Raw genomic sequence first — 133,741 nt, 5'->3', positions numbered from 1 at the left:
AGACTCGCAAACAGAGAGACATCTGCAAAAGGCAGCAATGAGAATACAATGGAAATGTGTCTTGGCTGGTGTGGACTCTGCCTGTCGTTATCTGGATTTGCCTCCCAAGGAAAATCCCCCTTATTGGAAGGCAGAAAACACAAGTTTTGAAACCAGCTCACCTAACTTATACTAAGGCCTCGGTTTTCTCATCAGTAACCTGTACATAATAATTATGCATACTTCATAGTGAGCGTATATAGATATTTTTTAAATATATATATTTTATTGATATTTTACAGAGAGGAAGAGAGAGGGATAGTTAGAAACATCGGTGAGAAAGAATAATCTATTCAGCTGCCTCTTGCACATCCCCCACTGGGGATGTGCCCACAACCAAGGAATCGAACCTGGGACCTTTCAGTCCGCAGGCCGATGCTCTATCACTGAGACAAACCAGTTTTGGCCATAGATACTTCTTAATTACAGACTTTTTCATTGAGATCTCATGTGTAAAGTACTGAGTTGAGTGCCTAGTACAAAGAATATTCTCATAAATGTTAGCTAAAATTATTATTGAGTCTATCTGCTTATTAATTAAAGGTTAATTAGTAAGATCTTTGGGGACTTTGAGAAGTCTCACCTAAAACTTTCTTGAAACAGGTGCCCTAAAGTCAAATTCACATTTCAGGATTTATTTCACTGTTTTGTTACATTTTAATTTATTCAAAAGATCTTTAGTGATTCTCTACGCCCCTTTGCATGATAGGATTTTTGGTGGGTGTTGTGTTTTTTTTTCTTTACATGTTGGTTTTGACGGTTTTTAAAACCTTATTCAAGATTCATTTGTTCAACATGTATTTGCCTTTTGTGAGAAATTATTTATCTCTTTTGATTCCCTTTCTTTGTTTGTTTGTATAATGAGGACTGAGAAGAAACCAGTGCCAGGGTGATGCCGTGGGGAGAGCTCTCAGGGCAGGCTGGATCCTCCTGTCCACTCCACACACACATCTGCCCTGCTGAATGCATGACTTGGGCCTCTGTGCCAGGCACTGTTCTAGGACCTGAGGCCACAGGAAACAAACACACAGCCCTGGCCCCAAGGACCCCAGAGGATAAGTAGAAGATCTAGACAGGTCACCTGATAGTATTATTTACAAAAGCACAGAATGATTAGAGTTATCTCTTAAGTAAAAGATAATTCTCTATTACAAATATTTTACCAAGTGTACTTTCTGAAAACAGACATTGTCTCAAATCTATAGTCTCTCGACAATAGCTATTAAACAAACTTCTGCATATTATAGGAAAGTTCTTTGTTCTTTTTAAGTAAATAGACTTACCTAGAGACAATTTTGTGATAACAAAATCCAAACAAAGCATGGATTAATTTAAAAATTGTGGTCCCTGGAATGCAAATATTCTCCTATCTTCTGTGTTATCTTTCTAATCTAAACAAAGAATAATGGCTACCCCAGTGTTTCGGATTCTCAAAAGAACTTATGCCAGTAACTTCACTGACTTGTCTTATTTAACACTGAATCATGTGGTTTATGGTTTCAACTATATTTTTCACAGACGTGGATTCAAAATATTTAGTGTTAATAATGTAGCACATTACAGATGAAAGGATTTATAGGTAGAATCTAAATCCACATAACATCAACATATTTTTATTCTTTGCAGTATTCCATTTGATGAAGATGCCACATGTTTATCCATTCTCTAGTGAAAGAATTAGGTTATTTCCAGTTTTTCATTATCACAAGCAATGCTGCAAGAACATACATGTACACACCTTCATGTACTCATGCAAGAGTCCCTGTAGGTTCCTCATAAGCATAACTGCTGGGTTGCAGAGAGTGTGCCTCTTTACTTTTACATGATATAAGGATCAGCTCCTTGCCAGATATTGTCAAATTGTTGCTGAAGTAGATATATCAGTGCAGCCTCTCACCACCTGTGTGAGAGACATCTGTCTTGTTTCTCCACATCCCCACTTACAGAATTGCCAGGCTTTTACGGTTTCACCAATCTGTTGGGTATGAATCCATGTCTCAAATTGCATTTCCCTGGTTACTGCTGAGACTAAACATTCTTCATATGCTGATTGGCCATGCTGGTTTCTCATTTTGTGAATTTGCCTAATTTTATTCTTTGCAAATTTTCTGAAGGTTTTGTCTATTCTGGGTTTGTAAGGTTTTTAATATATTTTAGTTGCAAATTCTTTTTTAGTTTTATGTGTTGCAAAAACTATCTTTCAGTCTGTGGATTTAGTTCTACTATCTTATGTGTACCCTTCTCCTCCTCCTCCTCATTTCCTTGTTTTCTTCTTTCTTGCCTTCTGTTGTACTTATTGTTATATACTATACATTTCTTTTTTGCTTGGTGGTTTTAAAGCTATACATAGTATCTACTATATTATTTTAATAGTCACCCTAAATTTTTAACCTAGAGAGTTAGCTATAACATTTTTCCTTTTTTAAAAAATATTTTTTTTATTAATGTCAGAGAGGAAGGGAGAGGGAGAGACAGAAACATCAATGATGAGAGAATCATTGATTGGCTGCCTCCTGCATGCCCCCCATTGGGGATCAAGCTCAAAATCTGGCCATGTGCCCTTGATCAGAATTGAACTGGGTCCCTTTAGTCTATAGGCTGACGCTCTATCCACTGAGCCATATCTGCTAGTGGTATAACATTTTTCTTATATATAGTCTGGAGCAGTGATTCTCAAAACAGGAACCTGGGCCACTACCAGCAGCAGCAGCAGCCACTTACTAGTTGTCAAAAATGCACATTTCCAAGTTCCACCACAGACCTAATGTCTATAAGTGCATTTATAGACATTTATCCTTTTCATTATTCTCTACGCTCTGTAAAACGTGAGGATTTATGACTCTCTGTAACTCTGAAAAGTCCTCAGTTACTCTCTTTGGATATTCATGTTCTCTTTCTATGCTGCTTTCTATTTACAGAAGCATATAGGAGAAGGCAGAGAAGTTTGGAGGCAGGGGGGAGGGGCAAAATTTCTCCGTAAAAGGCCAGCTAGTAAACATTTGGGGGGCTTTGCAGATCAAATGGGTAACTACTCACCTTTGCTGTGGCAGCCAAAAAAGAAACCATCGTCAACACTGGGTGTATCTGTGTCCCAACAAAACGTTACTTAGGAAAAGCCTGTGGGCTGCAGGTTGCCAACCCCTGCTGTAGAGGCTAATGATTGTGCTTTGCCTCAAAGCATTCTTTCTTCCAAAAAATACTAATTGAGTGCCGACTAAGTGTGTTCTGACTTCATAAATAGCGTTGGATGCATGAATAGGTAAATAAATATTGGGGAGTGGGGGGGGGGGGCAGGGAGGAAGACCATGGAGTTTAGGGAACAGACATCGTACAAAGTTTGGGAATCTTCCCAGTTTACATTTACATAGTTTTACACGACATTTTTTTTTTTTTTTTGAAACCGGTATCTTTAACGTCACCATTGCACAGAGGAGGCCGCTGAGACTAGAACTATCCTTGGTGCCACGCAGAGATGGCAGCTGGGAGTGGCAGGTGCCTGGGCCCACGCTCAGTATGCATTTCTAAGTCACTATACTTCCCGTGTCGACTGGGCATTGTCCCCAAATTACAGGGAGCCCTACAAATACTGAACCACAATTTAAAAAAATAAAAATAAAACAGGAAAAAGTAATTAATTAGCTTTTGCTGAGGCAATGGAAACAAAGCCAACCCTGGGTTGGAAACAAATCAATTACATAACCACCTCTCTGAGTAGGAATAAAACAAAAGGCAGAGCCGGCCACGTGTGTCACGACTCAGCTGTGACCATGTCAGAGGACGCCTATGGCAACCTCCGGGAGCCTCTGTGTCCAGCCGCCCGCACAAAGCCGCCCAGGAAGGTGCTCTCAAGAGTGGTTGCGACATGTTGTAGGACGGGAGAGCCTCTTGAGTTGCTTCAACAAGCCGACTGCATCTTTTTCAACACCCGACTCAATAGGCTGCTCGCTGAACTCAAAACCTGGCCGGCAGCATGGAAAGTCGGAGGCCCCCTCTGTTTTGTCCAAAGTTTTGTTTTGAAATCCGCACGGAAAAAGCGTTATTTATCTCTGGCGAGCCAGCAAAACTTTCCAGACGAACGATTCACAGCTTGGGGCTTTTCCAGGTCCCGTGGATTCCTGTAAATCAAGTTGACCCCGGACACATTTTGGCTTTGTCCATATCACCCACAGCCTCCGCTTCCATGCCTGCTTCCCATGCCCGTTGTTTACGCGGCAGCATGCCGGCGCTGCCCCAGTTACACGGTGTGCTTCCCTGGGAGAGGGCGCCCCGAGAACACCCACGCGTTTGGCATCTGACAGCGGCAGAAGCGGGGAGGAGGAAGCGGTTTCCACTGGAAGGGGAGACGGGATGCCCACGATTACTTTCTCCAGCTCTGCCCCGCTACCCTTTCCAAGGGTAACTTTTTAAAAATATATATATTTTATTGATTTTTTTTTTTTTTTTTTTTTTTTTTTTTTTTACAGAGAGGAAGGGAGAAGGATGGAGAGTTAGAAACATCGATGAGAGAGAATCATCGATCAGCTGCCTCCTGCACACCCCCTACTGGGGATGTGCCCGCAACCAAGGTACATGCCCTTGTCGGGAATCGAACCCGGGACCTCTCAGTCTGCAGGCCGGCACTCTGTACACCAAGCCAAACCGGTTTCGGTGGGTAACCTTTTTTGAATAAGCACTTAGGAGTTCGCCTGTTTCTGACCAAAGACACCATGGAAATCTCCATCGTACACTATACCACCAAGTTGCAGATGTGAAACAATTAGTATTGTGGCCAGACACAGGGCTCCCATTTTTAAAAGTGCTGTGTTCCCTGGAATTCCTTAGGCCTGGCCGCCCTGCTGCTGCCCGCAGACCCAGCCCCTGGAATGCTGCACAGAGCAAATGCTGCTCCCTGCCTAAGCCACTTCTTTCTCTTTCTAGAATTCCGATGGAAAGGTTCCTATGAGACAGATTTGAGAGTCAGGAGGAACAAAGAGCTTCCTTTGGAACAATTGTCTCCCGCAGCCCCTACCCTCAGCCCACCAGATGAAAGCAAGGTTCTCAGATTGCATAAGCAAATGGGGTGGGGATAAGAGGGGGCTCGTCAGGGCTTCTAGGAGCTTGAAAAGGTGGGGGCCATTCTTCAATGGGTTCAAATGTCTGATCTGCATGCAAACAAATTCCTGGGATTCCCCATCTGCTGGCACCATTCCGTGGAACCAGTCCCCAAACAAAAGTCCTCCTGCTGCATCTGCCAGTGAGGACTGTCACCAGGTGCAAATGTCTGCCAATGTAGCTCAGCCCAGAGCTTCAGAGAGTGTGAAATCCGGCATGTGTTACTTCTGCGGAACACACGGCCCTTTTGACCCAAGAAGGGACAAAAGCAAAGCAAAGTCAAACCACAAGAGACAAGTGGGAAGGACAGGAGGCAGACTATAGAGACGGGAGACGTGTGTTCCGGGGAATGTTTAATAGGCAGGAAGGAACACCTGACCCACATTTAGATCCTCGCCTCCTGTTAACTTGAACAGGGAGGCCGTGAAGCCGGTGGGGCTCTCCTTCGGGGGCGGCCTGCCTAAGCAAACCAAAATCTCAGCTTATACGGTGTATGCCTCACAGTGACAAAGTCAAAGCACTCAGGACAGCCCATCCTACACAGCCACCGGGGCCCCAAGCGGTAGCCAATCCATCCTTTCCTGACGCAGGTCCTGCCTCCTCCCTATCCATCCCCTATGACCCCGCGGTGGAGCGTTCTGAACGTCTGCCCGTTTGGCGCTGATTTGAATAGACTTTTGCTCAGACAGACTCTGAACATTTTAGTATGCCTCGGTTACCTTTTAGCAGCTCTGATGTCAGAAGAAGAAACGGATGGAGGCCCCTCCCTTCTCCCCTGAGGGTGTGCAGGAGCAAGGAGCCAGGAGGCCACGGTCCGATCCGTACCTGTTGAGCCGCTGCAGCTCGCTGCTCCCTCGCTGCCCCTGGCGCTGGTGGGTGAGTCCCTGTCCCACTCTGGCCCCAAGGGTTTTGCGTTAAGAGCATTTCTTTCTCCAGGCTGGGTCTCAAACTGGCTAGAGTAGGACTGGGTCTAGGGTCAGACCAAGCCGACTGAGACACTGAACTAGGTCTGTGGTGGAACTGGGTCTGATTCAAATTGAACTGGTGCCACTGAGAGCCCCCAGGTGAATAACATTTTAGACTGCCTACGCGGGATAACTTTGCCGAAGGTCATCATAAATTACAGTGGCCACAGCTAGGCAAGTTTATCCATGACAAGGCGCTCTAGAACTGTGGTTGGCAAACTGCGGCTCTCGAGCCGCATGTGGCTTTTTGTTACCTTGGGTGTAGCTCTTCCACAAAGTACCACGGCCTGGACGAGTCTGTTTTGAAGAAGTGGCATTAGACTAAGTTGTTTAAAAAAAATTGACTCTCAAGAGAAATTTCAATCGTTGTACTGTTGATATTTGGCTCTGTTGACTAATGAGTTTGCTGACCATTGCTCTAGAAGAAAAAGGAGTCTCAGCCAAGCACTTGCCCTTCAAGGGAGAGAGAAAATGACTTTTCCAGTTCCTGGTGACGAGGAACCCCACTTTCTCCAGAGCCTGCAGATAGCGTCCTGGGCACATGGGAATAAGCTGAAGTTGTTTCCTCGCTGTCTTTCTTAGTGCTACCTACAACCTACTGGCACATACAATAGCGGTGAGCCTTGCCGTCAGGGGGATCTTAAAGCTGATGAAATACCTCTTCTTCATCGTGACGGAGGACCAAGTACGCCTTGATAAGAGTCTGAGGTAACGTACTTCTGTTGATATGTCTTCAACGGATATATCTCATCTACACATTAAAAGTTATACTCCTTGGGGTGGTATTCCAGGCTCTCTAGAGTAATCCCAACTTGATTTTCAGTTTCATTTCTCCCTCCTTCATTGCCACCTATGCTCCCGCTACACTATGTTTGCCTGCCTCAAATTCCCTGCCCTGCCAGGCTCTCACTGGCCTCCGGGAATGTGTATATATGGTTCCCTTTACCTGGAGCAACCTTTGTCTTTTTTCATTCTCCAAGTGCTTTTCTTAAAAGGCCACCTCCTCTGTGAAGCCATCTCCTTAAGCAAAATGAATCCCTCCACCTGTGATCTTTTTATTTTTGTAGATCTCATTCCTTCACTGATTTATTTACCCACAAAGCTAATCTCGTGCCAGGCACTATCCGCAGTAAAGAGCACAGCCCACGTCCTGGAATGCCTGTGTGCACTGGGGGAGAAAGAAGTAAAGGCAATTCTCATACAGAAACACACATGCCCCTGTGGAAGACGTGTGAGGCGCTGTGGGAGCCCCTGGCACAGTGACAGTTTCCCAGAGGACATGACAGTGGAACTGAGGGAGGCAGGGGGAAGGCATGCATTCGCCAAGAAAAGGAGTGGGGAGGGGAAATATCTGGGTAGAGAGAGAAGCATGTGTGAAGCCAACAGATGAGAGCACATGTGGCAAGTTTGGAGAACTGAAAGTATGTGTTAAGACATACAGGGGAAATATGTGTCATACATTGTAAAACAATAAAGGACTTAGATGAAACTTGGATCCTAAATTGGAGAACAAGAGTGCCCGTTTCCTCCTTTCACAATCATCAGGGTTAACTGACTCCTGCATTTGGCCTCCTTGAGCTACCAGTTTCTGAGAGGGATGTTCCTTTGTCTCTTAATGCTACCTCCTGTCATTGCCTGTTGTCCCTTTCCCCAAGGCACTTTCTCGCTTCATATTCTATTAATAGTCTATTGATAATATTTTATCAATATTCAACATTATATCAACTTATCAGTTTAGTATATAAATTTCTCTCCTTTCCACATCATTTTTAATCGTTCCATATTATTTTGTTCAGGTATATCTATAAGTAACTTATACATTGAGGAATAATTGACCAATAAGTCTAGTTAACATGCATCACCAAACATAACTTAACAAAATTTTTTCTTGTCACAAGAACTTTTAAGATCTACCCTCTTATATATTTTTATTTTTTATTCCAAACTGAGAGGTTTTTGTATCCAATATTAGAAAAGTGAGTGTAGCCCTGACCAGTGTGGCTCAGTTGGTTGAGTGGCATCCAGTGCATTGGAAGGTCACCAGTTTGATTCCTGGTCTGGCACATGCCCAGGTTACAGGCACAATTAAGGTTGTAGTGATGATTTGATACAGCAAACTGGTTACCTTTATGCTTCATATTATTCATTTGTCTGTTATAGACAGATGAAATAAAGGACCAAATAAAATTACATCAAATGTTATCTCAATCAAATATGTAGCAGCAATATAGGAATTAAATTTATAATTCAGAAGTTGACTATCCAAAATACCTAATAATTATACTTGTCAATAATTTTAATCCAATTATTTTAAATATTAAATTAAAGATGTATAATTGAAATCAACAAATTAACTAATTTCAAGGAATTGGAAACAAGAGCCAGAAAACACAAAATGTAGCAAAAGTAGGTTTACAGTTGTGAGTACTCAAAAAATGCAGTCTCTTCTTATATTATTGTTTATTAATTACTTGAGGCTCATTGCAGGAAGAGATTCGTGCAATAGGCCTTCTTTCCCTTGGCTTCTAGCACCAGTTTTCCTCTGGCACCCGGGACCCAGGCCTTCGCTCCAGCCATAGTCTGACTTCTTTGTCTTTGCTGCAGACTCTGGCTGGAGTCCCCCATTTTCATCTTTGCTGCAGACTCCAGAGTCTGCAGTCTTATCTTTGCTGTGGCACTTGCTCCTGTAGACCCCTTCACACCCCAACCCTCCCTCTCATAGCAGAGGTCCTGCTCCACCTGGCCACTCCATACCTGGAGCAGCTGGGCAGCCGCTGTCTTTGGCCTTCTGATTTGCATACTCACTCTGATTGGCTGTGGGCATAGTGGAGGTATGATCAATTTACATGTTTGTCTATTATTAGGTAAAATTGTATGGTTTACCATTGGAACAACTATAAACCTACTTTTGCCCCACCCTGCATAGATCATCAATATAAAATCACTCCTTCACACACACACACACACAAATTGTGTTTGTAATTGACCTTCTTCCTCTGGATAACACTGCACAGGAAGCCCCTAATCCTTATGATTCCTAATCTTGTTTATATATCATCTATGCACTTGGATCCTTGCTTAGCCTGGCTGGCATATGTTTTCAATATAAAGCTGCAACAAAGGAAAGCTGTAATTACCAAATCTCTTCCTTTCAGCTATTAAAAAAAGGTGATTTACAGAAATGCAAGACACTACAAACAAAGGGGATTCTCCCATGCTCACAGAGCACAGCTTCAGGAAGATGTTGGGATAAGTGAGCTTTCTTGTGCCAAGACCCTGGGTCTGGAATCCAAACGGATTATATGTTTCAGAGCCAAGTAGGGATCCTTATCCCATCCTGGTGTTCAGGAGGAAAATCAAAGTTTTATCTATAGCCTTTCTGAGGATGATCTGGGGGGATGCCATTCAAATACAAGTGCTCACATCCTTTAGATGGTACTGACTCAATTATCCAGTGACTGCTTATCCAGTTATTGGGTTTTCCAAATCTGTAACTTCCTCTATAGATGGCATCAACCTCATGTAGGTGGAGTATGCAGGAAGGCAAATTGCTTTAAAAACAAACCAACCAGTCCTAGCTAGTTTGGCTCAGTGGATAGAGTGTCTGCCTGCAGACTGAAGGGTCTGGGTTCAATTCTGGTCAAGGGCATGTACCTTGGTTGTGGGCTCCATCCCCAATGGGGAGCATGCAGGAGGCAGCTGATCAATGTTTCTTTCTCATCAATGTTTCTCACTCTCTATCCCTCTCCCTTCCTCTCTATAAAAATCAATAAAATATATTTAAATTAAAAAAACCAATAACCACCACCAAATTAGTTAAGTAAAACTTCCAGGAGCATGTTACTTTTAACATTATAGACACTGTGGGCAGATATTAAAATAGCATTGTTGCCTAAGTGGGAATTTGTTTCAGACATGAGGACCAAACTGATTTTGAATGAGTTTAGCAAGAACTAAGGATCCTAAAGGCAGTGATGGGGAGTGAAAGGAAGCGCGGTCTGAGAATAAGGTCTTCTCCAATAAAATAAGGCTGCAGCAGTGGATGCTGGGCAGTAAGGAGGGGGTGGAGGCACTGATAGGAAGAAATGGGGTGCAGAAACACAGGAAGGCTTGCTGCCCAAAGAGCTCCTTTTCCAAGTCCTCACCTCCAGCTTGCCAGATAAATCAGCTCAGACCATTGCACTGCATGTTAACATTTCCCTATTTGATAAGAAAGACTGAAAATGTGGATGCTTTAGGTACTAAGGGAGAGATCATTACTAATGAGTTGTTTTCATTCTGTGCTTGTTTATAGTAAAAAGGATTAGAAGAGACAAGCCATTAGCTGAACTGAGGTTTCTCCTGAGAATGAGCAGCAGGATCTAATCTGACAAAATGTTTCTATATGATGTTTCCTGACATGATATTTGGTTTTGGGTATCTGTTACTTTGGCACTATTCTTGTTTGCCTTTTTTCATTTTTGTCAATGTACTATACCTCAGTCCTACTGAAAAGACAGAAATCTGATCGAAAAAAGAGTCATAGAAACAATAAGTAAAATAATTTGTTTTATGACTTATCCTCCATGTCCAGTTTGGTTAGCTTGTTATGCAATATAAGTGAACTATCAGGTTTTTACTCTTGTGCCCTTTTACCATTAAAATTAACACAAAAATTGCAACAACAACAACAAAAAAAAAAAAAAGAAAGAAAGAAAAGAAAAAGAAAAAAAGAATGAGCAGCAGGAAACTGCACACACCAGTGGCAGAAGAGGGTGCAGCAACAATTCCATTTCAGAGTGGTCTTTCCACGTTTCACAGCTCCAGTCCATACACAGTTGGTCCACTGAGGGCATCAAAGCAAACCTCCTGGGGATGCTCAAACCAGTTCACTAATCTAGGACCACCTGCCTGAGGGCCTGCTGTCTGGATACACAGTGAGTAAAGGAAGTACGTAAAAGTAGGGCAATGGCTTTCACAGGGTGTTCTCAGCGGCTCCCAAATCTGGCATTATTTCATAAGTTTGTTTTGAAAAAAATGCATTTATTTCCTAATCCTTGGCCTTTGGAAAACTACTAAGTTAGAATTTAGAGATGTCTGGAAATCTGATTTTTTGTGTGTTTTTTTATGACAAACCGCCTGAGTATTGTTGATGACAAGCCGTGTCTGTGAACCATGGCTATCTTATATAATAAAAGGCTAATATGCAAATTAATCGAACAGTGGAACAACCGGTTGCTATGATGCACACTGACCACCAGGGGGAAGATGCTCAAAGCCAGAACTAGGCTCACAGCTCAAGAGCCCAGCAGCAGTGGCAGGAGCCTCCCCAGCCTCTGCAGCAGCACTAAGGATGTCTGACTGCCAGGGAGTGGGCCTAAGCCATCAGTCAGACATCCCCCAAAGGCTCCCAGATTGTGAGAGGGCACAGGCTAGGCTAAGGGGCCCCTCTCCCTCAAGTGCAAGAATTTTGTGCACCGTACCTCTAGTTCTCATATAATTCCCTTTGTAACTTTACAAAGTATTAGCAGCTCCATTTTAAAGATGAGAAAGCTGAGGATCAGCAGGAGGAAACTGCTCAAAGCAACACCACTGGTAAAGAGCCTTAGCTGGCATCAAACCAAGTTTGGTGACCACTATACATACCCAGAGCAACAGAGCATCTCGAGACCACTAACTACTCACATGCACGTTTTGGAAACAGACGACAAGTTTTTGGCATGGTCTTTCCTCTGTCAGAACTCCTCCTGTTAACATGAGGAGCTCATGGTGCTCCTGGCCTCCTGAGATTTGTAAACCCTATACTCACCCCCACCAAAATCCTATCTGAACTAAGCCTTCCTCCCTCAAGAACTGGGTATTGTCTGGCCGGCATGGTTCAGTGGTTGAATGTTGACCCATGAACCAAGAGATCACGGTTTGATTCCCAGCCAGGGCACATGCTTGGGTTGTGGGCTCAATCTCCCTAGAGGGTGTGCAGGAGGCAGCCGGTCAATGATTCTCTCTCATCATTGATGTTTTTATCTCTCCCTCTCCCTTCCTCTGAAATCAGTAAAAGAATAAAAAAAATTAAAAAAAGAAGAATTGGATATTTATGATCCATGTAAGCTGGAGGCAGAAAGTAAACCTGTTAGGCTTTCCCAGATAGTGTCCCACCTTCTTTCCTGGTGGCAAAGACCAATTTTATCATCCCCCAAGGCCATCCAACCACCTCCCACTGCTGCCATGAAATTCATGTATTCAAAAACTGCTTGTATGACATAAATCATCCTACCTTAAAAAAGATCTGTAATTACCAATCAGTGCTTTGATACATGGGGCATAATTAAAGTGGACACGGGTCCATTCAAATGCAAAGAAACTTGTTTTTGTTAGTCTGCACAGCCCGCTTGGGGTTATACGTACATATTTCCCTTTAAACTCCTTAAAATGATAAAAAAAAAAAAAAAAAAAAAAAAAAAAAAAAAAAAAAAAAAAAAACTTGCAGAAAACAAAGGATGGCTGGGATCCTATTGTAGGGATAACTGTCACTAATGGAATCATTACAACAGTGACCATTTCACCCTCAGTGGAGAGAGGATTTTACTACGGGGCTTTGCCCCAGGAATGGCCATATACTGTGCTGTGCATAGGACCTGCCCTGCATTAATTCACAAAGAGTTTGGGGGAAGATGATGTAGAATGGAGACATCAGGGTTAAAAACCCAACGTTCAGATTTTCTCAGATGCACCACCTATCGGGGAAATAATGGGGCTCCCCTCTATGGGGTTCTCAAACTTGAGTGCTCCTGAGACCCACGGAAGGAGCTCGTTATAAAATCATATTGCCAGCGTCAGCTCCCAGAGATGCCAATTCTTCCATCTGAACCAGGGTTTGGGATTCTGCATTTTCAATAAGCACCTCAGGGGATTCTGATGCAAGTTTTGTGGGGGGGTTTTTTCCCCCCTAAACCTTCTATTTGAAAAAAACTCTCAAACCTTAGGAAAGCCCCAAGAGCAGTACAATGAACAGCAGTATACCCTTCAGGGAGACCAAGGGTCAGCCAACTTTTTCAGTAACGGAACACATAGGAAATATTTCTGGCTCTGCAGGCCATACATGTAGTCTCTGTGGCAACGGCTCAAATCTGCCATTAAATATGCAAGTCGGTCAACATGTGAGCAAATGAGTGTGGCTCCCTTCCAGTGCAACTTCATTCATGGACACAATTTTCACATCATAAATTCCTCCTCTTCTTGACTTTTTCCAACATGTTGTAGTTAAAGATGTAAAAAACCGTTCTTAGTTCAGAACTGGTACGAAACCAGTCAGGGGGACAGGTCTGGCCTACGTGGGTAAGTCTGGCAAACCCTGAGAGTCAACTATTGTCATCAGGTCTGAGCTTTTTCCTGAGGATGAACCTTAAATTTGTTAGCGCTTTTCATACCCAGAGTAATCACACTGTCTATCTGAAAGGGGGAAGAGGGGGGCAGGGAGCAAATCTATGAAGTTGTTTTCTGACCTCCTTATTATATTTTCAGATAGAACCTTTTCATTACTTGCTTTGGCTGATGCTTTTGAATGCCCTGTGGGGCATAGTTCCTCACTTATATTGTAAATCTTCATAGTTTGGTCATTCTTGAATTTTATCACATTAAAAAAAAAAGTGTGAGTGCCCTTCCCCACAACCCCAGGGCCTAATTAGCATCCTTTTTTCAGCTTCTCTCTCAGATTGAAGATAAATGAGGGTAAAAAAAACCTTTACATTCCCAATGACTCCAGTGATCCCATAAAATGTGAACACGTTATTTGTGAACATGGAACTGAGGGTGCCTGTCCTTGAGTTTTTCTTCTCCCTGACCTTATGCTGAAAATTTGTTCCAGCCCAGCGTGTCAGCTCACATTTCTAGCAGACTGGGCCATTACCAAGTGAAGACTAACAGTAATGATGCAAATCTGTTACCCAATTATCCCCACTCAGTCTACACCTCTAGGGGAAATTTTCCTTATTAAACATGGCTCCATAAGTATCTGAAACCCAAACAAGGATTTTGGAGGATAAACTCCAAGTCTGCATCATGGAAACAACAAACATTATCACGATGGAAATCTAAATACTTAACTACTTAGGATCAACTGGGGTAAAAGAACACTTGCCATTAACTAAGAGCATTCTTGCTCACTGAACAGCCTTTCAACTGGACTTATCCAAACATTACCTCATCTCTTAAGGAATAAACACCTAGTTATCTGAAACATTCAAGCCTCTCTATCCATCACCTCCTTGCCCACCCCTCCTCAAACAAACTAATCCATTTAATGGCTTGAGGATGTGTTCTCTCCTGATGGAGCCAGAGAACAGAGGAGTCATAAATAACCCCTCCCCTCCCTGTCTAAACATCAGCTTAGCGGTTGCTTTGGAGTCATCTTCTATGAGACTGTATCTGCCTTTCATCTTCCCATAAGCACTCTTCCAGCATCAGCTGGCAACAGACAGCATGCTGGTTCCGGCGGCAGGCAGGCATCTCACAGCAAAGACGTAAAACCTGAGTTGCTGACTTATGAGGAGGCCCTGTGTCTCCCATCAGCTGGCTGAAGGGTGGATGGCCACATTTCTGGAGCTCAACCAATTGCCTCAATTGATGGAAAACGCTTATGAACTTATAAATGACCTCTGAATATATTTTCTCAGTAGTAATAAAACAGATTGCTTAGCTGCCGGTAGCCTAAATGTGTACATAACTTCAGATGACCAATTTAACAATTGAAGATAAGGACTAAAAAGTGCATTGAAAAGTTCTATTAAAAGAAGAGAACAGTAAAATGCTTTGTTTAGGACAGACGATGAGTTCTAAAACGTAAGAATTGCAAATAAAAATAATAAGTGGAATTTTGTTTTTGTCACAAAAAATTGCAGACTGGAGTTAAACAGTGGCCCTATTATATTAGTGCAGTGGTTCCTAAACCTGGCTGCATGCTAGAACCGCTCAGGGAGCTTTAAAAAAATTCCAGTGTCCAGGCTGCACTCCATACCGATCAAATCTAAATGTAGGGGTTGGGGAGGGGATGAGACCCAGGGCTCCACATGTTCAAAGTTCCCAAGTGATTCCAAGGTGCAGCCAAGGCTGAGGGCCTCTGCCTTGGAGAATAATCCCCACCCTTCTGAAGCTCAGCTTGGCAATACCTACTTAGTGGACAGTTTTCTCTTTCTCGTTTCTGCCAGTTAACTTCTTTACAGCTGAACTATGGCATTTAAAGAATGACAGATTGGTTGACTGGTTGCTAGATACATAGCCACACACACTTGGGGGGAAAAAAATACATGCACACATATTTTTATTTATTTAACTTAGGGCCCGATAATTAGCATATACATCAGAAAAACCGAGTGCCTTAGAACTATATTACATATTCTCTCCAAATCTTTAAAGAGCCAAACTCTAAAAGACACACACACAAATATTTAAGTCATAAAACACACAGACACACACACACACACACACACTCAAGCTAATCCCCATCAGGAACCATGATCCAATAACATATTTAATAGTTAAGACCTCACTCATCAATGTACAAAACAGACAGACACACAAAACCCCCCTACACATTGATTAAGACGTGTGCCCTCGGGAAGAGCACTTACAGTTAGAAAGGTTTCTCGGTAGCGCTTTGAGGTAGCATGTGTCATAAAGTAACAGAAGTCTCAGAGCTGCTCTGCAGTCTCTCCTGGACACAAGAGATGGCCAAATGCTGAGGCTCCTGGAAGAGGAGCGGGAATTTGTCTGCACTCAGGGCCAGCGTCAGCCTGAACACACTCCCTACGATCTCGCTGTGGCCATTCCTCCACTTCGCTGCATGCATTGTGGGTTTAGGAGGAGGTAAAGGCATTCTGGTGCTTCTTTACTCTCTGGTGGTGGTGTCCCGGGCCAGGAGCGCATGTCCTTTTGCCTCAGGCAATCCTCGTAGGCAGGAGATGCATGCAGCCAGCGGAAGGCCAAGAGGGCCCCTTGGCACCTTTTTAAAACCGGCTCTAACCATTTAATAAAGATGACTGACCATGAAGGCATTTGTTTCTGCATGTCCCCTCTACGATCTGATCCTGCGCTCCCCTTTCCCTCCCCCCTGAGTACAATATTTTGGGGCATCATTACGCTTTCTGCCGTTTTCTTGGCAGGATGGTGAGCAGAAAAGCTTTTAAAAAAAATCTACAAAAACAGCAAAAAACCTGGGTGCAGGAGCAACTCTACGAACAGACTTCCTTTGTGCAAGTTGAAATGACTTGAGTTTACAGTTCAGGAAAACAGCCTGCTTCTTCTTTAAAAAAAAAAAAAAAAAAAAAAAAATAAGTAAATATTCAGCTCAGGTCTGCATTTTAAACACAAATATACAGTCCAAACGGTTAAAGGATTAAAGCTGCAAAAAATGGTCCCAACAGACCTCGGTGTAGGTCAGATTTTTGCCCAATGGTCACAGATTAAAGGGATGTCTAGTCCCTAAAAGCCCTTTGTACTACTGTACTACTACTGTCCCAATGTACTACTTCCTGTCGGGAAGTTGAACCCTTAGAAAGAATTGAGACACAACTGAGTAAAAATAGCACATGTCCAGGCAAAAAAATGGGCATGAGCTGGGCCTGAGTTGCCACTGAAAGTTCTATCATTCAGTATCATAGAAAATCCTCAAAGGCTGCCCAGAACCAGGGCCCAAGGCATCACTGAACATGCCAGCCACACATGTCAGCTGCTGACCCAAAGTCAATGACACAACTCAGCATTAGACTTCAAGTATCCAAGGTGCTACAAGAGCCAGTCCTCTCGGGGACTCGGGCTGATTCTCAGAAGCCCTCACCGCACCCGACCCCACCCTGCCCCTATGACATCCCATCATGTGACAGGTAAAGGAAGCACTGCCTACGGTCACTACAAAACACAGGGGTGGAAGGTGAGGAGTAAGAGAACTGCTCTCTACGTATACCAGCCTAACAAATACAAATAAATTCTTAACATTCTGTACAACTACAAGGTGCATGAGCTGGTATTCAAGCAATCACGTTAAACTCTTTTCTTTTCTCCCCTCTCTGTATCAAACAGGAAAATGGTTCCGTTGGGTTAACAGTGTCATTTTAAAATGCCATAAATTAAATAAGTTAGTTCACATTTTTCTCCCCCAGCACTTAAGTTACAGTTAATCCCTAATGTGCTTTTGAAGTTTGCTTTAACAGCTCCAGGTCTCTCCTGCGGACAGCGCCGATCCTGGGACAGCCATATTCCTCCAGCTGCAAAGGGACGAACTGTTCCAGCAGCCCAAGGCCCTGGCCGGCAGGACTGGTAAATAGCTTAGTCCATGATGGTTTAGAGTTTCCACTGAATCCCAAAAATATGGTGCTCCCTAAAAAAACACAGAAAAGTTCAATTTGTACAACTCCTTGTTCTGGGCAAGATAATGTTGGAGGTGAGCAAAACAAAGACGGCTATAAAAAATAAAAAAAAAGCAAAACTACACCTCCTTACTCAGCAAATGAACTCTTACCACCCACCGCGTGTCCCGAATAACAAACCACATCCCAACACACTTCCTCTAATGCAATCTCCTTATTTAGAAGCACCTTCATGATACATGAGCAAAATAAGCTCATGAAAACAGCCCGGTAGCTGCATTTCACCATAAAAACGTGACAGTTGCTGGCCTCCTAGGCACTTTGTAGAAGAATACAAACACAAACCTTTGTTGGAAAGATGAGCTGGTTTGGCTAATCCCAGAGGTATTAATGAATCTGAAATATTCAACTGCTTTATTTCTCCTCTTGTGCTCAATAGAACAATGGACCTGTATGTAAAGGTTAGGAAAGTCAGAGCAAATTTCAATAATTCCACATGTATTTGCTGGGTTCCGTTATGAGGTATATACAGTAGAGTAGTGATTCCCAACCTTTTCACTTCATGGCATACAAAAACTAATGACTAAAATTCTGTGAAACACCAAAAAAATATATCTGTTGCTGTTGTGGCAAAAAAAAAAAATTATTAAATTTGATTATTCACACAGGATGGCTATTGTTCTCTTGGCTGTTGTCATTTTTGCATTTGACAATCAAAGGGAAAAGAGGTTGTGTCTCTAACTCAATAATTAATAAAGCACACTTTAAAAATTCTTGTGGCACACCAGTTGAAAATTGGGTGCAGCAGAGAATAAAAATACTAGATAAAAGCAGAACTCAAAATGAAACAGAAAGAACCCAGATGTTTTTTCATTCCTGCTATTACAAGTTCCCTGCCCCACCTACGACCTATGTTACTATTACAAGAGGTCTCTAATTGTAGGGAAAACAAGTTATTTTAGGTCAGCCGACCTAGTGGATGCTTGGGACAGAGACCTTTTATGGAAAAAACCATTGTTACAGGGGAAATTAGTTTTGTTTGTTTCAGATGCTCTTTTTATCTATTTATTAAGTAAATAAATGAACACAAATTAAAAAAACAAAATAAAATCTGTTCCCCATAGTTTGGTTTAAATTTTTGTCTTTATTATGCAGTATATCAACACAAATATTCAAATGTGTTTGTGGATCCCCTCTTCTCTTGATCTCTCCTCTGCCAATACCACACTAGCTTAATCACTATGACTTCATGGTTTATTTTAATATACAATAAGCCCCTTGTATTAACATAATTTGTATTTTATTGCTCTCCCACACTGATTCTCCCAGATGAACCGCACTGTCATATGTGAAATACAATGGAAAAGTGACCAACTGAGACTAATGGAAATGCATTAAATCTCTAATTTAGTTAGAATGAATCCACACACTATTAACTTTCCATCCAGAAAAGGGGAATGTTTCTCCTTCTAGTCATCTCTTCCATATCCTATAGTAAAGCATTTATTTTCTTAATATGGGTCTTGACATTTCTTAGTAAGATTCCTAAGTTTCACATTGGTATGGGGTTTTGTTAAAGCTGTTCTAACAGCAGTAGTGACTAAGCCCAGAATCAGACCAAAGGTCTGACCATAGCAACCCTGCGGCCTGACCTTCTTCAATGGTCACAGTGACTCAGGCTGCTTCCATGCTATCACCTGCAGGTCCCCTCACCCACCCAGTGTCCCGAGAAGTCACTGCCAGTTGCACCATAACTCGCTAACACTTTGTTAAGAGTCAACGTACCCACAGAAGAGTATTCCTAAGGGTGCAGCACATTCAACTTTTGCAAACCAAACATACTCGTGTAGCCAGCAGATCAAGAAACAGCACTACAAGTAGCTCAGAAGCCTTCCTAATAACAACCTAGTGACATTTAATGAGTTGGCTGTAACTCGTAAATCTGTAGGGTGACTTACAGGACCTATTATGTTGTCCTACATATCTCTGGTGAGATTTACGATAAATTGTTTTAGGTGGAATAAGTGTGTGTCTTTTCATCATTAGGAAAAATCTTTAAATCCTTAAAGGAAACTGAGGCCTAGGAAAGGAATTCCCTACAAGTGTCTTAAGCTAGATAGAGCTATATGGACACATTGGAAACGACACTCAAATAACCCAGTGATTTATGGGACTTACTGAGCTCCAGTTCTGTGATGTGTGAAGAGCACATATAATGAGACCAACGGAGGAGGAGCCTAACGTTGGATGGGCCTTTAGTCCCCAGGAAGCGAATGTGCTTCCCTAAATGAAGGCTGGTGATAAATCCATGTCTGCAGTGAAGCCCAGGGGGCAGGGAGGAGCCTGAATTACTCTCTCGCCTCCAGGCAGCGTCTGACCAACCAGAAAAGGAAAGATTTCTCTCCCGCACACCTTTCTTTAGAAATTAAACGAAGAGGAACTAATTAGACTAGGGCTCTGAAAAGGGAGACCACATACTCACCTACCAAAAAAATCAAAGTACCCTTTGCTAGTCACTTCCAAGAGATGAGTTCATCTGCCAAGTCACTGCATGTTGCCGTCTGAGGTTCCATCAGAGGCACAGAGGGCTGCTAAGGTAAAACTGTCTAAAAAATTGTTTTAAGCCCCGGCCAGTAGCTCAGTGTTTAGAGCACCGGCCTTTAGACACAAGGGTTGAGGGTTCAATTCCTGGTCAAGGGCACCTACCTTGGTTGCAGGCTCGATCCCTGGCCCCAGTTGTTGGGGGTGGGGGGGGGAGGCAACCAATCAATGTGTTTTTCTCATTTTTCTTATATCAATGCCTCTCTCCTTTTCTCTCTCTCTGCTTCATCCCTCCTTTCCACCCTGCCTAAAAAAAAAGCAATAGAAAAAGTATTCCCGGGTGAGGATTTTTTTTTTTAATGTTTTAAAATGATTATGAGCTTTATGAGTGAGTCGGATGCAATGTAGATAAATGTTACTAAATGTTACTAAAACATAGAGAGTAATAGTCTGAATATTGAGCTTTTCTCCTTGTACAAACCTTCCCACCATCTGAAAACTCTTCTAACATCCAAGCTCCCATTATTTTTGCTTTTTATTTCATAGAAGAAGGAAGAAGGAGAGAGAGAAACATCAATGACGAGAGAGCCTCACACTGGAGATCGAACCTGCAACCCAGGCATGTGCCCTGACCAGGAATCGAACCATGACCTCCTGGGTCAATGCTTAACCACTGAGCCACACCAGGCGGGCTAAGTCCCGCTACTGAGAAGCTGAGGTTTACAATGACAAACAGCTCAGACCACACAGATGAGAAAGGAATAAAAACCTTTCAAGAGTCCCAAATGCCCACAGTTATAAAGGCAGGTCAACAAACCAAAGCTCAGGGTGAACCAGGTATCACCCCGATCATGTGACTGTCCCTCTGTGGAGCAAGTCTCACCTACCTTGGAGGGATGCCTGTTTTTAAATACACCCCCACGAGGCTGACATCAGCAAGAGGGAAAAACTTCTTTTCCATCACCCGGAAGGGAACGCTGCAGGCATCCACAATGAGGAGAAGGACACCTGCACTTCGGAAGGGGAAGTCGGTGCCATTGACCTGAGGACACAAAAACAGCTGCTGTCATCACCATTTCAGTATCTCTGGAAGGGTCCCTCTCTCCAGCCCATCCCGCTGTCTTCCAAAGCCACAAATCCAGTGCACCAGATGCTATGTTCCATTCACTCTTTCTCTGCCGATAACGGAAACTGTGCTGTGTGCTCATTGACTGCCTTGCCTGGACTTTACAGACTGGATAAAATGCTCTAAGCATCTTATTGATTTTGATTTAAGAGAGGAAGAGAGAGGGGGAGAGAGATAAAAACATCAACAATGAGGGGAAATCATTGATCAACTGCCTTCTACATACCCCCTACTGGGGATCAAGCCTGCAACCTGGGCATGTGCCCTGATCGGGCATGGGCCAACACCTTCATTCTTACACACATACTCTCTCATTGGGGTCACAGCTTTCTAACTCAGCAATCAGGTGGCAGCCTCTATAGTGCAGCTCAGCTCACTTACTGTCACACTGATTCAGAAAAATCTGCCCTCCCCCCTCCTCCCCCAATGGAGCTCAGGTTTGGAAGATCAGCGGAGCTAGATTGCCTCATCTCCATTGTTTTCATCTTCTTTGAAATCAAAGTGAAAATATGGTAACTTTACCAGTTTTTAAGCCATGAGTATATTATTATACTGTATAACTTCCAGTCATCCCCTTTAAAAGAACAGTTTGATACCTTTAAAAAAATGAATTCTAAACACATCCAAATTCATTCATTTCTCAGCCAGAAAGGAATAAAAAGAACTTATTAGACTGAAAAATGTTTCAATACTGAATTAAGCACTGTTTCTGTTTAAAATTATAAACTATACCAAAAGCTAATAAAGGAGAAATACAGTCACCACTATCCCTTATTCTCACTGGGAGAAATTATATTTAAATTTCATTTCTAATCACTATTTCTAATCTGATCTGCCAGAAAGCAAAATGGCCTTTTAGCTGTGTTTAAATGTATCTAATCCAGAGGATGGTTCTGTAAATGCTTCAAGTAAACTAAGTACCATTTTAGATTTGGAAAAACTGGAAGTGATTCTCTTATTTCTAAAAATCTGATATGGACAACAGTGTGGTTGGTAATTGTGTGTGTGAGGGAGGATGGGAGGGAGCATTGAGAGTATAAATGGTGATGAAAATTTTTTAATTAATTTTTTAGAAATGCAACAAGACGCATTTCTTATTTATTTCAAAAAATAAAAATAAAAATTTGAATATTTAAAATTGAGATATATTTTGGGGGAAATATAAAATGATCTTCAACACACTCAAACTGTCCACCCCAAAACCTAAAACTTAAAGGAAATAAAACACTTTCCATAAAAAATAAAAAATAATAAAAAATAAAAATAAAACAGATAAAGCAATGCCATGTCCTAGCAAAGGCTTTTCAGGAAATGCATGTGAAAAGTACTACTGGTAAATATGACAAAAAACATGTCCTGTGTCTTTTCTACATTCCTAGGCACCTGAAGTATATAGCAATAGTAAAACAGTGCGGCATGGCCTGTCGGAGGTTTTCTGGGCAAAACAATATATTCTTTAATTATCTAGTGACTGTATAGCACAGAAAATATAATCAATAATATATTGTTCAGTGACATGATTACTAGATATGTCGTAGTAATCACATCATCCTAATATATAAAAAGCCAGGGGCCATCATGACCAAAACAACCGGATGCAGGCTGCATGGGGTGACCAGGCTGACAGGGGGGTTAGTGAGGGACAACCAAATGACTGAACAGCAGGCTGCATGGGGCAACTAGACTGGCGGGGGGTGGGGGGAGGCAGTTGGGGGCGACCAGGCCAGTGGGGGGAGGAGAAGAGTATTGGGGGTGACCAGGTCAGCAAGGGGAAAGTTGGGGGCAACTAGACTGGCAGGTGGGGACAGCTAGGGGTGATTAGGCCGGCAGGCAGGTGAACAGTTAGGAGTCAGCAGTCCCAGATTGTGAGAGGGTGCAGGCTGGGCTAAGGGGACCCCCCACCCTGTGCACGAATTTTGTGCACTGGACCTCTACTAAGATATATAATTGTAAAATCACTATGTTGTATACCTGAAACTAACAATGTTATATGACACTACTGTAACTTAAAAATGTTTATCTAGTGATCTAGTATTGTAGTGGGCACCCAGCTCTTGCTTCCTTTATACAACTGAGTCCCTCCAGACACCAAGCTGCACCTGGAGAGCTTACCCATCTTACTCAACTGAAACTTTATGCTTGTTGATTAAAAAATGCTCCCTATTTCACCCTTCCCTTTGGTGAGGATATTCTTAACTCAGAGTTGTCAAAAAGTCAAATTTATGTTCTGGAGATGCATGGAAAAGTGATGGTTGCACAAAATGAATGTAATGATATTTCATACTACTGAACTGCACACTTAACAAAGATGAAGATGGTGAATTTTATGTTATGTATATTTTAACACAATGAAAAACTGAGAGCGAAATAGAGAGTAAGACTGAAATTTTTCCACATTTATGTGAATTTGTGAACGTGTTGCCTACCACTTAAAAAAAAAAAAAGCTCCGAAACCAGTTTGGTTTAGTGGATAGAGCGTCAGACTGCCGACTGACAGGTCCCAGATTCAATACATTGGTTTGTGAGCACATCCCTAGATATGCAGGAGGCAGCTGATCGATGTTTCTCTCTCATTGATGTTTCTAGCTCTCTATCCCTTTCCCTTCCTCTCTATAAAAAATAAATAAAATAAATAAATAAATAAATAAATATTTTTTAAGCTCCTAAAAAGATGATTTGAGACCAGGCCCAGGCCCTGGCTAGAAATAGCTGGATGGCTAGATATCTCCTCCCCAAGGAGCTCTTTATATGGCGGCACTCAAGTCAGCCGGATTTTAGACAGGCCACATGCCATGAGCTGGTTAGCACTGGCTGGCTTGGCTCTTTGCCCACATTCTAATGCTGACACTGAGGCTCAGGCCTGCACTTCTTACCCCACTTGGGAAAGACAACCAACACTTTGCATCTTCACTTTCCTCATCAGAAAACTGGGAGCCAGGGAACCTCATACGAAAAGGCCAAAGAAAAGTTCTAAAACTCACTGCCCACATGTTAAACAAACAACTTTGAAAGTTCTTTTTAAGTTTCAAACACCAAGGTTGAACACAGTTTTCTACATTTTGATTGCCTGTGGCAATTATTTTTTAACCCAAGATGCCTATTCTCTTATAAAAATGAAACCTGGGTCGTCTGTAACACTATTATGCATGAAGAGTAGTGTGAACAGTTTAACATTTACCTAAAAGGTATCGCTAAACAGACAAAAATTTTTAAAAATGTATTTACCTAAAAACAAAAATATTTAGGAGATATTTATATCTCTATTGTATCGCTTGCCACGCATAACCAAAATGTGATCACAAATGAATGACGGTTGCCAAAAATAACTGATGTCACCGGGGTGACACATAAAAGTGAGAAGCTGGAGCAGTGGACATGCCAGATGGTACTTACAGAGATGACAGACGGGTCTCCGCGCTGAGTCTCCACCTTACTGGGTGACTGGAATTGCACGGGGAGGTAGCTTTTATGAGGATCACTAGTAAACACCACCTAAACAGAGAAAAAAGGGTCACATTTATGTCAAATTCACCACAAGGATGCCTCAAAAGAAACTCAATTATAACAAATCAGTTGTTTTAAATGATTTTGAGAGAGAAAGGGAGGAGAGAAATCAATGTGACAGTATCAATCAGCTGCTTCCTGTACACCCCGGGAATTGAACCCACAACCTGGGCACAGGCCACATCAGCCAGGACAAACTACACCATATTTTTCGGACCATAAGACGCTCCAGACCATAAGACGCACCAGTTTTTAGAGAAGGGAAATGAAGAAAAAAAGATTCTGAAACAAATAGTGTCCTAAAATATTTTATGTGCATTAAAACCCAACATCACAGTCATAAACACATGTAATCAACCCTGTAAGTAAACAGCAGCATTTAGAACCATTTTAGAGCCGGGCAAGCACACAGAGACCACACAGAGCCGGGCAAGTAAAAAAACTTTTTTTTTAAAGTATATGTGTAGGCTATATTTGGACCATAAGATGCAGGGACTTTTTCCCCCCACTTCTGGGGGGAAAAAAGTGCGTCTTATGGTCCAAAAAATACGGTAGTTATTTCCTGAACTTTTATACCTATTTCTAAGAGAAGGTTTTGTTCCTCGTTTTCTGGAACAATAACAAGTTTCAAATATTTAGTTGGGATCTTGTTAATAAAGTCAATTCTACAAATGACTACATAAAAATGTTTTATATGCACATCTTTGTAAATATTTTATGCAAACACAGTCACAAATCTTTTTGAAGATTCTTTTCAGACCAGTATTCTGAACTGGGACTCAAGAGAGTATAGATGAGAAGTTTGAAAACCTTTAGTAGCTTTGTGCATTATCAGGTCTAAATGCAGCATGTATATTTCTGTGGCAATTCTTGCTTTTTAAAAAATTCTTTAGCCCAATGAAATGTGGACACGTATCAGAATCCCCTGCTGGGCTTGTTAACACCCAGACTGGCTGGTCCCAGCCCTGGAATTTCTGGTTGGGCAGGATTGGAATTGGGCTCAGGAATTCCAATTTCTCACAAGCCCTCTGGCGCTGCTGGTTAGGGGTCCACACTCAGAACCATTCCCCTTAACCCATATCTGTTTACATAAAGATTAACTATTAGTGAATAGTTACACCTCTTTTGTACTTGGAATCGATCGGACTTCCTTCAGAAGGAACACTGTGCCTGATTTTTGGGTTTCCTTTCATTGCAATTCTTTTTTCAAGATCCAAAAGAAGAACAGCTAATTAAAAATACTTCAGGAGGAGTATTTCACTTCTAACTAACTGGAGCTAGCTTGTCCTTTTAATTACAGGTAAACAAATAGCATTTGCTTCCAAATGAAGTGGGGGCTCTCCACCTTAACAAAATAAAACCATCTCAGCAGGTGCATTTTCCAAAGAGAAACATCACACTGCCAAGTTAACAAAACATTTTCCACATCCCTGACATGTAAATCCAGGAACAACAGTGCAGCAGAATCACATCTGAGAAAGAAAAGATGACAGCAAATAAGTCCAGTCATGCAGGGCAAACTGTTGTATCAGAGAAGGACGGGATCTTTATTATAATTTGGACAAGGTTGCTTTTTATGAGCATCGCATTCTATAATACCATGGGCCAAAGTTCAGGAGAAACCCTACCACATTTCAAAATTGGCCAGACAGATGTTTCCCCAAAAAAACGCGCCTACTGCAAAGAACCTTCCGACCTTTCTCCAGGCCACAGCCCACGTGTTTACCTGGCGGGTCCCGCAGCCTTGGCAGGGTTTGGTGAGCATGGCTGGCATCCGCTTGAGGGCGGACGGCTTCCTGTAATACTTGGGATACGCTTTCGCCATGCAGTTACTGGTATCTTTTGAGTCTGTTGCCGCCTGGATCCTGACTCTTTCGCATCCCTGAGATGAGCAGTAACTGTGGCCATCCCTCTGGCCCTGGGCTTTCAGATACAGAAACAGCAACCTGGGCAACACAGAAAGCGACCCACTGGGTGTTAGACCACCTCCAGAAAACTTGCAAAAACTTAACTCCTCACTAAAAGGTATATTTCTCTAATAAGGTAAGTTCTCCCCCTCAAAGAAAACTACATTATAAAACTAATAAAGTTGTTTCTCTTCCCTTTCTATCCTCCTAGGCTCCTATGTCAAACTCAATGCTCCTTCAGAAAATATTCTGGTAGCCTGATTCAATCATTGTAGAAGGTATGAAAGTTGATTTCTGGTTTGAATTAAGTTCAACAGGTGATTTGGGAGGATGGAATTTGGCTTGGCTCAAGAATTCCTCGGAAAACTTTATACTTGCATTGAGTTTAGAATTTGGTAAATCAGCATGTTTTTCTTTTCTCTTTTTGGTTTATAAATCATTTTGGTTTATGGCACAAAATTTGAATAAGAACAGCAACTGTGTTTCGTTTGGCTTCAAGTCAATTCAAAAAAGCAATGGTTTCAAATCAATTCCTGCAACGTTGACTAAGAGCAGATGGGCCTGAGGTCCTTCTGTCTGTACTTTGGCCAAAATCAAATGAAGTGAGTAGTCCGAGGACTCTGAATTATCCCCCTATTGCCAAGATGAATGGAAAAGTAACTTCTAGGCAGCAGTCCAACATCTGTCAGCAAACCTAGTCCTTCTAGAGCAAAGGAAGTCAATGTTCTAAAGGCTTGATCAAATGTAATCAATTATTGAAGTCAAAAATTCACATTTTAATATGAGGTCAAGTAGCAATTATGAGGTAAAAATCAGCCACTGTCCCAGCATCCAGTAATTTTCGCTTATATCTGTAAGGAATGCTACAAGCCTGGTTAGCATAGACCTTCTGGCAATTAAAATCATCAAAATAAATGTAATTAAAAAAAAATTAAAACCCCAAAGATCAAGGGGTTTTAGAAATACCCAGATGATGACACATTTCCCATCCTTTTACACATGTAATCATTAATATGTGATCACCAAAATGTCCTTACAAATTTGGTTGTTCTGTTTATTTTTGTGAAAAGTCAACTGGGAATGCGGAAGTTCTGTCATGTACAGAATAAAAGCCCAAGCAGATAAAGTATAATTAGAAATTGAAAATCAAAGACAACTATAATTAATATATATATATATATATATATATATATATATATATATATTTTTTTTTTTTTTTTTTTTTAAGCTGACCACACTGACTGCTGGAAGTGCCCTGGAGGGCAAATAAGTTGCATTTCATTCAAAGGCTAACAAGGCACTTGCTGAACCCCCAACCTTGTCCTCCAAAATCAAACTTGCCACCCTCACCCCAATTGGAACCTTTTGTCTTCCCCCAAACATGCCATGCCACGTTCTCCCATGCCTCCATGCATCCGTCCACATTGCTCTTCACCCATCTCTTTTTTGTCTCCTCCTACTCATTCAAGAGTCTGTCCCAGTGCCACGCTCTTGGGATGTCACTGGTTACCTTAGGCTGAACTTCTGGGTCACCTCAAAAGGCACACTGAACATCCCACAATAGGGCTTTTAGCACTTAATTTCTTCCCTCTCCAGTCACCTGCTTTACATGCCCACATCCTTCAGTGGGCTATGCATTCGAAGAGGAAATGCATCTTATTTACATTAGTGTCTTTACTAAGGTGCCTAGACAATGGCGTAGGAGGAATGTCAGCTTAAGAAAGGACTAAGGAGCATGCTAGTTGCTGGAAGAGTACAGGAGATCGAGCCTACCATCACCCAAAGGCTGAGAGACTGTAACTGGATAAGAGCAGACAAAGCCAACAGGACCCCAGGAGAACAGGATTAGAATTAAAAAGTGGAAAGATGCAGCCTAGAGAGAGTTGAAAGCAAATATGCCACGGTTATACAGTGATTTTTAAAAACTCAAGGTCAACTTGAGAGAGAAAGAGCTTTAAGGAATAGAAAAATGAGCTTTCACTGAAATATGAACTATATCATATGTAAACAATCATCTTACAAGAGTTGTTATAGGAAAGAAATTAGTTTAAGTTCCTATTGGGCCTACTGGTTCTTTATTGACAAGGATAATTTCTCTTTCTAAATCGCCTTAATAGGTATACAGCAAACATCTTCACTCAGCTCCTACTGCCAACTATAATTATGAGTCATTCTAGTTCTCTAGGCCTCTAATAGCGATGAGGAGAGAATTACCCACATCAGCTGCTTGTCTAGAGAGCCATCACATCATAGTCTATTCTTAGTTAGGCTGAAGAACCAGTAATTTCTCCATTAAAGAAAAACAGCAATAATTCTCATTTGCTGGTCACACTGAATTACCCCGTGCCGGAGTCAAAATAGAATTTCCTCTCATACGGCTTCCTCTGCAATTCTTCCAGTGAATTCACAGGCTCATAATCTTCCATTTTGGATAACGAGCCATTATGCCGCTGTAAAAAGCCAAAAGTAATCTGAAAAATTGCATTTGATGGATAGCAGAGGCCAACTCGAATCCAGTCATCCCTATCAAAAAAAGAAAATTAAAACATGAATTCACATTTGAGCCAATATATTTGGGGCATTATAGCATATGTAAACACTAACCATGGTTTTCTCCTCCTTAAATGTCTGCTGTGCATTGAGTCACTAACGATGGAAATCCTGAGCCCTGACCTTTAAATGTTTCCCCAATTTCTCTTATCAATAACAATCATATGGCTTATTGAAACTTCTTGGTTTTGACAGGACTTATAGGAATATGAACAAAAGTTGGGTAAGATGGACTTTGACACTGTGAGTGGATAATAAAATTAAGATGGTTGGACATGTAGTAAGCTAGATGAAATATCACTAGAAAGACAGTAGAATTACATATTGGTAAAATCTTTCCAAAAAAATTTTTGTTCATAAATACATTTTTGTCTTTTATTACTACACTAGAGGCCCAGTGCACAAAATTCGTGCATGGGGGTGGGGGGATGTATCCCTCAGCCCAGCCTGCACCTTCTCCAATCTGGGACACCTCAAGGGCAGTCAGACATCTCTCTCACAATCCAGGACTGTGGGTTCTCAACCGAATATTCGCCTGCCTGCCTGCCTGACTCTAACCACTCCACTGCCAGCCTCATCGATGCATAATTGTTCTCCTGCCAGCCTGATTGCCCCTAACTGTCCTCCCTTGCAGGCCTTATCACCCCTAACTGCCCTCCCCTGCTGGTCTGATCGCTACAACTGCTCTCCCCTGCTGGCCATTTTGTGATGGCCATCTTATGTCCATATGGGGGTGGCCATCTTTGACCACATAAGGACGGCCATCTTGTGTGCTAGAGTGATGCTCAATTTGCATATTGCCTTTATATTATATAGGATTAGGGTAAGTACTTAGTGATAAAATTTCTGGATATAAAAGTATGTGTATTTCTTTTTTTTTTTTAATCCTCTCCTGAGGATATGTTTTTATTTACTTGAGAGAGAGAGAAAGAGAGAGGGAGTGAGAGAAACATCCATCAGCTGCTTCCCACATGCATCTCAACCAGGGACTGAACCCAAACCTGGGCATGTGCCCTGACTGGAAATCGAACCCACAACCCTTTGGTTCACAGGATAATGTTCCAACTAACTGATCCACATCAGTCAGGGCAAAAGTATGTATATTTTTAAACCTTTGATGTATATGACCAAATTGACACTAAGTTGTTTTTTTCTTACCTAAAAATCCTTAGACATAAAATTAATATTTTTTATTATTTGCTTTTGGGGGAGTGGGGATTTTCTAATTGTGGTAAAATATGCACCATATAAAATTTACCATTTTAGTTATTTTAACCATACAGTTCAGTGGCATTAAGTATATTCAAAAGTTGTGCAACCATCACCACTACCCATTTCCAGAACTTTTCAATCATTTAAAAGAATTTTTGAACAGTAAGTAACAGGCCTTAAAATTGTTACAAAGGTTTAACTCACTAAAACCACTAAAGAGTAACTAGAAATGCAGACCAAAATGCATTAAAACATGTTCTCTGTGGTATATTTATAATAACAAAGTGGGAGTGGGCAGGAGAAAAACAACCTAAATATCTATGGGGAAAGGCAGTAGTTAAATAAATTTTGATATCTCTATATGCTCAGAAAATAGTTGAGGGCAGAGAGAGAACACTATAATTGTTATAATGCCTCACCCTGTTTAAGAAAATTATAGGTTATTTCAATTTTCTTTATGTTTTTCTGTATTTTCCATATTTTGTTTAATGAGTAAGTCTAGCTTTTATAATTTTTAAAGTGACAAAATCTATGACCTCTTTATAATTATATTAAATTTGGAAAATAAGATGGTCCACTTCTTCCTCTTGTCCATGATGTAATTTTTGCAAACTTTCAGCAAATTAAACAAGGAAAGTCTGACTGAACTCCAAGACCATGTGGATTTTTGTAACTTCTGGGTTCGGCCTTTTTTGCACTTTACAATGTTTTCATTTGGTATTTTTTTAAAAGTTACACATGACACTGACCAGAACCCTACATAACATTTGATTGTAGTATCTTGCCTAAAATTCATAACCTGCCAGATTTAAGTTTTTATATTTCTTATAAGTCCTCTCCAACCTCATTTGTCTCTTTGACTGCTCTGCAGCTCACTGATGGGAATGATAATAGCAGAATGGCTTTCAGAAACCTCACCCTAGACACAACGTGGACTGTGGATTGGAGGCGGGGAGATCCAGTAGGACCCATGCTAGAGATGATAATGGCCTAAACTCAACCACCAACAGTGGAGGTAGAAAACGGTAGAGCGATATCAACAGCATTAAAGACAGAACTGACAGGATTTGGTCACTGACAAGATGAAGAAATAAGGGAAAAGGAAGAGAGAAGGATGAATCCTGGGACTTTTGGCTTGGTTGGCTCCATAGGAAAAGGTGCAACTCTCCAGCAAGGATACAGAGAAGCTGTAGAGGACCCCCTGGGAAGGCACTTGGGGCATTTCTTTAATTTATTGTCAGCTGAACTCAGGGTGACAGGCAGAGCCACGCCCTGGAAACATGCTTCCCCAGAAAAGGCTGGACACATTATCAGTACTAACTTTTAACCTTGCCCAGGTGTCAGGGATTGTGACTTTGATATGTAAATCCAGTTAAGCACCAGGAATGCTCAGGCCTACTCAAGAATGCAAATAATCTCCTTTGATCTTAACTTTTAGTGAAACCCCGCTGGTATTTGGGGATATAAACAAACAATCTGCATTGGCTCTGGGTCCCTGTCCCTCCATCAGAGAGGCAGTGTCCCACCCGGCTCCCAGCTTTGCTTCTATTTCTGCATCTTGGTTTCTTTCTTTCTTTTATTTCTTAATCCCCAGCTGCCTCCACTCAGGAACCGGACCCGCTCTTTTTCTGTGCTGGATGCAGGAAAGAGAGAAATGCCCACAAAAAGCAGCAAGTGTCACAGGAAAAACAGGAATGATTCCGTGTGGAGCTCGTGCCAGAATCTCACAGCTCAGTGGGTCACTTCCAAGGCTCACCAGTCCTTGGAAGTGACCTACTTAGCACTGAATGTCCTATGTCCACCTCTTCCTTTCAGTTGTGTGTTTTAAGAGTGCTCAGAAAAGGCAGCACTTTATGACCAGTCAGGTGAATAAGCAATTTCAGTTTTTCAGGTACATATCTGAACAGTTTCATGGATTCCCACTGGTTAACCACCACACATGTCTAGACTAATGTAACTCTGCCCTACCAGGCCCATCACTCCTTCCTGGTTTCATCTCCTGTCACACCCTATGCTCCCATGGCACTGCATCCATCAGTTCCCGAACAGAACTAGCCTTTCCCCAATTCTGTTGCTTTTGTACCAAGACAGATCATTTAGCATCACTTTCTCAGCACAGCCAGGCCCAACTCCTCAAGGCTAGAATTAGGTGCTCTATTGATTCTTGAGTTTTTTTTCTACCTGTATATTGTGAGCTCCTGGAGGGCAAGTACTTTTCTCTCTCATCATTTTCTGGTACCCAGTAAACGCTTGAATAAATTACTATACAAACAGAGCCTTCAACTGTAAATAGTATTGTTAGGACAGACAACTGGGAAATCAAGAAGAGATAGAAATCAGGCAGGAGTGGCAATACCTGGCATTCATGCCACTACTCTTCCACCTCTTACCCATAGCAGATGTTACTAACCAGCCACACCTCTCTCTTCTGTCAAATCTAACGTTGGCCTCAAAAGCCTTTTTCTTTCCTAGGTAACTCAGTGCTCAGTTGGAACAACACAGAGAACTTCCTTCCATCCCAACTAAGGGGAATTAAAATATTCAACAGACAATATGAGACCCTATTGTTAAATGGCTTTCTGTACACAATACCCTGATCACAGAGAAACAGAAATGCTTTCAAAAGGAAAGGAGTCAATTTGTGTAATCTTCTAATTCCATCCACATAAAATAAGACAGCCTGTCCTGACCAGTCTGGCTCAGTGGATAGAGTATCAGCCTGCGGACTGAAAGGTCCCAGGTTCGATTCTGGTCAAGGGCCTGTACCTTGGTTGCGGGCACATCCCCAGTAGGGGGTGTGCAGGAGGCAGCTGGTGGATGTTTCTCTCTCATTGATGTTTCTAAGCTCTCTATCCCTCTCCCTTCCTCTCTGTAATAATCAATAAAATATATTAAATATATACATATATATATATATATCCTCCCCATAAGAGAAATGTAGTACAAGAAACTGGCATCCTTACTTGCTACAAAGGTGGTGCGTTATTATTTTTCTCCACTAGATTCCTACTTGCTCAGCTATGTGAAATAACAGTATTGGGAACATACTTGTTGAAATTTATGAGGTATAGAAATACAGTCTTCGGCACTGGCCCGTTCCAGTGGATGGAATAGCCCTTCTCCAGCATGATCACCGGCTGGTACTGGGGAAAGGCAGCCTTCTGGTTAATGCCCCGAAGCACCATCGGGTAGGATGGGTACTCATCTCGTGTGATGGTCATTGTCAGATTCTGAGTGCTCCACGTTTGCACATAGACCTTCAAAAAATAAATGAAGAATTATGGGGAAGAGCATGAACACTTAGAGAGCCAAACAAGCATTTCTAGCTCAAAGCCAAGTGTCTTGTTGAGAAAGAGAGAGAGATTCTGTGATCTGTGCCAGACTAAATGAGGAGTAGCCAACTTCATCCTAAGCCACACATACAATGAAGCTTGCTTAAACTGGAATGGTAAAAACAGACCATGCGTTCTGCTAGCCAAGACCGTCATCATCTCTTCCACCACAACGGGCCAGCTTATTCATCAGAATATAAAACCTTTGTGGCTTATGCAGCCTGTCCAAAAAAAATCCCTCAATCTGAAGAATGCACATATAAGAAATTAGTAAATTAATGTGAAAATGGATACCCTCTAACTCAAATCTGAGAGACTTTCCTCGAACGCAAGAGAGGGAAAATGTAAATACCTTAGAGTTTGGGCTTGCAATTTTCCATGATCTACATGAGCGCAATAAGTCATTTTTCAAAGGAAAAAGGGTTATAAAGCACTCTGCAAAAACTGGAAAAACATATTAAACCGAGACAAATTTGAAAGTCCTGAATTTGTTCCAGTGGCATGAGCTCCTTGCTGTGCCAAAACAAAGCCTTCCCTCAAAACAAACCTCAGAACAATTTCCTGAAACAAATGAGTATTGCTCTGGCCAGTGTGGCTCAGTTGATTGGGCAATTGTCCTATGCACCAAGAGGTTGCCTGCTTGATCCTCGAGCAGGGCACATGTCTAGGTTTTGGTCTCGATTCCCAGTAGGGGATGTGCAGGAAGCAGCCGATAGATGTTCCACTTTCAAATGATATTCATTCTCTATTTCTCTCTCTCTCTCTTCTTTGTCCTCTCTCTCTCTCCCTTACTCTCTCTCTTAAAAAAAGAAACAAAAAACAAAAAAATTAAAAAAAAAAATTAGTATCCTGTAACAGATTTCCCCAGAAGTATTAAAACATCTGCAGAATATTTATTTAATCCACAATACTTCTGTTTTTCTCTTTTGGTCATTTCTACAGTTTTGTCCACAACTGATTCCTCAATTATACATCTTTTGAAGCAGAAAATCTTCTGAACTCTCATTTATGTTTGGCTACTTCAATACTGTCCTCTTCTCTACTAATACCACTTAAAAGTTTAGAATAAATAGATAGGAAATATATATTTTGAGACTAATGTCTTTAATATATTTAATATATTGTACATGTTATTTACTTAAATAAATTTGTTATATATAACTAAAATGTTTATATTATATATAACTAAATATAGTTTACAAAGAATAGGTTATATAAATGTTAGGTTATATAAATACATATATATCCTGCCTCCCTCCAAGGATTTGAGGTAGCACATGTAACCTCAATTCTCCTTATGTTATCATCTTTCGTCCTGAGCTCCTTTACTCTTTGGGTCAGCAAAGAGCAGATATTCACTTAACATCAATTTACAAATAGCTAAATAATGTTTGTTTTGCCTTGAGGTCCGTGCTTCTATCTTTTGCCTATAAAGACATAGTATTATCCATCAGCTCAGTTACAACAAATGGCTGCAGATCTGAGCTCCCAGGTCAAATTCCAAATTCTCAGGAGAAAATTTCTAACCTGTAGTTCTATCATCCCAGAGCTGCCTGGGAAGTATTAGATGACCTGTCTCTTTCTTCATCTCCAAATAAAATAGAATTACTACCCTGGTTTGTAAGATAGAAGAAACAGGTTCAAGTCCCAACTACATCATAAACCAAAGAGTTTATAGACCCATTTATAATAATTTTAAAATACAAAGTTTTCATTAGTGAGCACACCCCATTTTAAGACAGATACCCAAAGGCAGCCTTGCATACACATGGCTCGCAAGAAATTTAAAAATGCAGCTACCAAAGCACTAAAATCTTTTTGTTTTAATTTTATTTTAATTCTAGAATTTCTATCGCATCCCGGGTATTGATGAGTCAACTACATTTTAGGGGATGATTAAGGCTAAAATGAATGGCAATAAGAAAGCCCACAACAAGGAAGCTAATATTACATTAAAATAAACCAGAAAAATCTCTCCGGTCTTTTATCCTTCTTAAGTCCTTGTGTCTTACCTATCGATAAAAATCTTTGTAAAGTGTGTGTGTGTGTTTTAACTTAAGAGTCATAGCGTTCTTTAGCAGTCATGATTCAAAATCAGAAGAGCAATGAAGAATTCTGCTCCCAGGAGCTCCCACTCCAGGTTTTCGTGGTGGAAACCACAGTAGCTCAAGAAGTTGACATGCAGGACCCTGTGAACACACCCTGGACAGGCAGAGTAGCCAGAGCTCGGGAAGGGCCTTCACCATAGGCCGGTCCTTCCCCAAGAAGAACCCTCCCTATAAATAAGAGCATTTAGCAGCAAACCAACAGGCGGGCTTCTTTCCTGCTGTGGGACTAGCAGAGCCCAAATCCCCCTGGAAGATCCCTCACTCTTCCCTCATTCTCCTGTCTATGCTCTTAATTCTCCTTTGCCCTTATCTTTTATCTCCCTCGACTATCTAGTGTTAAATCTTGCCATTTAATTACCGTATTTTTCGGACTATAAGACGCACTTTTTTCCCCCCCCAGAAGTGGGGGGGAAAAGTCCCTGCGTCTTATGGTCCAAATATAGCCTACACATATACTTTAAAAAAAAAGTTTTTTTACTTGCCCGGCTCTGTGTGGTCTCTGTGTGCTTGCCCGGCTCTAAAATGGTTCTAAATGCTGCTGTTTACATTACAGGGTTGATTACATGTGTTTATGACTGTGATGTTGGGTTTTAATGCACATAAAATATTTTAGGACACTATTTGTTTCAGAATCTTTTTTTCTTCATTTCCCTTCTCTAAAAACTGGTGCGTCTTATGGTCTGGAGCGTCTTATGGTCCGAAAAATACGGTACATAAGATATGGAAATAAAACAGCTTCCTTCAAAATTCTGGGCAACTGGTACCCCCATCTGCAACCTCTCTATTTATCCAAATGTCACTATTCAAATAATTGTTGCCGCATAGAACTCTGCCTCTCAAATAATACTCCTTGCAGCAAACACTGTACCATGTGCCAAGCCAGGGGCTAAATGCTTTACATATATCCGTGCATTCTATCTTCTCATCAGCATTACCCTCATTGTGCAAAGGAAAGAGAATGGTTATTAAATCGCTCAACTCATATTTAAGGCAAAATAAAGCCAGGATTCAAATCCAGCCAGTCTGGCTCAAGTATTCGTGCTCTTAACGTACTACCTCCCAAATTCATCCACCCTCTTCTACTTGGCACCCAGTTAACACATGCACACTAGCTTAAGGTTTCCAAAGAAGTGTTTCACAGTTTATATCCTCCCTTTCATAATTTCATAAATATCATATCGTTATATCATTCAAAGAATTTCCTTGAATGTCTCCTTGCCCACTGATTTCCAATTCCTAGCTCTGTCTCTGGAAACATTCCACTTTCCATGAGATACTGATCTTCTTGCCCCACAGATTCCCATAGTTAGTAGTAATAATCACCCTGCAAGGAAGTAAAGCCCCCTCTCTGGGGCAGAGCTATAGCATGGCAAAAATCTGGCCGAAGACTCAGAAAAGGTAGATTCTCACCCCAGCTACATCCCAACCATATTTAATCAAGGGCAAATCACCTCACCCCTTTTGGACTCACAGTATTTCCACGTTGGTTTGAAGCAGGGGTCCTTGACATAAAATTCTATGAGCCCATGGTTCCTACTGAATGTTTTGCTTTCACTTTTAAAAATATATATATTTTTATTGATTTCAGAGAGAAAGGGAGAGGGAGAGAGAGATAGAAACATACGATGAGAATCATTGATCCTGCCTCCTGCACGCCCCTTCAAGGGACTGAGCCGGCAACCTGGGCATGTGCCCTGAACTGGGAATCGAACCGTGACCTCCTAGTTCATAAGTTGACACTCAACCACTGAGCAACACCAGCTGGCTCTTTCGCCTTTTTGAGAAAATCATGCTTTGGGGAGTGTCCATCATGCTGAAGAGCTGAGGAGCACGCCTCACAGAAGCAGTGATGTCAGTCAGGAGCTGGCAAGGAAGCAGGCATCCTCACACATCCCGGCCTACCTGGGCGTAGCTCCCGCTGCAGATCACCGCGTTCCACTGGGTCACGTTCACACAGCTAGGATGGCGGATCAGGTAGTTGTCAATTCTCCCCACGTACGCATCCTTGTATCCTGTCACAGAGCCATCGATGTCGTGGAATATGGAGTTCTTGTCACCATCCAGCTCACAGTCTTCAAACCAGGGGCCAGGCTTCCCAAAGAAGACATTCAGAGAGACCTGAGGGTGGTGAGAAACAAGGACATCCCAAAATGAGGGCTCCTGCCGTCTTAGTCAGCACCCACTGCGAGGATCCTACTGCATATCCATTCCAACTGCTTGGAGATTAAAACAGTCCTGAGTGACAGTTCACAGTTGTAAATCAAGGCACCCAGTCAATCAAATATGTCCATTAGTTATGATAAGCCTGGGAAAAAGGGGCGGGATTTTTCCAAAGCCTTGTGGAGTTCAAGTAGCAAATGTTAAACTTGATCTTTGGCAGTTTCCCTTTCTTCCAGTTAAAACTATTACCTGCTCTCCAGACAAAACTAATCTGCAATAAGAGAAATTAGAACTGTGGGGAAGGAAATTAAGCAGTCATACACATTAAACTTTAGGGGGTGGAAAAAGATTAACCAAAGAACTTATATGCATATATACATTGCCCATGAACAGACATTATAGTGGTAAAGGCCTAGCGTGGGGCAGGAAGTGGGTGGTGGGAGCAAGAAAGGGAGGAGAGAGGGGAGAAGGAATATCTGCAATACTGTCAACAATAAAGATTTTTTTAAATTATAAATGTTATACTTAAGATCTGTTCATTTTTCTGTATATAAGTTATATCTTCATTAAATAAAAATCTATTATAAGTTCTAACTTCAAAACTAGTTAATCATTTTCTTTTTCTTCAAGTGCTTTAGTTACTTGTTCACATGTCTTTTCCTAGTTCCCAATTAAAACAGTCTAAGTATTTCTTTAGTGTGAATAATAAAGTAATAAAACAGGGTCTGCTATGTCCCAAGCATTTAATAAATATCAGCTACTGAAATTCCATTGAGTGCCTTTCCCAGTAGCTTCCATGGTTTTACAGGAGCCTAGTTCAGAAGGACATTCAATATTTCCCAACAACAGGCACAGAGAGCAGGAGCCAAGCACTAGGAAAACCTCTGGATAAAACAATTGGTTTCATACCACCCAGTATTCCTCTTCTCTCCCCATGTTTCTCCTGTAGTTCCCCAGCTGTAGACCCCAGACAAGGACAATTCCAGGCAGATCCCAAATCTCTTCTCGGATCATTACACTGAATTTCCCCAAACCATGTCCTCTTGTTCTTATAAAATGCTACAATGCCTGCCATCAATTTAGGTTATTTTCTTTTCTAAGATATCACTTGAATATTTAAAAAAAAAAATACCCCAGATCACCTGGGACTTCTATTCTCACCTTGAACTCAATGGGACAGAAAGAATAACAAGTTTTAAAACTTTCTTTTGCATATATTTCTGCCCCCAGTCATAAAGGCTTGGTATGAATCCTTTGTTTCTGTCCTTGTCTTTGGGGATGTGCTAGCCCTCCTCCTCCCACCACAGTGACTGTAGAGGAACCAGGAGAACATACTTACATGTGGACCAAACTTCACGAGGGACAGGTTATTTCTGGGGGTTATCTGCCAGGAATTCTTCATGAGGAAGCCAATAGCACTGGTATACCTGTCTGCGGTTGGCACATATTTTTTGAAAGTGCACCTGGTGAGGTGAATGGGCCCGTCATAGATCTGGAAGCCTCTGATCGGGAACGTCCTGTTGAAAAACAAAAGTTGGTTTCATGCACATGGGCCCGTCACCTTAGCAGCACTTCCCTGCCGTCCTTGTCTCATAAAGACAGGTGACTGCTCTGTGTACACAAAACACAATGCTAGAATACAGTGGCAACCAAGACAAGATACCTGATCACCTGAAATGTACACAGTGGTGGGAAAGGCAAAAAGGAAAACAACGGATAATTACAGAGAAGTGCTATGGAAACAACACATAGTAAATCGTAAAGTGGGGTAGGAGAGAAGCTATTTTAGAAAGAATGGAGGCCTGTCTGAAGAGGTGACCTTTGCTTCCTTGAGTCTACCAGTGAAGACCTTTTATCCGGTAACTTACATACTTTAGTTTTGGTTCCAAAATCTCTAATGTGAGAACAGAAATGAATCTGTGCTTAAACAGAGAGAACCTCTTCTCAAGCCTCTAAATGACAATAAGGTGAAATGATATACTTAAAAGTATGAAAGTATAATTCCTGAGGACTTCTGATGTCAAAAAGGCTAGCTAGCTAGAGAAATTGGTTTTATTCACTGTCCTCCTTTCTGCTCACACACAAACTCCTTAATCATATATTATTAACCATAATTAATGTACAAAACCCATAATATTCTGTATCCCTTCGCTTTCTCTGCTATTAAATTCTTTTGATGGCATGGCAGAGGAATTCTATAGCAACGAATTAGATTACAACTCGGCAGTGTTTTACTATATATGCTAGCAACAAAATCAAAGGGCCTTCCTAAAAGTCTATGCGTCTGCATGTATCTTAGAGTTCTCTTCCATAGAAAAGGTTGTACACATACAGTAAAATAAAAACTGGATCCACTGACCAATGAAGAATCTCTTCTGGAGAATCTTTCCTAGCAAGGAAGCAATAAGCATTTTGAAATAAAACTGGAGGCCAACATGTACAATAAGAAGAATGAAATTGACTTGGCTGCCATCAGACTGCAGCCCCTACCCCAACCAGTACAGCTCTCCTTCCTTTTATCGACACTCGAAAGAGGCAGCTACAGCCTAAATGTGAAAAGCACGGCTCTGAAGCCCAAGTAACAGGGTTGAAATCCTATCTCAGCTACTTACATTAAGTTATTTATAAAGCGGGATGATACCAATACCTATCCCATTGGGCTCTGTGAGGACTAAGTGAATAATAAAGTACCCAGAAGAGGGCCTGATACATCGTAAGCATTTAATAAATGTTAGCTATTAAAACTCCATGAAGTACCTTTCCTAGTAGCTTCCATGGTCTTATTCACAGAAGTTCTACCCAGAGCATGGCATTCAATGAATTATTTCTCCAACGACGAGCACAGGAGAGAGGGGCCAAGCACAGGTCATCCTCTGCTGGTAAAGCCCTTCCACCAACCCCACCTGCCCCCATGACCCCGGCCCACCCTAGCCCAATGCCCGCATAGAATGAGCACCTAAGGGAACGGAGGCTTCCTGAAGCCTGACACTAGTTTTCCTCCGGCACATTTTCTCACCAGTAATATGAGGACAACTAGAAACTGTGTCTCGGAACGGAGGATGGATGAATTCGTTCACGGTTCCCTAAAAGCCCAAGAATCTTTCTAGTGCTGAGTGCTTTCTTAATGACTCAGATTATTTTGACAGAGAGCATGCCAAGGTCTACCCCATCCCCCTTCGACATCTGAAACACTTAATTATGCAGCCGTGGCAAGGTTTGGAGTCAGCGTTGGCATCGATCAGCCCTTATTTCCTAGGACTCTTTTCAGTCGGTAATTTCCTTTTTCCAGTGGCGATTTCTAAAAACCAACATCACAATTTGAGGGAAAACTGACCTAATGTCATAGTTTACGGTTTGGCAACTTTCTGTGGCTCAAGAAAGAAGGGGGGAGGGGGAGGAATCACCAGCTTCTATAAAGCCTTAAATAAGGAATGGGAAGAAAAAAAGAAAAGAAAAAAAAGGTAGGTTCCTTCATTATAAAATTATTCATGAAATTCAGAATTATCATAACAATAACAGTTATAATAGTAAGATCAGGTGGAAAAAATATCAGAGTGGGAACCAATCATGCAGAATTATTACAGAAACTTCCAGAAGGATTAGGTTTTCATTTATTGTTTCAATTGAACTCTCCACCGCCAAAGCCATGCTTACCTATTCCTGGGTAATGTCCGGGGCTTCTGGTCTATTCCTCCCATGCCTACATACTTGTTCTGACCACCCTGAAAGCCGTAATTCCTACTTTCTCCAACAAAGAGAGATTCAGACACCTCCTGGCTAGAACCTTCGTCGCTTGGAAAGCTTCCATCACTGTTAAAATGAAAATAACCATTAACCACACAGTTCTAGAAAATGTATACTGACTCTCAAATAAAGGCAAGGTATAACTCAAATAGCTAAAAATTTTCAAAGCAGCCAGTAGCTTTTACAAATACATACTGAATCACCAGGAAGTACCTCTAAACTGTGAACATGCCTCTTAAAAATTAGTACAAATTAACTGTATTGTAAATGAGTGGTTTTCAAATTAGGTTGAAATAAGTGAAATTTAATTTAGCAGCAACACCTGATTATTTTAGTCTCAAGCAACAGTACTGTGAACAGGGAGAATAAATGTGCCCTGAATACAACAATTAGAATCTAATGTTTAAGATGGCAGCAAGAGTAATTGACCTAGAGAATAATATTTAACACAAAAAGTCCAGTTCTTAAAGATCACTGAGAAATTTGACCAACTTTGCAGAAAGAAAATATTTCATGTGTTCCCAACTTGTACTCCCTTCCTTTTTATTCCCATAATTTTTAAGATCTTTAATGTAATGCTCAAGTTTTGTTTCTTCTAAACAAAAAAACCACATAAGTCTACCTTGCTTAGGAATTCCAGCTATATTAACCTACTACTTGGGCATGAATTCAATGGATCATTAAAAATGTATTTTTGAGCCTCAAGTGGTAACAGGAAGCAGGTGCTAATTTATCTTAATGATAATAAATGTATAACATTATGGTGTATTATCCATAAAAAAAATTAAATAAATTTTAAAAATCAAGGGTTATTTTACCTACAGCTTTAAAATAATCAGAAGTAATAAATTAATTAATCAGAGAAGTATTTTTAAAGACATTACAAACCTGGCAAAGGTTAGTCCTATTCCATTATCTGCAAATCTGTAAGAAAACAGAGATAACGTAAGACTTGAACTTACCACTTCATGTAAGAAGAGGTTCCAATGTTTACTCTTCCAGACCACAAAAGTAAGTTTCACCTCCCAATACCTAAAAGCACAGACTCCACAGAGAAGGCACCTGGTTTAAATCTCAGCTTTGCTAATGACTAGCTGTGTGATCTTGGGCATATTACTCAACTGGACTCTCCCTCAGTTTTAACTCTATGTTAAAAAAAAAACAAAAAACAACCTTCCTCATAGGACACTTAAGAGCATTTCACATACTAATTAATTTCAACCATTTAGATAAGATATAGGGCTGAGAATCCTATTTTCTCTCAAGGGCCATTTGGATATTTATAAGATCATTCACGGCCCATACAAGATTATCAATTTAAAAAACGAGCCTGCTATATTTGGTCAAATATTTAATTGACTCACCCCTAATGTGTTGGCAAGGCCGGACCAAATGACTTCATGGGCCATCCCCCACCCCTGATAGAACAATGGCTGGCACATAGCAAGGAGCATATAAGTGTTAGCTGGAACTGTTATTTCTATAATTACTTTTAAAACCCATTAGATCATGGTAGTCTCCTCTAAACTTTTCAACATTAATACCCAAGCTATTTCTACAGATTTAACATAATATTTTTTGCATGATAACAGGCAGAGATGATAAAATGCCAAGAAGCTAAAGCCAGAAAACAATGTTTATCTAGACTCTTAAACACCAAATCTTAGCTCAATATACATCAGATTTCCAAAATTAGACAAATGGAAAAAAGCGAGATGCTTACTGCCTCAAGTCATGGTAAGACATAAGTCAACACACGAAGGTGAAATTTATAACTTTTGTTTTGAGTGGCAGTAAGAGAGCATCAAAAAACATGGATTTTCCAAGAAGAAGGAAAAACATCCAGCTGGTTTCAAAATCTTTATTTAGCTCTCTGACATAGGCCCTGTTTGTTATATAAAGTTAAATTCCCGGTTTCTGTTCAGTCTCATCAGAAAACATTCATGTCACCAGACAAGTTCAGGTCCAATAAAAGCAGCCGAATGAGATTATTCCAAACATTTGCCATCTGTTAATGCTAGCAAACTTTCTCGGCGCTTGCCCTGTCTTTTAGTAACAATAATATGATTCCAGAAACTATCAACTGTATTTTCAGTCTACTCGATTTTTCAAAATAGCCTTAAAAAATACACACACCAGTGCCACCAGATAATAACTTTGTAGAGAATACCCACGCTGAATTCTGGACGACAATGTCTCCCCCTCTGACCCAAGCTCCATGGTCATTATTTTTAAAAGCAATGAGCCTGTCAATTACAGCAGCAACTCGTGGCTTTTCAGGGTCACCATCCTGATGAGGCCGAAACCTTGGGATTGAAGAAAAAGAACTTTTTAAGAAAGGTAATGGCTATCAGCTATTACAACTGTACACTTAAGTGTCAAAAAGATTTAAATTTGACCAAAACCAAAGAAGTAAAAAAAAGATTTTTTTTTTTTTAAATCTCTTAAGTTACAACTTAAATACTGGTATTTCAAATATTGGGAAAAATAATTATATTTATTTATATGTTTATGTAAATGAAAATTGCTTTCATATCTTATTTTTTAAATCAACATATTATGGACTGGCTATTGTAGAACATTATAAACACTAAAACCATTAAAAAGTGAAACAAAACAAAAAACCTCTCATATCAGGAAAACTTGCAAGTTTTCATGAATTCTTAAGCTCCATAATACTAATATAAACTTACTGAATAAATTATTCATATATTTTAACATACATATATCCTAACTTAAAACTATTATTTTAGTTGTATGTTGGTGATATATCTTAAATATAAAGATAAAACTGGATTTAATATCTTAAAAAGGCCTAAATTCAAAATACATTATATTAATTGACTTATCAATTATAAAAATTAAAATTTAATTCTGCTTTTTCTCCCTTCTAAAATACTTATCAAGACCTTAATGAAAAGGTTTAAAAAAATGGTGTCAAAACGATCCTCTATAATAAAAGCCTAATATGCTAAGTGTCCAGTCGTCCGTTAGTGTGATATGCTAATGATATGCTAACAATGCTCAACTGCTTGCTATGGCATGCAATGACCACCACGGGACAGATGCTCTGATTGATAGATTAGCTTGCTGCTGGGGTCTGGCCCATTGGGACTAAGTGAGATGGACCAGACACACTCTGGAGCCTTTACATGGTCCCTCCCCAGCTGGCCAACCTCCTGCGTCCCTCCCCACCCCAATTGTGCATTGGTGGGGTCCCTCGGCCTGGCCTGCATCCTCTCACAACCTGGGACCCCTCAGGAGATGTCAGAGAACTGGTTTCAGCCTGATCTCATAGGCCAGGCTAAGGGTCTGCACTGGTGCACAAATTCATGCACCAGGCCTCTAGTCCTCTATAACAACTCAAATAAATAGCACCATAAGGTCACCTATACTTTAGAAAATCATTTCTAAATTTTACAAAGCTGTGAGGAGGGGGTAGGAGGGAAGACAGCAGAGCCTTAAACAGCTTTTCAAGACCAATTTAGCAAGTTGAGCTTTTCATACGATCAAGAAACATCATTTGTGCAAACACTACTAACAGTTGCTGGCACACAGTAGGTGCTTACTAAATGTTTATGATGGGAGAAGAGTTATGCACAGAGAAGAGCGAGTACAAAGGCCCTTAGGCACAAGTGAACCTGGCAAGTTTAGGGAACTAACACTTTGGCTTTGGCTGGAGAGTAAGAACCAAGGGGGAGAGGACATAAAGATGGGCATGCACCAGGCAAGGATACAGTTCTCCATTCTAAATGCAACTAGAAAAGTAGAGAGTAGAATGGTGGTTGCCAGAGACTGGGTGAGGAGGAAATAGGGAGGTGATGGTCAAAGGGTACAAAGTTTTAGTTATGCAAGCTAGATAAACTCTAGAGATTTACCAAACAAAACAGTGCTTATAGCTAAAAATACTATATTGTATCCCATAAAATTTGCTAAGAGAGTATATATTATGATAATTATTGTTATTACAAAAAGTATTCTTAAATTAAAGAAATAACAATAACAGTCCTAGCTAGTTTGGCTCAATGGACAGAGCGGTGGCCTGAGGTCTGAAGGATCCCAGACAAGGGCACAAGCCCAGGTTGTGAGCTCAACCCTCCAGTAGGAGGCATGGAGGAGGCAGCTGATGAATGATTTTCTCTCATCATTGATGTTTCTGTCTCTCCCTCTCCCTCTCCCTTCCTCTCTGATATCAACAAATACACACACACACACACACACACACACACACACACACACACACACACATATATATATATATATATTTTTATTTTTTTTTTAAAGGAAATAATAACAACAAAGGAGATAGGAAGAAATTTTGGGAGATAACAGATAGGTTTATGGCCTCGATGGTGGTAATGATTTCATGGGAGTGTACTTATGCCCAAACTCAGCAAGTTACATACATTAAATGTTAACCACACCTCAATAAGTTAAGTAGATAGAAACATATATAGATAGATGTGCTGAAAAGTGCCATCAGAAACATGCAATCAGGAAAGTGATATGACCAGATTTCTTTCTTTCTTTTTTTTTTTTTTTTAAACTAGTCACTAGCTGCTACTTGGAGTAAGGATTGTAGAGAATGGACGGTAGAAAGACCAGCCTGGAAAGCATTATATCCACCTTAGATGGTGTATATGACTCCTTACACTAAACAGCTCTAACCTAAGGGATAAAAAATCTGACTCGGAGCCATCACCCACTCTTCTGGCATTGTAGTTGCTGCCAAACAGCTTTGTAGTCATTATATAATGTCAAGCAGATGGAAGAGTTGTGGAAAGAAAACTACGCAATGCTCTAAAAAGAAAACAAAAAAAAAAAAGTACCAATAAAACATCTGATTCTCGGCTGTAGCCATCTCATTTTTTCTTGAAATTCCTATTGATATAAATCAATTATGGACCATGTCCTTGGAAACCCATTATTTTCATCCTCTACCCAACTTGGTGTGCAAAAAAAAAAAAAAAAAAAAAAAAAAAAGGTCAGCTTTCCCAATTTCTCATCATCTTAATTTATGAACTTTCAGCACCCTTCCCCACCTCCTCCCTTAGCTGTCCTCTGCTGTAAATGGACTTGTTGGCTCTCATGCTATTACACTTTCTAACGAAATTTCCCAATCTCAAACCAAGAATTTTCTTGCGTTAAAATTTCCCATCTTTGGATTCCTGTAATTTCACATTTTGAAAACATACGGAGAGGCTCATCTGATTAACTATTGAGTCAACTTCCCCTGTGATGAACAGACTGAGTATTTCCTTGGATTCCATGGGCCCGGCGTCTAATTCACTGGCTGGCTTCTTACTTGCATTAGAGTTTTTATCATTTTTACTCATGTCTGGGCTTCATGAATGTGTTTGGGCATATTCTTTACATTAACTTAAACAAAATTAAGTGCATACACCAGCTGCCAAATGTCTTGTTACACTCTTCTATAATCAATTCTTTTTCCATAGCAACTTGCTAATGGAGTCTTAATTCCTTACCAAGATGTATGCAAACCAATAGACACAGACAACAGCGTGGTAACAGCCAGAGGGAAGCGGGGACAGGGATGGGTGAGGCAAGCAAAGGGATGGGGAGAAATGGGGACATCTGTAATAGTGTCAACAATAAAAATAAAGAAAAAAAAAGTATGCATTTAAGAACTGGTAAGAGAACTAATAGACGACAGAAAAAAAAGTACCACTATCATAATATCATATACACATACCCTATAAAAACTTCTTGGACTATTAAGACTAGATTGTTTTATTGTTGAGTCGAATTAAAATATCAATGAATTCTCAAATATATTTCCACATCCATCCATTCATCCCCACACACAGGTTTTTTAAGGCAGGGAAGGGAGTCAATTTTGTTGTGTTTAGAATTTTTCTATTAATACTAACTTAGCAATGAACACATACCAGTTATAATAAACTCTCTCAAACTAAAAAAGTAGCAGTGACCACCTAGCAAAGATTTCTTTGTTTTGTCAAATAATATTCCCTTCTCTCTCTCTCCCTCCATCCCTCCCTCTCCCCCCTACCACCTCTCTCTCTCTCTCTCTCTCTCTCTCTCTTTTTAATATATTTTTATTTATTTCAGAGAGGGAGAGATAGAAACATTGATTGGCTGCATCCTACACACCCCCTATTGGGAATTAAGCCCACAACCCAGGCCTGTGCTGACCAGGAATCAAACCTTGACCTCCTGGTCAACATTCAACCATTGAGTCACACCAGTCAGGCAATATTCCCTTCTTGTTTCATAATTTGTCATCATCTCTTTGCTCCTTTTTCTTTTTTTAATGTATGTTTATTGATTTCAGAGAGGAAGGGAGAGGGAGAGAAAGATAGAAACATCTATGATGAGAATCACTGATCGGCTGCCTCCTCCACACCTCACACTGGGCATCGAGCCAGTAACCCAAGCATGTGCCCCAACTGGGAATCGAACCGCGAATCAAACAGAGACCTCCCAGTTCATAGGTGGACACTCAACCACCCAGCTACACCAACAGGGCTCCTTTTTCATCTTTAGTTTATTTCTTCTAGTTTTCAGTTTCATATCTTGTTCAGCTATAAGGTATCAATCAGTACCTTATGTTTAATTTAATAATGCCCTCAGTTTTGCAGCTTCCCAAATGCTGTCTAATCATAGCTTTAAAATACTTCAGGCTCAACCTGACCTTTAAGAAGTGATGAGTAATTTTACTAAGTATACTTTCCCTAAGTTTCTCCTGACCTCACTCATGCCTTATCACTGTGTCACAAGCATCCTGCCTCACACCTACATTGCCTCATTGACCTCTGCCTCCCCTCTGACCTACAGTGTGGCTTCTCATAATAAACTTGGCGTCCTTTCCTTAAATGTCTAGCAACAGACCCTAGCACCCTTTCAACATCTTAAGTTGGTCACTCAACTTAAGTATAAAAAATAACACTGACACAGTTCCTACTGAATATGACTTTATGTTGCCATCTTTTCCAGAAAGCTGGAAAAGGTGTTTTTTATTTTTATTGCTGACACCATTACAAATGTCCCTCCTTCTCCCCCAACACTATCCACCCCTCACCCACCCCTGCCACCCCTCCCCTGGCCTTCACCACTCTGCCATGTGTGTCTGGGGGCTATGCATGCATGTTCTTTGGCTGCTTTCTTCCCTCACACTCCCCTCTAACCTATCAGTCTGCTCCATGTATCCATGCCTCTGTCTCTATTTTATTCATCCGTTTATTTTGTTCATTCGATTCCACACATAAATGAGATCATATGGTATTTGTCTTTTTCTGACGGGCTTATTTTGCTTAGCATAATAATCTCCAGGTCAGAAAACTGTATTTCTATTGGAGACATTTTATTTATTTTGGCTCTCGTATACCGCATGTAAAAGAACTTGGTTGAAAGGCTGATCCATATCCCAACCACGTTCTGTGGTTATAAAGGAGAATAACATAGAGCTCAGCTATGAGGTGAGTCTGAGACTACAAATGAGTAAACCAGAACTCGCTTGGTCATCAGGTTTGAGACCTTTCCCTTTGAAACAGACTCAACCAATGTTCTCTTCTGACCACTGGCCATAAATTCTGTATGCCTTGATTTTCAGGGATTACAATAAAACATTTAAGCTTAACTTGTATTTCAATGAATCATGTTCTACGTTAGGCCAAATTTGGACCCTTTTTTCCAACATCTCTCCCTTTTTCTTGCTCTTTCTACAACTCTAACATCAACTTACAATCGTGAAAAGGGGACAGCATTAAAAAGCCCGGCCACAGGACTTAGGACAACAGAATAAATATTTTTCCAAAACCCTCCTTCAAATGTTGAGAACTTCATTTTCAAAGTGCTCCTGGAGAAAGGAGCACAATGGCTTCCCTCAGAAAGGTTTGCTTTGGCAAAATAAGCTTGAGGGCGGTTGAAAGTGTGGACTCTACCTTGCATTGTTATCCAAACAGAGGTATTCCCGGGGGTCAGCAGCGCTAGCAATGGTTGTTTTGACACCTTTGTCAATAAATAAGCCAGCCTGGAAAATATAATAATGGACCGGAATAAATATGAATCCCAAGTTATAGCTATGTAGTAGATAATGATTCATAAAAATAAGGTTTAGATTATTGCATCAATGACACAAAAAAAAAGCGCGAGAAAGAATAAACAGCAAACCACAGGTTATCATGTAAACAGCTACTTTCATGGATATTTTAATAATTGAACTCATTTGGTCATTTGCAAATATTTACCACAAGGTAGGCACTACATAAATATTTGCAAATGACCGAATGAGTTCACATCAAAGTGCCATTATATTACACATTAACTACAAAACTACTGACACACACTAGTAGCAAGACTTGCAATTAAGAACAATTACAATCCAATAGGAGAAGCACATGATAATGGAAATGTTTGGTAGCACATCAGAAAGGAAGTGGCATTCTACAACTGATCATGAAGGATGGGGAGAAATTAACCATGCCAAAGGATAAGTTGAGGATGAAGAGCAGGGAGTGATGCTGAAACCGGTTTGGCTCAGTGGATAGAGCATAGGTCTGGGGACTGAAAAGTCCCAGGTTCGATTCTGGTCAAAGGCATGTACCTTGGTTGCGGGCACATCCCTGGTGGGGGGTGTGCAGGAGGCAGCTGGTCGATGTTTCTCTCTCATGGATGTTTCTAGCTCTCTATCCCTATCCCTTCTCTCTGTAAAAAATCAATAAAATATATTATAAAAAAAAAAAAGAGTAGGGAGTGGGAGGGAAGCAGCTAAAGAACCCAGAGGCAAGTATTTAATAGAGTAATTTATACAAAAAGTCTGAAGATAAGAGAGGGCATAGAACATCAGAGAGCAACAACAACAAAGAAATCTGAGATGGGCTGACAGGAAATGTATGGAGGGAGGACAGGTGAGGAAGGAGAAAGATGCAAATGCCAGATGATGCAGAGGTGATGCGCTGAAGAGTCAAGACAATGGGACTGTTAATAAAAGCAATATAATCTACTGCGTTTTAAGAAAGAATACCCCAACTGCAAGATGGAGAAGACTGGAAATAGCCAAGAAAGGAGGTAAGGGATAAGGTAGAAGACGATGGCAGTAATACAGTGACCCGGAAGAGAAACAAGGATGATCTTGACTCTGGCAATAGAAACAGGGAAAAATGGATGGAGTGAAGATTCTTCACTAAGTAGTATTGGCACCATTTAGTAATGAATAAAATGTCCAAGCAGGAGGGGAAAGGAGTGATTAAGGTTCATGTGTTTTCAGCCTGGGCAGTTAGGCGGCTAGTGGTTTCATTCACAGGAACACATATGAGCGTGGGTCTACTGATTAAAGCAAGGACTTTAGTGTTGAACACATTTTATTTATGTGTCTCTGAAAAACCCAAATCATACTCAGTAGGCAGTCACATAGACTGACCTGGAGTAGATGTGGGATAGTCAGTCCCAAATTTAACAAATTGAAACCTAATCATACACTCATTATTTAGATATGATTAATAAACTATTATAGAAACCTATATGGCCTCATGATAGATGACATTAAAAAATTAATTGGAATGAGGTGTTTTTTTTGTATCCCCTATAATCGGAAAATTTTGCAGACTTCCACCTTGAAAAGCTACTTCCACTAAAAATTATTATCGTTGAGTCAGCGCACAAAAATCATATCTCTGTGTAAAGTTGTTGTTTTTTTCTTCTCTCAAGTCTTCATCAGAGCTTAGAATCAAGTGATTCTAAGCTCTTCAAGTTATAACACACTCAGGTTTTTAAAGGAACCTTTGTGGGTGGGAAGAGAGCAATATATATTTATTTCATTAGGCACTCATCCCTCACTATATATATATATATATATATATATATATATATATATATATATATATATATATATATATATATATATATATATATTCATAACCCATAGACAGACAATAGGGTGGTGAAGGCCTAGAGTGGAGGGTGGGGGTGGGCTAGAAAAGGTCAAGGGAGGGGAAAAAGTATGTAATATTTTCAACAATAAAGATTAAAAACAAAAAAGATCCTCTGAGTACTATCAAGGGGAAGTATCCATCGAGCTGTGATAAAGAATCTGGGCACCATATCATACAACGAAAATATCCACGTGCCTATGAGCACAAAATGAGCTAAAAGTGTTTATCATCAGCTGGTGAGGGATGAATGCCAAATACCATGGAAACTGGAGCTCCTGAATGGCCTTCACTTTACTTGACCTGTATCATTTTTTTTAATATATATTTTATTGATTTTTTACAGAGAGGAAGAGAGAGGGATAGAGAGTTAGAAACAACGATGAGAGAGAATCATTGATCAGCTGCCTCCTGCACACCCCCTACTGGGGATGTGCCCACAACCAATGTACATGCCCTTGACCGGAATCGAACCTGGGACCTTTCAGTCCCTAAGCCGACGCTCTATTCATTGAGCCAAACCAGTCTCGGCTGACCTGTATCATTTTAAATTGGGTCAAACATTCTTCAACAGTACTTCACTATTTACGTACTTTGTATTAAATATCCACAGGACACTTCATCAGCACCAAGAGAGAAAATACGGTTTTTAATCCTTGGAAGCACATTATCTAAGCAACCGTCGCCAACCTTCCGGACCTCAGGGACCACCAGGGGTCTACAGACCACTGATTGGCGACTGCTGAATGTGTGCATCCCTGGACACATATAATGACATTAGAGCCTGGAAAGGAGGAGGGAGGACTCGTGAATCAAATCCATTATTATGACTTCCGACTGCATGAGCATGTGTGTGTTAGCGTATATTCCTGTGTGTTCTTCAGGCTGCATAAGCATCTGTACATTAGGGTATATTCCTGTGTGTATAAACAGAAAACTATGTAGACAGCCTTCAGATGGGAGAGTTAGGAGTCTGCTTTTCTTAATCTCTGGTGACAAGGTCTATCTAAAACGGACATTTCTCAGTTGTAACCATAGTAGTCTATCCTTTACCCTGCAAATCATGTGTACTAAGCTGTTAAAACTTAGGAACTTACCTTAAAACTTGAATGGACCCTGTTGTTATAAAATACACCCAACGGAGTAAGTTCTGGTTTCGTTAACAGCTGCACTCCACTGGATTCCCCAGTAGGTTCCTTGTGAAATAAATACCATATTCCAGCATCCTATAATTAAAAGGGTAAGATCATTAAAAGCTCCTTTTATAAAGCCACTCAGTGAAAACCCTCATAAACTAAGCACTTCACGGGCAAGTTTAATCTTTTTAACACTAACTAGTCATTGTTTCAGGTTAGGAATAGACTATAAAAAAGGTGTACACTCACCTAGCACCTTCAAAGCAGTGCTATCATGCTTTGAGAAAAAAAAAGCAAATTTAATTTTGTTTGCAGGTTTGGACAAAAGATAGAAATAACTGGCTGACAGCAAAATTTCTTTTTCAAAATAAGTTTGCCATTACTATCTACGCTAAAAAGTTGTGCAGAATTAGAAGCAAACAAGCCTTCCTTCCTTCCCTGTGACAAGAACAGCACAGCCTTTGAGAAGTATGGGTTTTTCTGTTTACCTTCAAACCTGATCAATAAATGAGTCATTCCTATTAAACAACTATCTGCCAACATGCAGGGCTCACTGACTTCTTTCAAACAACTCCAATGCCCTTCCTATCCCGAGGCAAATTTCTGCCAAGAAAAAAAAAAAAAAAAAACACCACACCACACACATGAATCAGGATGCTGTCTCAGTCTGGACCCTGTCTATTCCATTTCAGTATTCCTGACCTTACCGGGAGCAGAACCGTTTGAAATATTTTGACACTCAAAGTGAAATATAAAATCCGAAATGAAATGTTCCTAATTCCTGTGACAATTGAAAACCAGCCCAATGTGAAAGACATCTTCATAGGATGGAATTTTGATGAAACAGGCTGAAGAAACTTACAGTCCAAAAAGTATGGCACGAATTCAAATATGGAAAACATTTATTTAGTGCCCACTACATGCCAGGTGTACAAGGCTATTCACAAAGAATTCATAGTTTAATGGGAAATAAAGACAGAACTGAAATATATGTAACAAGCACTATATTAGCTGTAATAAAAAGTCCTTTGGGAAGCTAGAGGAGATGAATTGTGAAAAGCAGATGTACCTATGCACCAAAATGAAAGCAATAGTTAACATTTCCTCCCAAGTTTATAGATGGGTCTTAAAGCAAACTGTTCTGCCCTAGCCGGGTGGCTGAGTGGATTGGAGTGTTGTCCCATACACCAAATGTTGCAAGTTCAAACCCCAGGCAGGTGCATGCAGGAGGTAGGAGAGGCAATCAATCCATTAATGTTTCTCTCTCTCTCTCTCTCTCTCCCTCTCTCTCTCTCTCTCTCTCTCTCTCCCTCTCCCTCCCTCCCTCCCTCCCTCTCTCCCTCTCTCTCTCTCTCCCTCTCCCTCCCTCCCCCCCCTGTCTCTCTCTCTCTCGCTCTCCCCTCCTTACTCTCTAAAATACATTTTAAAAAAACACACGTATCATCAGGTGAGGGTTTTTTGTTTTTTAAGGAAAACTGTTTTGAAAACTGTATTTACCACCTCTACGCCTTGGGGCACAAAACAGACCCTGGAGGAAGACTTGGAGGGCTGTCTTCTTCATACCACAGCCCATTCACTGAGGGCACAGCCAACCCTCTAGGGTACAATGGAGTTTGGGGTTGGGGCTGGAGGAAAGAACAAGGAGGTAGTAGCTGTTTCCTGTTAAACACTGTGGTGTCCAAACAAGCGAAGGGAGCTCTGTGAAAGGCAGTGGAAAGGTACAAGAAGAAGGGGTTTGGTTGACTTTGGGAGGAAAACCCTTGCCAAGACATAAGCGTCCCTGGAGCAGTTTCTCTAGAGTAGGGGTGTCGAACTCAATCAGAGAAGGGGCCAAAATCTAAAATCCAGCCTAAATCGAGTGCCGAATGGTTTACTGAACAGTCATAAACTGTCATTGTGATGGAAATGCAGCGGAGTGCAGTGATGACAGCGCTGTGTGGGCCACATTGCAAGGCCTGGCGGGACGGATTTGGCCCGCGGGCCTTGTGTTTGACACATGTGCTCTAGAGGGAAAAGAAAGAATTCCCAAAACGAAAGGGAAGAACGCACATGAAATGGGCCTTTGTTATTTTCTCAACATGAGCTTCAAGGAAGGTTTCTGGAAACCTCACCAGACACCTTTCACAGACTATGTGCAATGTGTTCTAATCTTCAACCCACAACTTCTGAAAACAACTGAAAGGAATCTCTGCTCTGGCTGTTCGTTTGTAAAAGATCCTGGTGTGAGACTGCTTTTCAATCTATTGGTCATCTTTACCCAAAATCTCATCTTCCAATGAGAAAGTCTCAATGCAAACCTCATGTGGGACTTGACAAATATTTGATAAAAAATGAATGAATGGACACCTGAAATGATTAAAAGTCCAGGCATCTGCCCTGTCAAATAAGAATTTTATGTTTTTAGGGGATATCACCGATAAGAATTCTACCATCACATAAAGATGCCTGGATTCTATTCATCTCAAAGAAAATCTTCCTGAAAAACAATGCTAGGCATTTCTTTCCTTTTAAAATCTTAATAGCCAATAAATATATGAATATTTAGGTGTTGCTGTAAAGACCAGTTTTTGTTGTTTTGTTTTGGTACTGTAGTTTTCAGCACAGATATAATGGTAATAGTATAATGTCCTAAAGATTAATTTTTATATTATAAATTAGCAGTTTTAAGTCAGACTCAATTGTAAGTGTAAATTTCTCCAGCCTTACCCAGGAGACATTTCTGCCATCCAAAAATAGTTCATTTGTTCTTTTAAGTTATTCTTATGTTTGTGAAACAACTCAAGGCACAGTTAATTTAAGGCACACAGCTGAGTTTAGCTGCTTTACCATGGAGATGAAATCCCCAAGCGCATACGATTAACAAAAGGATGAGCCCCTTCACCAGAGAGACCCCTGTCTGTCTTCTACAGAATAACCCGTTCCCATGAAGAGAAGCGAAAGCTTTCTCTCTGCATCCACACTAAAAACTGAAATGGCCATGCCACACCAGACTTACACATGATAACCCAGAAAGACAACGTATCACACTTTAAAATTATACTCCGGAGAGACATGATAACCCTGGGGATTAGCTGACTGCTTCTCCTCCATTTGGCATCTGGCTTACTCTACACAGAGATACTAACTTGGCATAACTGATTTCTTTTTTTCCTTGTCAAGATCATTTTATTGGGACAGTTGCAAAATTCTTTACTTAATTTTTATTATGGCCATGTCTTTTTTTTTTTTTTTCATTTTTACAATGTGGTACCTAACACTGACATATCGTTTCTGTCTATTATGTATTTGGTGGGCACCAGTTAAACAAGGTGAAAACTCAAAAGTGGCAAGTTGGGCTAAATTTAAATGACATGACTTGATAAAAATTCATGATGTAGAAATTATTGAGCATTTCAAACTAACTTCAATTTTTTAAATTACAAATATTCCAGTGAAATATAAATCTCTTTTAAATGCTTGATTGCTTCACTGGTAAGAAATGAAATGAAGTCTGGCCAGTGTGGCTAAATGGTCGAGTGTCAACCCATGAACTAGGAAGTCATGGTTTGATTCCCGGTTGGGGCACAGGCCTGGGTTGTGGGCTTGATCCCTAGTGTGGGGTGTGCAGGAGGCAGAGGACCGATGGTTCTCTGTCATCAATAATGTTTCTATTTCTCTCTCTGAAATCAATAAAAATATTTTTTAATATATACATTATTATGTATAGTTTTAATTTTGACCAATAGCTATTGTAGGGAAGGAACAAACTGTTCTCTAACCTCAAGTTAAACATGAGATAGATTAGCAAGAAAAAGTAACCGAATTTAATGCTCATGTATGGGAACTTGCATACAGGAGTGAGTCAAAGACTCCACGTGGAGGGGAGACTCCAAAATGTTAAAGGAACTGAGGAACATAAGACATCCCGAGCGAGGGATGAGCTGAGATGACATAGGGGCTTCAAAAGGTCATTGCAGGATGATACAAGCTGGCATCATTGATTTAGAAGAAAAGAAGCATCTCAGTCACATCTGCTCTCAACCAGACAAGTAGCACCAACAAACCAATAGGATGCAGGAGAGAGATTGACACACATGGAGTTCCATCCATCACGTCACATCCACATACAAGAACTTTGTCAACATGAACAGAAAACAACCTGAAAGCACTTAGGCCTTATTTACCTGTGAGCCAGCAGCCGCATTATTAATCAGATTGTTGTTGGGATGAGCAATCCAGAAAGTTGAAACAGCCCTGCAAAAAATTTTTTAAGATGATTTAAATAATCATCATGAAATATTCTGCCCACTAAAAACTCCCCCCCGAAACTTCTTCCCCAACCAGCCAAAGACCTTGGCCATCTCACAGGAGTTTTTCTCTCTGCCAGTTACTCACATACAGTCCGTGGTGGGCACAGGGACGTAGTTCCCAAACACTTTTTCTCGCATTGCGGTGCACATGGAGTTGTTCCTGTCTGTGGGAAGGAGGGTGCCAGGCTTGGTGAGGAGTCCCAGGTTGTGGAACAAAGTGTTTCTCTGTTCAACACCATCTTCCAAGAAAAAACAGTGGCCCAGTGTGTCAAACCCGATGGTGTCTTTTATCTGCAGAAACATAAGTGCATCATGTCATCGGCAGCAAGATGGATGGTGGTTTAAGGAACAAGTGCTCTTCAGGGTAGCCTCCTGGGCACAAATGCAAAAAGAACTTTTCATCTTATCTGAAGGGGCCAAGTCAAATGTCAGGTTTTACTGATCTCTTATGAGAACAATTTGGGTAGCTAAAAAGGGAAGCCTCCTTCACATGGAAAAACAGAATTCTCTGTAAAAGCAAGCTAGAGTAAAGGAATGTGGTGCGAAGCTAACTTCTATAAAATTGAGGAGTCCTGCCAAAACCAGTTTGGCTCAGTGGATAGAGCGTCCGCCTGCGGACTGAAAGGTCCCAGGTTCGATTTCGGTCAAGGGCATGTACATTGGTTGCGGGCACATCCCTAGTAGGGGGTATGCAGGAGGCAAACTGGTCGATGTTTCTCTCTCATCAATGTTTCTAGCTCTCTATCCCTCTCTCTTCCTCTCTGTAAAAAATCAATAAAATATATTTGAAAAAAGAAATTGAGGAGTCGTGAGATCTAAGGAGAGGTAACTTCCATAACATGCACCCCTGTAATGTGAGCCTGCTCACCAGCAGGCCGTCGGTTCCATGCACAGTGATGCACCGGGAGAAGCTGTGATGAATGGACAGTCCGTCCACAGATGTCCTGTGTCTGTAACCGCCCCTGTGGTCCACGTCCCCGCACAGGTGGAAATGAACAGGGTACCGCCCCAGCTCCCGCTGCTGGCCCATGTGTTTCAATTCCACATAAGAAAGATGGACGGAAGTGAAATTCTTCCTTATCTGGAAGACATAGTAACCAAAGTCAGATGGGACATTTCATTACAGGAACGTAGCAAAATATACTGTTTCATAGGAAATGTCTGGAGGAGATTTACATACATGTTAAAACATGTACTGTCTTTCACATCCTATTTTACCAGGTCCCCAGTTAATAATTTAGCAAATGCTTCTCCTTTGCTTAAGGGATTACTTTAAAGGGCTACGGACTAATTATCATCATCTTACATTAACAATAAAAGGCCATGTAACCAGAAAAGCTGCAGACGATTTCTGTATGTGTGTTTTGATGTGTTCAAATGTTTTGGTCAGTTCTAGTCTCATCTTGCTATTTTATTTCCATGACTTCCACAATAGTTTGAAAAAGGTATTTCTAAATTGGCCCTCAATATTTTTGTTAGCATATAATAGTGTTTACTTCAGTTCTTTTAAAAAATTCTTGTGATCCACAATTAGGGCATTTGACATTTTTAAACGCTGGATTTCCAATCATACTACTGAGAACAAAGAAATAATACTGACCAACATTTCAGAAATTTCTGTCACAGAAATGCTGTTAATAAGCATAGCCCACTTACTGCACAAACACTGATTTTAAAACACATGCAGCCAAAATGCAGACCAGAAGTCCAATAAATTAGGATATAAAGCAAGCTTACCACATAGTAAGTGCTCAATACTTTTACAGAATAGAAATCTGCATATAAAAGTTTTTCAGAAACATAGTTTGTATGTGTATATTGCCTAATCATGTTTTATAAAGAACCAATTGATCCTTTCATATCAAGATTTATTTTTTTTGTCTCTATATAATTTATTCTTCCCAATGTACTGACTTAATTCTTCATAAGGCAATTCTTAAACAGCTTACTAACCTCAGGTCCAGGTCAACTACATGAAGATATAAACTTTATTTTAATTACCTAAAATCTGCTCTTTGTCATTCACTAGAGAAATAAAATATGATTTCTCCTTAATACCCTTATAGATTTCATTCCAAAACTTTAAAGTTTTTCCAAACACATTTAGCAGCTAAGGTTTCAAAGAACGCATCCAATTCTTCTGCCTACCGTGACATGTCCCCCAAAGGTATCATAATCAAAGAACTGGCACTGGTTTTCACCGTAGCACGCATCTTCCATTTCTCCTTGGATTGCAACATTCCGGGTGAGAATTCCAACCTCGGCTCTCATGTCTACACCATCTATGATCTCACCCATGTGCAGGAACTGTGGGGTTTCTGGTTGATGTGGGCAAGGGAAAAATAATATTAGAACCAAGAAAACATGGAACTTATGTCAAAAAGACAGTCACGTTTTTCTGTAACCCAAAGACATTATCCAACGCAACTGTCCGCTTCCATCCTTTAATACCTCAGAACCACAGAATCCTAGGAAGTGAGGGTATTAGTGATTATCTGGTTGAACCACCCACCCAATCTGACCAACTATCAAATCCACACACAATGCTTGTACCTCCCTGAAGCAGCTCCATCCTCCCTTAATCTGGAATCAATAATTTGGAATCTACTCAAGAATCCATATTCTCTCTCCCGGTCCATTTGTCTTTGTTCTACCCACCTGAGGACACATGAAAAAGCAAATGTACGGTGAGTCCAGAAAAACCAAAGGTGTTATCAATGTCGATAATAGGGCGTGAGTTGTTTTTGTTTCTACTTCAAAGCTGAAGTAGTGTGCACTTGCACATTAACAGCACAAAAACAGCCACCTTTTCTTTCCTCTGTCTTCCTATTTTAATATCATGCATTCTTTTAAGCTCCCACTTTGTTGGGAAATTTAGAAACTCTTTAATAATGGGCTCCTCCCTGGTGTTTTTATTATATAAACTCAAGGGAGAAAATAAAAGTAAATCAAGGAGTTGAGATCATGGAGATTCATTATCATGTAGACTTGTTAACAACAGTGGGAATTTCCAAGCAAAATCAATGCCAGATGGCATCACAGTTTTCTGCGTTTTTCTGGTTTCTGCTTCTGCCCGGTGTTATCAAGAAGGAAAAGCACAACACGGAAACACAGAGACAAGTGCCCAGTGAGCCAATCATCCTGTTTTCTTTTAAAGCAAAAAAAGTTTCCCTTAAACCTCAAAGCTCTAAATTACTCACTGAGTGAGTACTCACCAAGCAGTTACTATAAGCTCTTGAGCACAGAAGCAAGGAAAGCAACGTAACGAGGGAAAAACACAAGGAAGCCCACAACTGAGGCAATGCAGGAAGAAGCTTTGCCGACGGTCAGATCAGAATGAGGAACAGACAAATGCCAGCCATTCTTTCTAAAGGGTTTATAGCGACCATCTCATTGGCACTGCTCTACCTCAAAAGATGTACATGTGAGGATTATGAGAGGAAATACAGTCTTCTTATAATACCTTTTTGGCTCCATTTAAATATTAATAAGATCTACTTTTTTGCGAAGGAAGTAGGCACTCAAAAACCATAGATTTATTATTATTATTAAGAAGTTAAATTCCCACTGAAAAATGAGTCTAATCGAAAGGCTGGGTTTACTATTACTTGACAGTTTAAAGAGAAGTTGGAAAGGACCTTGGAAAACAATCAATCCACCATGTCTTCATCTTTTATTAAAAAAGGAACAGGCATGAAACATGGTGATGGTGTTGATGATGGTAATTGGGGTGGGGGTGCGGTAGTGGTGGTGGTGGGGAGAATATATAACTCCAGGAATCAAATCCCAAGAAAAGAGTGTTTCCCAAAAAAAGCATTCTGCGCAGCCCGATACCTTTGACTTTGACCTGGAAACGGCTGCACTCGGGACAGGGGAGCAGCGTGAACTCCTCGGCCTGGTACATGGAGTAGTCGGTGCTTGCCACCACGATCTGCTCTCCGGGTTTCCAGCTACTGACGTCATCAAGCAGATGAAGCTTCACGCCATCCACGACTTCCACCCGGAAACCTGAAAGAGAGACACCTAAACCGAAAAAAAAAAAAAAAAAAAGCGATGCATTAGCGGGAGATTTTTTTTCTCCTGTGGACCCTCTCAAAGATGAACAAATCAACAGTCAAGAGAAACACACGTTGGCACATTTTTACTAGCGGCCGCTATGTGGAAGTCACTCTGTAGATATTAATGAGTGAAAGATGCAAACACAGATCCCTGCCCATCCACCCCTGACCAGAATGTAGCATGCTGATCGGGTGCTCCTTTAAGAGAGTGACTTTTTTAAAGCAGCCAACCTTTCGGACCTCACGGCCAACTAGTGTTACGGCCACAGGTTGGCGACCGCTGCTCTAAAGGACAACGACAGGAGTGAAAAAACACTTCTACTACGTCAGAGGGAATCAAGAGGATGGAAATTCAGACATGGCACGAGGAATAATACAGTTTCCCTTCTAGTCTTGAGCCATCGATCCTGATAAAACCTAATCTGAGCAAGTCTCAGATTCTGTTCCTTTAGACTGTGATCTACCCTGCATTTTCTGTGTCTACCGAGCACCAAAAAAAAGACACCTTATAAATGTAAAGTGTGTTTTTAATATGTTTATTGTGTCCAGAAACTAAAGCCCATCATGGAATGTTGCCCAAATAATAACTTACAATAACAATAGCTAACATTTGGGGGACTTCACAAGCATAATAACCTTTTGTGAAAGCAGCTATGAGAGACAGGCACTATTACATGTATGAAATGAGGAAACCAAAGGTGAGGGAGCTTGAATAACAGCCAAAAAATGATAGAGCCCAATTTGGTAACCTCCATCTTATTCTGCCTTCCCAAGAATCAAAACAGACAGGTAAAGAGCAAAGGTTATAAAAACTTCATGGCAGCAATAATTCTTACCCAAAATCTCATATTCTACCCCCCAAAAAAATTATCTAAAAAAGGGCAACTGAATATTAACTTTTTTCATTAAAATTTTATGTAAATTTCAATGTTTTTAAAAGATGACAAGGATGATTTTAAGCAAAAATGCTTTAAAGAAAACTAGATTATCCTGGCCAGCGTGGCTCAGTTGGTTTGAGCATCATCCTGTGTACCGAAAGGCAACAGGTGCGATTCCCAGTCAGGGCACATACCCAGGTTGTGGGTTCGATCCCCAGGGGGCATGCACGGGAGGCACTGATTGATGTTTCTCTCTCACATCGATATTTCTCCCTCTCTCTCTCTCTCTCTCTCTCTCTCTCTCTCTCTCTCTCTCCCCCCTTCTTCTCTCTAAAAAATACAAATCAATAAAAAAATTTAAAAACTAGGTAAATACTTAAGTTTTGACTTAAGGGATCATTAGAATTTGTTTCTGTGTTTCTGTTTCTGTTGGGTGGGGCAGATCGGTATTATTCCTCACTTTTTTCCTGGCTTTAGGAGAAAAGCCTGCCTAAGATGATCTCCTATCAGCTGTCAGCACTATGGAACTAGAGGCATGAAAGGAAGTAAGTGCCTCCCCCTGCTTCCTGAAGAGAAATGCCCCCTCTTCCAGAAAGTAGGAGTCGCTGAGACACACACAACAGTCTGCGACAGAAAGCCAGCATGTACCCTTCTCCGGAAGTGAGCAGTCATTAGCAGCGTGGAAGTGAAAACAAAATTTCCCACACAGGAAGTGTTGACTGAGGTTTGTCAGTAATTATCTTTTGCCTGGAATCTTACTGGAGGCAGTTGTACTGAACTTTTCACACAAATTCCTACTAAGAAATGCTTCTCACCCACCCATGATTGTGCCAGAAAGCTGAGCTTCATTCCAGCTTCCTCATCCATAATACCATCTCCCCAAACCTAGAAGGCTGCTTTGAGGCAATGTATGAAAACCCCCGTTTCATAACGCAAACTCAGTTTTAAAGCAAAAGACTCTCTTGAATGACCATACAAAATACACCATTTATAACCTAAGTCATGCTTGCATCATCATTAAAATAGGTAATATTGCCCTTGGTGGTGTGGCTCAGGTGGTTGGTGGTGTCCTGTGCACCAAAAGTTGCCCGTCCAATTCCCAACCTGGGCACATGCCCAGATTTTGGGTTAGATTTCTGGTCAGGGAGTGTGTGAAGGAAGCAGCCAATTGGTGTTTTTCTCTCAATAGATGTTTTTCTTTCTCTTCCTCTCTCTAAAATCAACATAAAAAACATGTTTAGAAAATGTTTAGGTAAAAGGCCACCAAGGATGAAATATTTCATAGGGGGAAAAAAAATAGGTAGCATTGACTAAGTGCTTATTATACATGCTGTGCTAAAAACATCACATTCTTCACATTTGATACTCATAACAGCCCCTTACGGCAGTTTCTATTATCCCCATTTTTCAGATGAGGAAACTGAGGGTTAGGAAGTTGAAGTGACATGCCCATCATCACCGAGTAAGTGAAAGGCCTGGGGATATGAATCCAGGCATTCTTTCTCCAGAAAGCCATTTTAATAAAAACATTCGTTACTGTGCTTCTAAAAACAGAGGTCTGAGCTCAGCCTAAACGAAGCCTTTCTGGATAATTAAAGATATAATGAAACACTTCTTACTCATTTCACATTCGTTTGGGTATAATATTTGGTTGAGGGGAAAAAGGTGATGGGCAAGCTCAGAGCTGCCAATGTCTACCTAAAACCAAAATTCTGGCAGCGATGTGGGTAGTAAAAGAAATTATACAGTGAACATCACTAAGAGAAAAGAGTCAGAAGCACCCTAAGTAGCCAGTACTAGGTGTTATTCAAACAAATTATAGCTCTTCTGAAAGATGGATTATCATTAAAAGTATAATGAAGAAAATATAAAGACATGAGGTACCTTTGCAATATGTTATTTAAAGAGAGGAAAACAGATTAAAACAAAATGAACACTGAGGGAGGGAACATAAGAAAGAAAATACTAGATTATTTGCACCAAAATAATTATCTCTGAGTCATGTGGCTAACGTTTAATTTTTACTTTGTATAACTTGTTTTCAAAGGTAATTTTGCTGACAAATGTACAGAAAGAGAAGACGGAAGGTACAAGATCATGGTCACTGTCACCGAGCATAAACAAAGATAGCTTATCCTATCACATCCGGGACACAAATCTATTTCCGCTAGTTAGCCACACTAACATGACTCGGGAGCCACACACCAAGTCCAATTGGTGGTGCCCAATCTAGAACAGATCGTTGTTTAATCCAGAAAGAACTCTGGCGTCTAAAAGATCCAGCACAGTAGGGAAACTGCTGGTTTTACTCTCCATCCGTTGAGAAATCTAACTGGAATGTCATTTGAATACACTGTCACTTCAAAAATTAAAATCTGTCACAATACTTACCCATGTCTTACAACAGTGTACACCGTGCTTGCCTACCTACCTTCAATCCATTCGCTATAAGCTGTCACGGCAAACTTCTGACCGTCCACAGTATAAAATTCCCTCTGGGCAAGGGCCTTCCCTCCACTGCTGTGGTTTTCATAGTTCCTCACAGATTCATTGCAAGAAGTGCTGCCACCGTTGATGACACCAACCAAAGCCCAAGCTTGCCTGGAAGGAAAGAGCCGTGCATCTGATTATTGGTCATGGTCCTGGCACAGGTGTTAGATCAGGTGTGCCCTGATGCTCATATTTTGTCCTTTGCCAGCCCCTACACCTTTTTTTCTATATGAGGATGCAAGTGCAAACGCTGATTGTGAAGTAAATGGCATCACAGAAGGAAATGCATGTGAATTTCAAAACCCGGTTTACCCAGCTCTGTAACAGGTGAAACACCGCTGACTGACTTGAATTAATGACTGCCTTCCCTCTTCAATACACACCCAGGTCATTCACCGCCCTTCTGGCCACGAACCCATTTCTGTTTCCTTCTTTTATAACCTGCTCTTGTCGCCCTAGCCAGTTTGGCTCAGTGGGGAGAGCATCAGTCTATGGACTGAAGGGTCCCAGGTTTGATTTCGGTCAAAGGCACATGCCAGGGTGTGGGTTTAATCCCCAGTAGGGGGCGTGCAGGAGGCAGCCGATCGATGATTCTCATCATTAATGTTTCGCTCCCTCTCTCTTCCCTCTCTGAAACAAATAAAAATACATAAATAAGTAAAACCTGCTCTTTTCAATTCTCCGCTCTGCAATGTTCTCCAATCTAGCTGCATAATAGAATCACATCTCTGCTTTAGGAACACCTCTCTGCCCAGACCCAGCACAGACCAATGCAGTCATCGTCTCTACAGACGGGCCCGACGTGAGTAAACTGGCGAAGTTTCCCAGGTGATTTGGAAGTGCAGCCACACTGGAGAACCACTGAGTAACAGCGCTGGTTCTCTGGAGTCAGCAGACCCAAAAATCACTTGGAAGGCTTGATTTGCTCGGATACACCCCATTTGAAACGGAGTCTGAGAACTTGCATTTCTAACAGGTTCCTGGGTGATGCTGAGGCTTCTGGTCCAGGGACCACACCGAGAACCCATGAGTTGGAGGTCAGAGCACAGAGCAGTAGTTATCAACCCCAACTGCACATCAGTTGCCTGGGGTCCTGACCTCCACAGATCCTGAAGTAAGTGACCAAGGGTAGGCCCTGGGCATCGGGAACTTTTTAAATCTCAGGTGTATAAGGAAGGCTGAGAACCACTAGGTTAATTGTTTCTTAAAGCTATACAATTACTATACAACAGACTGTACATACTACATGTCTATTTATTAAAAGCAATTGTTCTTGAAAACACTATTTTATTCCTGTGATATTGGTTTTTAAATATATTTTATTGATTTTTTTACAGAGAGGAAGGGAGAGAGATAGAGAGCTAGAAACATCGATGAGAGAGAAACATCCACCAGCTGCCTCTTGCACACCCCCTACCGGGGATGTGCCCGCAACCAATGTACATGCCCTTGACCGGAATCGAACCTGGGACCTTTCAGTCCGCAGACCGACGCTCTACCACTGAGCCAAACCGGCTTCGGCTATTCCTGTGATATTGGGATAAACCTCCCAGAGACTTACTTAAGCTTCTTGCCAAAAATCAAGAGGAAAAAAAAAAAGAAAGAAAAGAAAGAAAAAAAGAAAAGAAAAAAACCGAAAAAAATTACCTTAAGACTCCTGGTTTAAAACATGAAAAGAAAAATGTCAACTTCCTTCTCTAGAAAAAAAAAATACACCAAAATGTAATCTATGCCAGACAGATGGCCGGATAGTCACAGATAAAAGTTAACCAACGTATGCCTACATCCTTATAAATTCCACACCTACCCCTGCCTGGATTTAGCTCCTCTTTGGCTGACAACGCTTTACGGCTCTATTTATATTCCTTGACACAGCAGAAAGAATCAAATGAAGAATGTCTCAACATATTATCTCCTGTGTGAGAGGGAAGGAGAGGGGAAAGAGCAGAGGCTTCCTTTATTTACCAGGACTGCCTCAGCAACTATAAAACAATGTTGTATTCTACTGACACTATCTCCACAACACTCCTACTCCCCTCCTCCACTCGAGGAAAATGTCAGTGCAACCAGAACATTATCTTCAAAGGGGCATGTTTGTGTGCCTGGAGATAATGTCGAAGCCTGGAACGCTGGCAAGGGATCACAACACTGATTCCTCCACCCAATCAGCAGCTACATTTGAAGGGAATTTAGAAACCAGTAGAAAGAATAAAAAATGAATAAATAAAATAAAAAGTTAAACGAACAAAACATTCAGGGCCAATGATCACACTGACCTAGAACAGTGATGGCATAAAGAAACATAAGTTGTAACCCCTGGCATTATTGGATACGGGAACAAAGGAGGGAGTCTAACTTTGAAAAGGTGCTCCAATCCCAGGTCTAGGAACTATGGAAATACGTGCGCATGTGCACCAAGAGGGGAGTAAAAGATCATTCATTGAAGCTCCTAGGATAACAGGGGTCCAAACTGGAAAGCCACCCAGCCCGCCCGCTGTGAACACCTTGTGGCATCAACACACAATGGAAGATAAACAGCAATGACAATGAGCCAGCATTACATGCAACAACACAGATGACCCTCAATAACAGAGTTGAGCAAAGCAGCCAGACATGAGATATGATGTATTATCTGCCCTCGTTTATATGAAATTCAGACACTTTAGCATTCTGCACCCATTCAGGGCAGTTGGTTTTGGCTCCCTTTGGAGAGTGGAGGGAGTGATCAGTGAACAAGATGGGCCACTGGCAGCGTTCTATTTCACGAACTAGATGGTGGCGACCCAGTTATCACATTGTGCTAAGTCATTACACTCTACATTCTTATTTTGAGCACTGTCCTGTGTGTATATTATCTATATACATATTTATATATATGTGTGTGTGTGTGTGTATATATATATATAATTTTATATATATATGTTTTATATATATATATAAAACTAATAACTAGGAACTATAGAAATACGTGCACATGTGCACCAAGAAGGGAGTAAAAGATCATTCTAATGCGTAGCATAGCTACCAGCTAGACCGGATAACTAGCTGGTAGCTATGATGCGCATTGACCACCAGGGAACAAATGCTCAACGCAGGAGGTATGCCCTGGTGATCAGTGTGCTCCCACAGCCAATCTCCCACATCTGGCCAACCTCCCAAGGCCCTTCCCCATGGCCAGCCCTGATTGGGACTGGGTAAGATAGCCCCTATCAGCCAGGAGGGACCCCCACCCATGCACGAATTCATGCACCAGGCCTCTAATATTTAATAAAATATTTTTAAAAACACTTCTTAAGTTTTGCACGTTGTTCTCTGTCTGGAAAGACCTCCATCCTAAACATCTTCTAAACATCTTCACCTTTAGAGAGCCTCCACCAACTAACTTAGGCCAATTTTGGAGTTCCTTCACCTACACTCCCATTGTGGCCTGTCGGTGCAGCAAGTGTCTTATTGTTCAGTTCTCATCTACTCAGGTCTCTGTCTACCCACTAGATTAAACGAAGGCTGAGAGGGTGTCGTTTCATCAAAGACCTCTGGGTACCCAGCTATTAACAACTTTTACATTTTCCCTGGGTGACCAGAGAGCATTTTTACAACATTACAGACCCCTTTTCTTTGCTCACTTTGTCTTAACTCTCTACAGAATTTCTACAGATAAATACTCCAACAACCAGGAAAAACTAAGTACTAGGAACTATAGAAATACGTGCACATGTGCACCAAGAAGGGAGTAAAAGATCATTCTAATAACTAGATCAACCAACCATCAACAAAATAACTAGATCGTCTTAACATGTCAATTTTGGAAATTCTTTTACTTTTCACTGCAGATATTCCTTGACTTTACAAAGAACAGTACGGTAAGCAGAACTGAAACTTCTGTTTTCTGAATTAAATGTTGAGCCAGCTCAAGGATGCGTTAAGAAATCACGGCCAACTAGAATATGGCACAAGAACCACAAATAATACAAACGATCCCTACTCTCTGGATGAACTTCCTCACTCTCCAGCTCGGCCTCACGTACGTGCCAGGCCTCCCCGGACCTGCATCAAGCAAATCAGTAGATCCAATGGCCACCAAAGGATTCTGAAAGAGAAAGCTATGTGTGTTCCACCCCTCAGACTTTTTAGCATGAAACTAGGCTCTAACCTTTCAACACCTAAGGTGCCTTGATTAGCCTGAGTCTCATGACACACTTCAAAAGGTAGTGAAAGAGAGTAAATTTTCCTTACACTGCATCATTTTTTTCCCCATTTTTTTTAGTACCACATTTCTGTTCTAAGATGGGGATCGAGCCCACAACCCAGGCATGTGCCTTGACCAGAAATTGAACCCTGACCTCTGGGTTCATAGGTTAACACTCAATCACTGAGCCACATCGGCTGGGCCATATTTCTCTTCTTTTCGCATGCCTGATGCTACAGTTCACAAAGTGCTTCATAAGCCAAAGCCAAGAAAATAGCTTTTGTAAGCAGTATCCTGTCCTCCAGGCCCCTGTTCCAAAGCAAGAGGCAACCAGTCCTCCAGATGGCAGTGGCCATTGTGACCTGGAGTCAGGCCGTGGTGTGTTGTCTGTCTGTGTCCATTCTCGCTCTCCTGTCACATAGATGTAGACTCTCACCTGGAACAGGAGAAGAAAGTACAAAAGTATGCCCACCTGTAGCCCAGTCCTTGGATCAGCTTGCTTCCCAACCGATCCTGGATCATTTGTATGGTTCCCTGTAAGAGGCTCTTGGCTGCTGAATCTCCAACAGCTATAGCAACAATCCGTCCTGGATCCTGGACCCTCAGAAACTCCTGCAGACGCCTGCTCTCGTTGTGGTATTCGTGGGTATCAAACCTGTCGCTTTCTAAAATCTTGGCTGTGTCTTGGTCAATGACCCTCACATTGAGGCCCCTGGAAAAGTTCTTCTCAAAGGCATAGGCGCCGTAGGTCAGGCCCGAGGCGTGCAGAGTTCTCGCCAGCAACGTCCACGTCGCCTTCTGTGCCCCGTGTAACTCCAGTGTCCCGCCGGCTTCCACACCAATAAATTTTTTGCCAAATGTTGGCATACTTTCACCTTCATCGGACTTGCCATACAAGGCAATTGTCGCTTTGGATGTATAGCGGCATTTTTCTGCTCCAATATGAAGCGCCCCACCATCCTTGATCAGGATGTAACGAGTCCTCAAAGTAATATTTCTGGATCCATCTTTATGGTCCCCAAATACAAGCAGCCCTGCAGAGAAAAACACTGGGGTCAGCCCACTTCGGAAACATCCTTCTGACAGACAGAGAAACAGATTTCACTTGGCAGGTGGGGGGGGGGGGATTCTTCCGCAATTAAGTTGGGTTTAAAAATAATTCATTAAAGGTCTCATTAGAAAATTAAACCTGCTTTCAAAACAGTCAAGGAAGAAATGAAGAGCTCATATCTCAGCACACTAAAAATGCCCATGCTGAGAGATCAACCAAAGGACTTGTGTGCATGCAATAAGCCTCACCAGTGGTCATGGACAACAGGGGGGTGGGGGCATGCGTGCGGAGGGGTTTGGGATGGGAATGAGGGGATGAGGACAAATATCTGATACGTTAGTCAATAAAGAAATGAAAATTAAATTAAAATTTTAAATGCCCATGTTTAAGAGTTTCAACCCATTCCTTTTAGAAGTCAATCTTTTCCAGAATAGTACCAAAGAGCCTACAAATCTGAATCTCACTTTTCCATGTTAACCCATGTTAACTTTCTCATTACTCTCCACATCTGTAACAAAGATTTGGCTACGAGAATTCACCTTCTGGAGCTGTTTCCTTTTCTATAAATCGAGGGTGTTGACTTGAGAGATTTCTAAGGCCCTTCTAGCTCTTGAACTCTATGGTTCTACCTCTAAGGTGACCAGATTTTAACATTGGTAAAGCGGGACACCATGGGGGAGGGGGGGGGGTTGATTAAAAATTTGGTCTATATGGAGCAACAAAAATGTTCATAGAACGCAAAAATAGTATTATAATATATTTTTTTAAATTTCAACCTAAGTACAATTTCCAAATAAATAAAAAAATTATGTATAGTATTATTTTATTCTTTGGCATAATTCTCATTTGAGTGAATTCTAACAAATGATCAACAATGCAAACTTTGATAAGCAGTTCTCGATAGTTCTCAATAATTATTTGTTATTATTAAAGTTTAACATTATAAAATTAACAAAAATAATATAAAACTCATATCCTGGCTAAATAGCCACATGGCTGCCAAAAACCATATATTCCCTTCCCGTTCTCCTGCCGTTCCCTAGCTTGTCGTGCATTCTTTCCAAAAATCGGGACTTTTTTAAAACGCCGTGAAACGCGGGACAAATTGTTAAAAATCGGACTGTCCCGTCAAAAGTGGGACATCTGATCACCTTATTCTACCTTAGGAACTTTGCATGTCTCCGTGGTTAGAGTAACACCATGTCCCAAAGGCTACTGGCAGTTTCTATAGAAAGAACATCAAACGTGCCCCATAGTAAACAGCAAGCTGCTCCCACAGACAGGAACTATTACTCACCTCCATCCTGAATGACTATAGAATTCACTGTGGCATCTGAGGTCAGACGGAACATATCTCCCTCCTTGATAACAACTTGCTTTGCAGAATCTTGTCCGGGATCCCAGTTCCTAAGACGAGGGTTTTGATCTGGGCAATTCTCTGTAAGACAAAAGTGCAACATCCATATCCCATCAGCCCAACGAAATGGGAGGACACCTTTAGCCAAATCAAAGCACTACCATTATGTATTGTGATCTGAAATTAATGGGCTGACATCTTTTAATTTCTTGTCATAGGATGGAGACCCCACCCCTTCCTACCCAGCAGAGATATACCAAATCTTTTACTTCCTCCATACAGGAAAAAGGTCTCACCACAAAGCTAACTTGCTCCCATCAAACTCACAAAATCAAAATAAAATTCTCCTGAATCATCTTCTCTGGAAATACAATAACAGGAAGAGGCAAAACTGAATTGTCCTTGGGCCCACGTTTTAGAAAAGAAAATATGTTCACAACAAACATACTAGTAAATAAAAAATGGAAACTGCTAAGCAATATATACAGTAGGTCTTCCCAAGTTCTTTCCTGTGCACAGTGAGTTATTAGTAAATGATAACTGCACCTCTTCCACTCCCAAGGCAGCAGCTGGTAAGTACCGCTATCCTTAGACGTATACCACTCTTTCCCAACAAAGCTGCAAGGCAAATAGCCAACGACATGACTTCTCATTTTCAGAGGGAAGAAAACCACAGATCAGAGAAGCCAAACCCAAGATTACTCAGATGTTGAGTGATAGGAAAGTTCCCCTTTAAGAAACAAGGTTTACTTTACTTCCTGTAGCCCTTTCCTAAATGAGAATTTGTCTCCTGAAACATAAAGGTATTCTGTAATGCCACAGGTATTTAATGCATGAGACCTTTACTTTCTGCTATAATTTGAAAGAAGGGACAGCGGGGGACATCCCACCAATTTGGATTAACTAATGACCGTATTTATTGAGGATCCATTTGTCCACTCTATACTAGATACTGTAAAATTTATACATGGACACACACACACACACACACACACACACACACACACAGTAATGAGCCCACAGCCCTCCAAGCTATTATTAGTCCCACCAGTTAAGACCTTGACAATTATTTCATGGAATTAAGTTTTTTTCTCATAGCAGCTTCATAATCACTGATATTTAATTCTGGTAAATCAGTGATCATCACTATTATATTGAGAATAATTCTAAACTTTCCTTCCCATGGAGGACACAAGAAATTTTTTGAGTGTGTTCTAACTTAATATTGAAGATCTCTTCAACTTTTCTTCTACCTCCCTCTCTTGCCATAGAACATCTACCTGGAATTCTCCAAAATGTTCTATCAGATGCGAATGCATGTCCCATGTAACAACACTGTACCCAGCTATGGAGAAGGAAATCCAGTCTTTTGATATCTAGAGGTTACTACAATCGTTACATAATTCTCTTTGTTTATAATTATTCCCCAGGAGAGCATGCTTCATTGGAACCATCAACAAAAACTCCAGGCTGTTTCCTTCCAGTAACCTTTATTTAATGAGAAAGTGTGTGGTCTGCAGAAAGCACTGAAAAATAGCTCTGCCTGCCCCATCTTCCTGGCTACCCACTGTTGAGCAGTGGGTGCATTATCAAAGTTATGTAAGAGCAACAACCACAGTGCAGCTGACGCTGAAATACTTCAGCATACCAGATCTTTCCACTGATATTCTGCACTTATTCTGCCAAAATATGAAACCAGAGAATGTTGATTCAAGGAACCACATCAGCAATTCACTGCCTGAAACGGAATATGAAAACATCAGTTAAAGCCACAGATTTCAGCTGATTTTCCACTAACCTAGTATCCCTTTACTGCAAGTTACTTAGAAAGAATAAATCAACAGCAGTGATCTTGGTTATTGTGCTGGAGAAAAGGGAAGGAAAGTCAATGCCATGTGCAATGAAAAGCAACATTACAAGTTCCTAATGTGGTCAGTCTAAGGGCATGGCCAACAAAGATGTTGATATGAACATCTCTCCTACTCAGGTCTACTTAGAAGTATTGACATACCTCTCCCCAGGACCTTAAAGTCTATAAACCTCTAAATCACCCACGGACACTAAACAAAATAGTTGTAAATCTTTTAAGTGGTAAAATGCTTCTCAAATGTTATAGCCAACTAATTTGACAAAAATATGTTGTAGACTAAGAAATCCAGATAACTGTGGTGCCCAGTCCAGGCTGCTATATCTGCTTCTTCTCCCACAGAGCTCCCTGATTTTCACATGGACGGATGGATGCAGTCATGAGGCCGTTCTTTGTTGGTATAGTACTTAGGCTGACTGACAATGAACTTCTTCAGAATCACCCAAAATATTAATATATTACCAACTTGGAAAGCAAAGGCCTTTAAGAAATTAAAAACTCCCGCCGAAACCGGTTTGGCTCAGTGGTAGAGCATCGGTCTGTGGACTGAAAGGTTCCAGGTTCGATTCCAGTCAAGGGCATGCACATTGGTTGTGGGCACATCCCCAGTGGGGGGTGTGCAGGAGGCAGCTGGTCCATGATGTTTCTCTTTCATCGACGTTTCTAGCTCTCTATCTCTCTCCCTTCCTCTCTGTAAAAAATCAATAAAATATATTTTTTAAAAAAGAAATTAAAAACTCCCTATATGACCTTTAACTATGAAGTAATGAGTGATTTTTCTAGACAAATATTTCAGAAATCACACCTCCTATTGGATGTTTTCCTTTTAGGTAGACATTGTTCCTCAAAAATGTTTGAGACTTCTCTTTTCGAACAGTTCCCCAGCCAGTTGCAAACCACTTTTTAAAATTATTTTCATATATATGTATATTTTTAAATTTTATTTATTTAATTATTTACACATATATGTATGTATATTTTTAATTTTTATTTATTCATTTTAGAGAACAAGAGAGAGGAAAGAAGAAAAAGAGAAACATCGATTTGCTTTTCCATTGGTTGATTCTTGTATGTGCCCGGATCAGGGATCAAACTCTCAACCTTGGCCCAAGGAGATGACACTCCAACCCACTAACCAGGGCCTTCACTTATATTTAAAAAAAAAAAATCAAACACAGTTTATCATTCCAATTAGTGATCTTCATCACTAAAAACAAATGAAGGCCTATCTCCCACAAAGGATGAAAATGTGTTACCATAAGAATTCAGTAAAGATTCTTAAAATTACCATTTCAAAAAGAAATACCCAAGAATGTCTTGAGCACTGGGACAAAGTGACAAAAGGGGAAGAAAGAGCCATCCTTTAATTTTATCATTTCCATGGATTCCTTTGACAATTGCTCTCATTCAGGTTACACCTTATATTAACTACTTGCATATTAGTTAGCTAGAGCCAACTTAAGATAAAAGAGCATTTTAACAATATTCTCCTGTTTTCTTCCTTCTTTCTTCTTCTAGGATATGTTCCGTAAGTGCACGCGCACACGCACATGCGTGTACACACACACACACACACACACACACGAACTTACCATCTGGAGCGTATTTTGAGGATATTCCTAAAATGACTGCAAGTGCAACAAAAAATGAGAAACTAGTGACAGCAAAGCAAATGAAAGTATTTTTGTGCCTCTTCTGCTTTTGGCTTCCTCCCTGGGCTTGCTGCTCTTCAGGTGAGAAAGCAAAGCTGGCCCGGGCCTCCTGTCTGACGGAGGGACATTTGGCTGAAGCTTGGCTCTTTGGAGGAGGAGGGGGACGCAGTGGGACAATCTTCCCTGGAACATAGCCGGAGGAGCGATGGCCATTTCCATTCTGAGGTTGCAGGAAAGCAGGGGAGCGTCCCCTGGAATTAGTGGCATGCATGATACGCTGTCACTGCAAAAAGAAAAGGGGGAAAAACGAAAAGAAATGTGAGAATTAGGATGGCTTTTTAAAAAGTACACTTTATTGCAATCATCATTAAACTTACCATTTAAGTCATTTTAAAGTGTATAATTCAGTTGTATCAAGTACATTCAGAATATACACAACCATAATAAGCATCCATTTCCAGAATTCTGTCCAAACACACTCTATAGCCTTTAAGCAACAATTCCCATTCCTACCTTCTCCCCAGGCCCTGGTAAACACCGGGATGACTGTTAGAAAATACCACTTGTATCCCTCTGTGACAGAAAAAGGGGTTCTATGAAAAGTGACCTTACAGGGTGACCTGATCATCAATTCTTCCCCAGGCAGGTCAGGCACATCAACCTCTCTAGTAAAAGACTGATCTTTGCCTCAAGCAATCCCTGTCCACTGTTTCTGTGCATCTAGGTTAACACCCCTTCCAAACACCCCTTTTCGGACCCTTCCGGCAAAGCCACCCTCAAGTGAGCACATAATCCTTAACTTTCCTGTACTCTAATCCCAGCCTTGCCTCCTCCCACCTTCTTGTAATCTTCTTTAAATCCCCTGCATAAAAGGAAGCATTTTTAGTGTTTTTGTCTGTGGTGATCTTGCTTCCAGGTGTATCCTGTTTGGTTCAAATATATTTTTATAAAAATTCTCTACAGGTTTGGACATTCTTATGCCAACACCTAACATATGTGGACAATCACCTTCGCTAATCACCTTCTAATATCACAGCTTCTCAGTCTGGCTGCACATTACAGCCACCCCCCCTAACATCCATGGCCACACGTCAAACCATTAGGTCCGTGTCCAAGCATTGTTATCTTTTCAATGTGCCCCTCCCCGTGTTGCTAATGAGCACCTAGGTTGAGAGTGACTGTTCTATGGCAAATGTTCTCAATTTTCACCGTGTGCCTAAGAATCACCAGGGATGCTTGTTAAAATTGTAGATTCCTGGACTCTCCACCCCGGTGATTCTGGCTCAGTTGGTGCAAAGAGAGCCCTGGATTTTACATTTTTATCGCAATACCCTGGTGACACAGAAGCACACAGTATTACAAGCAGGTGGTCATACTTTGAGTATCATTATTCCAAGTTCTTTACACTGTACTCTGAAGTCCATGTCTTGAGTGACACAAGGAGGCTCTAACAAGTTCCCAATAGACTGGTGTTTAGTGTTCCATTTCACTATATTCATCTTATGGTGAAGCAACTTACGTATTTTTTATGTGTATTATCTCTTTTATAGATATAATTTTAGGAAGGGAGAAGAAAAGAGAGATAGAGGAAAAGGGAGATGAGAGAGAATCATTGATCGGCTGCCTCCTGCATGCCCCACACATGAGATCAAGCCAGCAACCTGGGTATGTGCCTTGACTGGGAATCGAACTGTGACCTGCTGGTTCATAGGTGGACGCTCAACCACTGAGCCATGCTGGCTAGGCTACCTGTATTATCTCTTAACTAGACACTGTAAATTCATTTAGGGAGGAAGTCTAAAGTCTACATTATCTCCTTAAATCCTCACATTTTGGTTTAAAATAGTAGGCAAATATTATGGTTAATTTATATATATATGTGTGTGTGTGTGTGTGTGTATGTGTATGTATATGTGTGTATGTGTGTGTGTGAGCATTATGGTTAACATGATTTTAAAAAATAGCTAACACTCATACGGCACTTACTACCAGGTCTTGTTCCAAACACCTTATGTGTATTAACTTATCTAATACATTTATACAACAAATATCTACTAAGTAGATGCCATCATCCCCATGTTACACACAAGAAACTGAGAGCTACAATGTTTATAAGCTAGTATACAGGAGAACCAGGTCCCAAGCCCAAGTTTTTTACTCTGGAGTTCAGGCTCTGAAGAGTTATACTAATGTGTCTTTCAAAGCAATTGAGAGGCAGTAATTTCAAAGAATCTGTTTTGTAAGGATGTAGCTAGAACTGTGCTGAAAGGGCACAGCACTATTTCAGAAACTCTTCATGCAAAAGTTCAGTCGACTACTAGTATATGTGGTTCTTGCCTAAGAGACGCTGGCACACAAAAGACACTCCTTTTCATTTGTACAGATTTATTGTAATATGTTTTTGAATGAAAGAGTAAAGTTTTAAATGAAATTTTGCTGTTTCTTTGCAGAGAGGGAGAGGGAGAGAGGGATAGAGGGAGAGAAGGAGAAGAAGAGGAGGAGGAGGAAGAGGAGGAGAAAGCGGTGCTAATCCACATACTGGTCTTATAGCAATGACTGTGGATAATGAAAACATGCTCAATGGCTTCAGAAACGTGATATGCACCTTTTCCATTACTTCCCTTCCTCGACAAAAAGAATGTCTCAGAGTCACCTGACTTCATTCAATACCCTTAAAATTAATCTTCTTCAATTTTTGCCAAAACAATGAGTAAGATTCTAGTCCTAAGGGTACCTCCAAATGGCTCTAAATGACAGCAAGTCCATTAACGCAAAATGTGGTCATGAGAGAAGCCACAAACAAGTGTTCCCAGGACCCAAATGGCCTGGAAGTGAACAGGGACAGAAAGGACATCTAATCAGGCACCAATGCTGATTTTGCACAGGGCAAAGGACATCTCAGAGTCCGTGTGCCTGTCTAGTGTGCAGTGTGATTTCTGAACCAAAGCAATTATTGATGAAGCTTAAGCTCCATGACAAAGGGAAAGCAATGGGCTTTAAGGTGCTATTGAAGAAACGACTGCTTGTGCCAAGGAACAGCATGAGATAAAGGATACATCCTGCTGGAACAGATGAGAGAGGATAACAAGGTCCCCTTGATGATGGTCTATTAACAAAGAAAAGACTAAACCAGAAATTCTAGAGTGCCAGCCTCGCCAGGGTGGGAGGGAGTCAGGACTGTAATAAGTGAGTGGAAATCTTTTGTTTGAGGCTGCAATCATCTGACACTTCATTGTTTCAGGGTGAGAAAGGTTGCCACTTAAAAGGCTGGAGAGGCCTCTTGTGGGGGATAATGTGTCTCCAGATGTGCAGGCAATTCAATAAAAGGCAGAGGGGGGCAAAATGAAGTCACCCTCCCCCTGGGAATTATTTCTGTCCTCATGCAAACAAAAGGGTACCCTGCCATGAAAATTCAGATGGTGTCCACCCCAAATTAAAATGATCAAGAGATAAAAAATAATCACGGTTGTGTTTTCCCCACAACCCTTCTTCAAAACTATATTTTCCTACATACGTGTCCTAAACCCACTAGCTCTGTTTTACTGAAAAACTATACATGCGTAAGCAGCAGTCATTCTTTTTCTAAGTATACATTTCTTATTATAAAAAAAATCATCTGCATGCTAATTTACTCAACTTATTACGATTTTTAAAGATATTAGATACACAGACAGTGCTTTAGAATTTCACTTTACATTTAGGAGTTTACATTAGGCATCATATTATGTGAATCGATTACTTTAAAACATATTGATTGCTAGTTACAGATTTTAATTATTCATGGGAGGGGTGGCATTTTCCTCATTCAATAAGCAATCAGGAGATCTTGTGGTCACTAGAGGATTGTGGTAGAAACTAGGAGGATAAATAAAAGATTGACAGCATCCCCAAGGAATGTAATTCCTAAATGCAATTTGAAATCACTTGAAGGCAGAGTGAAGATGACCAAGGCAATACTGTGGTCAGGATCCCAGGCTTTCTCAACAATGACCCCTCAACCCATAACCCTCTTAATACTTGTGGCACTTGCTTGAGTTTGAGAACAAAGCAAGAACCTGATAGAGGAAAGAGGATGAAGTGTTTCCTCTTGTCTTTCCAAAACTTCAAGGAGAGTACTATTAGGTGTCATTTTAAAATTTTTGTTACAGGCCAACGTTTTTACTCAATACACTGTAAATTTATTTACACTGCCCATCATTTCCAGTGGAAAGCACATACCATATAGAAGGAACACATCCATATTTAATGACATCTTTTAGGAGCTATTACAGCCGGGGCTAAGTCCCTAAACAAAATCCAGAATGGGAGCTAGCCCAAGTCATTCATATTGAATTTGGAAATAAATTCCACAAAGGTTTTAAAGAATAATTTGGGGTATTTACATGTTCCTTGAAAGAGTTACCTTGTATTTTATTTACTCTGGATGGTAAAAAGCGGTAGCCCAAAAGGCTTGATAATAATTCATTTAAAAAATTAAATCATGCAACTAACTTGCATGATTTAATTTAGGCACTGGGAAATCAGGCAAAAAAAAAAATCAAAGTAGATAATGAAAGAACTAAGAATATGAAAGCATCATACCAACTTACAAGGTATAAATGCAAATGCTGAAAAGGGGAAACATTTAAAACCTAATACTTTTGTCTAATTCTTAGTTTCCCTAACAACAACAACAAAAAAAAATGCCTTAAAAACTTGCTGTTATTTTAAATAAAATTATTCTCTTGGATAAAGGGTGTATAACCTTACATAGTAACTCAAGGTGGGAGGGACTTATAGAGTTGGCAGGAGCATTAAATTAATTTATTTGGTAATACATTACAATAAGTAATCATTGAAAGTAATTACTTTTAAATTTCAAAAACGGTAAAGGAGATCATGATTGTTTGGGCAGGAAGTGATTTTAAGAAAATTGAGATATTCTCATTTAAAATGTTCAAACATGGTGCTATCTCAACCACGAAGCCTTCTCAGGATCCCACAATTTCCCTGCTTGTATTTCCCTGTCCTGTTTAAAACTCTTAATAGGTCATCTTGCTTTCTGCCTTATCATTCAATTATCCATGTACCTGCAATCTCCTACATTGACTAAAAGCTTCTTAAGAGCAGGAATGTCTTACTTGCCTTAGTCTTCCCACAGGGCCTTACACACAGTAGGTACTCAATAAATGCTTGTTGAACTTAGATCTCTCTCTCTCTTACACACACACACACACACACACACACACACACACACACTGGAATTTCTAATCTACTCCTTCTTCAACATTTCTTAGAGCCGCTAAGAAATATGTCTGACCTCTCTGTATCAGTTGCTCCTATTTGGGGAAAACTGAGAACATTTACTACTTCAAGCAAAAAGTCAACAAGTTAATTTTTTACAAAACTCAATCCTAGTTTACAATCTAGTGGGTAAAAGGTATTATTAACAACCCCCGACAGGAATTCTAAAGATGAAGAGCAGCAAGCTATCTAGACAAGCTCAACCTTTCACAGCATTTTGTAATAGCTTAACACCACCAGGAAATGCAGTAGGCACACAGGAAAAGATAAAATGTTCCATTCCATTTTATCATGATGCTGACATCCAATAAATGCTATCATCCAAAGGAAAGTCTGGAAAGTCTTCTCAATAAGAGATAGCAGCAGTAACTCAACACGAATAAGGGTGCTTTAAAGAGCTAAGTTTTCATGTTCTTTCTAACTGCTGAGATGCTAATAGAGAAGACAAATTCATTTCCATGCATGTTCAGCACTTACACACTGTGGTCCAGGACATGTGCCCTGAGGGCGCTATGGTAACACTCAGTCCCCCAAATCATCCAGCTGCTCCAACCCAACACAGAGAGGGTCCCACTGCTCCGTGCTGGGCCATGCATACTGGCCCCACCATACTGAACACCTAATGAAAAGGCAATGATTTTGATTGTAACCTATAGAATTATAGGTTGGATACTGTTTTAAAAAATTATGTCCTTGATCATAGAAGAAAAAAAAAACTTGAGGCTATGCCAGCATCCTGACTATTCTTACAAGCCTGGCTATTTTCATTCAAAAATATGTTCTCATAACAAGCATAGGCAGGATTTTAAAAGAGCTTACATCAGTCAAATCCTTGCCTGCACAGGAATTCAGCATATTTGGTAGGTAGCTATTTGGGAGAAAATAGACAGATGGGGGAGAGATTAAGTTTACTTTCATTCCGAGGTGCGCTTGGTTTTGTGTGAGCACAGTCCCAAATCTCTAGATAGGATGGTGCCCTCGCACTGTTGCACAAGACACGTGCTCCATTATTACCATGCATTCGCATTTATCTTAGCCCTTTTGTCTTTTTCTTCAACTCTTACAAATCAAGATGAGTCACCATCACCTGCAACTAGCTGGCACGTCCCCAAGAAATAAGGCACTTTGCACAGTTAGTTTACTTACTTTGATCCTGGCTCACTGTTGCTAAGCTGATCATTCCCAGGCCAATGTTTAGAGGTAGAAGAGGAATGCACCAACCTCTCATTATAAGCCTCTCTCAATGAAGTGACAGGATAAGGGACTGAGAAAGTTTGATTCCATTCCCCTACCTTCTCTCTCCACTTGGTGAATGTAGACATTTTTGATAAATGATATTCCCCAAAATTAAGCTACTAGTATATACAAACACCAATATACTCCAGACTTCTAGTTTGGTACCATGTATCGTTTACATTATCTCCTCCTTCAAAAGGTAATTTTCCTAATATACACTAACTCTATTAGAATGTAATGGAGAGAAGTCATAAGGAATGTTTCAAACATAGAATCCTAAAAACACCACACTTACTAAAAACTAAAATAAAATGGGAGTCATAAGCCTTTGAGCTGGAATAAGTATGTGAGTTAGAATGAGTATTATTTAAAATCAAAAGATATTGTGTGTGTGTTTTTTTCCTGCTTAGAAATTCACTTTTCAGTTAAGCTATATTGTACATTGTACTCTTTGCTAGAAAACTATTGTCAAGATATAGTAAATCCCAGGAAAACAAAAATTAACTAAAAATACTGAGTTTGCTTATGTTGAAAACAGCAAACAAATGCTAGTGGATCTGTATTTAAGAAATTCAGATTAGCAAATTAGTTAACAATCACAAAAGTGAATATATCCTCAGCAAATTATTTTGGAATCTGTTAAAATATGGATTCCTCCAAACAAAGAGTGTTTATAATATCTAATGCCCAAAGTAAACCAAGTAAACACTTTCCTGTTTTTAAAGTTAAGTATTTTAAGTGAGCTTTAAGAAATACTTTTAATCCATTTCTCATTTATTCAAAGTACATGAGGCAGATGTCTAATTTTTCTGCCACCAAATAACTCATTAATCCTGCCCCTTTTTTTCAAATCGGTTAAGTATGTCCATGCAAAGCAATCTTGACCCTTAACGCCAAAATGGATGATAGAGCAAAAAGGCTGGAGAATATTATCATGGACAGCAAAAGAGAAGCAGGAGGGGAAAACACAGATGGGCAGATCAACAGGGTGACAATGTACAGAGAGGATGACCGTGTAGAATATCTAACACTCTTTGCCCAGTCAAAAAAAAAAAAAAAAAAAAAATTAAAGTCTGTAGGGGTCTGGGTAAAATAATTAAAGGATAAACAAACCTGGAGGAAGACTGTTTTACAACTTGAAAAACTGGAGAGAAAAATAGGGACCTGTTACCTGTCTTCTGTTTTTCCCTTGTTCTGCTTTTTCCCCATGATATTCCTCAGATTCCTTTTTCTCCCTCATCCTTTCCTTTGGAAAGCTGTTGTCTCCTGTTCTCCCTCCCAAGGCTCCTTAGACCACCCCCCCCCCCCCTTGGGCCTTGCTCCCCAGGGGCTGGGAGGACCCGCTGACAGTGACGGATGGCTGTGCACAGGCGCACACACAATGGCAGGCGCAGGCAAGCCATCAGCAGTGCAGCTGGCCTTCCAAAGAAAGAACCCAAACCGAAGTCTGACCTGAGGGAAGCTGATTTAATTAAGGTCACAGCAAAGGGCAGAGCTGCCTGAGTGCTGAATTCTCTGCCAAGCGCCAGGGACAAAGCTTTAAAATACTTCTCAAGATGAAAGATCCAAGACAGTTACGTTGGCAGAATGTTAAAAGGTAAGCGGGGGGGGGGACACTGACAACGGTAGTGGGGGGGAGTGGAAGAGGACAGAGATGTGTCTGATAATTAGGTACAGACGTACCAAAAGTTCATGATCCACGAAGACACAAACATCAGAATGCAGTGACAATAGGAAACTTTAATGAGTATGTTTCGACATGCCCTCCAAACGAAGAAATATTCCAGAGGAATAACGAGATGTGCAGACTGAAGGGATCCAGAGCTACCCAAGCCAGGATCAAAGCGAAGTTTCCATTCGCAGCGGGGCCAGGATCAGAACCCGCGGGCACTCTTTCTCATATCTACGACACACAGCCTATTTCAATAGAACACTAACCACCAGCGGTAAAGTCTTGCCAAAGGGAGAACACATTCAGGCTTGAACATCTCCTCTGAGACAAGGACTCTGCTAGATGATGGGGACGGAATGGTGCAAAAATATGCGCATGATCGCTCCCTTCCGAAGAGCTGGAAGGCCAGTGTTGGTGGGTCAGGAGATGACCGAGCAGATAATTACCATGCATGTTGTGGCAAAGGCACTGGCTGGTGAGTCCAAAGAGGTAATCACCAGCGATTATTAAGTCCCTACGAATGGAAGAGAGTTTGAAGTTTTAAGAGCCCTGGCACACTTACCCAAATGTATATAACCAGATTGCTGCTGGTAATAGCTTCCTGACTTTGTGCATGTGAACTGAAACCTTCCACTGAACTCTGCCACTCAAATGACACCAGACTGGCCCATACCGGTTTGGCTCAGTGGATAGAGCACAAGGGCATGTACCTTGGTTGCAGGCACATCCCCAGTAGAGGTTGTGCAAGAGGCAGCTGATCGATGATTCTCTCTCATCGATGTTTCTAACACTCTCTTCCTTTCTGTAGAAAATCAATAAAATTATATATATATATATATATATATATATATATATATATATATATATATTTTTTTTTTTTTTTTTTTTTTTTTTTTTTTTAATGACACCAGACTGTCCAGCGATGATCAATGTGGGGGAAAACAACAGCCTCATGAAGGCTGGCAGGCAGAGTCACCTGCAAACGAGCTCCAGCCCAAAATACAAAACATTCCGTCAGAGTCCCTGTCCTTCTAGAGCTGTGGTCAGCACACTGCAGCTCGAGAGCCACATGTGGCTCTTTGGCCCCTTGAGTGTGGCTCTTCCACAAATTACTACAGCCTGAGCGAGTCTATTTTGAAGAAGTTGTGTTAGATGTTTAAGTTTTAAAAAATTGGCTCTCAAAAGAAATTTCAATCGTTGTGCTGTTGATATCTGGCTCTGTTGACTAATGAGTTTGCCGACCACTGTTCTGGAGCATGTGACTCTCGCACTAAAGCGGTGGTTGGACTTTTCATGGCTGACCAGGAAGAAAATATGGTCAGCAGAAGAGGCGAAGAGGGGCTGCGAGAGCTCAAGTGCCAGAAGCACAAACCGGGAGCAAGAAGTGCGTTAAGGTTAAAGCCACGCTCAGATGATGTGGTAACGGTAATGCGGCAGATGGAAAAAGTTACCCTTCGGCTAACCATACATTGTGAAGGCCGGCTACCTGGTAAGAACAGGGGTGTCTCAATCAGTGCAGGCACTTGCAAAAGCAGCAATGACTTTGATCAAAAGATGTCATTCACCAGGCTGAAAAGACGATTCCTCTCTCATTTGGCCTTTTCAGCTACACCTTCCTACACACCCTGCTTCCTACCAGATTCTGCCTGTGTGCATGCCAAGGATGGCTGGGGAATGGATATTATGACACACCTGTAAAACAAAGCATCCTGGCCAGTTTTTCTCAGTGATTAAGCATCATCCTGCAGACCAAAGGGTCACGGGTTCAATTCCTGGTCAAGAGCACATACCTCAGTTGCAGGTTCCCCAGCGCTGATTGGAGCACGTGGGGGAGGCAACCAATCCATGTGTCTTTCTCACATTGATGTTTCTTTCTTTCTCTCTCTTCCCCTCTGCCTCCCTCCCTCCTCTCCCCCCATCGCCACCACCACTTCCTCCCTTCCTTCTAATCTCTCTAGAAATAAACGTGGACAGTATCCTCAGGTGAGGATTTCTAAAAAAAAACAAAAACAACAAAAAAACACACACACACAATTCAAGCCACATCTTTGACATTATTGAAGTGCAGTATTTTTTAAATCCTCATAAAGTTTATTTTTTATAGCCGTGGCACTGATGGTATTAAAAAACAGTATCATGTGGTTGTGTTTTTTTTAACCACAATAAGAAAACCAAACAATGACTCATTCTTCTCATTCCTTCTGAAACAGAAATCAGGCCTTTATCTTTGTGCTAAACTTAATCCTTACAACCCTAAAAGGTTAATAATTCATTCCCAACCTCATTGGACGTGAAGAAACTAGCTATTCACTCTTCAGGAAAGTGAGTCACTGTTAGGAGAGTCCATTGTGACAACAGAAAGTTTACACCCAATAATTAGGCAAGAGTCCCCAAAATCAGTAACAACTTCACTCTTTGGAGAAACTTGGTACTAGAACATGAGCAGGACATCTCATTTGTGGTGGAGGTTCATATGTTGTAAGATACCCATCAAACTCAGCGTCAACAAGGACAATTCTTTTCTCAGTGGATCAATATGGATTGTCTTTAAATTGCAACCCTTTTAGAAAACAATGTTCCAATTGCAGCATTAAAGCCATTTAAAAAAAAAAACATATTAAAGCTAAGACTTTAAACAGATCATAGCTCTCCAAGGCAAACTTTTCATCATATAAAATTCCATCCAATATTGCCCAATGTTTACTTCTTATCCAAACTAAGAGGGAGCCCTGATAAATATAAAATGTTTACCCACTTGTTTTGTTTTGTTTTGTTTTCCTCTGAGGTTGCCCAACTCTCATTTGAGTGGGTACTATCACTTTGGTTTTTGTTGTGTGTTGTTTTTTTTTAATATAATGTTTTAAAAACAAATGTCTTATTACAAATCTGGTTCAAAGGTTAGGCTAATAATAACAATTTTGAAGCAGACTTGCTTGTTAGATCAAAGGACTGATTTGCTGGGAGACAGCAATTCTGTGTTTTAAGTCTTTACATAGCTTCTGAGACTGTTTCACTTTTTTTTTTTTTTAAGAGTTGCTTTAATAAAGATCCTATGCCTCCTTCATCTTTGTATGGCTCACAGCAATCAGCAGACTACCCCTGCACGTCTCAGGAATGCAATAACATATTTGCTAAATATAGTTCGTGACAACCCACATCAAAGGCTTCCCAAAGCAAGTACAAGGACAAGAAAAGAGCATGCAAACATATTGTTTTATGCTTTTACACTAGGACTCATGAATCTGAATAATGTATCCTGGAATTTGCTTCTTAAAAAAAAAAAGTGCACTTCTACATTTGAAATGTCTTTACTATTTATAGACTATACAAGTAAAGCTAACATTATTTTTACACTTTGTTTCTTTTTTTTTTTTTTTTTGACAGAAATGTATTACCAGTAACATCACCCCATACATGCACCATTATCATCTGTAAGTTCTCCCAAACGAAAAAGAAGTTATAGTATCTGCCTTAAGACTTGGGTGCAATGGGTTTCTAAGCTCAAATGCAAATTATTTCACCATTAAAATCACTAAACTGCTAACAAAACCAAACAGTCACAAGTCAGAGTCTACTGGGGGGGTGGGGGAAAGGAGAATGCTGAGGAGAAATAGGGACAAAGGGGTTCTTGTCCCTGCCCGGCCATTAATTTACTATGTGACCTTACCTAATTAGTCAGCCTCTCTGGGTCTCAACTTCCTCGTTTTAGTATTACTTCTAGGGCCCTTTAAAATACATGCTAAGACTCAGCATGTGGAGCACTGATTTGAAAACTGATTTACATTCCTACTGCTCTTTCTCTTTCTCCCCCCACCACCCCCCCAAAAAAAAGTCACATTTTACATGACAGTTTTAAATGTCTGAGAATGGGTTTCTATCAATGGCCATTTATTAAAATGTCAGATGAGCTTCAGTTCATTTCAAGGCAAGTCTACTAAAGCAAGTAGTGCTTAAATATTCAAGTTTCACCGACAGCAGCTGCTGCTGAGAATAGCCTTTCTTGAACTGTGTAGTTGAAAATTACATCTCTTTATAAATGGAAAAGACTAGGGTGATTTTTAAAGTTCATTTTTTGATTTTAGTTGACATACAATGTCATGTTGATTTCAGGTATACAACACAGCGAGTAGATATTTACATACCTTATGATATGATCACCCCAATAAGTCTACCACCCAGCTGGCAGGGGTGATTTTTATGGTCTCAACAAAGCAAAAGCATAGCTGTCTTCCTTTTATACATTTAGTTAGGTTAGAGCAGTGTTTCCCAAACTTCTCTCAGGATGAGAATCACCCGGTGGAGTTGTTAAACTAGTGATTCCTGAATCCCAACTAAGAAGTGCTAAACTAGAATTTTTGGGAACACATAGGTAAAATTGTATACTTAACTAGTGCTAGATTCTAGTTTAGCACTTCTTAGATGGGATTCAGGAATCTGTAGTTTAACAACTCCACCAGGTGATTCTCATCCTGAGAGAAGTTCGGTGATTCTGGGAAACACTGGGTTACCGGAAAGCAGAAGGGCTAGCTTGCTTTGAGAGGCCGGGTGAAGACAGAACAACCCAGACAAGACCCTCTCAATTGATGTACTCACTACACTAGACAGCCCATCCTTCCAATTAGCTCAACCCAAACGCCATGAAAAGACTTCCAGTGTCTGGGATGCCTGAACAAGTGAGGAATGCCATGTAACAATAGCTAACCTCAAATCCGAAGAATTGCACTATTCAGAACAAAATAGAAATCAGTGACTCAAACCCATTAGACTAAATTAAAATTTTTATATAGCTTTAAAAAGAACATATATTGAAAATACCTTTTATCGATAATACCAGAAGACACTAGCGTGTATACATAGCATATTAAATCAAAGAATTCCATAGAGTATTTTAAACTCATTTTACAGATGAAGAAGCAAAGTGGGAAGAATTAGGGGATTTGCCCAGTAGCAAATGGCTACCAATGGTCAGAGCCTTGTTTTAAAGGCAGTTCTGATTTTAAGTCCTCCCTTCTTTACATTTCAAAATGGTACTTTTGATAAGAGTTTTCAGTCTCTACTATTTTGACTGACTTAGGAAATGTTGTATTTCACCAAATTGCTATGCCCTCCCCCAAAAAACATATCTGGTCCTCTTTTGGGTTCTTAAAGTGTTCTGTGCATAAACATGCACTTCCTGGGCCTTCTCGTTATTCATTTACTTTTCTCCTCAGCGAGGCTCATTTCTTCAACAGCAGAGATTGTCTTATCTTCCTTTATAGATAAGCCTCTGTGGTCACTCCCTGTGACACTATATCTAACCCCGCCCCCCCAAACAACAAGTACACTTCCCAGAGCTGGTGGGCATTCAGTTTGCTTCCACACAACAGGTGATGAATAAGTGTTAGTTACTGGTAAATGGGTGGTGGGTGGGAGGGTGGATGACTCACTACTCATATTCCACAGCACTTTACAAGGTACACATTTACATACAGCATCCCATGTGGGTCTTAAAAACTGTGAATTTCAGAGTGATCATTTATTTTTTTATTTTTTTATTTTATTAATTTTTCACAGAGAGGAAGAGAGGGATAGTTAGAATCATTGAACAGCTGCCTCTTGCACACCCCCCACTGGGGATGTGCCCGCAACCAAGGTACACGCCCCAGAGTGATCATTTAAAAATCCTCTTTAGCCCTAGGTTTGGCTCAGTGGATAGAGCGTCAGCCTGCAGACTGAAGGGTCCCGGGTTCGATTCTGGTCAAAGGCATGTATGTACCTTGGTTGCAGGCACATGCCCAGTGGGGGGTGTGCAGGAGGCAGCTGATCAATGTTTCTCTCTCACTGATGTTTCTAACTCTCTATCCCTCTCCCTTCCTCTCTGTAAAAAAAAAAAAAAAAATCAATAAAATGTATTTTAAAAATAAATAAAAATCTTCTTTAGCGTTGTTCAGCACATCGTCATTCTCAATTTCAGAAACTTGCCCAGCGGTGCACAGGTAGTAAGTAACGGTGTTTCCATTTCAGTGTGGCCCACAATACTTCACCCCCTTGCTGCTGTATTCTCTTCCCAAAGCAGCTGTTAGAGAACAGGCTTGGCTTGGTCAGTTGCAACAAGAAAGAGGTGTTGTCCCACCCTGGTTTCCAGTTGTGCAACCTGAGACTGCCCACAATCTGTGGGTCACAGGCTGGATCAAGAAGGGAGACTTCACTCAATGAGCTGTCACAAAGGAAACCATGGAAGAAGTCACTGATGCGACTTCCTGTCCACACACACACACACACACACAGCGACCAATCCTCAGCGTGCTGCTCAGGCACAGGCTGTTCCAGTAGAGCAGGTGATGACTCAATTCACTTCTCACCTCAATTTTCTGAGCCTATAAACACACATTCATCAGATAAAAACATGGGGGTGAAGGGGGATGACTTGAAAGCCAGAAGACAGACTTCCCGGTTCCACTCCCACACACACTCTGACCTATCCTTGTGTGCAGATGCACAGGAAGCGGAGCGGGCTCGTTTTAACGAGCCCCAAAAAGTACTACCCAGTGTTTACTGAGCAGAGCCCTTCAGTTTGCCCAGAAATGCAAACTCCAAAGAGCCCTCTGAATAGCCAATCAAAGGCACACAACCAGAGTGCGTTGCCCAGAGAACAGCTTGGAAAACTGCAAGCTCCCTTCAAGGGACAAACTGAACAGGAATAGCTCCTTTCTGGCCAACCGAAGGACCTCGGGGCTCAATATCTTAAATGTGTGTGTGGTTCTAACACAGCCATTTCCAACAGGCATGCCTGACTGCCCTCAGGATCCAGGCCTCGCTCAGCTCAGGTGAACCCTTCCTCTCTCTCTCTCCCTTCCTCCCATGCTCTCCACTTTGTTCTCCGGGGAAAGCTCAGGAAGACAACATCTGCCAAGCTCACTCAGCGCGTGCAATCAGCCAAAACGCATTGTCACGCTGAAGCAAAGGAGGGTGAACACAGGCCAGCTGAGTGGCTCCTATTCGGAATGAAAAGTTCTTCAAGGTGTCAGGCATCCTGTTTCTTAGACCCCAGTGCTGATGAAAGGAGGCAGACAGCAGAGTCTGTGCTCCTAACCTCACGTGGGGAATTTAGGTGAGGGGTTTCTGCTCCACAGCGAGGTCTAGGGACACACTTCAACCCCCAGCAAAGGGGGGGGGGGGGGGGAAGCACATGAGCATCCAGGGATGTCAGGCCCTACGTTGCACTGCAAGGGATGTAGCCACGAGCACTTACCTGCAGCATTTTGGGGTCCTCACGATCCCCCCTCAATTGCCAAGACCTCACAACTCTGCACTGGAAAGCCAGGCTGACCGGAGTCCTGCACTAAGCAAGCAGCACGGATTTTAAACCCTCGCTTTAACTTTCACTACAGAAAGCGCGGTGGGGGCGGGGGTCCACCGACCGCGGGGCACAGGGAAGAGACAAAGATCACCCCAAAGGCAGACGCGCGCATTCCACCCACCTCTCCCCGCAGCCGGCTTCCTGTGGGGTTTCTCCCCCCAACCCGGACCTCTCCACAAAGTTTGAGGCCGTCCACACACAGAGACTTTCAAAGGTCCATTGTTTCCTCCCCCGTAAAACGTACTGAAAAGAGAGAGAGGGAGCGAACGAAAGCACAGACCAAAGGCTCCCCAAGATCCTTTCCTTATGGCGAGGATTGACTCCGGGGTAGCTTGTGCCTTTCCCAACCCATAGAGGGGGAAGGAGGCGCGCGGGGATCGTGGGGAAGGGGGGCAATGGGGGGTGTTTTCCATTTCAGCAGAAACGCCCCAATGCCAGATCTCCGGGCGCAGGGACGGAGCTGGGGGAGCGCAGTCCGCGCGCTCCCAGCAGCCCCCAGAGGGGGGGCAGCAAGGGAGGCGGGACGGGGGCGGGAGATCCTCTCTCTTCTTACCTTTCCCTCCCCCGCTCAGTGTCGGCTCATTCAGGGGTGTCTACTCGGAGGTCCAAAGAGACGGGGCCGAGTTCTGGGCGCCCCCGGGTCCAGCTCTCCTCTCCATGGCCAGGGAGCCCCCGAGCCCCAGCGCCTTCCGCCGCCGCCGCTTTGCTTTTGGGGGAACCGGCAGCCCCAGCTCTGCCTCCGCTCAGCCCGGAGGCGCAGCTCTCCGCGGGGGGACGGCGCTCCCCTCCGCCTCCGCCTCCGCCAGCCCGAGCCGCGGGGCCGGGGGCCTGGCTCGCTCTCCCCGGGAGCCGGGAGCTCCGCTTTCCGGGAGGAAGAGGAGGAGAATCGCGGCCGGGGCGGCGCGGCCCGGAGCGTCCCCGGGACCACGGGGAGGAGGCGGCCGCGGGGCGGAGCGGCTCCCGGGTCGCGCTTGTCCCTGGTCGGCGGGCGCCGCGGCTCGTAGGGTCGCGCTCTGCCTCCGCCGGCCGGACAGGCGGCCAGCGCTCCGGACCGGGGCTGCGGGGCGGGCGGGCGGGCAGCGAGACGAGGGAGGCGGAGGCAGAGGAGGAGCCTGCGGCCGGAGGGGGCGGTGGCTGCTCCGGGCTCCTCCCGCCACACCGGCTCCGTGCGAGCCGGGGACGCGGGCACTAGGAGCCCGTCTCTGCGGCTCCGCGGCACCGCTCCCCCCACCCAGGCACCGCTCCCCCCGAGCACCGCTCCCCCCACCCGGGCACCGCTTCCCCCCGGGCACCGCTCAACCCCAAGTACCGCTTCCCGCGGGCACCGCTCCCCCCGGGCACCGCTCCCCCCCGGGCACCGCTTCCCCCCGGGCACGGTCCCCGGGGAAGGCTCCCCAATGCGCCTTGATTTTAGCAATGATTTTAGCTGTGAGCTCCTACCCTGCCGCGCTCCTACCCTGGGCGCACCCGCGGAGCTGACTCTGATGACCCTGCGCCCCCTTTTCCTCTCGGCTGAGCCTGGCTCTGCACCCTATCACCTGCAGCCGAGCCTCAGCCTGCGTCCCCATCACCCCCTGGCTGATCTGGACACCGCGCACCTTCATGGCTCCCGGCCGGACCGAGCTCTGCGCCCCGCCATCCCCACCCCAAAGGGACTTGCACAATTCCCCCAGCAAATGTTCTGTTCGCCCGGCCACCGCGCCGCTGCCGCCCCCACCTGGCCAGCCGCTGTCGCCGGGTCCTCAGTCCGCCAGCTCTGAGGTCAGGACAGCCTTCGGGCAGCTCTGAGTGGCCCAGCAGAATACATATACCTCCGGCTCCCCACGCCCCCTGCCCGCGCCTCTCTGGAGTGGCTGCCGCTTGCAGGGGTGGCGCTGAAAGCCACTCCCCGGCCCACCCCGATGTCTGAGGGCCCCTATGTGGCCACCACCACCACCACGCCCCCCGCGGGAGCTGCTGCTGTCACCGAGGAAAAGCCTGGCTCCAGCCTTGGGCGCGGCCCGGGCTGGATGTCAGACCCACGAGATTCCGAGAAAGTGACAGCAGCACCATTGCCAAATTCAAATCCGGACCGCCGTCATTCCCTGTTTAATTGGGAATTGGGGGCTTTCCCGTTAGGGAACTCTTTCAGTGAGAGCAGTCCAAATAGGATTGCTCCGTTTTCTGTTCTGTGGTGGTTGTTTTCTTTCTTTCTTTTACTAAGAACTCAGTCATGGAACCAGGACACACCCAGCAGGCGGGAAGGAGAATTTCCTATTTCAAATATTTCGGTTCAGGACTTTATAGGAATGAATGTTTCGGAATCTTAGCTGATGATAAGATTTCCCTGTGGCATTTGGAAATTGTGGATTCCCAGACCTCACGCCTACTTGAAACTTACAATCTCAAATGTAAGTTTGAGAAACAGGGCTAGAGAGCATTCTTGAATTCATTAAAGCCTTGCAAAATGGCAGTGCGCTTCACTGCTGAGACCTTAAAGAGACACCCAACTTTGGGAGCCACTGGCCCTTCTGGAAGAGGGAGGAAAGTTCTCAGAAAACAATACAGACCGGCCCTGACTGTGTGGCTCAGTTGGTTGGAAGGCCCTGAACACCAAAAGGTGGCAGGAAGGCACATACCAGAGTTGTGGATTAGATCCTGGTCAGAAGCAGCCAATCCACATTTCTCTCTCACATTGATGTTTTTCTCTCTCACCCTCTCCCTTTCCCTCTTCCTAAAATCGATAAATATATCCTAGGGTGGAGATTAAAAAATAGTAATAAGTTTTTTTAAAAAGTAAGGCAGATGTTTTTGAATGACAAACTGGAAGGAACCAAGGATGATTTTAGTGGTTCAAAGGTGAAATGTTTAGGACCATGCCTTAAAAAGACAGGACAGGAATGGGGTCGCCATGTATGGTAGGCTGAAAAATAACCCCCCCAAAGATACCAGATCCTAATCCTAGAACCTGGCAATATTCCCTTAAATGGAAACAGGGTCTTGCCAATGGGATTTAATTAAGAATCTTCATTTGGGGAGATTATCCTGGGTTACCACAGAGGGCCCTCACTGCAATCACATGTGTCCTTACAAAAGGAAAGCAGAGCCGAAACCGGTTTGGCTCAGTGGATGGAGCGTCGGCCTGCGGGCTGAAGGGTCCCGGGTTCGGTTCTGTTTGTGGGGGGGGGGGAGGGGCATGTACCTTGGTTGTGGGCGCGTCCCCAGTGGGGGGTGTGCAGGAGGCAGCTGATCAATGTTTCTCTCTCATCGATGTTTCTAACTCTTTATCCCTCTCTCTTCCTCTCTGTAAAAAGATCAATAAAATATATATATATATTTTTTTAAAGTGAAGGCAGAGAGGAGATTTGACACACACAGATTAGAAGATAACGTGACCATGGAGGCAGACAATGGGGGGATACAGCCACCAGCCAAGGAAGGCCAGCCGCCACCAGAAGCTGGAAGAGAGGCAGGGAAGGGTCCTCCCTAGAGCCCCCAGAGAGAAAGGCCTGGTGACATTTCGATTCCAGCTTAGTGAAACTGAATCCGGACCTCTGGCATGAGAGAATGAATGCCTGCTGTTTTAAGCCACCAAGTCTGTGGTAACGTGTTACAGCAGCCACGGGAAACAAATACGCCCTGTGGCTTGTGCATCCCAAATCTACATCAAAATGCCCATTTTATGAATCTTTATTAAGTGCCAGGCACTTTGCTTGGATATGTTATCTCATCCTCCTAATAATTATTATTCCAATTTTAGAGACAGGGACACTAGGACTGAAGAAGTTTAAGGAGCTGGCCTAAGGTCACACAGCAAGAGCCTAGTGGAATCAAGCCAGTCAACCCCTCAAACATTGAAAATAGCAATTAAGTTGATATACATTGTTTTAGTGAAAGTTTTTGGTTTTAAAAAGGTCTTACTTCCTTATTCTACATCTATTGCCAAAACCAATGAAAATGGATGCATTAGCTGTACACCTAAAACTGCTCTAAATAATAAAGTATATTAACCAAAAAAGGTTAATCTTTTATAGCCTACCTTTGATAATTTATAGACCTTTGTTAGTATACAATGATGGCCAGATTATTATGATCTCTGAATACATAATAATCTGACCACTCAGTGTGTGTGTGTGTGTGTGTGTGTATGTGTGTTAGAGGCCTGGTACATGAATTTGTGCATGGGTGGGGTCCGGCCAGCCTGGCCAGGGATAAGAACATGGGTGGTTGGCTGGCCTACCTGCTGGTTAAACTCCTGGTTGAGGGGACAATTTGCATATTAGTTTTTTATTATATAGGATATACACTGAGTGGCCAGATTATTATGTGTTCAGAGATCATAATAATCTGGTCACTCAGTGTATTTACTAGAGGCCCGGTACATGAAATTTGCACACAGGGGTTGGGGGTGTGCCTGAGTGCAGCCTGCACCCTCTCCAATCTGGGACCCTTTGTGGGATGTCCAACTGCCCTCTCACAATCCAGGACTGCTGACTCCCAAACACTCACCTGCCTGATTGCCTGATTGTCCCCTAACCATTCCCCTGCCAGCCTTTTCAATGCCTAACTGCTCCCCTGCTGGCCCGATTGCCCCAACTGCCCTCCCCTGCAGGACTGGTCCCCTCCAACAGCCCTCCCTGCAGGCCTGCTCACTCCTAACTGCCTTCCTCTGCCAGCACAGTCACCCCTAACTTCCCTCCTCTGCCAGCCCAGTCACTCCTAACTGCCCTTCCCTGAAGGCCTGATTGCCCCCAATTGCCCTCCCCTGCAGGCCATCTTGTGGTGACCATCTTGTGTCCACATGGGGGTGGCCATCTTTGACCATATGGGGGCAGCCATCTTGTGTGTTGGAGTGATGGTCAATTTGTATATTACCTCTTTATTATTTAGGATCCGGAACATGAAAAAAAAAAAAAAATCAAAGGAAATTACCGTATTTTTCGGACCATAAGACGCTCCGGACCATAAGATGCACCAGTTTTTAGAGAAGGGAAATGAAGATTCTGAAACAAATAGTGTCCTAAAATATTTTATATGCATTAAAACCCAACATCACAGTCATAAACACATGTAATCAACCCTGTAAAGTAAACAGCAGCATTTAGAACCATTTTAGAGCCGGGCAAGCACACAGAGACCACACAGAGCCAGGCAAGTAAAAAAACTTTTTTTTTAAAGTATATGTGTAGGCTATATTTGGACCATAAGACGCAGGGACTTTTTCCCCCCACTTCTGGGGGGAAAAAGTGTGTCTTATGGTCCGAAAAATACGGTAATGTGAAAGGAAGTTGCAGAGGAGGCAGAACAGAGTGAGAGGCCAGAGATTTCTCTGGTCAGTGGAATTAATGTCACCAATTGGGTTCCCCGGGAAGCAGGCTGTGAGGTCCATTGGCAGGTTGTTCATTAAGGGATACTCAGTGGGTGCACACCTGGGGAAGCAGGATAGGACAAAGAAGTGAAGCTGCAGTGTGAGCTCTACAACAGGCTCCCCTGACCCCCTGAAGGCCCTGGAGCTAGCATGGCCCTTCAGAAGTATTGGGCCCACATAGCTAAACCTTCATATACCCTCCTGAACCAGTCACTGAGGAGTGGCATGACCTTGGGCAAGGGGATTTAGCTGCAGAAGTAGTCCCTACGAGGACCAGCTGTCAGCAGCACTCAGAGCTGGCAGCATGTCCTCCCTTGAAGGCAGATCTGGTCAACACATCTCCACATCATCCATTTGCACAGTATGTGACACCCTCGGTGCTGTGCTATCCTCTCTATTGGAGGAGAGGAGAGAAGCCCCAGGATGAGTGGGATGCTCATAGGATGTTTTGTTTTGTTTGTTTTGTTTTCTAGTGGTAGCAGTACTCATTCTTGACGCAGAACACACCGGCTCAGAGTTGACACCATACGGTCATATTGCCTAGGTTAGAAGTAGGATCCATACCTCACTCGCTCTAGAACTTTGGACAAGATGCCTAGCCTTTCTCTGCTTCCTTTTAATATGGAATAATGATAGTAGTTAGCACATGGAGTCATTATGAGAATTAAATCTGGTAATTCTGTAAGGGGCTTAGCTACACAGCCCACAAGTGCTGAGCAAATTGTGTTATGGGCACCTCTGGTCACCTCCATGATTGGCTAAATTGGAATCTTACTCTCATAATGACTTTTTTTTTTTCTTTTTTCTTTTGTGGTGATAGGAATCTAAAGGTTCCAGGGATCCGGTTGGAGGGAAAGGCCAGGAGAAACATGTCGTGAGCATCACCTCAAGGGCTGAAACTTTTTAATGGTGGGAAACAGCAGCCTCACTCCAAACTTGTCTTATTCTTTCAGACCTCTCTGGCTCTATAGGTGCCTTCCTTTCTTCATCTCTAAAAATGCAGTTCTCCCATCCTTTACCCTGGCTGGCCCAACCCCATGCCATACTTGCCACTGTCCTTTTCATCTCCTGAGAGCTATATTAAATGGCACCCCTCCATGAACACTCCAGGGTCCATCTGGGCCTCCCCTCGGCTCCGATGGTCCTGTATACACACCTGTGACCACTGCTCCACATTGTGCTATGATTATTAAACAGGTCTTACCCCGGACATTCCTGTCCTGCCCACTTCCTCACATCTGCTAGACTGGGCACCTGAGGATTCAGAGACTCACTCTGCACAGCGACACTCCTTGCAGAGCGGACGACAAAGGAATTTACAGAGCCTGCGGGGACTCGGGAAGGACCCAATACCAAGCTTGGGAAAGAGTTTGTGCACCTCTGCGTTTAACGCTTGGTGCCTCTGCTTGCTTAACTTTTCCAGCTTAAATCCTTCTAAGACAAAACCTCACTTGACTCTCACCCGCTCCTTTCTGTTTTCTCTCAGGCTGTAGAACTTTCTGATTCCAACAAGCAGTGTTTCATTCCATGAGGGTCTGAGCAGATTGCTTTTAAATCACGGTTTCCTGCTCATACTTGTTCCCTGTTACACTTGGTGTGTGGGCATGGAAAGGATTCTCCAGGTGACTGATGTTTCACTAGGAAGGTGTTGATATGCTGTTTGCCACCCTCACCTTTATGAAAAGACTTAGAAGAATTTCCCCCGCATTGACCTGATGCAGTAACATGACGGAATGTTAGTGTGACCTTTCTCTGCTCTGGCTCAGCCGAGTGGCTACAAAACCACCTCTTCTTTCTGTATGTCCGTCCATCCAGCCCACTCATTTTCACACTTCATCGGCTTGTTAGGAAGACCACATATTTCCAGTTACACTCTGAACACTTGCTTAAAAGTGTGATGTAAGCAATTCTACTACAGCTAAAACTCTGACACGGTCTTTTCAGAGAGAGGGAAAATATTATTTATTTCTCTTAGGCTTCTAAGTTATGTGAAGTAAGTAGGAATTAAATCTCTTTCGTGTTTTTTCTCATTCAAAAACATGACCTGAAAAAGGTGATTCCTGATTCCATCCTGATTCCCATTTGACATCTTCAAAATTTGCACAAATACCCTTAGTATTTGTTAGGTATCCTCAGTATTTTTCTATTCTAAGAGCCTAAACTGGGTTTTGCTTTGCTGCTGTCACGGAGGCCCAAGAACTAGAAGGGACATTTCTCCAGTTGCCTCATCTCACAGTTGAGGAGAAGGAAAATGAGTAGCCTGGGGTCACTCAACCAGAACAAAGTTGCTAATATTTTTTATTAAGATTTGCCTAAGGTATATGCAATAACGCCACCACTATCTTATACTTGCTGTATGAGGACTCCATGATATGTGTAAGCTGAAGAAATATACCTGAGAAATGTAACTTCTTTTCATCATGTTCACATATGGATGTGTACTGAGCGATTTTAAATAGTGAATGTGTATAAAAATTGAGAAAGCTGGGTGTCTATACAGACTTTAATTTAAAATGATAGCAATATCCTGAAATCATCCATTATCTCTGAGGTTTTACCCCTTCCTTACTACTCCTCTCCTCTGGACAACCAGCAAGGAAGCATAAATCCACTTCACCTTGAAGGATTAAGAATCCTGTGTGCTCTTCAAAGGAGAATAATTAGGAAGAAAAAGCAAAAGTAGGAGTACCTCATTTGCATAAATTCCTAGCTGTCCAATTTCCCCAAAATATGTTGTATAAAAAGCTTTCTGCATTTTTCCATAGTTATTTTCAAAACAAAAACAAACGAACAAAACAACAAAAAAACAAGGAAAAATAATATATCCCTGCAACAAAATATCAGGGCAACAAAAGAAGTCTCCAGGAACTTGAGATCACAATTGATTCAAAAATCCACAGTTAACTTCTCAGAAGTTACCCGCAGCCCATCTGAATTCCACAGATCCCTTTCTACATCCCTCCTCACCATCACCCCCAAAAAAGATAACATCAAAGATCATCAAGATTACTTGAAATGTTATAACTAACAAAAGTTATCAAATATTTCCCTAGTTTCTAGGAGTACAATGGAAAAATGTTAAAAATGACAAAAATAGGAAAATCTGATTTTATGTTCCATTTGGATGTAAGAATTTACCACACCTTTAAACTGAAGCTTCCCCCCCCCACCCCCCCGCCTTCTTCAGAAAACCACTGTCAAAATGTACCAGGTGCTTAGAAATCAAGGGAGGAATTTCAATCCTCTCCATGGTCACATGGTCTTCTGTGAATGAGCTGAACACAGCCTAGAAAACTTGGAGCTCAGTTATTTATTCAACAAACACTTATTGCTGCCCTGCATGCCAAACACTGATAGATTCTGGAGGTAAATAAGACAGCGCATGCCAATGTATTATAGTTCAGCAGGGATTCCTCTCTCTAATGAAAAGGAAGTGACAAGTGAACCAATTAGCAAGGGAAATGACAAGTGAACCAATTAGCAAGTGGTAATGCAGATTGTGATAAATTCCGTAAAGGAGAAAAATAAAATTAGAAGATGCCCTGATGGCCCTCAGTGAGTCACACGTCTCAGTATGGGTGTTCTGGTGAGGCCCCCTCCCACACTCACTCAGGATGTTGCCCTATGACTTGCTCTGGCCAAGGCAGCAAGGGCAGTGATGTAAGCAGAGCTTCCAAGCACTTGCACAGGTGATCCTGGCCGCTTGTCCTGGGGTGGGGAAGGGGTGTGTCAGAGAACACAGGAGGAGTTATAGTTACCTAAAGGATGTTTAACCCCAAGAACAGAAATTTGAGAAGAAAGAAGGTGAAAAGGGAAGAGCCAGGGCAGGTTAAGTCCTGAGGTCCAGAGAATCCAGGCTTGGAATACTGTGGACCCAGCAGAGGGCCAATGGCAAACATTTTACATAATTTCTGCTTGAACTAGTCTTATCCAGATACCAAAAAAAAAATCAATGAGATAAAGTCACAAAGGTGGCTTTCTGGACCTATTCCTCACTTTGCATAGAAATGTAGAAAAAATTGCTTGGCTGAAAATAAGCAACAATTTCAGGAAGGCCAGTCAGCTCTCACTCCCAATGTGCTTGGAAGCCCTGAGTTGCCGTGTGAAAAGTCTGGTTACCCTGCTGGGAAACCACACGAAGAGAGTGCCGTGCCCTCTTTTCTTCTTGTCCTGAGAGACCATGTCCGGGGAAGGAGGACGGGATCCACCCCAGCTATCTCAGTGCCCCTGCTGAGTTCAGCCTCACCTGTGCCACCAAATAAATGCAGCCACATGAACGACCACTGGCAAAAATAGCGGAGGAACTGTCTAGCTGGGTCCAAGCTGGTTTTTAGAATCCTGAGTAAATAAAATCGCTGTCATTCTAAGCCACTAAGATTGGGGTAGATGTTCTGCAGCAACAAAAAACCTCAATCAGTGGTTCTTCACTAGAGACAATGATTTTCCAGCCCTCTCCCCCCGGGGGAGATATTTGGCAATATCTAGAAGCCACTTCAGTTGGCCTAGTGCATTGGTCAGCAAACTGCAGCTCGCAAGCCACGTGAGGCTTTTTGGCCCCTTGAAGGTGGCTCTTCCACAAAATACCACGACCTGGGCAAGTCTATTTTGAAGAAGTGGTGTTAGAAGAAGTTTTAAAATTTTGGCTCTCAAAAGAAATTTCAGTTGTTGTACTGTTGATATTTGGCTCTGTTGACTAACGAGTTTGCCGACCACTGTCCTGGTGGGTATAGGTATTGCTGGCATCAGGCGTGTTGCTAAACACCCTGCAATGCACTGGACAAGAAAGTGTCTGACCCAAAATATCGCTAGTGCTCAGGTTGAGAAACTCTGACCTAACAAAAGGGTGTATGCATTCACGATTTTGACTTTCATAGAGGCTATGCCAATGTATTTTACCAAGAGCAATATATGAGAATACCTATTTTCCTACTGTCTCACCAGCAGAACTTTTGACTATAGATATAAATACAGATGAAGAGATATGTACCTATCTTTGCCTTAGGGAAAAACATCATAACTTTAACATATATTTCTCTAATAATAATAGAGGATGAGTGTCTTTTCATGTCTTTCTCTCCTAGGCTGTTGTTCTTATTCTCATTGATCTGTAAAAGCTCTATATGCATTAAGGCAATTATTCCCTTGTTTGTGATTTGAGTTGAAACTGTGATTTCCCAGGTTAGCAGACTGATTTGGAGAAATAAATATTCAGAAACCAAATTTTACTAAGAAAACCACACTTAAGTGAAAAAAAAAATGTGTTTGTAATGTGTTGAGGATATTTGTTGCCAAGAGCCACACAATGAGGTAATGAAGGACCAGCATGTGTGAGTAGGGGGCAGAATGGGCTGGAAGCTGAAATCAGGGAAGAAGGAAGCCCCCTTTGAGGCCAGACTGTGAACAGGAGAGGCTAAATTTCAAACTGAAATCTAAACAATAATTTCAAACAATTATTTAAAACAGTAGATGAGCGCTAGCCCATTTGGCTCAGTGGATAGAACACAGGCCTGTGAATTGAAGGGTCCCAGGTTCGATTTCAGGTCAAGAGGCCATGCCCGGGGTTGTAGGCTCGATCCCCAGTAGGGGGCTTGCAAAAGGCAGCCAATCAATGATTCTCTCTCATCATTGATGTTTCTATCTCTCCCTCTCACTTCTGCTCTGAAAAAATAAAAATATTTAAAAAAAATAAAATAAAATAAAACCAATCAAATCAGGCTCTAAATTCAATCTCTAAGTTCCCCTTTATTTGTGTGAACTAATAAATAGGTACATGTATTGGATATAATTTACAGATGTTATTGTATATAATTATCCTTATTTTAAAGATAAGGAAACAGACTCAGAGAAAATAAGATTCACTTTCTTTCATCATCTTTAGGTCATTTGCCAATATTAACTAAAATACTATTTTTACAAGGAAAACCTGGAAGAAAAATTTTAGTCACACTGGCAACTAGAAAACCATCTTCAAATATTGAGTCGGCAACTAAGTAATTGCGGATTTTTTAAAGAAAATCAAAGACAATTTTTTCATGGAACTAAATAACTTTATTCTGTAATGTATTGCCCATTTTGATCAATGACCTTTTGCCATCTTTCAGGCAGCATCATAATCCCACGTTCAAAAAACTTCTGGTTTTTATTAGCAAAAAACTGAATCAGGTATGATTTGACATCATCATCATTATTGAAATTTTTACCACTCAAGGAGTTTTGTAAAGATCGAAACAAAAAGTAATCAGATGGTGCAAGGTCAGGACTATATGGTGGATGTGGCAAAACATCCCAACCAAGCTCCATTAATTTTTGCCGAGTGACCAAAGATGTGTGTGGCCTTGCATTGTCATGATGGAATACAACACCTTTTCGATTTGTCAATTCGGGCCGCTTTTCTTCAACTGCATTGTTTAATTTCGTTAGTTGTTCAATGTAGACATCAGAATTGATCGTTCTGTTGGGTGGTAAGAGTTCAAAGTAGACAATTCCTTTGTAATCCGACCAAACTGATAACAAAACCTTCTTGTGATGAATATCAGCTTTTGATGTTGTTTGAGTTGGTTCACCTGGCCTGCTCCACGATCTTTTCTGCTTGATATTGTTGTAAACAACCCATTTTTCATCGCCAGTTATCAGTCGTTTTAAAAATGGATCATTTTCATTACGTTTCTTTAGCAAATCGCAGCTGCTAATGCGTTGCGTTAACTGTGATTCTTTCAGTTCGTGAGGAACCCATGTATCGAGTTTTTGAACATAGCCAAGTTGTTTTAAGTGATTTTCAATGCATGTATGTGATACATGAAGCTTCTCTGCAATCTCACGTGTTGTACTGTGACAGTCCGAATTGATTATTGCTTTAATTAGGGCGTCATCAACTTTAACTGGACGACCAGAGCGTTTTTCATCTTTGAGTGAAAAATCACCAGAACAAAATTTGGCAAACCAATTTTGACACTGCCGTTCTTTTAAGGCTTCGTCACCATAAACAGCACATAACTTTTTATGAGCTTGCGATGTGTTTTTCCCTTTGCGGAAATAAAAAAGCAAAATATGACGAAAATGTTCCTTTTGATTTTCCATTTTTCAACGAACGCCAAACAAAAACTACAAAACAGATCAAAAAACTTTTTTCACTGATTAACAGCTGAATAGCCAACTATCAAATAACAAAATGTGTTTTACATTTGTACTACGTCTGCAAACCTAAAAATTCAACTGAAGCCATATATGTGTGAAACCCGCAATTACTTAGCTGCCGACCCAATATATAGACGGTTACTGTGAGGACCAGGAGTTAAACTTGTTCTGTTTCTCCAGAGGGCAGAAGTGATATCAATAGGAAGAAAATCAAGGATGCAGAATTTGGTTGTCTTATGAAGAACATGATGTTTTTACTCTCCACTGTACGCCCCCAGCTCAGTGTTTGCCACAGCTCTCAGCTCCCAATAAATGAATGGATAAATAAAGTAAATAATAAGAGCTATCCAAAATGGAACAGCTGCCTCCAGAGCACGTCATCCCTGCTGTGTGTAAGAAGAGGCTACTGCCAGGCGCCTGGTGGAGGGTTAGAATAAGCGTCTATGGACATTTCATTATCCTGGGGCTTCAGGAAGAAAAAGGATCCGAGCAATAAAAACAGTAAGAGTAGTTCCTCTCAGAACCACTAGGGCAGTGGTTGGCAAACTCATTAGTCAACAGAACCAAATATCAACAGTACAAGGATTGAGATTTCTTTTGAGACCCAGATTTTTTAAACTTAAACTTCTTTTAACGCTACTTCTTCAAAATAGACTCACCCAGACTGTGGTATGTTGTGGAAGAGCCACACTCAAGGGGCCAAAGAGCCACATGTGGCTCTCAGCTGCAGTTTGCCGACCACGGCACTAAGGGGCTGAATTCTGACTAAAAGTTCCTGTGCTACAAGAGAAAGTAACTTCTGTCAAATGCTTCTGTACCCATTGAGTTATTACTTCTGTGGGATAGAGCTGTCCAGAGGCAAGATTACTGTACTGATACTGTATACAGGTAAGATCAAGTAAAGCTTGCTTCAGCAAGGAGCGGGGGCAGGAATTAAAAAGAGGGGGGAAAGGTGATTTGAAAGGAAATTGAGCCCTGGCTGGTAGCTCAGTTGGTTAGAGCATCGATCCGATGGGTTCAATCTCCAGTCAGGGCACATTCAAGAATCAGCCAATGAATGCATAAACAAGTCAAACAATAAATCTCTCTCTTCTTCCTCTCTCTCTCTCTAAAAATCAATTAATACATTTTTTTTTTAAAAAAACGAAAGAGCATTGGTGACATATAAAGTATTATTAGAAATTAATGCTAGCCCCACCACAGTGGCTCAGTGGTTGAGCATTGACCTATGAACCAGAAGGTCATGGTTTGATTCCCAGTCAGGGCACATACCTGGGTTTCCGGCTGGATCCCCAGTGGGGGGTGTGCAGGAGGTAGCGGATCAATGATTCTCATCAGTGATGTTTCTATCTCTCTCTCCCTCTCCTTTCTTCTCTGCAATTAATATACATATAAATATATACATATATTAATATATATATATACTAAGAAAAAAATTGACAATAATAATTGCTATTATTTGAGAATTTAGGTGCCAACCCCTGTGAAAACCAAAGTCTCAAGGGGAAAAATGAGTTATTTTCCAATTCTTGATATTAGAGCTTAAGAGGCCCAAGCTCAAATTCTGACTTAACCATTCCATCATTGTTTGGGCAAATTTCCCAAATCTTCTGTGCCTCAGCTTACAGATTCAGATGTAGATGCAGATAGAGATGATAGATAGATATATAGATAGATAGATAGATAGATAGATAGATAGATGAAGTCTGCTGGTCCCACACAGCCCTGTGAGGCAAATACTATTGTTACCTACGCGTTACAGATGAGGGAACCAAGGCGGAGCCGCTCAGTAAGGTGTGTGAGAACACACAGCCAGTAGGTGCATGTGAACCCAGGAAGTCTTCCTCTCACCCACTTCACTAACTGAGCCTAAGCACAGTGTGAAGGGCGTGTGTGACTACTATTGGGCGGGTGCCAAAGTCAATAACCTTGACCTTCCTTCCAGCGCAGAGACCCCAGGGGCCCATCATCTCACTATACCACGAACAGCTAACGGGACTCCACAGGCAGAAGAGATCCCTTTACAATGTAAAGCAGCGGGCGCCCACACCTGCTGCAGCCAGAGGCGCAGCGCCCCCAGAGGAAACCTGCCTTAGGAGGCGGGCGGCGAACCAAAGGCGTTTCCTAAAGCCAGGCCCTAGTTGACCACCAGTGTGACAGGACGACCAGTCATCCTTCCATCCGCTCAGCCTTTCGCACTTGCATTCGCACAGGAAGTCACACCGCCTGCAGCGCTGCGGGGCGCTGACGCACAGAGGGCGGAAAGGGGTGGCGGGAGGACAGGGCTGTTTGTGCCAACAGGTCGCAGCTGGTGCTGCAGCTCCGCCCGCTGCCCCTCTCTCCCCTGCCCCCTGCCACGTCGGGCAGCTGCTGCTCCTAGGCTCAGGTTGTTTGGAGGGAAGTGAAGGGAACCCACATTACATATTTGAAACGCTGGTTTTAAAAGTTACTACAATAGCCCTGGACGGTTTGGCTCAGTGGATGGAGCATGGGCCTGCGGACTGAAAGGTCCCAGGTTCGGTTCCCGTCAAGGGCATGTACCTTGGTTGCGGGCACATCCCCAGTAGGGGTGGTGCAAGAGACAGCTGATCGATGATTCTCTCTCATCGATGTTTCTAATTCTCTATCCCTCTCTCTTCCTCTCTGTAAAAAAATCAATAAAATATATTTAAAATAAAATAAAATAAAAAGTTGCTACGGTAGCCCTGGCCGGTTTAGCTCAATGGATAGAGTCCCAGGTTCGGTTCTGGTCAAGGGCATGTGCATTGGTTGCGGGCACATCCCCGGTGGGGGGTGTGCAGGAGGCAGCTGGTCAATGTTTCTACCTCTCTATCCCTGTCCCTTCCTCTCTGTAAGAAATCAATAAAATATATTTTTAAAAAATAAAAGTTACTACGGTAGGGGGTGGCAGGTAGGTAATAAAGAGGGAAGGGGGTCAAATATATGGTGACAGAAGATTTGAGCTTGGGTGGTAGGCACACCAAGCAATATAAAGATGATGTGTCACTGAATTGTACCCTTGAAACCGATATAATTTGATTAGCCAATGTCACCCAAATAAAGTTAAAGAAAAGTTACTAGCACGGATAGGGGTTGGGGGGTTAGATTTTGAGGGGAAAGAGAAACAAGCAGATTAGTAGGTTATATGAGGACTTTTCTTCCTTTCTTCCCCTCTGCTTTCAGCAGCATTTAGATCTTATGCTAATTCTCAGTTTCAACGTCATTCTGTTGGAGGAAATAAAAAGAATGATGACTTACAGGTGCATACCAGTGAACAGGATGCTTTCACAAACCGTCTTGTTTGACCCTCATGACACACCTATGGAACAGACAGGACATGGATTAAAATTCTCCTTGTGTAGATGAGAAAAGTGAGGTTCAAGAATATGGTATATACTATTCAAAACATTATTCAGTTTGTCTTTGAGAAATAATAATAAAAATAAAAAAATCCCCAGTATTTAAATGAAATACTTTTGTATGATTAGCCCATGTTATATAGAAAGACTCAGCCTTAGTCATCTCCCCCCACCCAAGCCCAATACACACACACAAGCACACACACGCACAGGAGCACAGACACACAGAGATTATATTTGCTGATCACAAGAGGGAAAAAGTTACAGCAGAGCAAGGAGGGAGAGCATTCTAGATCAAAAGAGGCTTAAAATACACAATAACTTATGCCCTAATTGGTTTGGCTCAGTGAACAGAGCGTCAGCCTGCAGACTCAAGGGTCCCAGGTTTTATTCGTCAGGGGGATGTACCTTGGTTGTGGGCACAACCCCAATGGGAGGTTTGCAGGAGGCAGTTGATCGATGTTTCTCTCTCATTGATGTTTCTAGCTCTCTCCCGCTCCCTTTCTCTCTGTGGAAAATCAATAAAATATATTTTTAAAAATACACAATAGGCAGAAACTGGTTTGGCTCAGTGGATAGAGCATCGGCTTGGGGACTGAAGGGTCCCAGGTTCGATTGCGGTCAAGGGCATGTACCTTGGTTGGGGGCAGTCCCCAGTGGTGGGTGTGCAAGAGGCAGCTGATCGATGACTCTCTCTCATCGATGTTTCTAACTTGCTATCTCTCTCCCTTCCTCTCTGTACAAAATCAATAAAATATATTTAAAAAAATAAAAATAATAAAAATAGAAATACACAATAACCTAGAACAATGTGTGATCCTTGACTGAACTCTGATTTGAATGAATCAGTGAAAGACACACTTGGGATCAAATGGGAAATTTTGAATACGGACTATGAATTAGGTGACATTAAGGAATTATTGTTAATCTTGTTAGGTGTGATAATGGGATGGTATAGATATAAAGAAAAATGTTCTTATTTTTGGAGCTTCTCACTGAAAGATTAGGGGTGAAATGTCATTACATCTTTAAAATATATTTTCAAATAATAATAATAATGAAATATGTGACAATATATTGATAATTATTAACTCTAGGTTAGGATATGTAGCTATTTGTCTTACTATTCTCTTTGTCTATAGTTTTAAATTTTTTCATAACAAGTTTTTAAAAAGAGTGATTCATTCTTCCTTTTACTCTTGAACATTTTTGTGTGTGTGTGTGTTTTTTTTAGGGCTGAGGCTATCTTATTTATTTATTTATTTATTTATTTATGTTTTGAGCGAGAGAAAGAAAAAAAGGGAGAGGGATAGAGAGATAGACACATCAATGAGAGAGAAACATTGATAGGCTACCTCCTTGCATGCCCCCCACTAGATACTGAGCGCTCGATCCATACATGTGCCCTGACCTTTTGATTCATGGGCAGACACTCAACCACTGAGCCACACTGGCCAGGTAAGAGACATTCTTTTTTTTTTTTTTTTAAGAGAGAGTAGAAGAGAGGGGGAGAGACAGAGAGAGAAACATCAATGTGAGAGTCAGACACATTAACTGATTGCTTCGTGCATGCACCCTGACCAGGGCCAGGGATCAAGCCTGAACCAGGCACATGCCCTAGACCAGAAATAAACCTGAGATCTTTCAGTCCACAGGCGAATGCTCCATCCACTGAACCAAACTGGCTAGGGCGAGACATTATTCTTAATCAGAAAATTATTAAAATAGCAGGGAAGAAAGCCATGCCAACATTGTATTTTAAAATAGAATTATGTCACTGGGGTTAGAATCTGAAGAGAAAACAGAATGTTTTTCACTCACTTGAGAATAACATACTGTGGGGAATTTTTTGGATGGATGGGTAAGACTATGGATACGTGGATTACAGATGGGTAGACTTAAATAAATATGTCATATCACTACATAAAGGAACTGGAGTGGCTGGGAAGAGAGATGGACTGCTAGATTAATCCTAGGTTTTCCTCCTTTAGTATTTCCCAGTTAACTTTCACAATGACCAGACCTTTTTAATGTTGTTACTCCCTCTTAAGGAAGAGAAGGGAAGGCTTCAGACTTCTGCTATGCATAAAACCTCTGCCTGATCAATAGTCCTATATTAACATCAAATTGTGGAAGAAGGCATGGTGAATGGTGATAATTCCCACTGTTTGAGGAGTTCCTAATCTTCATAGGAGATACTGAGTCTCCTTTAAAATCCAGAAAAAATGCACACACAATTCTGGCTGAAGTTCAGGAGCTTCTTGAATCCCCAGAATTCCAACCATTAATTTCATGTAGTTCACCAAGTCTATGTTAAGAACTCCTAAGCTAACCTGTAGCAGGAGATGACTGGACCTGGCAATAATAGGCACAATTGATCATAAAAGCTGTGAAGGTCAAGCCCAGATATTTTTACTGGACAAAGGGAATCTTAACTACCTTGAATGTAGTGAAGCAATCAGGCACTCAAAATTAGAAAAGGAAGAGAGTGGAAGTTCATGATTTTTTTTCTGGTTAATAATTTGAGTTACAACAACACTTTTTACAATAAGTAATTCACCATAGTCCCAAGTGGTGAATTAAGGACAAGAGTCCACAATTCCTTGCAAAGAAAAAGAAAGAAAACTGAGGATGAATTTATTTATTCAACAAATCTATATTGAGGTCCCACTGTACACTAGGTCTTGTTCCAGGAGCTGGAGACACACAAAGAGGTGGAGGGAGGGAAACAATAAACAAGTAGACAAACAATTATATGACATAATGTCACATGGTAATAAGCACCAGAAAGAAAAATGCAGCAGGAGAAAGAGAAGAGAGAGCTAATGGGGAGAGTGTATGACAGAGGGCAGTTAGGGTAGGCCTGGCTGAAAAAGAGATCCCTGAACAGATGCCAGAATGGAGTGAAGAAGTGAGCCACACATGCGTCTGGGGAGAGAAGTTTCCAGGAAAACAGAAGAGGAAATGTACTCCATGTGTTTGAGAAATAGCTAGGAGGCCACTGTGGCTGGAGGGAGGTGAACCAGGGAGAAAATGATGGGAAGTATCCTGGAATCAAACCATGGAAAGGCTTGGGGGCCCCAGGAGGGACTTAGGGTTGTGTTCTCAGAGTTGTGGGAAGCCGCTGGAAGGTCTCCAGGAGGACAGTATTGTATTTTATGACAGGTCACTCTTACTGCTGTGTGCAAAAGGGACAGTAAATGGTGAGTGTGAAAGCAGAGAAGAGGAAAGAAGGGTTATTATCCATTTCCACATGGTAACCAGAGGTTGTTTGTGTGTGTGTGTGTGTGTGTGTGTGTGTGTGTGTGTGGCCCTGGGGGGAAAACTTAGATACAAAGATTACCAGGATCAAAATGCATTCTTTAGACCAGTTCATTCTGCCCCGTAGGCCACCAACATCCAGCTGGTGGGTCCTAGAAACAAGATAGCAATCACCCACCTCCTGTTAGCTGCAATACTTATAATTTATAATAAGAAATACATAGTTGGTCTTTGTCACTGTTTCAGACACAGAGTTTCTAAAACCCTTGGAAGTTCCTAAGTGATGAGAGTGACAACACTATCTTTTGTTATATTAATGAGGGGACTTTTGGACTGCACCTAAGGATGGGGGCCGGATGCCAAGAAAACCAACCTTGTGATTGGAGGATTAGAACTTTCAGTCCCACTCCCTCACCTCCTGGGAGAAGGTGATTGAAACCAATGGCCAGTGGTTAATCAGTCATATCTATGTAATGAAGCTTCCATAAAAACCCAACAGGACAGCCCTAGCTGGTTTGGCTCAGTGGATAGAGCATTGGCCTGATGACTGAAGGGTCCCAGGTTCAATTCCAATCAAGGGCACATGCCCGGGTTGCAGACTCAGTCCCCCATAGGAGGTGTGTAGAAGCAGCTGATCAATGATTCTCTCATCATTGATATTTCTATCTCCTTCTCTCTCTCTTTCTGAAATTAATCAATATACTTAAAAAAAATAAAATAAAAAGCAAAAGAGAGCTTCCAGGCTGGTGAACATGTGGAGATTTGGAGGAGTGGCAAGCTCTGGGGAGAACTTGGAAGCTTCAAACCCTTTCCCCATAACTCTCCCTAAGCGACAATTCTATCTGGCTGTTCCTGAGTTATATCCTTTTACCATAAACTGGCAATCTAGTAAATATCATGTTTCTTTGAATTCACTGAGCCCTACTGCAAATTAATTTAACCCAAGGAGGAGACCATGGGAACCTCTGGTCTATAGCTGGTCTATCAAAAGCCCAGGTGACAAACTGGACTTGTGATTATCACTGGAAGTGGGAGGGGCGGGGTACAATCTTGTAAGATTGAGCCCTTACCCTGTGGCCTATGACACTGTCTCCAGGAAGGTAGTGTCAGAATTGAGTTGAATTGTAGGACACCCAGCTGGTATCTGAAAATTGCTTGGTGGTGTATGGGATACTGCTCCCTCCCATTGGTTTCCAGAATTGGTACCAGAATATTATTAGCTTTTATCTACTTGAATGCAAATCCTTGCTCAGTCTTCCCATTACAAGGTAGGCATAGTAGCTGGGACATAGCAGTCTTGGACTTCTGATCGGAAGACCTGGGTCAAGTCCTGGGTCTGACACTTTACAGGAACTCAACAGATTGGGGAAGTCACGTAACCTCTCCCGACCTCAGATTCTTCATCTGCAAGATGAGAAATGACCTCAGCGTCTTCACAGAGCAGTTATGAGAAGTAAAATTCAAAAAGGTATCTGAAAGGGTTTTGTGAACTTTATGCAAAAACATGCCAATCCAGCTCAGAGCTGGCAGCCACTAAAAGAAGTGAGATGACAAAACAAATTGTTCTCCCATTACTGTCTTGCACTCAGCCCTAGAGATGGTTGCTTGGAGGGCCGGCTAGGGTCTTTCAGAATAGGAGTAAACAGAGGAGAAAAGAGAAAAAGTGAAAGGGAGAGAGACAGAGTACTTGGGAGGTGGGAAGGGGGGAGTGCATGAAAAAAGGTGTCTGTGTAGCAGACAGAGAAGCACTGTCCAGACCTTCTGCAAGGCCTGCAATCAGCAGACAACCTCCAACTCTCAGTCCCTTTAGAGGCTGCCTTAGCTGCAGAGAGCCACTTCATCCCAGTTGGCTGCCAGGGCACCTTGCACCTAGTGACTGATAGAAGAAGGATCTAAAGGCCTAGCTATTTGGGCCCAAAAATGCACAACTCTGACAGGCAAATTCATTGCAATCTCTCCTTCCCCCCCCCCCCCCGGAGTTATTAGAAACTGTCAGTCCTACATCACACTTCTTCCTCTGCTTTCTCTTCCTTAAAAAAGTGTTGACCCTTCCCTGCCCCCCCCCAACAAATATCTTGCAACCCAACATCTGTCTCACATCTGCTTCCATAGAAACTGGCCTGTCCCAGCAGAAGTCTGGAAGAGCAGGTGGTAAGATGGGGTTTGGAGCTGGATCACCCGCTGCCTAGACTGGTACCTTCGCTGAAGCATAGACAGTCTCTGTCATGAACTTTCACTGGTGCTGAATTGAGAAGGTGGGCCTGTGAAAGAGAATGCACTAGCAGAGCTACTAGGAAAGAAATAGTAGCTATAAGGATAACAGTACTGGATAGTTGCTAAGCATCGGTGATGTGCTACAGAAAGATAGAGAAGAGCTGAGAGTAAGAAACAGGAAATTGAAAGCCATGTGTAAAGGATAGAGGGCCTCTTTGGTTGTATCCAAAGAAGTTCTCATCTCCTACAGCTAGAGGGTGGAGAAAGTCAAGGTCCAAGCCCAGGTGTAATAGAATGGCTGAACTTCAAAGATGTTTAAAAGCCTACCCGAGGAAGCTCTGTTATTCTAAGATCAAGGCCCTGTTTGGGAAACTAGGAACAGATGGGACGGGGCATCTTGGCAGACACCCTAGATTTTTTGGACTTTCTAAAGCTGCAGGAGTAGCCTACACCTCCTTATTAAGAAACAAGTAATATTGTACCATGGGATCTAAAGGATTTAGAAATTGTCTCCCGTTATATCTCCATTAATTCACCAGTCTGACACCTTCAGAATGGATCTGTTAGAATGATTGTAAACTACTGCAGACTCAACCACATCATAGCCTAATCACAGTTGCCGGGCAGCATGTGGTATTTTTGGACAGAGAAGAGTAATGTGGCCTCAGAAACACAGACTGAAGAGGACCCGTCAATAGACATTGGCAGACACACTTGCCCAGCAATATTAGTCAGAAGCACAGATGATGATGTAGCTTAACTTTTGAAACAAGTCTCCACGTTTGTGGTCTAATATCCCAGCTGGAATGGTAACTGAATCAGCAGCTAAAGTCTCTTTCTTCCTCCAGTCTGTTCCTCCAGAACATCAAGATATCTCTGCATCGATCAAGCTTTATACTTGACCATTTTTTACATTATTTTTGTCAATATTCAGGTTCACATTGTACTTCAGTTTTGGATGTGGTTACCAAGTATCTGTTAGCCTTGAATTTTTTGACATTATTACCACCTCTGACCCAATATTCACTTTCCCTGGAAAGCCATATTCCAGCAATGAAACCTGTGTACACCACCTGTATATATAGGTGTCCCCAAAACATGAATATATACTGTAACAGCTGAGAGCTCAACTGAAGTTTATTTTCAGCCAGACTAAGCTTTAAACAAAGGAAATCCATCCTAAAATTCTACTGGAAGTTTGAAAGTGCAGTTCAAGTACAAACATTGCCTTTATAATTATTCAATGACTATACATTTTTGGGGTTTTGTCCCCGCAAAATGTGTACACACTTTAACAGCTGATAACTCACTTAATTTTCACCCCTTTTCACATTTAACTGATTTGAAATAATGGGGAGAGCCAGACTAAGCTTTGAACAAATAAACATTATAGACTTTTTTATGAGGATACATAAAAGATAAAGTTTATGGTACAAAACCAGCAACAGTTGGCAAATTCAGGGTGCACAAATACTGAATGAAATGATTCTTGATGTTTGCTATTCCATTCTTTTCCATTATCAGCAGTTCCTGGACCAGAACAGTTATCCATTTTTTAATTTAAATTTAATAAATATTGTAAATTTAAATATTTAAAAAATAATTAAAAGAAATTATTTGTTTCTGTAGATTCTTTTAAATTTTGAAAATGAACTATGTTAATAAACACTGACTTTATAATTATTCCAAGTGTGTATACATTTTTGGGACACATATATTGTGTAAGGCATCTGTAAATATTCCAGAGGACAATCACTGTTCCTAATTACTTTGAAAACATGTCTAAGCAAATTATTGTAGACTTTTTCCACGGTTGAGACCATGGCAATATAGAAATCGACTTTGATTTTGCAAATGTGTGTCTTGCCTATCCCAATCAGCAAAGGACCAGAAGCAGTTTGAATTCACATGCACTAGTAATAGGCAGCAATATATACTTGCAATTTCCCCCCATGGTTACACCAACTCTCCCTCTTTCTGTCACAACATAGTCCAAGGAGATCTGGACCTTCTGGATATCCCACAGGACACTACATTGATCCGTTACAATAGTGACATTGTATTGATTGGCCTGAGTGAGCAAGAAACAGCTAGTACATCGGAGGCCTTGGTGAGATACATGTGCTCCTGAGGGTGACAGAGATACCCTGTGAAGATTCAGAGCTTGCCAGATCTATACAATTCCAAGGGGCCTGATAGTTAGTAAGGTGTGACAGGCCACCCTCCAAAGTAGAAGGTTAATTCTTGCATCTTGCATCTCCTACCATGAAGAAGGAAGCACAGTGCCTGGTGGGCCACTTTGGGTTCTGACAACACGTTTCCCACCTCAAAGTATTGTTTTTGCTTCTACACTTGAGTGCGGCCAGAGCAGAAGGAAGCTTTGTATCAAATCCAAGTTATGGTGCTAGCAGGCCTGCCAATGAGCTGTGTGATCTGTCAGGCCCTGTGGTGTCAGAGATGTGCTGTGGAGTTTACAGCAATCCCCGGAGGAGAATCCCAGCAAGGGCTGCCCTCTCAGAGTTCTGCCTCTGAGTGGGTCCTTCAGCAGGCTGTGCCATCACTCCCTCAGCATGGCAGCCCCTGGCTGGCATGGTATGTGATCAGACAGTGGTCAGAGACCCACCCCCCACATTTCCTTCACTGTAGAGTCCTGGACTGACTCAAAGTTTCAAAGGCATTAAACACGATGTAAGCCCCTCAGAGTGGTTCTGGCAGGAAAAGGCAAACCCACACCCAGAATATGTGGCTATTCCTGAGAAAGAACTGTTGGCCCTTCCAGGAAAAAAAAGGGACCCAATAGAATCAACACCTTCCCTAGTTTCTGCTGCTGGCAGTTGGACATTCAGCAGTGGCAATCATGGTCAGTGGAAATCAATAATGCTTGTTCCTGGCATAGTCTACATCCCCACTGCCATGACCACTTGATTCAGGTGTCTATCAGGCCAGCATTTGGGTTGGCTGATGACAGGGGCTGGCTGTTAACTGGCCAGGTAATTTTTTCTATCTGGTTCTTTAGAGTCTCCTTAGTAACTATACTCTGGTAGATGTTGACATTTGATGCAGTTCACATCCACTTCTGCATGGATATCCACATGACCCTTCCCAGGCCTCTATGTATATAATCTTGCATTCATTTTTCCTTCCAGGCCTCTGACCAACTGACCAGGCTGTGTGCCACTGCCCATGAGTTTGTATATATTCTAACCTCAGGCTACTTCTCTTTCTATACAAAATGGATGTCCAAAGGCACCATTCAAAGCTCTTCACACTGGGAATACTTTGCCTTGCCATTGTCTTTCCTTAAAAAAGAAAAAAAAAGTATTGATTTCAGAGAGGAAGAGAGAGATGGAAACATCAATGATGAGAGAGAATCATTAATTGGCTGCTTCATGCATGCCCCCTGCTGGGGATTGAGCCTGAAACCCCGGCTGACTGGAAATCAAACCATGACTTCCTGGTTCATAGGTCAATGCTCAACCACTGAGCCACACTGGCTGGGCGTGCTTTGCGATTGTCTTTCTTTCAAGGCTGCTACTGAGGGGACTGTAGAAGCAACCATCCATTTCCAGCTTGCATTCACACATAGGGTGCACCCACCTGCAAAGCAAACTCAAACTCTTTTCTCCTCTTTCAGTTGCTCATGCAGAATCCCCCATACAGCCATGGGTGTAAGCTGAAGAGGGGCACTGGGCAACAGTGATAAGTACCACAGGGTTGTGGGCTGCTGATCATGCAGATTGCTTGTATCTTCTGGTCCTGCTCATGCTCAATCTAGGATGTAGCACCTTCATTTTATGATGAGTTGCTCCTGGGACTCCTTATCTTATGATTTGGTTAATCTGCCCCAGTTCATGATGAGAATCTTCACTGCATGGTCATTTGGTGAGCACTGAGGGGCTTTCTGTCTCTCCAGAGCCTCACAGCAAGGCGGAAGTAGTTTTTTTAAAGTCATATGATTCTCTATTTCAGATAGCATGATCCTCCTCTCAGTTCCCAAGGCCCTGGATTGTGATTCTCCCAATGGGGCTTGCTACAAAATCCATCCAGCATCTTCTCCCACTACGGACACTTCTAACACCTGTGGGCAGTATCCTATGGCCCAAATGACAGGGCTACTCACACCTCAGCCCAGACCTACTGTGAAGTGCTTATCTGTACAAGGCCGCACCCAAACCTGGCAGTCTTTCATGTCACTGAGTATATGAGCTGAAGCAGCAAGGAAACATCCATATTCCTTCAAGCTTTTGTCTATTTTTTATAAACATGACAGTGAACATGGTTGAAAGCTGGAGGACCCAGCAGAAGTACTTCAGTTTACATGTAGTATGGACCCAGCCAGAGTAAGTAAAAACCAGAATGCAAGACTTTACTTCTGGAGGCATGCAAAAATCAAACTTTCTAGTTCATCAGTCAGGCATGAGAATCCTACCTTGACAAGAAAAATAGTGCATCCTGTTGTCCTTATGTCTTGATCGTAAATGGGCCTTTGTCAGATATTAATACATTGCAATTCTTTAAACACAGGAAGTGGTGAGGGCAGATTATTTTCTCAATAGCTGAGAATGGTACAATGCTTCCCCACTCCCAACACACACACATACATACACACAATATCTAAGAATATATCTGGCTGGTGTGTGTAAGGTTTTCATTGACTCAAGTCTACCAGAGGGGGCCAAGCAGTAAGATAATACCCTAATTGTTCTACTATAAATAAAAAACCCAGTACTTATTCAGGATTATCTTAAGAAAATATACTTGGAAAAAGTGCAAGCTTGGTTTGTGCCTCTCTGAAAAATGACATTAGTAAATATGGGTAAGATTGCTAAATATCAAGCTGATTTTTTTAACCTATTAAAAGGTTTGACAGACCATCCCTCAGTTTCCATTCAGGCAACTGTTGTTACCAGCCAAAGCTCAAGATTTCTGTACTTGGGGTTACAATCTATACTAATAAAAGGGTAATATGCTAATTATACCAGAAAGACTGGACATCTTCTGGATAAAGCCGCAAAGGCTGCGAGGACTGAGGAGGGTGATGGGATGGCACCTTCCCCTGATCGTCCACTTGCCTCCCATAGAGGGAGGCCAGACTGCGGCTTAGGCCAACTCCCCTGAGGGCTCCCGGACTGTGAGAGGGGGCAGGCTGGGCTGAGGGACCCCCATCCAGTGCATGAATTTTTGTGCACCGGGCCTCTAGTTTTTAATAACTCGCTTTGTATGTATTTCACAGTGAGACTATAAATTTCATAAATAAAATATTTCCCTATCCTCTATCTTTGGAGAGATTACTTTAGATGAGGAAATTAAGACAAAAGACCTTTCATTTTTCTTATTATTATTCATTTTTTTATCTTTGAATATTTTTCTACATGTGTCGGATATATGAATGTTGTCAGAGCTTTAATTTGCCTGAGCCCTTTAGTAAAGACAGAGCAAACCAAATTCCAGCATATGTAATAGTTATAATTGCCTAAGACCATTTTTTAACATTTGCTTTTATTTTTTTTTATCTGTTCTATCTTCAACGATGTCACATCCTTTTTAAAGAGCATGAGTAAAATCTAAAATGTGGCATACTTCCATCTCTGTGAACTTAGAACATAGATTTCACATAGAATAATCTAAAACTATTCGTGTTTAGTATTAACATTTAATCATGTTGTTTTCTTTTCATTAAAAAAAACTAATTTTTTTCATAATGTGTTGTATCTTACAAACTTTACAACAACATTTTAAAGAGAATTTTTCTTTAAGCACAGTCTTTTTCCTCCTTACTTATGCAATAAATGGAACTATGCAACAGGGGCTACTGGTTTAAAAATACATGGCAACATAAATGGGCTTTGGTTCTCCCTTGCTTTGAGGAAATTCAATATCGTGTTTTAGCAAAGTTGGCAGGGGTGCCAATGGAGAGAAAAGGAGGCCCTCCTTGCCCCAGTTTCAAGTGTTTGAAACTGAACTTGCATTATTCTAGGCCATCTTCTATGTGTGGCGGTTGGGCCCTTGCCTTGGAATATTTTGCATGGATATAGAGTGGCTTTTCAAAAAGTCGTCCTTTAATTTATTTTTAAAAGGAGTGTTTCATAATAGGTAGGGGAAGTAAAAACAAAATAGAAGCAACTCATACCACAGTGTGATGTCGGGTGGCTTTGTCAAATTCTTCATTTCCTCAGACACAGTGGTTCCCCAGCAGTGGGCTGTCAGGTAATCATCCCAGACCTGTCCTTGGCAATGGCACCATGGAAGGAAAATACAAAGTGAGTATCGTCATTTTGCTGCATTCTCTATTAATAAATGTCATGCCAACTGCTTCTCCAAAGCTAGTTCACTGTCAAATAACTCATCATGGGTGACTTTATGCTAATACATGTCTATACAGCACAAAAGAATTAGGAAGTCATGATGATTCAAAACAGCAAATAGTTTAACTTTTTTTGTATAGATAAATTTTATTATAAACAATAAAATGTATGTTATGTCTCAATTACAAACCTTTCATGTTGAAAGGGCATCTAACATGAATTGTTTTAATATAAATTATGAAGCTTTAATAATAATCATTTAATATTAATTATTAAGACCCTCACCATGGAAACAATCCAACACCTACAAATTCTTGTGATTAAAAACACCCTCTTTTAAAAAAATGTTTATTGATTGATTTTTAGAGAGAGAAAGGCAGAGGAGAGAGAGAGAGAGAGAGAGAGAGAGAGAGAGATCAATGTACCATGACTGGGGATTGAACTCTCAATCTTGGTGTACCAGATCAGCACTCTAACCAACTGAGCTACCAAGCTAGGGAGATACTCTCTCTCTTTTGTTTAAATCTTCACCTGAGGATATGTTTTTACTGGCTTTAGGGAGAGAGAGAAACATTGATGTGACAGAGAAACATTGAGCAGTGCCTCCCACATGTGTCCCAAGACCTAGGTATGTGTCCTGAATGGGAATTGAACCCACAACCTTTTGGTGTATTAACAACACTCCAACCCACATGCCACCAGCCAGGGCTTCTGTTTATTACTGTAAATGGCAATAAATGAAATAAATACTATTCAGTATGGACAACAAATAGGACAACATTTCTACAAAAAGGAAGGGTGGGGGGGGCTTGAAGAGCATGGCGCTGTACATGCTTGTATGACCAGTTTCACTGAGCATCCTCAGGGGTAAAATTTTAGCACCAACTGCTTTGCTCTACTTAATCTTTAGAAATTAAACACAACGTTTAACATAGAACACTTGAACAATAAAGATTATAGCCCTATGTATCAATACTGCTACTACATAAATTGAAGGTGGGTAGTTTAGTCCTGAGTTGACCGCCCTGACGTCAATCCATGGCACCTAAAAGTAATTGTCGTCACATCTGTAACTAGACAGTTATTATTCTCAGGATCAGGCAATGATGAAATGATCCCGTTATCTGCAATAACTTTTTGCAAGAACTCGGCAAGGGAAAGGTGGCAGGAAGTGAGCATGCAGACAGCCCAGCTGGGCTTCCTGATGTCGGCTCATTTCCCCTGCACCGTCCATGTCCTCGCAAACAGAGGCTGATATCAAGAAAACCTGCCCACCTTTATTCATCTCTTCCAGGAAACGGGACAGCAATGCCTGTAGTCGTCTAAGAAATGACACATGCTGTGTCCCCAATTCCCCAATCCCACCCCAAATTTCCAGCAGGAGAGAACTCATTCTGGAAAGCCACACCATCCCCACATAAACTTTAAAAAATAAACCAAAACATTGCATCCACCAGGTTGACTTCCAACCCATTTCAGAAGTTATCTCAGCCTGTTATTGAAAATCAGTGTATTCACGTTAGGGTCTTTTCTTCCAACTTTCCGCTCTTCCTGTGAATGCTTTCAGCAGAGCCTCTGTGACAGTGTTTCCAAAGCATCTTCCAAGCCCTCAACTTCTGTGAACTTTGCCATCAAGAACGGGCAAGAGGGAAGAGAAACTCGCTGACAGCTCTTTAGAGTCAGCAATAATGAGGAAGGGAAATACACCACATGAAAACCTGAATGACCCACAATCAAATGAACTATTTGGAACCCTGACCCAAATGGGGTGAAGATTTCCAACATATTAGGCAAGATAACAACTCACCAGGTTTAATTACACAGATTTGTTCTTTAAAAAAAAAATGTTTTATATTGATTTTTTAGACACCCCCTTTCCCCCTCCCCCCCTGATCTTTTCCTCACTAAAGATAGCATCTAGGCTTCAATTGTATTTCAGCTCCAGGCCAAGAAAATCAGAAAAATCAGACAAGTGACACTGAGGCTGTCTCAGGACAAGCTGCTTTGACTAATAACCTCCTGCCCTGGCCCCAATCAGCGGGGACTAGGACCCTGAAAGAGCACACCTGGAAAGCAGATGCATATTCTATTGAGACCCTCCCGGTGACTTCCCTAAGATTTCCACCTACAAGAGAGAAATAAATACATTCAGCATTAAGGGCCCAGCAGCCTCTCCCTCAGGGATGCTCTCCAGCACCTTTTCCTTTCTTCTTCTTCCCTCTCGGGAACCCTGGGAGACTTGCAACCAGAGGAGCAATGGGCAGCAGCAGCTCGTCCCAGGCTAACGCCCTGAACCTTTCCTTTGACTTCTCAGTGAGCCAAAGCAGCCCAGCCTGTGACGTCTTCTATGCCCTTCCTTATTTCACTGCCCTGAGCGTGTGTTTGCTGCAGCCAACAAATTCTTGTTTGTTTTGCTGCACTTTGTCTCTTAATTGAGATCTTTCCTTCAAGACAAAAACCAAGGTCTCGTCGTCTCACTGGTAACATTAACGGCATATCACAAGAATGGAGGATTTCTTTTAAATACGTGAAGACATGTAACACGGAGGAATATGTAGGCTTTCCCAGAAATTGTCCTGAAAGCTGCCATTTTTATGTGTGGAATTACCTTTTTGAGCATATTGATATAGATTCTAAGAATGCACATATCTACAGTGGGAATGCTGCAGGTTTACAAATAGGATGTGATGCGTTTGAAAAGAAAAAAGCTGGAGCTATAGATCAGTTGTGGAAGGCCATGGTGCCCAGAAGAGGCACACACAAGGCATGCACCTGGTACAAAGCAGTGGAGGGAGGAGCCACCCATTGCGCGCTGTTTCACCTTCCCAGCAGCAGCCGGAACTATTTTTGAACAGAATGAAGATGTTACTGGTATTGTAGGACTAAGAGTTCAAACTGTGAGCTACTTCAAGATTTAATGCATTCACACCATAAGCTTGTGGATCCACTGCACAGGATGACGGGAAGAAATGGAAGGAGATTGGAGCAAAATTCTGCTTGAGTGAACAGAAACTTTTCATAAGAAATAGATGAATTTTAGCCACCCAGTATGATGAGACATGGGGAATTTTTAAAAGTGTCATTTTTAAAAAATGGTCCAATATCTATCGGTGAAACATTTCTTATTTAGAATCTGTCTATTTTACTCTAGGGTTTAGTAGTCATTGGCTCTCACAAATGATCACCTGGTTATTATAAATAAGCATCTTCTGTATAAATAGACTTCTATCCATAGCCAGCCTATAAAACAGCACAGACATGAGGGGGAGTAGGTGGAGATGGGCAAAGGAGGGGGGAGGAATGGGGCCCTTGCAATAATGTCAACGTTAAAAAATATTTAATAAAAAATAAATAATAAAATAAAGCTAACTCTAACTTAACAAAAACAACAAACGGCACAGAAATGAAATCTGCCTGTGTAGAAATTTGTAAGAGTCGTTGAGGGTGGAGATTCTGCACATCAAGTACCACTCAAGACCTGACTCCAGTGGCATGATACTCGGAGCCTTCCGGTTATCAATCAGGTGTGTGTTACAGAATATTTAGTTGAATTTCCAAAACCATCACTAATTATTCCCCAGCCCTTTCTGGCAATGCTCCACTCTGCCAGTAGAGGGCGCCATGTGCATACTGGGCAGAGAGAGCCAAGGGTTTATTTCTAAGTAGTCTGCCTCTTGCTCTAGGTTTCCTTCCCAGCCAGTGTGAGTGAGTGGAGAGCAGAGCTGGAGGTTAGATGCCACAGTACTTCTGTGGAACAGCAGGCTTTTCTGTGATGCCCCTTATTTCAGCCCCAGAAGAGCCCGAGTTCAGCCTCAGCCCAGTCGGGGACACAGAGTGTGCTGTGATTGAAGGATTGTTTTTAGAGGCAAAATGGACAGAGTGAAAGGTGAAGAGAGTCTTTTGTGTCGGAGGCAGTTGATATAACAAAAGTCAGACCAAGCCTGGAGGTCAGGAGACAATAGCGAGAGCTAAAAAAAAAAAGTATTCATACATTTCCTCCCACCTTCTGAGCTCTTTTAGGCTCTGCTAATCGTCAAATCAACAGAGAAATCAAAGTTATAATACATGCACATGGGGAATTCTCACAGGCATGAAAATCCCAAAGACAGTGAAGCAACCTTGGGTATATAAGACATTTTTGGACAAAGGAGTCAGGGGGAGAGAGGCTGGGGGCTTCAGAAGTGAGAATGGGAGATTAACAAATAGTTGAGTGAGAGGGGAATGTATGAGGCAGAAAATTCTTGCCAGGCAACTCAGAAACAGTGGGGCAGGGGCTATCTAGCTAACAGGCTTGGAATCTTGCTTGAAGGCCTCTGTTTGCCATACTTAATTTAAATTTGGCTAAGGGCAACATCCTAAAATCTTTCAGAAGCAGGGTTCTCTCTCTGAATCTGTTGGGCAGGAAAGGCAGGAGGGTCAAAGGTCCTTTCTGAGTCCTTTGTTTTTTTTTTATAATCAGCATAAAATCAATATGCTAAAGCGCAGCTGCAGTGTGGCAAGACTGGGTTCCCTTCACCGGGTTCTATTCTCAGTTATTCCAATTCCTGAGTGACTTCCCACAAACCAAGAGGGGGAGCCAAGTTCCGGTTTCCAAGCTTTGCTTTGGCTTTTGTTACACATGTTCCATTTAAGAAGGATTCGTATTTCTTTCCTTTGGCTGTATAATTATGAAAAATTACACTTTATCCTTTAAATATTCATTAAGTATTTGGTTGGAAGAATACATTCAATACATTTTTATTTAATTATTTTTATATATTTTTTTAAATTAATTTCAGAGAGGAAGGGAGAGAGCTAGAAACATCAATGATGACAGAAAGTCACTGATTGGCTGCCTCCTGCATGCCCCCACTAGGGATTTAGGTTGCACCCTGGACATAATATGTCCTTGACTAAAATCAAAACCAGAACCCTTCAGTCCACAGGCTGACACTCTATCCACTGAGCCAAACCGGTTAGGGCAAATTCATACTTTTAAAATATATATATATATAATTAATTTCAGAAAGTAAGGGAGAGGGAGAGAGAGAGAAACATCGATGATGAGAATTATTGACCAGCTGCCTCCTGAATGCCCCTCACTGGGGATCGAGCCCAAAACCCAGGCATGTGCCCTGACCAAGAATTGAACCATTAACTACTTTGAAGGGAGAGAGATAGAGTTAGAAACATCGATGAGAGAGGATCGTTGATCAGCTGCCTCTTACACACACCCCACCAGGGATGTGCCTGCAACCAAGGTACATGCCCTTGACTGGAATCGAACCCGGGACCCTTCAGTCCTCAGGGCGACGCTCTATCTACTGGGCCAAACCAGTTTTGGCAAACTATTAACTTCTTGTTCATAGGTCAACCTTCAACCACTGAGTCACACAGCCAAGCTACATTTATACTTTTTATGCATAGTATGTGTAGAGATTTAAGTCCGTTAGTATTTAACAATGCGATGTTAACATAATTCAGATGTATCCATTTTTAATCTAGCAAATTACAACAATGGCTAAGCTTACTGTAGAAATTTGCAAAGTTTTGCACATTTGATTTAATATTTTTTTCAGTTTTTTTGTTTTGTTTTAAAGCAGGCCTGTATTGTCTCAAGTTAAAAATGCCAACCTTACCAGAGGCAGAATTTTATTTGGGGGGTGAAGAGAAATCTACTGAACAATTGCTGAATTATTCAAAATACCAGGGAAAACATATGTGAATGGGCAGATACATACTAAATGGTCACTTTTTAATAACATTATCTTATAAACGATGGCTGCTGTTGAAGTAGCTCTCTCTAGCTCCTTAAACTGAAAACAGGAGGGCCATCTCATGTCCACGTTCATTACATTGTCATGTCTCTAAGGAAGACAAACCTTGCTCCAAAAAGCAGGGAAGAGTTACAAGGATCTTAACTCAGAATCTACCGAGGAGGCGGTAAAGAGGACTTGCACTGTAAACAGAGCGACACAGCAAACCTTCCTAAGCATCTTCCTTAGTGCACATCCACCTTTCCTTTCTTTTTCTCTGAGGCCAGCTGCTCTGCTCTAGGCGTTTCCTTAAAGCATTCATCATTCCGGCCTCCTTCTCACTTCTCCTGCTCCTCACATATTCTTACCTCGGGTAGCTCCTAAGGACACTGATATGTGCTAATACCTCATTAGTGGGTGTTAGGTGGAGGCAGAGGGGAAGCCCAGAGCCGATGCAAGCATCTGCAAGGTGGATGGTGACAAAGATAGCTGGCTAGCAGGAGCCTTTCTAGGGCCTTCCTAGACCCCTGGCCCTGGGCAGGAATTCCACACCTCTCATGCCCTCCACCCTCCCCTCACTAAACAGGTGTATAAAAGAAGCACCTTTGCCGCTTGGTGCAAACTTCCCTGGCCCACCCTCGGACCAGCGAGCTTCGCCCGGGAGCACAGATTTTTTTAATTACCTGAACTCCGTGTCTTTTTTTTTTTTTAAATATATTTTATTGATTTTTCTTACAGAGAGGAAGGGAGATAGATAGAGACTAGAAACGTTGATGAGAGAAACATCGATCAGCTGCCTCTTGCACACCCCCTACCGGAGATGTGCCAGCAACCAATGTACATGCCCTTGACTGGAATCGAACCTGGGACCTTTCAGTCCGCAGACCGAGGCTCTGCCGCTGAGCCAAACCGGTTTCGGTTGGACTCTGTGTCTTGCTTCTGCATCTGCAAACCTCTCAGCTGGGATCTTACAGTGGGAATGTAAATTGGCCTCAACTTGCTGGAAGGCAATTTTGCAGTGGATATCATGGAAGGCTCAAAACTAGGGACTAGTCATGACTTGGACGCAACAATTTGCTTTGAAGAACCTGATTATGAAAACAATCAGTTAGGCAAAAAGGAGGTTTCTCATCCCATTACTTTAAAAAAAAAAAATGCTGAAGATCACTTAAATATTCAACAAGAGGGCTATAAACACAAGCATAGAATGGAATACTATGCAGCTGCTTAAGATAATGTTAAGTAAGATTTAACAATATATAAAAATGTTTATGATGTGTTTTAAGAAAAAAAATGCAAAAGTCATATACATATGTTTTAAAAGCTGTAAAGAGCCAACCAGTATGGATCAGTGGTTAGATCATCCACCCAAGCACTAAGAGGTCACCGGTTGGTTCAGTTCCCAGTAAGAACACATGCTTAGGTTGCAGACTCAATCTCTGGTAAGGGGCATGCAGGAGACAACCAATCGATGTTCTCATCTCTCTCTCTCTCTCTCTCTCTCTCTCTCTCTCTCTCTCTCTCTCTCTCTCTTTCTCTCTCTCTCTTCCTTTTGCTTCTCTCTCTTTTAAAAAAGAAAAATCTGTAAAGACTATATAAAAAAAACTTCGTGATGATTTCCCCAGAATGGTATTCTAATCGATGGCATTTATTTTCTTCTCTGTATTTTTCTGCACTTTCTAAATTATCTACAATAAACATGTAGTACTTTTGTTAATTAAAAAAAATTTCTTTTCTTTTCTTTTTTTTTTTTTTTTAAGCCAGACATTTCTTAAGTCACTGTCCAAATGTGATGACAAGTATTTAGGAGAAAGTTTGATGCATAATGAAATCTTTTTAGGAGAAAAATTGCAACAATATTGCACTTGTGTTCAGATCACACTTGCTGCTGCAGATGTGAGCCAGCCATTTGTCATCCTTTGGCTCTGAGGCTCGGCCGGGTCTCCTTTCCTTTAGCAGCTTGCAATCCAAGGAGGAGCTCCTCAGTGGGCTGGCCCCGAGCCACCCCGCTGTCTAAAACCCTGTTAGAGGAGCAGAAAGGGCAGTTCCTCACTAGCAGGCAGATGGTGAAACATCCTCTTGGCTCTTGTAAATCAAACCATATTGGTGCAGACACAACTGAGAAAGGCAAGCGAGTTCTGCAAAGTCAGGCAAAACGAGTCCTCTTACACGAAAGTGCTGTGCCCTGCCAGCTGGCATTTCCTGAATGCCCTCCGCCGGTCTCAAGGGCAGAAAATGGCCAAGAGAGCCGAGGCCGTAAACTGTAGACCCGGAGGTGGGCTTTGAGCCCTGTGCGGACGGTGACAGGAAGCAAAGCATTCCCTGTGACAGCAAAGCGGAAAGAGATCTGGCTTGTGAATTAGCAGCCCTGGGTGCTAGTTATGTCCCTCCCATCTTTGAATTTCAGTTCCATCTCTGTAAAATAGTGGGGTGGGAGGTAGATAGATTCAATGAGCTATAAAGTTGCTTCTAGCGTCCAAAACCTTTACAATAATGTATGATGAACTCATACAATATACATTTCATTAAAAAAAATTATTCAATTCCTATTGTACCTGGCAAGCAGGAGCCAAGGTAAAAATAAACAAGCCGAAACTGGTTTGGCTCAGTGGATAGAGCGTCGGCCTGCGGACTGAAAGGCCCCGGGTTCGATTCTGGTCAAGGCATGTACCTTGGTTGCGGGCACATCCCCAGTAGGGGGTGTGCAAGAGGCAGCTGATTGATGATTCTCTCTCATCGATGTTTCTAACTCTCTATCCCTCTCTCTTTCTCTCTGTAAAAAATCAATAAAATATATTTAAAAAACATAACACCACTTGCCCACCCTTAGGATTCACAGTCCAAAGCATTAGCAGGTTTCCTAGTTCTGATGTATCTAATACTTACTAGAGGCCTGGTGCATGACATTCACCAGCGGGTGGGTGGGTTCAGCCCAGCCTGTGCCCTCTCACAGCTGAGGACCCCTCGGGGGATGTCCACCTGCCGGAGAGTGGGCCTCAGCCCACTTACATACCTTCCTCCGGCGATCGGAATGTTAAATGCGGGTTTTGGCAAAGCTGTATAAATGGCATACCTATATTATCTAGCCTTCCCTTTCCCCCTTTCCTGTTAAATAATAACCAGGTTATTACAATGCCATCGTAGTCACATGTTTGGAGAAAAGCAATCCATGATGCAACTCACTGAAAGTGTGTTGGATGTCTAGAAGTTGCTATCAAGGTATTGCATTTCAATCGCAGAGACTCATCCCACATACAGTACATGATGCTGCAGCCCATCCTAACAAGATTTCCCTGTTGTGTGTATTATGATTCTTGCATCATAAGAGATAGAAAATTAATGGATTAAGACAAAGAACGTTCATATTTTGATGATTTATAGAGTACATCTTCAGGCCTCTCTCGCCCACTGACCCAACATACATTTTATTATTTATATATATTAAAAAAAAACAAAAAAACTTTTACCTAAACCCAATCTCCTTATAATGGATCCAATCATTTTTGTGGCCTTTTTGAGGGTTCTTGTTCTTCACCTCCCTCCTCTGGCTGTTTTTCAAAGCGTTTTTCCAGTCCACTTACAGTGTAGCGCAGATGTAGCTGCTGGCTGGCTCCCAGAATCTTGTTGCTAAATCATGACTCCTCCACTCCCCCTGGACGGAGTGATGCCAAAGAAGAAAATGACTTCAACCCACAGCAGAGTCTGTGCTGCTGCCAGCCCGAGTTAAGCCCAAGGGAATCAAGTCTATATGCAGTACTTCTCTTTCGTTTTCAGTTCGTGCCAAGCAGGTAGAGCACACCGCATTCTGACGATTTATAGCATACCTCTGAAGGCCTCTCTCCCGCCTACTGCCCAAACACTGTTATTTGTCAATTCCCCTGCCTGAAAGAGCAGAAGAAAGAGCAAAGTCTTCAGATAATCTGAAGCAAGCAGACCAACAGGAACTCGACGAGAAAATAAAGTGGTTCTTTAAGAAAATAACTGCAAGTCATGTAAAATGTGAGTAAGTCAGAGTATATGACCCGGAAGATTAAGACAATGTAACTTGGGGTTACTCACTGTTCTAATGTCAGCTGAATCATTTTCCCATCACCGATAAGTCCAGGAAACTGTACTGTGTTGATGAAGAGCAGATGAGCAAGGGAAGGGCTGTCAGTAAGTCAGTCCTTGATGACGGCATAACTATTCCAGAAAACATAGGCTCAAAAACCTGTATCCTGCAACAAACTGCAGGAACTCAAATATTGCTACCACCTTCAATTCCAAAAACATCTGGAGAATATCCACCAGGGCAAGGCCTCGGCAAGGTGCAGCTGACATCACTACAGACCAAGCAGAGGCACCAAGTACTAGCCTGATGGCAAGTCCAGGCATCAAAGAGCCTGTCTCTTTGGGATCCTCTCTCTCACTTCCTTCAATATATTTAGACACGAGCTCGCCCCGCAAAAGGGCTTGTGGACCTCATTCATTTAATTATTCACTTAGAGCTTCTACTAGGAATAGGCACTGGAATCGATATTGAATAAGGAAGACAAGACCCCTGCGTTCATTCCAGAGTGTTCCCAAAAAGCATAATTTTAACCATGTGATCTACTGTATTTTCCGGTGTATAAGACGACCTTTGAAATAAGCCTGCTCAGATTGGCCAGAGGCAGAGAGGCGGTCTATTAAAAAAAGAACTGGTGTTGCCTCGGAAGTGGGGGGGGGGGGGGGGTAGTCTTATACAGCAAATATAGGCTTAAACCTATGTTTTAAATGTAAAATTAGGGGGTCGACATACACCGGAAAATAGGGTATTTCATCAGTGAAGAAAATACTCAGCCCTCACAAATGGTATTTCAAAGCAAATGTATATTACTGCCAACGCCAAGATTTTTCTCTTCCGAGGGCCCCCTCCCTTTTTTTTTTTTTTAGCCACAAAATGTACTGTTTTGAATGGTAGTAAAAACAAGCCATGAGCCCTGGCTGGTTTGGCTCAGTGGATAGAGCTTTGCCCTCCAGACTGAAGGATCTCAGGTTCAATTCCGGTCAAGGGCACATGCTTGGTGGCAGGCTCAATCCCAGTAGAGAGAGCAGCTAAATCAATGATTCTCTCTCATCATTGATTTTTTTTTCTCTCTCTCTCTCCCTCTCCCTTCCTCTCTGAAATTAATAAAAACATTTTTTTTGTTAAAAAGGCAATGAAAACTTGGAACTTTTAGAAGGATTATTTATTGCTCTCAAATGTGCTGAGCTTGCCCTACCCTAAAAATCCTCATAGAATGAAAACATAACTCAAAGGGGACACACATTCACTAGGGGACACATTGGTCTTTCGCTTACATACGTCTCAAAAAATAACTTGTTTGTTTCTATTAACATCTGATAAATTTTGACAAATAAACGTGAAGAATTAAATGAAACGAACAGTCTTAACAGGAAACCCAAGCAAATGGAACAGGAAATACAATGTACCTCAAGAGGAACAGAATTTGCCCTCCCAAAACAGACCTCTGTGGCATACGGACTACCTTGGTCTGATTCAGTTTCAGAAGCTGCAGACACAGGAGAAGTCTGAGAACAGAGTAAAGGCTCCTTTTTGAGGGAGTTTACAAGGGAAATCTCCACATGCAAAGGTGTCTCCCTCTCTCCAGCAGCTTTTCCTCCAGAAGCCATCACTTTGGAGAAGGTCGGACTAAATCTGCATCACAACCTTACCTTCTTTACCTGCTTTTCCTGACAACCTCCCATAGCTGCACCCACCCCAATGTGTCTCCCTTCCTTCCTTCCTTCCTTCCTTCCTTCCTTCCTTCCTTCCTTCCTTCCTTCCTTCCTCCCTCCCTCCCTCCCTCCCTCCCTCCCTCCCTCCCTCCCTCCCTCCTTCCTTCCTTCCTTCCTTCCTTCCTTCCTTCCTTCCTTCCTTCCTTCCTTCCTTCCTTTCTTCCTTCCTTCCTTCTCTCTCTCTCTCTCTGTCTCTCTCTCTGTCATTAGCTAAAGACAGTATTTAAAGTGGTAGCTGGGCCATTTCAGGGAGTTCTCGCTTTTCCTGTGTGTCTACACCATGTATATAGGAGGTATACATGCTATTCAACTTCTGGGTTGTTGTTTTTTTGTGTTAATCTGTTTGTTTGTTTTTTATTACAGGTGGGTGTGAGGAAAGAAAGTAATTTTACTTTTTACATTCTAGATTCTTAGCTGAAACCCCCACCTTAAATACTATCTTTAAGCTAATGATAAAAAAATAAAAAAAAATGGGGGTGGGGGCAGTTATGGAAGGTTACCAGGAAAAGCATGGCAAACAAGCATGGTGGCCTTTCCGATTTAAACCAGACCTTCTCCAATGATAGAGTTTCAGGAGATTTAGTCTCTTCCTGCTAGAGAAACGCCCTTAAAACTGGAAATTTCCGGTACAGCTATACAATGGAATACTACGCTGCTGTAAAAAAGAAGGAAGTCTTACCATTTGCAACAGCATGGATGGAAATAGAGAGCATTATGCTAAGTGAAATAAGCCAGTCAGAGAAAGATAAATATCACATGATCTTACTCATTTGTGGAATTTAATGAAGAACATGAACCGATGAACAAAAATAAAACTAGAGTCATATAAGCATGGGACAGACTGTCCAACCTATGAGGAAAGGTGTGGGTGAGGGGGTAAGATATCAATCAAAGGACTTGTATGCATGCATATGAGCACAACTAATGGACACAGATGGGGTGGGGGGTGGGTATACAGGGGTGAATGGGAGAGGGTGTAAGCATGTGCTGGGAAAATGGGGGCAGCCAGGGAGAGGTCAATGGGGGGAAAAGGAGCCTTATGTAATACTTTAAATAATAAAGAATTTAAACTTTTTTTAAAACGGAGATTTCCCTATAGATGTAAATGCCTCTTACAAAATAGTAACTTCTCTTTCTAGAGTTTCTCCTGTGTCTGCTGTTTCTTAAAAATAAGCAGCTCAAGATAATCCTTATTCCAAAGGCATATTTGGGGTGGCAAATTCTGCTTCAGGAGTCTTAGGCAAAAGCATAGAAGAGCAGAGGAAAAATTGTTTTTCTTCCTCTACTTCACTGACTTACATGGGATGCTGGACTTGAGTGGACCCTTTTTATAGGTGAGGAAATGGAGACTTCCGAGAGGATAAGTGACTGGCTTTACAACACAGACTTGGCGTAAAGAAAGGAGGTCACCGGGTTAGAGGGAACTCGGTAAGTAACAATGATGACCACCAGACTTCAGTCCCTCCCCCCCTTCAGGAAAGGCTCACTTCCTCCTCGCGGGGAGATACTTTTTAAAAACAAATTAGGAAGAGTGGCCAGGAGCCAAGCTTCAGCTGGGAGCAACAGGAAGCAGCAGCACATAAAGAGTCATTGTGGCCACTTCAAATGGCAAAAGGTGACAAACCAGCATGACCTGGCAAATAAAGATGTCTATGGGCACAAGGGGACAGAAATCGGGACCTCAGGCCCCGGGATGCAATGACGAATAAGAAATGGGACTGTTCTCCAAGAACTCTGAGTTTCTTAGAGAAAACAGTCTAATTATGCTACATGAGAAAAGGAGAAATGAGAAACACAATCAGCCCAGGGGAGTCTGGTGATTAATTCTGTCAAATAGCACAGGCATTGCACAGGAGGGATTATATATATCCTGGGTACCTATACTAATAAAAGGGTAACATTCTAATTAGACCCTGAGACCTTTCGGACATCCTTCCAGACAAAGCCATGGTGGCAAGGCCGAGGCAGAGGCGATTAGGGGTGATCAGGCTAGGAGGAGAAGGCAGTTGGGAGTGATCAGCCAGGTGGAGGGGGGGCAGTTGGGGGCGAGCAAGCTGGCAGGGGGAAGCAGTTGAGGGTGATCAGGCCAGCAGGGGGCGCAGTTGGGGGCAAGCAGGCCGGCAGGCAGTGTTTAGGGGCAATCATGCAGGCAGGCAGGTGAGCGGTTAGGAGCCAGTGAACCCAGATTTTGAGAGGGATGTCTGGCAGTTGGACATCCCCCAAGAAGTTCCAGATTGGAGAGGGTGCAGGCTGGGCTGAGCCCCCCCGCCCCACCTCTGCCCCCCCCACCGCACAAATTTCATATACCGGACCACAGTCCTATATAATAAATGCCTAATATGCAAATCAACCAAACGGTGGAAAGACCAGTCGCTATGACACACACTGACCACCAGGGGGCAGACACTTGGTGCAGGAGCTGCCCCCCAGCCTGCAGGTGCCAGGCCAGCCAAGGTGGGTGCCAGTGGGGGATCCCCTCAATCACCCTGCTAGTTACCTGAAGAGGGAGGTGATTGAGTGGGGGGGGGGGGGGGGCAGGGCTAGCAAGTGGCGGTGTCAGGCTGGCCAAGGCAGGTACCAGTGGGGGCCCCCCAATTGCTCCACCAGTCGCCCCACACATTGGCCCTGATCGCCGTCCAGGCCTAGGGAACCTTCCTCTGCATGAATTTCGTGCACCAGGCCTCTAGTTGAAGTATAAATAGGAGTTTTCCAGGGAGACCAGTGGATGGAGACCCTAGCATTCCGACTTAGAGAGCAGCAAGTGCAAACATACTGAACTACAATCACATATTATGGCTGAAGCTTAAACACCCAGGGGGAAAAGAGTAGGAGATGTGTCTGAAGAAGGAGGCAAGGGTGTTGGACATTATACTGAGGAAGTCAGTGAAGTGTTTTTGTACCTATGTCTTTACCAAGACTCTTTCTCCTTTCTGTCTGTCCACTTCCTTTTTTAATCCCTAAGCCCTTAGGCATCAGATTCTGGTCAGTATCAAACTGTCCTAAGAACGAAGCCTCAGCCCCTGCTGGGTGGTGCAGTTGGCTGGTTGGAACATTGTCCTGTGCACCAAAAGGTCAAGGATTCAATTCTTGCTGGGAGCATATTCAATCAAAATTCATCTCTCTCTCTCTCTCTCTCTCTCTCTCTCTCTCTCTCTCTCAATCTCTCAAAGTCAATGTGGGCAGGTGGGGAGAGGCAGGGAAGGAAGTCAATGAAGTGGCCTTAGCCGGTTTGGCCCAGTGGATAGAGTGTCAGCCTATGGACTGAAAGGTCTGGGTTAGATTCCGGTCAAGGGCACGCGCCCAGATTACGAGCTTCATCCCTAATGGGGGGCGTAGCAGGAGTCAGCAGATCAATTATTCTCCATCATTAATGTTTCTACCTCTCTCTCCCTTTTTCTCCCTCTCAAGGGAGGAAGGAAGGAAAGAAGGAAGAGTCAAAGGGTATCCTCAGATGAGGATTTAAAAAAAAAAAAAAAAAAAAAAAAAGAGCAAAAGATATCATCTTATCTTCAGTTGTGTTTCTGCCCCAGGCTCATGAACAACCTGCCCCTTCGGACCATGCCCTCAGGAAACCAGACAGAACAGCATCTTGGCTGACATGGGACCTGATGCAGTGATCACCCGCTCCCTAGCCTGGTCCCAACCAATCAGCAAAGCCCATGACCCAACTCTGTTAGCCACGACTGGTAATGATTCCCCCTGTTCGGCTCAGTCCCTGGAAGCCAGCAGGGAGCCAAGTCTGTGAGCGTGAGTTTACCTGTGACTGAGCTTGGCACCATTTCCCCAAATAAGTAAACCTTTCCTTTCTTGGCTGCAAACGCCTCTTCAAGTTTGATCGGGCTTTAAAACACATGGGCAAAAGGAGCCCTGTTAGTCCAGTAAATGTTCTGTTTGTTTAACTTCACTTCTTTCAGAAAAGTTGCAACAATGAAAAGAGTACAAAGAACCCCTTGCCTATCATTGACCCGAATTCACCCATTGTTGACCTTTTGTCCCATTTACTTTACCATTTTATCTCTCTCTGAAGGACAAGGGAGCCAATGGAATCTGGGTTTGGGGACAGGGTCACTGCGAAGTAGAGGCCCTGCCAAGACAAAGTAATGATAACAGCACCACAACAGCACGAGTAATTTACATATTTTATAAGCTCATCCTATGCTAGGCACCGTCCCACATGCTAAATGCATTAACTTACTAAATCTTCACAACAACCCTATAAGGTTAGTAGTCCTTATTAACTTCATTTCACAGATGAAGAAAATACCTTGAAAGAAAAGATGATGGAGTCCGTTTCTGGGTAGTAACATAATGCCAAGAGAGCAGTGTTTCTAGAAGTGTCCAAGGAAAAAGGCAAGAGAAATGTCAAGGCCAGGGGCCAAGGGATTGTCTTAGAAACTTTGGAAAATTACATTCGCTTCAGGAAATGGCTTGCCAATCTCCAAACCCCCAACCTTAACCTGAATGCCGAAAATCCCATTAATTTTCTGTGTGTGTGTGTAACGCCAGAGATTACATACATATTGCTATGGGAGGAAGTGGGGGGTGGGATGGAATTCTTGTGATAGCCTGAGAAAAGGAGTTTTCTGAGACAGGGGAGGATGTGATA

General features: G+C 42.0%; 1 protein-coding gene across 8 annotated transcripts; it reads right to left on the bottom strand.

The window, feature by feature from the left end:
- Nucleotides 1-15,373: 15,373 nt before the first annotated feature.
- On the bottom strand, nt 15,374-91,823 carry CEMIP2 (cell migration inducing hyaluronidase 2). Of its 8 annotated transcripts, XM_036433810.2 has the most exons (25): nt 83,936-83,953; nt 83,658-83,718; nt 74,431-74,773; nt 70,912-71,052; nt 69,036-69,597; nt 64,319-64,488; nt 60,786-60,974; nt 59,100-59,269; nt 57,820-58,032; nt 57,037-57,242; nt 56,826-56,895; nt 52,624-52,752; nt 49,541-49,629; nt 43,793-43,924; nt 42,507-42,542; nt 41,529-41,684; nt 39,214-39,391; nt 37,617-37,832; nt 33,323-33,531; nt 28,853-29,035; nt 26,332-26,551; nt 24,495-24,593; nt 20,863-21,017; nt 17,780-17,883; nt 15,374-17,445 (listed from the first exon to the last, which is right to left on the bottom strand). In XM_036433810.2, exons 3-25 carry the CDS (start codon nt 74,759-74,761, stop codon nt 17,249-17,251), a joined length of 4,155 nt encoding a protein of 1,384 aa, XP_036289703.1. In that variant the 5' UTR covers nt 74,762-74,773; nt 83,658-83,718; nt 83,936-83,953; the 3' UTR covers nt 15,374-17,248. The 8 variants fall into 8 exon arrangements, 7 of the variants coding, with proteins under 7 accessions (XP_036289703.1, XP_036289704.1, XP_036289702.1 ...); XM_036433811.2 differs by lacking the exons at nt 83,658-83,718; nt 83,936-83,953 and adding an exon at nt 91,738-91,823; XM_036433809.2 differs by lacking the exons at nt 83,658-83,718; nt 83,936-83,953 and adding an exon at nt 90,574-90,715.
- Nucleotides 91,824-133,741: the final 41,918 nt, after the last annotated feature.

The sequence above is a fragment of the Pipistrellus kuhlii genome, unplaced genomic scaffold, assembly GCF_014108245.1.
Source record: "Pipistrellus kuhlii isolate mPipKuh1 unplaced genomic scaffold, mPipKuh1.p scaffold_m20_p_12, whole genome shotgun sequence".
Lineage (NCBI taxonomy): Eukaryota > Metazoa > Chordata > Mammalia > Chiroptera > Vespertilionidae > Pipistrellus > Pipistrellus kuhlii.
This window is presented reverse-complemented; position numbering and strand designations above follow the sequence as displayed.

Excerpts from the sequence above, each read along its gene's own strand:
- CEMIP2 (XM_036433811.2), bottom strand. The coding sequence starts at position 74,761 with ATGCATGCCACTAATTCCAGGGGACGCTCCCCTGCTTTCCTGCAACCT. Across the intron at positions 64,489-69,035 it reads ATCCAAGGACTGGGCTACAG|GCAAGCTTGGGCTTTGGTTG; the intron begins GTGGGCATACTT and ends CTTTCCTTCCAG. Across the intron at positions 17,446-17,779 it reads AGCTCATCTTTCCAACAAAG|GGAGCACCATATTTTTGGGA; the intron begins GTTTGTGTTTGT and ends GTGTTTTTTTAG.